Below are 113,981 nucleotides of genomic sequence, written 5' to 3'. Positions count from 1 at the left end.
TTTTAGGAGATGCAGAAGAATGGTGCAAGGATATGGCCACTGCTTGCACAACTATTCTGTGCATAAATATAATAACAGAGAAACGTTTCCCTGCAGTATGCCTTGTCATTAAGAAAGTGAATGTTTCCCAACTGTCGTCACTGTTGGGTGCCCATGGACCTGCCTAAGCACATTCAGGTTTCCCCTTCCCAATGGCTGGCGGTTAATCCCTTCATCCCTTTCCACCCCAGGGACAGCCGAGTCTGGGGAGCATGCAGCCATCCCTGGAGTAGCCAGACAGAGCTACGTCCCAGTGTCAAGCCCTGTGACTGGTGTTGATGAGCCTTGCAGCACTCTGGGGAAAGTCAGACCTACCCAGCATGGCCAGGCTGGGTTTCTCTCTGGGTCTCGTAGATGCCTGAGGCAGAAGCAGAAGAGGCAGGTGAGAAGGAGGAGGAAAGTCAGAGGGACCAGCACTCCCACCGCAATGACAATGGCTGATGTCATGCTGCTCTCTGGACCTGTGGGGAAAGCAGTGGGTACTCAGTTTGTGCATTAAGGAAAAAAAAAAACAACCACCCCTAACCCCTTTCATACAGCCCTTGGCCGGTCCTTGGTGTGAGACAGGGCAGACAGGGGCTCTGGGAGCGCACGCCAGCACACACACAAACAACACCTCCAGCAGTTGCGTGCTTGGGGTCTGATGCTGCAGTTGGGTGTGCGACACTCTGCCCTTTCACGCTACCCAAAGCAAACACGTCCTGTTGGTGCATCAGCCTATGGGACAGGGAAACCCTGCAAGTTCTTGGCACAGGCAGAGAGGCTGGGGCAAATCACAGCATGTAGTAAGACATTGTGTGCCATCACCCAGGGTGTTTGGATACTCCTCAGCACCTCCATCCTTCCCCAGCTCAACTCTTCTAGGTCCCTTCCCCACCTGGCCCCTGATGCTCAAAGGAATTTTCTCATCTACCCCAGGAGGCATTTTGTGGTCTCCTCCCAGCTCCAGTAGGTTTGCATACTGACCCTGCTTCAGGCTGTCCATGGGCAGGACCAGGGTCACATTTAGTGATGGGTGTTGAATCACACAGGCAACAGGGTGCTCCTGGAGGATTTTGAAGTGGGTGTAGGTGAAATTGCTGATGACAGTCACTGTCTGGTTGCTGAGCCTGACATGGTACTCCTTTGGTTTCTGCTGCAGTACGATGGGAAGGCGCCAGGTGATTTTTGGAGGTGGCTTCCCTGTTGCTGAGCAGCTCATTCCCATCACTTTCTCAGAATTTTCAGCTTTGTCTGGACTGGGTATAAGCTTGGCCTCCACTTGGGGGTTCGAGATGACTGTAAACACAAAGTAACAAAATCCATTACTTTCTGCTCACATTTGAGCAAAGAGCATCTTATTTACCATTATTGTGGAAGACAATCATCTTGATATCTAATCTTTCCTCCCCCTTCTCAAAGCCCTGGCAGTGACATATAAACAGGGAAGTCATCAGGGAGCAGCTTAGAAATGAAAAGTTTGGCAAAAAGCAGAGGACAATAGGGTAGAAGCATCTGTGTTTCAATTGTTATTAACAGTAGCAGTGCAACATCCCAAATGAGAAGTCATGATTATGGATGAGTGAAAAGTAACAAGTAGAAGTTACATGTCCTCCTCTCTCTGAAAGGGCAGAACTGCAAGGAGCCTTTTTTTTTTTTTTTTTCCCCTTAAATATAGTTGCAGTATTAGCTTTATTACTGTTTGAGATGTGCAAGTTTGTGTACTGATGGGCTAAATACATGTATCTATGCAAGAGAGTAATCGTGAATTTGTATGTGGTTACACCACAGGATTTTGTCTGCGAAGGTTTTGTGCTTATGCAACTTTCTTCACTTTCATGTCAGGTTTTGGGGGCGTTATGGTATCCCTCAAAGCCTTCGTGAAAGAGCATTTGTTCTGAACTCCTTCTCACCTTACAAGATTTGCAGATGCTAGCACATTCAGTCTAGTTCAGCAAGAAGGACGAACTACAGGCATCATTCATGCTTACTTGCTCACAAGAAGCCTGTTTATCCATTCCTATTTATACAAACTGTATTTGCAAGGCATAAAGAAAGGGGAGGACTGCATAAAAATATTTTCAACCTCAGTAGAACTCCAGGAAAGGTCTAAACACAGAAGGGCATGTCTACCCCTTGTAGAAAATCACCTATTTATTTCTCAGCCATAAAATCATACCATAATTAAAGTCAGAAAGCACCTTTGGAGATCACCTAGTCCAAGCCTGCTCAAAGCCAGTCTAATTAGTTCAGTTGGCTCAGGCCAAGATCTACAGAGGCACATAGCTCCATTTGGGAGTGCAATCCACAGGTTTCTGTACGGCAGCTCACCAGCCTGTCTTCTACTCCAGTGCATGTGCTGATGGATTAGGGGTCCAAACCACACTCGACTTCTAGATCTGTTTCTGAGAATATTACTTTTTTAAAAACCATTTAAATGTAGTGGCAATTCTAGTTTCCTTCAAGTCTGAGTTAATATGAATGCCCTCTGATTAAAAAAATTATCTATAACTGGGTTTAGTAGTACTCCATGTCTATGTTACTTTTACATAGAGAAAATAACAATAGCCAGCACAATATTTATGCTGAAATTATTTTTTTTCACAACACTAGTAGACGTATCACTATCACTTATTGATCTTACTTCTAAACAACAACAAAAAAATCTGTTTATTCTTCTTAGGAAAAAATTATCCTTTTTACTTTTTAGAGGTAAACAAAGATTTGCATATGAATGAGGTGTATAAGACATGGAATGATCCTGTGAAAGGGGGAAAAGGCTTGTGTCAGATGTGTAATGGCACCTGGTACAATTCCAGATGCACCTCATGAGGTTGTCTGGATCCTCCAAGCCATAATTGCCAGAGGGATAGAAGCAAGATATTGCATACCATCAGTTATGCCTCTTTTATTTTTATTTTTTTTTTCCCACCAATAGACGTCATTTATTTACTGTGGTTGTGTCTGCTTAAAAAAAAAAGAAGTGGGTATTTCTCATTTTTTTGCATCATCCATAGACAGAAACTCAAACCCCACAGAGCTGATGAAACTCACTATTGTTGCCCTGAAAGCAACAATAAAAGTGTGTCAGGGGATTTCATCTGGAACTTCTCAAAATCTCCCATGTATGAAAAGACAAGTGTCACAAACTGTTTATATTTTGATGAATAAATGATCTCTGAACTTCTTCTTTTGCTCACGGGATGCATAAAAATAACATATCCACCCACAGCATTAACTTCAAATATTAGGTTGCAACATCCAAAAGCAGTAAAGGAAAGCAGTCACAGGTCTTTCCAGAGGGGATGAGAAAAATTGCCTAGTATCTTGGCAAAAACACATGCACTCCACATCTGTTCTCCTTGTGGCTAAGCAGTCCTCTCTCTTCCTACTTTGTATCCCACTGGATGATTATCATGTGAAAAAAAAATAAAATCTGTAGTGTTGAGCTTTCCCTTAGCAAGTGTCTGTAACAGATACACAGTCGAAACCTGAAAGTTCTTGTTTTTGCAGAAAATTCCTGCTACACTGTTTGTTAGTATTTGTCCACCGTTGATGTTTGTAGCATACACTTAAATTAATTACTTCTTTTGCCTTTCATTGAAGTATTTTTTCCAGTGAATAAATACCCTCAAGAGATGTTGTGTGTCAGTACTTGCTTTAGTAGCTCTTGCAGAGCAGTAAAGCAAAATGTTCCCAGATTCAAGCTGTGGCAGTGTTCCCAAGTATCTGAAAAATGGACTTTTTAGTGAGGCACAACAGTTTTGGTTATCATCTGTAATGGCCTTCTGTGATTAAAGGGGAACAGCCAGGTCACGATGGTCTTTTTATGTTCAAAGGCTTTACAGTGGTCTCAGAGAGACTGATACAAATTTTAAGAATTACAGCATGCCTCATGCTGACAGAAAGACTTTTCCAACTATATGGGTGTTCACCAGCAACACCATGCCTCAGTTTCCCTGTCTAAGAAATAATGATGGCATTCCTCCACTGTGCTTGAGACTTCTAGGTGAATGGTGCCATATACAATGAAAGCAGAAGATCTCAAAAGATGTCTCAGCAAATACCTGGGGAATTTTGTGACCCAACAAGTCTTGTCCACTCTTGTGTGGCACATCTCCTCCATACCTGCTCACTCGATCCTTTTCCTGGGTTTCAGTCTCATCCTGTTTGGTGATGAAGGTCAGTAAAACATTTCCAAAGCAAAATGGAGAGGGAAGGGGAGCAGGGTATTCAAGAGACCCATCAAGCACGCTTGAAACTATTCTGTTCCAAAATGGGTTTTCATAGAATCATAGAATGTCCTGGGTTGGAAGGGACCCACATGGATCATTGAGTCCAGCTCCTGTCCCTGCATATGACAACCCCACAGTTCACACCATGTGTCTGAGGGTGTTGTCCAGTCTCTTCTTGAACACGGTCAGGCTTGGGGCCGTGACACCTCCCTGGGGAGCCTGTTCCAGTGCTCCACCACCCTCTGGGGGAAGAACCTTTTCCTAATGTCCAACCTGAACCTCCCCTGGCACATCTTCCTGCCATTTCCTCGGGTTCTGTCATTGGTCACCACAGAGATCAGCACCTGCCCCTCCTCCTCCCTTGTGAGGAAGCTATAGACCACGATGAGGTCTCCCTCCAGTCTCCTTTTGTCCAGGCTGAACGAACCATGTGACTTCAGCTGCTCCTCATACGGTTTCTTCTACAAACCCTTCACCAACTTTGTGGCCCTCCTCTGGACACTATCCAGTAGTTTTATATCCTTTTTATCCTGTGGCACCCAGAACTGCACACAGTGCTCCAGGTGAGGCCACACCAGTGCAGAGCAGAGCAGTACAATTATCTCCCTTGTCCAGCTGGCAATGCTGTGCTTTTGCTACAGGGCAGGAAATTTCTGCGTCTTCTTGCTTTTGCTGTTTTCAGCCAGACTGGTCTGAAATTCCTCCAGTCATACCTGTTTGTTTTTTCACAGTGTTGTACCCAGTTCTTAGGCAGTTTCACTTCCCCTCACCACACAGACATGGTGTCTGTCCTGGAAGAGCCCCTCTTGTGAAGGCTGTTGTAATCGGGCAATTACCAGCTTGTAAACTCCCTGGCAAGTCCCCTCTTGAGGCAGAAGACATGGTAGCATTTCATTTCCATCTGCTGACTACAGCTTGCTCATCTTGCCCTGAATCCCTGAGTCTTGGGAGATTCCTTCACACCCTGTCCTGGGGTGTCCTCTGGGCTTATTAAGACAAGTTGTCCCCCTCATTATGAGTTGGGGAATAAGGGAGTAAGACCATGGCCTTTAAGTAGCATTGTATAAATTAGCTTCAATTAAATATACCATATATGAAACAAAATCTTCAGTGACGGTGCCGAACACTTTGCATGGTGACTCTCCCGGATGTGTTCAATAAAGCACGTTTCATGGAAGTCACCATGACTCCTATGAGCCAGCCCCTGGCAGTGACCCATGAGCCGATGCTGGTGCAACAGGAGCAGCAGGCTCATGCCTGCCGGCAAGAGAAGTAAAACTCTTCTCCGCTGATGTGTTTTCGTCCAAGATTCAAGAAGACATGCTTGCAGGAGTGTGTGTAGCAGCAGAAAAACATTGTGCTTTTTTAAAAGTAGTTCTTTAAAAAACCACAAAGCTGGTTATTTGGGGAAATATTTCCCCCACTTGGATTAAAACAAACAAAGAAACAAACAAAAACACAAACAAACAAAAAAAACCCCCACCAACAAAACAAAATAAATGTAACTCTACGTTTAGATTCACATGATAAACAAGAATGGGATCCCTCTGCAAGTCACTGCCATATTTTCCTGTAACGCATAATCAGTGTTTTCCCTCTGAATAACTCAGGGATGAGTGTCTTTAGGGGCACCTTCATTTTCATATCTGAAATACTGAGTGAATTTATTTCTTTTTTCTACACTAGGAGTTTTCCCACAAGAGAGGAAAGAGAACTTCTGTTCTAGGCTTGGTTTTCCCTCGTATTTCCCCTCTGCCTTTCCCCTGTTGCTTAAGTCATCTTTCCCCTATAAGCCAGGGGCATCTTTTTTTCAAAGCAGAGGACTCATAACACAAGGATGTGTTTGTGAGCATATACATCTGTGTCTTTGTCAGCAGAAGGTACTAGGAGTAAACAAAATACTCTGCAGGGGTCATACCACCAGCAGCAGGTCCCAGACACTGATTTTTTCCACATGGGACATGATCTTTCACCAGCATCCCCACAGCAGAGTGACTGATGAGAAAGTCAGGAGCCAACAGGATGTCCTCAGGGCACGTTTAATGTCTCAGCTTTCTCACTGGCCGAAAATCAAGACCCTCCCTCAAAAGATACTCCTGTTCCTTTTGAGTTCATCTATTTGCTTGTACTTGATAGCTGTTGATTTTGTATGGAGGTCTCGAATGTTGTCATATCCACTCATTATTTGTTTTAACTGTCTTCTTGAAGCTAATTGATGCTGACTTGCACATGCTATTCATGTGGCAAAGCATACGAGCTGCACTGTATTTCAGGCTTTATGTATTTGCAACCCTTTCCTCAGCCCAGACTAACTATTGTTGTTTTTACAATAACGTCAAAATCAGTTTCCAGATATTCTGGTCATGCACATGCCTCTCTGCCCTTTGGATACCTTCAATTTTTTAAAGACCAAAGTTGGAGTATAAAAATAGTGCCCGATTTCCAGGCATAGGAGGCAAGAGTAGCAGTGGAAGGAAGCAGAGGAGCACAGAGTTTGTGGTTGTGGCAGGCCAGCTGTCAGCACAGCACATGGCCCAGGAAACTTGGAGGAAGTCATGGGTTACCCGTCAGCTTTTGGATCTCACTGTTGTTGACTTAAAGGGGAAGAAAATTAAAGAACTGTTGAACCCTGGTTTCCCATCAGAGGTAAAACCAGAGAGGGAGGGAGAGCCAGAGAGGAAGCCAAGCCACTTTTCCCGCAGCATTATAGCAATGACCAGTGGTCGGGGGAGGTTTTTCCCAGGGAAAATGACCTGGTCCTCAGATGACAGCCCGTACACAATTATGATGTCTTACCATAAACCTTGAGACACATCCTGCCGGTGACAGCCCCTGAAGGGAACGTGTTGAAGATGCACTTGTAGCATCCTTCATCTTGGAGGGTGACTCCATGAAGGGAGATGGCTGAAGCTTGTAACTCACTGTGGGCAAAGCTCACATGGCCAACATAGCTTTTTGCTATCTTTTGGCCATTCATTGTACTGTAAGTTGCTATGTTGTCTTCCACCCCGTCTGTCTCCTTCTGCCAGGTCACCTGTAGCACATCTTCTTTTGTGACTGACTGGCATGAAAAAGTAACGTTTTCTCCTGCCTGGACCGACTGGACCTTTCTGTGCATCACCAGCACAGAGCCTGGGAGAGAAGCAGATGCCACACTCAGAATTTCTCACCACCCTTTTGTGATCCACCCCCAGCAGAGCTACCCCCAGCCCCTTGTCCTCAATCTGAGTGGAGCAGGCCTGGAGGGTCTCTCTGTCCTTACATTCAGGGAAAAAATGAAAACACAGCTTGAAAGTACTAGCCCAAGAGTTTCTCTGGACCTGACACCTCTCACACAAAGCATCTCACCAGCCTGATACCAGTTCTGCAGAGAGTACCTCCGAGAAAGGCAGCAGCAAGTGATTTCAGTCTGCCGAGACTGTTATTCCATGGCTACCCATGGAGGGGTTCCCTAAACATTCAACCACGCTAATGACCAAACAGTCGTTACCTCTCTCTGAGCCCTCCTGCAGCACAGAGAGAAGCAAATCAGTAAAGCTGCTGAAAGGTATTATATGTGTCATCATATATCATGCATCCACCCTTGTCAAAGGCTGACAAGAGAACAGAAAAATAGAAAGAAAAGACAAGGTAGAGAGGACCAGAGGCAGACTGCATCCATCCTGCTATTTCGGGCTTGAGGCTGTGCATCTGGGAAGCAGCTGAGACCCTGTTAAAGCCCACGAACAGAAAATTTTCATAGCATTAATGCCATGGTACTAAAGTTCTCCAGGGAAAATTTTTAAAAGATTATCAATCATCTCCTCTTCCAATTCACAGACACGTGGAAAAACTATTAAGAAGACAGGCAAGCAATGGATGTTCCCAGGTTTGACAGCTCACCTCCACAGTTTTTAAAGTTTTTTTTGTTGTACATCAACATGGGAAGGGAGGTATCAGCAGGGACAGTTACAACACTGAAAATATATAATTCAAGTAACAAGAAAGGTAAATATTTTTGCAGTATTTAAAGAGGAGTGAGACTGTCTGCAGTGCTCAGAAGTACACCTGGCTAACCTGCCCAACAAAGCTCTCTCAGGTCCTGCTGCCTCCATGGCTGTGGCCATGGACAGGCAGATCTCCAGTGAAGACCAAGAAGCCAGCTGAGAAACTGTGCCAGTCTGTTTACTTTTCAGAGCTCAGTAGACAGAATACAAACCATGACCATGGAAGCTGGTTTGAAACAAGCTTAGGCGTTTCTACATGATTTTTAATTACAGAAAGAAATGTAATGCACCCGTGCTTTTAGTGGCCTGAGCAGATACCTACAAGCATTATGTCCATCACCATGAATAATTCTGTCCTAACTAAAGCAAATTAGTGCCATACTCTGACCCAAATCCCAGCCACAAAAGCAGACAAAATCAAACTTCAGTCATACAGGTCCTTGGGAGCATTTCAACATTTGCCTGGTTTATGATTTGGAAATTGCAATAAGCTCATACACCTGTCCACAGCTTATAAATGCACTGGTGGTAAATTAAGGAGAGGATGCTGTCAGTGCCACCCGCAGTGCCATGTCTGAAGCTCCACATGAGTGGTGCGGTTGCATGCGGTGCCACAAGTGCCCTGTCACCGCTGGGCTTGCCCCAGGGGAATGAGAGTTAGGGACTACAGCATCCCACAGCACAGCAGCAGGCTGGCAGGGCCACCGACGTCCCTAATGCCATTACAATAACAATACAGACAGACAGACAGGAATTACCTGACACAATGGTCCAGATGCTGGAGAGAAGCAGACAAGCAACTGTCATCTCAGCTGTGTGCTCAACGAGATGAGAGAGTAACTGATCCATTGAGCGTGGCTTCCCCTTTTTTATACACTGCGCTCTTACTCTGGGGACATTCCCCGTCCCAGTAGATACGGTAAGAGGCATCTCGTAAAAACCTTCTGCCCCACTGGCACTCAGCTGAATAACAAAAAATTTCAGATGATATGACAACAAATGTCAGAGCCAGAAACCAAAGATTTCCCAGCTGGGCTGCTAGACAGACAGCAGTAACGAGGGTTACAAGGTTTACAAGGTTGGGTTTTTCACAAGTGCCTTTTACTTGAGGTTAGACTTTTGAAAGTGCCTAAATACAAGGCCAGATTGGACCTGAGCTTACACGCAATATCTGTGGGGGGCAGAAGGAATGGCCACCCTGGTCCTGATCTGAGCTCAGGGAAAGGAACTCAGCTCAATAGTCGTGCTGCAATGAGTAGTACAAATGTCCCCAATATGTAACACAAAGGACCCAGTTAGGGATCTGCACTCCATGTGTAAACCAGCAGAGAGCCAGGAGCTGCTGTAACACAACTAATTTTCCAGGTAAGGAGACCAAAACCAGACAAGTGCCCAACCGAGGGCCTAGTTCACATGTTGCCTTCGGGAAAATGCAGAACCTTGATTTTCCCTCTCCTCCACTGAGGTTGCTTCCGTCTCTGCAGGTCTGTGCTTCTTTCCCAGCCCTGTCCTTCAGAAAGACAGAGCTGCTGTCCCGGAAGCACAACCCTTCCTCTCTGCCCTCACCTGAGATTAAATAAAAACAGCTCATGCAGCGGGTCTGAGTCACTGTTTTTACGCTTTTTTGCTTTGTCATTTTTACGCTTGCTTTTCTCTTTTTCTGCCAGCTGTGATCACATTGCTGAAACCAAGAAAACCCTCAGTCCGCGTGTTGCTCACACACAGACCAGTGGGCCAACCACAGCCAGCAAGACCTGATTTGCGAATCTAACTTGTACTGGTAAACTGGGTTTCATGTTTCTGCTTTCTGATCATGTGGCTTACATTTCTGCAAATTCTCACTACTCCAAATGACTAGGAGTGCATAAAAAAATACTTTTAGTCGAATTGCTTTACAGATTAACTTTGAATCACGCAGATAAGTTGAGGGAAGCCATCAGGCCCAAATCATAATGCAACAAAGCAATTCTCAGACATGCCTACACATACACAGTTCTTTCCTTCCAACTGATAATTAATTATTTGAAAATAGAAACAGCTCAATGATCAGTATTCCTCTAAAGAAACATTTTGGATGTGCTTTTTAGTAGGTTCAATAATTAATTCCTGTCACTGTGCAAACTGTGATTGCTTCATGCTATTGTCTTCTTCCTTTGAGGTGTCACATCTCATTTTCTTTTCCTTGAGTTATTTTCATAGTTTCATTTTACTGCAAGATTTCTGGAAGGGCACTCTTGACTGACTAAAAAGCGAAATCAGTAAAAATGATTGTTGTGGGGTTTGCCAGACTGTCATACAGCTATTAAGTAATGCATGTAGCTCCAACAGGCTGTGGAACAAGGCCTTGGACCAAGTCAGAGGGGAAAACTGCCAGCCTTGGAATGGAGATTCACAAGTAAACATTTGATTTCTGATTGTCAGCTTCTCAGAACTTCCAAAACTGCAAAAGACATTGAAGATTTGCTGGAACTACGTCCTTTTTCACCGAAGCCTCCTAGCAGGGTGCAAGTGACCTATGCAGGGATGCAAAGATTCACTTCAGGCTTTGCTGGTGTCCTCACATTAGTTCTGTTGCGATTTTGAAACAAAACCTTAAATGAAGAACTTTCCATGAGCTAGCAGGCACTTTTACTGAAGTCGTCATAGCTGAACTTCACCACTTAGTGATAACAAGAGGAACTGCACTTGATTTAAAACAGAACTGCAAGCCCCGTTGATGCATTTTTCTATTCATAGGAAATATCCTTGTCAGTTTTAACCATTTTATTTTCTGCCAGAAACATTGCCATGTTCCAAAAGCCTTTTCCAAACAGCCCTGAAAACTGGGTGCTGCTATACCTTTTGATAGAGACCAAACCTTCAGTCTTAGCAACAGCCAGGCAAAGGATAGAGATGGCTACTGAGGTTCAAAATATGTGTTGACTTTAAAATGTTCGCAGTATTCCCTATCTGGTGACAAAGAGCTGCATCTGTTGGCTGCTCCTTCCAGGTTCTGACGTTTCCCTGACAGCTCCTGACACCCCAGGCATGTGGGGACCTCACTCCCAGCCCACATGTTGTGTATCTTCATGTGTGTTTGACTGCTACAGCGTCTTTCTGACCCCATTTCCTTCAGAGCCCAGCCAACATCAGCAGTTGATTCATTACTTTAGACACAAGGCATGCAGGAATGTGAAGTCCATTAATTAATACCACCACTTCTTTCAGTTTTGTAAGTATATCTTTAAGTCTGTTTTTTCAGACATTTCCTGATGCGTTTGCGTAGACTTTTGGGAGATTACAGACCTCCTCCTTTCTTGTCAGTCAGATCTCATACTGTCATGCTTCAGCTGCACAGTAGTTTCATTTCTGAGAACTGCATGTAACACCTGAACTTCAGGCACTTTGCAAAACACAGCAAAAGCTTGTGAGTAAATTAGGCAGAAGATAGTTCTGCAACCACTGCTTGAAAAATAGTGAGTCACATTCTTCCCTTCATTTCTTCTGCACTAGGATGATCACTCCAGTTCCCAGTAAATCAAAAAAAGGACATATGAGAATTAATTGCACACAGTCACTAACTAAATGACAACATTTCCACACAGCTTAAGTGACTAATAATATTGATAAATCACATAGCTAAACTTCTGGAAAATGTTGCCGACTGGAGCTACTCAGGCAGAATCGTAGATTTTTTTCCTGCAATCACATAAATCATTATAAATATGGAAAGGGTGAGTGTCAGGAGGATGGAGCCAGGCTCTTCTTGGTGACAACCAATGATAGGACAAGGGGCAATGGGTACAAACTGGAACACAGGAGGTTCCACTTATATATGAGAAAAAACTTCTTCTCAGTGAGGGTGACAGAACACTGGAACAGGCTGCCCAGGGGGGTTGTGGAGTCTCCTCTGGACACATTCAAAACCCACCTGGACACATTCCTGTGTATCCTCATCTAGGTGTTCCTGCTCCAGTGGGGGGATTGGACTAGATGATCTTTTGAGGTCCCTTCCAATACCTAGCATTCTGTGGTTCTGTGAATCAGTCTAAAAATGCTGGGTTTTTTTCAGTCATCCAAACCCAAGTCAACAAGCCGGTAGCTGCCTACTTTGTCAGCAGGATTCAGTGTCACCTCTCAAGGCATTGCCTGTAAAGAGAGCAAAAGAGATGGAGATTATTTCATTCACTGTTGAATTTTAGTGTCTTTTGGAGATCTGTCCATCAGTACTAGTAGAGGGTACCACTATTGGGAAGCTTCTTGCCAAACACAATTTAACTTACACTTTACAACCTACTCATAAGCAGTGTCTGCATACTGCAAATCCCTTTACATCTCAGCTGGACCTGGAGAGCTGCAATACACTGGGGTAAAGACAATAGATGCACCTACCAAGGCACAATCCAGCCTGTGTCGCTGCATGAGGGTGGCTGTGGCAGGACCCACAGTCAGCAGCCAAAGGATGCCGCAGAGTCAAGTGATGCTTGTTTGGGCACAGTTAATAAATTTCATATTTTTGCACAAGTTTTAGATCAGCTGGCACAAGGGCAGTTGGTATGGAGCCACAGATGTTTAACCTTAGTCATGTTTGACTTGGAGACACTGGATTTGTGATCTCTTCCCAAAATGGGCTCCCTCCCTCCACTACCACACTGCCAAAAGACTGCAAATTACAGCTGTCAGTGCTGAAATCTGATGTGGGACTGCCTAGAAAAGTGAAAAAGAGAAACAAAGGAAGGGAACTGCTGAGCTGAGACCTAGCTCTTGGTGCTGTACATCTGTCTGCAAAACTGCATGTTACTGGGGGACAGTACATGTTGTGAAACTGTCGGGTTAAGCACCCATCACTTCTCACATCTGTGTTTAGATGTAATTGTTGCAGACACTTGAAGTCTTAGAGAGATTTTTTTCTTCTTCTTCTTTTTCAGCAACGTACTGCAGTTACAATTTGGGAATTAAAACACACTCTCTGAACCATCAGTCCTGCAAATTGTATTTCTGGTTCTTCTATTTTTCTTTTTCCTCGTAGCTCAGGAGGAAGAAAAAGGGATAAAAAAAGACAAGAAGCAGAGGAAGAAGCAAAAATAGATTGCATTGGAAAGATTCAGTAGCAAATGCTGTGCTTCGTTGGGGTTTGAACAGTTTGTTTTTTACCATTCAGTTTGTCACACCATTTCTCAGAAAAGCGACATGGCTAAGCATGTGGTTTCCTCTTGCCGAGAGCACCCCAAGTCGCTATTTCAGTCAGGGGATCCTAGAGGGAGTCCATGCTGCAACCCACTAGCATCTTTGTGGAGGTCACCAGCAGCAGCACACCCTTGCAGGCCCCAGTGCCCCAGGAAGCCACGTCACTCTTGCATCCCTCCTCTCCCACTCATCCGTGGTTGTCTGCTGTGGTAGCTATTTTTGTTGGGTTTTTTTTTAGATGCACAGTATCTGGGTGCTGCATGTGCTTACGGTGTGAGAGATAGTAAGCCTGTTTGATCACTGAGTTTTGATCTGTAACATAGCCAGTGCAGAAAACAATTCAGCCAGCGGGGAAGCCACACCAAAATTGGCTACCCAAGGGTGCAGAGATCCAGTGGAAGGATGGGAAACTGCCTACCAAACATAAGGTAGGTTCAATATCATTTTATATTTAATTACTAAACAAGAGGGCTGAGTGATTTGATTAAATATAGGATCAAATTATACCTGCAATGAGTCAACCTTAAGGGACCATGTAAGATATCGTGAGGAGCCTCTTGATTAAACAAAGGTTAGGTAGCAAGCAAATTAAGAAGAACAATGTCATTCTTAGTATGTCAAAGAGTATTGCCTCAAGGTGTTTTTTAGGGAGATGACTTCATCCCTAGGCTCTTAGTACTGAGGGTTTGCTGAAGGGAGCAAGGGTGTTACAGAAGAGGAGCACAAGGAACAGAATACTTGTCATCTGCTCCAGGTTTCCAGGAAAGAAAACTGCACTTAAAGTTTCATCTTGCTGACTTTGTCTGTTGCATTGTGTCTCATAAGGGCAATCTTTTATATACATTGTATGTAAATAGATTAAATTATATTGAAATGGTATACATATAAATACTGTAGTTATGTACAACAGTGGGTCGTAACAGATTGTCTCCTATGGAGCTGTGAAGACAGAGGAGGACACACAACAGGAGTCACCTAGGACAGGCAGGTTGCCTTCTTGCACCATCCGTGCTGGAGATGCTCAGTGCAGGGACCACAAGCACTGTTGGGCACTGACCCATGTGCCACGCTGCTATGGCCAACAAGCTGCCATCGCTGCCCTCCCTGCAGTGAGGGTTTCCAGCAGGATTCAACCACTTTTCAGCACAGCACTCTTTAATATCACCCATGGAAAGGGGGGGAAATTGTACTAAAAATATCCTTTTTACCTGGAAATAGTAAAGCACCTGGATATTTCTGAGTTTATTCGATCCAAACAGGGCATACAGGGAAACTTTGGCTCTTGAAGCAGGACATTACAAAGCAGAGATATAAAGTCACATCAATGGAAATTTTTAAATAACAATGATCACACATACACACAGCAGAACTGGTTGGCTCAAGGAAAGACTTCTTTCACTAAAGTGAACAGAGGGAGGTTTGTTCTGGGAAAGAAGCAGCTCACATCTTATCTTAGAGCAACCTGAGATTTTCAAGGGGAGAGCCTGACTCCATGTGCCTAAGTATGATGAGGTGGGGGAAGATGAGAGGCAGATCCCAGACACAAGCAGGTGAGAACCAGCATCACAGCTAGTGATGCTGCACAGGGTGCCCAGGGCTGGCCCGTCTGGGGCATGCCACCATGGTGCCATAGCTTCATGTGCCTCTCTCACCCTCCAGGCTTGCTGTGTCATGGTATGCAGCTGTGTTTGCCTGGCCTGGCTAACCACAGCCATAGGAAAAGACACCTAGAAAAGGCAACACCACTTCAGAGTAGCAGGTGTTGGATGCTATCCCACCCAGGCATCCAGCCCCTCTGGCCATTGTTTTGCCAGGTGTTTGTGTCACAACCTTATGTCTGCTAAATACTGTCCTAGCTCTCAGTCTGTGCCTTTGTACATCCAAGGGACGGTCATCAGGGCTCTCCTGTAACACCTCTCCTAGTAGAAACATCAAAAAAACCACTGTGTGGACAGATTATTTCCTTGAAGGTGCACAGAGAGGAAAATCCCCTCTCTTTCTCTTTGGTTTTTTTTTTTTTTTTTTTTTTTTTTTTTTTTAGGGTTTGGCAGTTTAGTGTTAGAGGTAGTTGGTTTAAGGAGCCGGGTACGAGCAAAACTATTTCTGGACCAGTAACCTCTTATTGAGGGAGAACAAGTTAGATGGAGATAACAGCTGCAGTAGCTACCCACCGAAGTCCTAGCTCCTGAAGACTGGTGCTGTCATGTCCCGCAGCAGGTCAGAGGAGAATCATATTTCTGAAACAGACAAGGCTGGCATCACTCCTTATGAAGGTGGCTCAGTGGATGTGTGCATGACCATATCAGCAGCATCTCACTACCTCTGCCCAGAAAGTCCCCTCTGGGGACAGAAAGGCCATCCACCACCTTATCTCTTGGCACTTTGGCAAATGAGTTTGAAGTAAAATCAGACTGAAGGTAACTGTAGCTTCAGGTGAGCAAAACAGACCTAACACAAATTCAAGCTCTTAAGAACAGGTGGCTTGATATGGCAGCTGCTGGGAGAAAATGTTGCAACCTGGTGCTGAACGGTTTCAGACCCCATCGTTTGTCCATACACCCTGTTGCCTCCTCTGTATTCACTTTCTTGACCCTCTTTTCTTCTTCCTATATATCCCCAAGCCTACCACTTCATCTCTTCTATCTGGAGAGCTTTTAGCAACACTTTATTTGGCTTGACCACTTCCCAAGCCTCTGTACAACAGCTCATATTGCTGCTCTGCAAACAGAAAAGTGAAACTATGGAAACAAAGAAAGTTAATTCTGTCACTGTTTTTTTATTTGAATAGTTGAGTCACTTTTCTCTTCTTTTGAGACTGTTAGCCAGAACTATTTCCCAGCATTTTCACTGATAAAGCTGTACTTATAATTGCCTCAAAAAAACCACACAAACAACACAATAAGAGGCAACACCCCCAAAACCCCTTCAACAATATGCAAGTCAGGTTTTCCTGCTATAGCTGCTGGGAACCTGCCTCAAAGGAGCCAGCATGTCTGTAGTACAGATGCAGATGCTAAAAAATGCTTTCAATCCTCAGGCCATGCAACATATTTCCCATAGGATTATACATTATTGACTAAATAAGACTTTATCTAAGGATTGTACAGCAGTTTACAGGTCTAACTTGCTACAGAAGTCTATGCTATTTATTTTATGACAGTTCAAGAGAAGAGCTATCCAAGCCCAACAAACTTTCCTCCTAAGTGAGAAAAATCAGAAGCCAACTGAACATAAACAAAAAAAATTTGAATAAATAGATTATCAGAAAGCAACAATACTTATAGCAAAATCATGGCATCTGACAGTTATAATATACTTCTATTGTGAACTATGTGTGTTATAAATATACATAAGATATATTCACATTGGCATCTCCAACTAAGCTAGAAGAGTTTATACTCGGTGTGGGCAAAATGACATATACAATTCAAAGAAAACCAGGTAGGCCAACTGGAATGAGTTAGGATTAGATTTCTCTTTATTCCCAGCTGTAATGAAAGCGATCTAAAATCTTCCGTAAACATGAAATTCGGATGTTCACTAATATTTGCAAATATTCCTGTTACTCTCATAAAACCACCAGGGGCATATGCACAAATAAATTATTTCATGCTAATTGCCAAACTTGGGTAGTATATGAAGTAACTAAGATCTAAGACCACATGTTTAGCAAGCAAAGTATCGACAGCAACAAAGAATAGTGACATTATCTACTTACCTCCAGTACTGGTAAAAAAAAAAACAACATGCAAAGATGTAGTTAGACACTGACTCATAGTGCATCTCCACCAGCAAGTTGGGTGTATTTCTCAATTTCATACAACTTGGCAGCTTTACAGTACATTAGTACATTTTATTATATATGTATATCTAACATATAAATAACAATACCACATTGTACAATGTATATAAATTACTCTACAAGCATTTTACAAGCACAAAATTGTAAGCTATAAGCAACAGTGCACACTTCAGCAAGCCTAGCTCCTATTATCAAAAAGCTTTTTAACAGAGTACTCTGGCCATAATTTAGAGGATCTTAAATTTGCCAAACAATTTCAGTATTTAGACCTGGAAGTATAGCTTTCTGCCTGAAACAGGAAAGTTTATTTTTAGATGTGTCAGGAGCTGGCCTGTCCACTAGCCTTGCACTCACCTTTGGGTTTGCAGTTTGTGTTATATAATCACAGTGTTTACTTTTCTTTTGATTTTCACTGAGACAGACTGGTGCATAGTCTCATTTGAATAATTTGGGGAGGAATGGGGCTGTTTTCTTTCATATCATTTCACAATATTTACTGCTCACTCATCCATTTGGAGGTATTTAATACAGACAAGTCCGGAAAGGTTGATCGCTCCTCAAAACCTCCAATTTTGCTGAGCTACTGCCAGGCTGCCCCAGGGGAAAAAAAAGCTGTACTTCACAGGAATGGCTAAATGCCACAATGCCTGCTGTCAGCTGCCTGCTTGTCCCTGCCATCTCTCGGTCGGGTGGGACCTGTGATTTGTGTCTCTCCTCCCCTGGGGCAGTCCCCTGCTCCTGCTAGGCAGGGCTGGATACCTGCTTGGGGCTGCCTACTGAGTACCGACAGGGGAAAGGCTGAGAAGACAGAGAAGCTGTGTGAAGTAGCTTGCCCAAAAAAATGGTGGGGGGGGCTTCCCTATGTGAACATAGGTGCCCAGGGTTTGGTGGTGGGGAGTGAAGACCAACCAACACCAGACCTAATCTGCCCACCTGTCTCTCCGTACACTAGGTGGAAAGTGCGTGTTCCCATCAGAAGAAAAAGGTACTCCCACAAGGAAAGTAAGTAAAGATGCTTCTTGAGCACTCTGGGGTTGGTGTAGCATGGCATGGGTGGGGGTGTGGGAGAGCCCTTCACCAGCACACAGCATTACTAAGGAGGCAGCTGGTGTCTACAGGCACAGCCATGGGCAGCAGGCATAACAAGGCAGCTTGCATCCCAGCTGGCGGGAACCTCCTTACATCCAGTGGGGGAGATACCTGCCCTCTTGCTGCTCCACTGAACTGGATTATTTGGGGGCTCTTGATTTTTTTGTTTCTGGAATAACACAACACAATGAGGCAGCTATCCCCTCCAGCCTCCTGCACCACACGTGCCTCGGCCACTGCTGTGCAGCTCCCTCCTGTGATGATAAACTCAGCCTTGGTAAATCACAGCTGGACCCACAGACTTGTAAGCTTCCGAACTAGCAGGGGAGCACCCAGTCCATGGAGTGCTTGTACTACAAACAAGCACCTGCATTTTTTTTTTTCTCTCTCAGTTTTCTCTTCAGATGTGGTAGCCTTTAGTGAAGTGAGGAGCCTGGTATCTGCTCCTGCAAAAGACCCAGCACAGTGGTGTGGTAACCGTGACAAAGCTCTATGTTACCTGGCAGAGAGAAGTGATGAAAGGGCAAGAGGGTTCCATTCACCAGGCAGGACTAGCAAGAGCTTGCAAGGAAAACAGGGAGGTCAAAGGAAAGTAACTACTGGATTTGACTCCCAGCTGTGGCTACTTACTGTTTTTATCTGTGGGTGCCACCAGCCCTGCAGAGCACTTTCATGCCTGCATGACCAGCTGGGCAGACTTTTCTGGGGAAACTTCTGCATGAGTCTATTGGTTACAGCACCTGAGCAAATGAGGCTGAGGGTTGTAGGAAGAAGGGACTTATAGCTCAGCATACCCCACATTTAGTCACATGCCAGACTCCGTTCCCCATATACAAGTATAGGTTGGGACTTTTTCTAAACACACGTGAGTATGAGGTATTCTGCTAATAAAATAGTCTCTGCATATTAAACATGCAGATGGGGAAGACTCACGTAGTAGCCAGGATCACATGTGTTCACGTGAATCACAAGGTCTTGGTTTCAATTCAGACTGCTACGTTTTCCATCAGTGAGTAAAGCCATTCATGTAGGGATGGTATATTATGCATTATTACTTTCACTTTTTACACAAAGTGTGGTATTTGCTTAAGCAGAAACAGCTTGTTTTAGTCCTGTATATAGGTGATTTCATGTCAGCGTCAAGGCAGTACAGTCATGTTTTAAAATACTGTAAGTTGTCTAACTTGGCAGCTTTGACATAATATTGAAAGACTGACGTCTTTCCTTCAGTCAGGTTGTGAAACAAGTATGCTTAAAACCCCCGTTATCTTAGGCAAAAGTGAAAGCTCAGCTCTGAAATATTTCAGGAGTGACCACTAGCTCAACCAACCTCGTAACAAGAACCAGCTAGGCAGCTAAAAATAAAGCTGTGAGAAAAGATGATGCAAACAAGCTCCTGCCCTTTAGTTGCTTACAGGGCAGAGAGAGAAATTTCCAGGAAAGCCCAAACCCACCCAATCCAAGTGCACAAACACCCAGCGCACACTGGGCATGTGACACGTCATGCCTCTGCACTCCAATGCCAGCAATCCCAGTCAGAATTAAGGCTGCATTAGCCACAAAGCTGAAATAAAGTCAGAGACCAAGCAAACAAGAACAGCCACTTTTAAGAGACACACATAAAACTGATTTCAGTTAAGTTAAAAAAAAAAAAAAGACAAGACAAAACCCACAAAACAAACAAACAAAAACCCAAAACAAACAAACAAACAAAACAAAACAAGGCTGCACATCTAGATTTTATCAAGGTCGATGAGCAGTGCTTTGTGACATAAGTCTGTGTTAAACTAGAGAAAAGATAAATCTTCAAAAGCCATCAGATTTATTTAGCCCTCAGAGATTCAACCCTTTCCCCGATTAATCTCACACTAGCTCGTGCTTTTGCGCAGCTTGTGCTCATGCTGTAGCTAAGTCTTAGTAAATCCTGTGCTGCAGAAAGTCCTTGTGTCCTATGGCTGCACAAAACAATGACAATCACATGATTTCTTCCTCTTCCTCCAGCACAGACCGACAGCAATCCACCAAGTACCATCAAGGTAATGACTGAAGTGAATGTTTTTGCTGCTCTCCGTGGAAATTGAGTCCAAAACATCCATGTGTCAAAAAGAGAGGTGCCCATCACATTCCCACAGGATAGAGAAAACCTCATAATCAGGTTATTTGATTGGGATGCAGAAAAACATCAGTTTAAGCCCCATGTATCAAATAAATGTGTGTACACAAACTATAACAATGATACACAGCCCCACTCTTGGGCGGCCAGTGGCCAAACAGACTGCAGCACTCACCTGTCATTTCAGAGGCTGAGTGTGACACTGGCCCAAATGAGGCAACTCAGGAGGCTGTATCTCATGATCGTGTCCAAGTTGAGCGCCCCCAGGCACTGGGCAATTTATGGCTCGGGGGGGTCCTTCTCTCTCCTTCTCCCCTCAGCTTTCTGGAAGCCAGCATAACCTCTCTTACCTACAGTTTCATGAAAACTGTCATGTTTCCAGAAAAAGTTTCAGTATCACATCTTTTCATAGAGCCATTTAACTGGACTATTGCCAACAAGCTTTAGTAATAAAAGAAGCCTTAAGCTGAAATACGAAGGGAGATTTAATACTTGGAGTCTTAAAAGGTTTTGGTTAATCTTTCTATTGTAAAAAAACATAACGGGTGTCTCAGAGAAAGACCAAGTGTCTGTTGGAACAGATAAGGTTTCCCGTTCCACTTACTCTAGAAGGAGGAAGAAAAGTCTCAGAATATGCACTGTCAGACTGAACATTTAGTTTCTTATAAACCAGAATGGGTCAAATGGTTGCACTGCAGGAGAGGACACGCAGGAAAGACTAGCGTGGTCAACACAGTGCCCGGTCGATCTTACTTCCCTGCTTTGGGGTTAGATTCAGGAGCTCTGGCAACACACTCCAAGGTAATTTAAGAGGTGACTACATAACTTGGTATGTTCCCTGCTCCTCTACCCACACTCATTGTCCTGAAGGAAAGGGGTGGCAGGGGTGTAGGAGCAGCCACTTCTCAAGAGGTGCACTTCACTGTCTCCTGTACTCATTTGTGTTAGTACACTGGGCTCCAAGAGGCAGCAGATGAGTACCTGTGGTTTGCACCTCTGCTTTGGTCATTTTAGCAGAGGGTGACTGAAGTTGCCTGGAGTCACCAATGGCAAACAATCACCAGAAGCCCTTTGTACCGCAGAACAAAACGTTGCCATTTAGCAGCCCAACCTGTTGGGGTATTTTGTTTGTTTATGTTTTGTTTTAATTTTTATTTGTTTGTTTGTTTGTTTGTTTGTTTTTTCAAGATGACATCAGTAAAACAAAAGTTGGTGCTCGACAGATATGTGGGTGTTTAGCAGAAAATTTTGAAGAAAGTGGGCAAGATGACAGAAAAGGGTGTGATTAAATGAGCTCATCATTTGCACATGTGAGCGTGGGGTGGACTGTGGGGGAAGATAAGGGGGTGGAACTGTAATGGGGAACCTGCCAAGTAGCTGTCTAGTTTTGGGAGTTTTTGGTCACAAGTAAAAGTCCCAGAGTGTGGTTTGAAGACAGGCCTGGAAGGGTTATTAGTGCAACAGGAGAGACGTCCCTTCTGAGTATTCAATGTGGCCTATGAATAATGAAAGAGTCAAATGACATCTCAAGAGTCTTCATGCTTGCTCCTCCTGCATTGTCGTCATGTGGGACAAATCACTCCACCTCTGCACTTCAGTCTCCCCACTGATAAGGGAAGGTCAATGGTAACAGCCTTTCACAACTGGTAGACTGGAAGGATTCTGGAAAATGTGGCTATGAGCAAGTCTTGGGTGATTCTGTATGTTGAAAGCAACAAGAAATGCTCCAGGCTTCACTCAGTGGATTTGGAGACAATCACCCATGAAAATGAAGAGCCTACCTGTTCTCATTTCACAGGCTCATTAGGAGAAATGTTGCTGCCCTCCCAATTCTCTGCAATAGTGACTAGGGGAGGAGAGAGCCACGCCCCTGGAGATAGGTAGGGAATTCCTTTTCTTAAGCAAGTCCACCCTGATTGCTCTGTTCCTTAAATCTCCTGGAATTTCTGAATCTCAAAATTGTATAAAGCCTCAGATCAAAACTCAGGGATTATTTCCAGTAAAGTGTCTTCAAAGTCAGGACAATTTTCCCACCAAGCAGAATCTAAACAGACAAAATTATTTCTATAAACTGTGAAAATCCTAGAACGATTTGGCAGAAATTAGGTTCTAACAACTCTTTCTCACTTTTGGGTTTGAAAAATAAAAGAAAACCCTTTGGGTTTATTAACCCATGGAGCAGAGACCTCTGTTCCACTTACAGAGTATGAAAGGTAGCCACAAATGCCAGCTTGAACTTGGTGGCACCCACTTAAAATACTGCTACTGCTACAGGCAATACAGGATGACACTATAAAACCCATACTTGTTGGATTTATTATCCATTAAGTTCAAATCAAGAGCATCAGGGCAAACAAATTTTTAACTTCTGGCTCTGAGTACTTGAACAGTTGACATCATCGCTTTAGATTTAGTGAGTCATCCTGCCAGCTATTTAGATGCACAATCATCCACAACCCATTAGCAAACACCTTCAAGAGGCAAAAGGAGGGACAAGTCTAAACAGAGTTGGGAAGGCATTTTCCCACACAATCTTACCTCCTCCTTCATTAATGCCTCTTCCTTCTCCTCCCTCTGTATTCAGGGAGAACATTAGACAAGGATGACCAGGGAGGGGGTTAGACATCGCTGCATCTCACGTGAGGCTGGGTGCCTTCCAGGACAGGGTGTCTCCTGCACAGACACACATGCACATTTGGGGTCTGAGTCAACTCCCAGGCCCTACAGTCTCTATGACAGCTGGCCATGACTCCCCTGGAACTCCCTTTATCCCCCTACTTTCTCATGCCTTTTGCTCTTCAGATCATCCCGATCCCTCCCTTTAGTTCCTCCCATAATAATAAGTCTTGTGTAAATACTAAATGTTCTCCCCTCACTTGCATCAATAATATGTCCCATACCTTTAGTAACATCCCCTTACCCCCCATCTTAAGGTGATCTTGAGAGCTGTTCCTGTTTGCTCATTGGGTTGATGTCACCCTGGGACCACCAGGATGATGGATCTCCTGAGACAGCTCTGGGAGGACCCAGGGCAGGGGATGATTTGGGTTCTCCCACCTGCCACTGTGTTCCCTCGTGTGTGTGGTGATGAGCTTTTTATTACCTAACCTACTACTAAGTGCTATCAACCTCAGAACAAGAGTCAGGCCTTCACTCTCCACCCACACTTGTTGTTTGGTGCACCTGGTGTCCATCCACGGCCTGTACAGTAGGAAAATGACTCTGGATTTACAAGCTATTTTCAGTACCTGATGCATTGGTCAACACCACTGCATGAGCACACAGGCTATACCAGATTTCTTCACATTGCAAGTTTCTCTCTCTCTTTCTCTCCCCCACTCAGGAACACATTGCCAAAAGAGATTCTATGAATTCCAGTGAACTGTGGTACTCGACTGTCAGCCATGATGTAAAACATGAAGCCTCTGTGATTAAAACAAATAACCAGACAGAATACGCACTTGTCAATGTGCCCAAGAGGAAGGAAAATATTGCCAGTACTGAAGAGCACAGTGAATATGATTATGTCCTGATAACCTAGACCAGGACACTTTCTGCTCCTAAGGTACTTTTTTGTTTGAATGTTTAAGCCAGCAGTATGTGGCCTTGCTCACCATCCTTCCTCTGCTGTCAGGTCTTCAAACACCTCCCTCATGTTACTGAGCTTACTCATTAGGACACATCTACCTGTCCATGAAAAGATGAACACAGAAAGAGACATGGACAGAGTATAGGACTTGACAGTTAAAGAGGAATCAGTAGCAACTGCCATTGTAAGACTTTCTCTATAGAGCATTAGGTGTTTCATTACCAGAAGCAACTGAGGCTGCACATTTTTCTGGACTTCTATGGTACTTTTTAAAAAAAAGAAGTCTTAAAGAACTACTGATAGAAATCTCAAAAATGCAATAAAAACACCCTTTGTTGTTGGGATTATTGTTCATTTGTTGTGGGGAGTAGTGTTTTGTTTTTTTTCAAATGAAAGCATAAACCCAGTGTTAGGTACACTTAATCTTTTCCAAAATTTTCTGTCTTGCTTGATATATGCCATTATACAATGCACAATTCTGACAAAAAACTTGTTTCTCAAATTGATCCCTGCTTTAATGTAATGCTACTTATCTTAGACTGAATTCTTAAGGAAATTTGAATTAAATAAAAAAGCAACAAACTGCATGCAAAACAAAAATTGCAGACAGTTGGAAGTCTATGAAACCTGACGCTGCACAGGCAATAACTACACACCTCTAGTAGGAAATTCTCAGGTGTTGTCTCCATGACAGAAAACTTCAATCTCAATCCATCTGGAGTCTCAGGTTTGTCTCTCCAATGCCAGAAGATAATTTCCCTGTAGCCCATCACCCCTCTGCAAGCAGCATTCCTGGACATGCGCACAGGACTGAAACCAGTTATTCAACTGTTCAGTGGAGGTCATAAAGTGATTACATGCCTGTGTTCTTTCTTGAGCATATTTTCTTTACTCCCTCCACTTTTGTAATAAAACGATTTGTAAGAAAATACTGAACAGTTTTCCTGATTTAAAATCTTCCTTTGCATGTGATTGCTGGCTGCAGCCCTGGCGTTATAGCATAGAACCTTTGCATTCCCACCTGCAGTTTCAGTGCCGGGTTCAGTCCCATGGGTGAGTGGTTCCACACAGCAGTGGACAGAAACACTGCCAGCACAGTGCAGGCAGCACCCTGCAGGTACTGCTGTGGTGAAGGCATCTGCCAGAAATCTGTAACAGCTGCTGTGGCTACACAGATGACTGTCTGCCATGGGATTTTAAAAGGCTGGTTGTACACTCCACAAGCTGAATTACCAGAACTGTCTTTTCGCTTCCTTTTTAGCAGTGTCGCAGTCGCTTCAGTCATTAAAGTATTGCGCACAGTCCTTCTATAAAAATTAACATTAAGCATTCACACAAAATAGCTAACTTGATGAAATAATGTGTTTTCACACTGCTCTGTTTCTAATGGATGATCATAATTAATTCACTTGGTTATTTTCTTTTGCATGATCAATTTACCTCAAAGATATAAACCCAGAAACCAGGTTTTTTTTTGTTATTTTTTGATATTTCCTTCAATAAGAATTCAAAGCTTGACTGGAGGTAGACTGTAAAGTCGGACATTTTCTGTTGAATATCACATCTTGCTACAACTCCATCTCCTTCTTTCCTGTGAATTGCTGGAGTAAAGGTACTGAGATAGATGAGAATGGCTGGGAAAAAAAAAAAAACCAACAAAAAAACAAGCAGACACAAAAAACCAAACAACCAACCAACCAAACAAAAAACCAGAATGCTGGGATCCTTTTTTTTTCTGTCGGGTCCTTGGGTACATAGGGGTATCACCATAAAGAACCATAATAATTGTATTATTTTTCAGTTTGTAGAAAGGGAATGAAGATAAAGAAGTGTTCAAGGGCTAGGTCATTCATCTTAGTAAGAGCAAAAACATGAAACAGCATCTCAAAGGCAAATTATTTCTTTGCTGCTGGTATCTTCATAATCTGCTGCTTTTGGGACAAACCATACAAACCATTAATTTTGTCCTTTTCCAGGGTAAGAATGAGAAGGAATGTAACTTCTAGTTGTATATTGCACAGAATATTACATCAAAAGAAATTATGGTCCTTACAGTCAATCTTACAAATCAAAAATCACAAATGTGAGAATCATGTGAATGACAAATTTGGTCCGGGCTGTTTCCCAAGCTCAGTTAAAACTCAAGTAACAACAAATAGGGGTTTGAGTGTACAGCTCTGTGAGACAGACACTTCATACACCTCTCAGGATTTAGAATTTTGATGGTTATTTTCCAATTCAAACAGCTGAAAGACTGGAGCTGCTGAAGAATGAAAACAATCACTCCAAGACTAAAAAAAAAATAATTTAATGCATAGTAAAGTTGTCAGATTACACCTTAAATAAACCAGTAATATTAGAAAAAGAGAAACACAGTTTCTAATAAGATATTTTTCACATTACAAAAGGTTTCTAAAAATAAACTTGTCTATCCAACAATATTAACATTTACACTGGATATAAACAAATGAGAAGCTGCTATACTTCACTAACATGCTAGTGAATCTATTCCGTTCCACAGAGTTAATGCTTAGTTTTTAATTTTCATGTTATAGCCAGTTACTAGTTATAACTCATATACTGCGTTGGCCCACTTGGTCTGTTTCAGCACCTTTCTCTTGGCATTGGTCCATCTCATCTGATCTCTTGTCAACAAGAACAACTATTTTCTGCCTTATTAAGGCAAATATCTCGCATCCGTTCATTTTTACTCCCACTGCTTGGACAGGGACTACAATTAAGGTTATAGACTGGCTTCTCTTTGAATTACAAATATCAGTCAAATGGTTGTCTATTCACTAGTAACAGTAGTTAATTATTAAAGCACACAACTAGTCTGACCCTTGAAAAAATCCTGTGGCATTCAGGTGCATTTAGTGAACAAAATATGTTTCTTCCCAACATTTTTTCCTTTGTTTCTCTTTTACATTATCCACCTTATCTCAGAAAACTGCAGGATGAACAACGGAATCATGAGAATTGAAGTTCACTTAAGAAGCTAGTGTAAAGGTCTTACACATAATTCCAGAAAATAGCGAGGATATATAAGTTTTCAGGCTGTTTTATGAGGAAAGGACAATGGGGAATCATGGCATATGAAGTTAGCAGAGAAAGAAGTAACACACATAAGCATGGGTGGAAGCGAGCATTGAGAACAAAGCTGTGCAGATAATTTTGGATAAGATGAGAAAATAAAGGAGCCATGTGCAAGACTGCTTTTAAAGTTCATGCAGGGAGTCCAGATTTAGTCATAAGGCAAGACAAAGCAGAGGTTTCAAAGTCAACAGGGCGTGCATCAGACAAGACACATGATTTTCACAGAAGTGAAATGGGTTATTGAGATATTAGGACAAAAATAAAGAAGGAGGTAGAGGTGTTATAAGAGTATAACACTGTTACAAATATACCATATTTTCCATTTACAATAATGACAGACAATATTTACAGGGCATCTTTAGAACTGTTTCTGCCTAATGAATAGTCCCCTACGCTGGGATTACTAATAGGAGAAACCCATCTCTTCTAGGTGTTGATGAAGATCAGGAGTCTTTTCATCATTTCGCTGGAAGATAAAACAATATATTATTAACATTAAAATTACACTTCAGTTAGATATTTCAGCATATTCTTTCCTGACACTTTTACTCTGCATTTTCTATGAACCCTGTCAATATCTAAGGAAAAAAAATTACACTGAGAATTGGAACTCATGACTTGTTGCTGCCTTGATATGAGTATCAAGAAAAATCAATATGAGTTAATTGCAGACCTTACTGGTTCACCCAGTATGGTGACGTGTTAGCCTAGAATTATTCTGAAAGCACAGAGGTGTGGCTCAGTAAGTTGAGTCGGGGGGAAGCAGCTCCATGTGTTGTTCTCAGTAAAGCTGCAAGGCTCATTGAACTTTTATACTGACAAAGAACTTTTATACAAGACAAATCTAATTGCATTAGAGTCACTACCTTGTCACTGGTAGTCATTGGAACCACTACCTAGAAAACCTGGAAGAATGAATGTTTAGCTCCTTTAAAAGATGTCTCCTATGCATAATAAATCTTAAAAAAAATACTCTGAAGAGACAAAAATCAGGAGGCTTTTTCATTCTTGACTGAAAAAAAAAGAAGTCAGAAATTCACTCTCAAATTACTTATCCTGTTTTACTTGGATTAAAATTTGTTTTATAAGCACTCAAATATGAATATAAAATAAGGAGAAACATTTTTAATTATTTGGTTCCCTATTATGGTACATACATATAAATATATATATATATGAGGAGATCTTCTTTGTAGACATAAAATGCAAGAGGAGATCTGAAAAGATTAGTTGGAATCTGCAGCTAACCAGTCTCCTTACTATTCACTTTTCTCATCAGAGGACTAGTGAATCCCAGGTTATAAGTTAAACATAGCAAGACTTTCCTGAAAAACAAATATTTTACAATTTTCTTGATACTGTTGTGCAAAATATATTTACTAACAAATCTCAACATCTTTCCAGAAAGATTTCACTCCTTCAAGCACATTCTTTTGCTCTTTGTAAAGAAACAGTCCTTCTAATGTACAGCACTTACATGTTAATGTGAGAGAAGTCAGGTCAATCTTTAATCTGTTACATTCAGATGTCCCAGGATTAAAAGTATCATCTTCATCATAAATACTTTGAAGTAAAACATTCTTTATAAAATCTGGGTTCATTGTGTTTTCCATAAACCCTTCCGTGGATGGTGGTACAGAAAACTCTAGCTGATAAAATACAGTAGAGCTTTCATTACTGAAAAACAAAGTCAAGTATGAATGCCTTCAAGTCCCCACTGGACCTTTTCTTTTTTGACTGACTTTTCATTTCAATGTTGACATAGATTTTTTAAAAAACTTGTTCTAAAGCAAAGCATTATAAAAGAAAACTGCCAAAGATTCCAGTTTCCTCCTCCCCCTCCCTTCTCAGAGCAGCTCTTGACATTAACAGGAACTGGGTGCATACCTGAAGCCAACCTGAGATGTGTTTACAAATGCAAAAATGGTAATGGGACACGTATCCTAATGAGGTAAGCTTTTCAGCATTCATGCTTCACAAGTACATAATAAGAGGTGTTGCAATACCTCGTGCACAGGTAAGCTGAGAACATGCAGAAATATTTTCTCCTGCTAGCAGTACCTGGGGCCACCCAGCTGTGCTCCTAGCTCCTCAGCTCTGGAGTGAATTAGGCAAACCACCAAGGTAGAGTCCGTTTTTGGAGATTTCATTGCTTGTGGTCTACCAAATCCACTGACTACAATTCAACAGTTACATTTTATACTCACAAAATTTAAAAGGAAGTAGTTGGATGAGAGAAAAGAAGAGGACACAGAGAGAGACAAAGAGGCAGAGAGGGAGACACACACACAAAGAGGCAGAGAGAGAGATCAGCTAGTCAATATGTATGCAGAATTATAGCTTTGTATTTGATGGTCTAAATCATAATTTCTGTCTGTAAGGCTAAGGAGCTGCAGGTCCCTCATTGAAAAGAGCCAGCACGCCAAAGGCTGGCAGCGTAGGGGAGCATGTTCCCCAGAGTACCCTCAGGACTGCCCCTTGCCACAGCCCAAGGGGGCTCTTCCTCTGTCCTTGCTCTCTCGAGGGCCTTGGGACTTTGCAAAACTATTTCCCTTGATTTTCTCCCATCTTTCCAATCCCATTTGTAAGAGTACTTTTCCAGAAGTCCTTGGGGAAGCTCTCTGATCACCTTCCCTTGTGCCTCTGCTATCTCTCCATGGCACAACCATGCTGCAGCTGATTTTTCTAGCCCCACTTTTCCCTCTACTTCTCAGCCTCCCTCCTGTTGTAAATCTGTGGTACCTCCATAGATTGAAACTTTATAGTCTCAAACACAGCCTCACCTCCATCCCTAGGAAAGTGATGGAACAACATATCCTTGATGCCATCTCAAGGCATATCAAGGATAAGAGTGTCATTACAGGCAGTCAATATGGCTTCACTAAAGGGAAGTCGTGCTTAACCAACCTCATAGCCTTCTATGAAGACATAACAAGGTGGATAGATGATGGCAGAACAGTGGATGTGGTCTACCTTGACTTCAGTAAAGCATTTGACACAGTCTCCCACAGCATCCTCACAGCTAAACTGAGGGAGTGCGATCTGGATGATGGGGTAGTGAGGTGGACTGCGAAATGGCTGAAGGAAAGAAGCCAGAGAGCTGTGGTCAGTGGGGTGAAGTCCAGCTGGAGGCCTGTATCTAGTGGTGTGCCTCAAGGGTCAGTACTGGGGCCAGTATTTTTCAATATATTCATCAACTACTTGGATGAGGGAACAGAGTGCACTGTTAGCAAGTTTGCTGATGACACCAAGCTGGGAGGAGTGGCTGACACACCAGAAGGCTGTGCTGCCATCCGGCAAGACCTGGACAGGCTGGAGAGTTGGGCAGGGAAAAATTTAATGAAATATAACAAGGGAAAATTGTAGAGTCTTGCATTTGGGTAGGAACAACCCCAGGTTCCAGTATAAGTTGGGGAATGAGCTGTTAGTGACCAGTATAGGAGAAATGGACCTGGGCGCTCCTGGTGGACAGTAGAATGACCATGAGCCAGCACTGTGCCCTTGTAGCTAGGAAGGCCAATGGCATCCTAGGGTGTATAAGAAAGGGGGTGGTTAGTAGGTTGAGAGAGGTTCTCCTCCCCCTCTACTCTGCCCTGATGAGACCACATCTGGAATATTGTGTCCAGTTCTGGGCCCCTCAGTTCAAGCAGCACAGGGAACTGCTGGAGAGAGTCCAGTGCAGGGCAACTAAGATGATTAAGGGAGTGGAGCATCTCTCGTATGAGGAAAGGCTGAGGGAGCCGGTTCTCTTTAGCTTGGAGGAGACTGAGGGGTGACCTCATTAATGTTTAAAAATATATAAAGGGTGAGTACCACAAGGATGGAGCCAGGGTCTTCTCAGTGACAGCCAATGGTAAGACATGGGGTAATGGGTTCAAGCTGGAACACAAGAAGTTCCAATTAAATTTGAGAAGAAACTTCTTCTCAGTGAGGGTAACAGAACACTGACACAGGCTGCACAGGGGGGTTGTGGAGTCTCCTTCCCTGGAGACATTCAAAACCTGCCTGGACACATTCCTGTGTAGCCTCATCTAGGTGTTCCTGCTCCAACAGGGGGATTGGACTAGATGATCTTTTGAGGTCTCTTCCAATCCCTGACATTCTGTGATTCTGTGAAACACAGCAAACTCCTTAGCCTTTCTCCAGTGCCAGTTTCTGCTGGGACTAAGATCCTCCCTCTATTCCAGCTTGAAGGTTTCCATTGTCTCTGCAAGGCAGGCCTGAGTACTTTTCATCTTCTTCCTACCACTGCTACTCCTCTGGTTCCACCTGCCTTTGGTGGCTGAACTTCTCCTTCATGTGTAAGCATCTCCTACCCAGGCTAGAGTGGCCTCTGCTCTGCCTCTCACTCCTGTTCCACCAGTCTCTCCAATATGCTGTTGCTTTGAGATTTGCTCTCTTTGTTCAAAATAAAGTGAGGGGAAAATTGGTCCAAACAAACCAGTGATGCAATATTGCTGTTTTGGCTCTTGCAGCTTGTAAGTCCCAATCACCTTTAGCTCTTTTGGTAAGAAAACAGTTCTCTCCTCCCCATGAACCCTGTTTTATTTATTTAAGGCTATTTAAGCCGTGCCAATCTCAAGTGGTTCCAGTAGCTCATTTTCCTTTTAATAAATATCCTTAAATGTGTTTGTTAAGGGCTGCACTTCTAATCAAAGACAGAGGTGATACTTCACAGCAACAAAATGTTACTGTCATATTATTAGCAGCACTTTCCATTTACACTAGAGGAGGCTTTAACTGGTCTTCACTCCATATGTCACTTTCCCCTAAACAACCTTTTTCTTGCAGATTTAAATGTTGCGCATATTTACATGGGCATGTGTATGTCTCATCAAAAGCCTGGAATTTTCAGACAATTTTGGTGAGAGAAATTACTTACCTGAAATAAACTACCGGAGGTGACCTAAAGTAGCGTCCTAGAGCTGGAGATGAACTGTAGACATCTATTAACTTGGAGAGAAAGAAGAAAAGAAAATAAATATTTCTTCCATTCATTCTCTCTTTTCCCCATATGAATGTACAGCGAATCATTCTTACAAGGTATTTTAAGGGGCATAAACACAGGTGCTGAATGTCAAATATCAGCAAATATCTGTCCTGGAAAAGGTACACAATCCTTTTAATCTTGACAGACAAGTTAATCTGTGCATTTGAGTGACTACTATATTACCTTAATACAATGGAGGCATTCAGGGTGAACTAAAAGTATGTGCTCATGTTGCCATGGGCAATTTATATTGTTTGGCTTGGGTTTTTACTAGTACCAAAGCGTCCTACTTGGTAGAGGAAAGAGTCTCTGTCCTGAGACCTGCTTTCCACAAGAAGTCTAAATCAGCTCTGCTGTGCCTGCTCAGCTTATTTCAGCCAGAACTCACAGCTGTGATGGCTCAGTGGAAACAGCAGCTATAAACCCAAGCTGTCATTATGCACTTACAGAAGAATGCCATACACAGGATTTTTAAGCCACATTTGGTTAAGGTGATTTTCACAAGTCCCTCCTAACCTAAATTATTCTATTAAAATGGTGAATACTATCTCCAAACCATTACTCAAATTTAGGAAAAAAAAATCAAGTGATTATTTTTTTTTTAACAATGTAAACTGCAGACATTTTTTTTTTAATTCTTTTTTCTAGATCTGGATTTAAAATTATACTAGTAAAAGTACAACTTAATATTTTTTGCAGACTTGCAAATGATGAAGTTGCTACAAAGAGAAACACACACTTCTTAAAAGAGAAAACACTGAATCTATGTTGCAAGCAGAGTCAGCTTTGCCAAGAACCACATCAACACATACCCTCTTAGTAATGTTTTCAGAGAAATGATGTGGGAGACCACACATTAACTCAAAAGTTCCCGAAAAATTGCGATAATTTCCACTATTTAGTAGTGCATCAGGATCCCAGTAGTCATCCTCATCTGTGTAAACATCTAATATTCAAAAGGAGATAGAAAAAAGTAAGAAAAAGTTCCAGTTAGCAGAAATATTGGAAAAAAATCCTCTCTGCTTTCTCCAGGGTGGTTTTCTCACACATTTCCTAGGTAAGGGCTGACTGGGAGTAACAGAAAGACAGTGCAAGTCACCTGAAGAAAAGTCACAGCACAGGGAGGTCAATCACCTGCCCCCATTAGCAAAGGTCAGCTGCTTTGAGAGCCTGACAGGCACTGACATCACACCAGGGGACGAAAGTGACCCCCTGTACTTGTTGCAATATTCCAGGCATAACTTCCGTCCTCATCCCTGACTGTTCCTGTCATGTTTTCTCACTTAGCTACAAACTGGAATTGCCATCTGATCAGGACACAAGTTGCTGCCTGCTAAAACAGAAGCATTCACATCCACTACTCAACACTCCTACCTCTGTAGATGGCATCGCAGTCCCTTCAGAAGTTTGCAGGAATTCAAAGGATACTACTTTTCAGTTTCTGTTGTTAGATTGTACACATTGTACATTTTTAGAGGACAAACTGAGAGTGAGATACTTACTAGAATAAAGAATTAGGCTGATGAGAATGACCAGGAAGAATACTAGAAAAATTGTAGTTATAACCATCCATAGCTTACACTTCCAGAAAACTATATTACCGCATGATTTCCAGTGATCTGTCTCCTAGTTACAAAAGGAAAGGACGTGTTGATTAATGAAATAAGGTGGGAAATAACATTTAAGCATATCTCTACTATTACATTTAGAAACAAAAAACCCTACATAGGTAGTAGAGCCTCATTGGTAAGCAGTGCCTTATATGTGGGGTTCCTGCCTTTAAGTATTGGTGCAGGTGGGAACAGGGACCTGCAGAAGGCAAAGGACATTCACAGTCAGGTTATTACATGAAAGACAGATGTATCATTCCCCATTTATGCAGAATTTCTAACTCCTGAATTGCCCATAAAGCTAAGGTGCTAGAAAGGTGCTCTCATGTTCTTTCAAAGTTTTTTCAACTACATACTTTGATTAACTTGTTCCACAAGCTGTTTGTTTAATGTTTGCCATCTCTCCCAACCAAAAAAGTTGTCTGTGGAGGAATTTTCAGAAAGATTCACCTCTGTGATATTGATCATAGCAGTCTGCATAGCTTTTGGATGACAGCACACAAAACAAGTGGACTGCTATTCACCAGATACTATAGAACATTATAAAATCATTGAGACTTTTATAGCTGACTCCCTTTTCCTCCAAAAGATTGGAAACTTAAAGGCTATTGAGTACATTTCAAATAAAGTTTATTAGAAATCTCACCTGTTCTAGGACATCACAAGGAAATTCTCTTCAAAGAAATCGTGCATGTGCACATACATATAAGAGAGAAAGGACAATATCTGGCTTTCACTTAATTTTAATAAGATTTAAGACCATGGCAGAAGTCTGATTTATTAGTTAAAGTACCGATATTTAAAAAAAAAAAAAAAGCTTAGGTGACATAGCAAAACAAATAAAAAACCTCCAGCTCTTTTGTTCCACGGCCAGAAGACTGAAGGAAGGGCATGAATTCGTAAGAAAGTAGACCAGGCTGTCATTTTAATTCCTCCTCACCCACTGTAAACTCCATGCCCTTTTTGACATCAGTACCAGAAGAGGAAAAGCACAAGTTGCAGGTTGTCTGTGCCACACACGTGCAGGTTGGCAGGAAGCAGCTGCCAGCTGGAGGCACTGACCCAGGTTACCTTCCTTTACTTTTTGAACTTTCTAACAACACAGCATGATAGAAACCTTTCACTGACTTTAACTGACATCCACCAGCTGACTTAAAGCTTCCTTGGGAGTGGCAGATGAACAGGGGGAGAACACAGACACCCACCGAGAGATCTAGCAAGAGTCATTTCTCCAGGAGTGGGGGCAGAGAAAGTAGTCTCTGCAGACACCCCTGCATGCAGAACTTTGCTTTGGTGGAGAATGAAGGGTAAAGGCTGAATACAGTTTTGCTTACAACATGCTTTCAGGTGTCATCATGTTTACATACATATGTATTTATTTGATTTTTAAAACGTATCAGAAGAATGAAGCTTCAGTTTAATACTTGACACTAGAATATTGGTTTGTATCTGAAAAGAAGAAGAAGAAAAAAATGTGACAGTGACTACCGCCTAGAGTACAACTATGAAATCAGGCCTAATAATGTCAGTTGAGACTGGCAGTTATCAAGCCCAAGTTTCAGTTGAGCCACATATTTAGACCATCACAAAAGCATAATTCATAATCACACACAGCAAACTGTTGTGATCTCAAGCAAACATGCAGCTCTCCTGAGATCCTCTACCAGCTGGGCCAACACCCTCTGAACATTGCCCACATACATCGCAACACTGCTGGAAGGAAGCAGTGGTAGAGAAAAACTTTCCCCGGTGGGCAGGGCATTTCTGGTTAACCTGACACCTGAGCAGGATGCAGGGCATGAGAATTTTACAGCATTCCCTATAGGATAGGAAGCCAGTTGCCAGAATCAGCAGAAACAGAGCCCAGATGAAAATCCAGTTCTAGGAAGAGGAAGGCTACACAGAAAATTAAGGGTAAAGTTTCCCAAGACAGCTGAGAGGCTTGAACTCACCCCTGCCTCTCCTCTACCCTCCTCCTGTTCCTCTTTGAACCTTGCTAAAATTTGTCTGACCCTGCAGCAAGCTGACTCAGTTTACCAGACCAGAGGTAGTATAGCAGAGAAAATGCTTTTTCTGCCCAGCCAGTGGTATGAATCAGCCTGGAGAGATGATCAGTGGTGCTGGTACAAGGAAGCCGCTGCTGTCGCTCAGCCGGGAGCAGGAAGGGAGGGGTGACATGACTAATGCAGTCCCACACTCAGGAGGGCTCAGCCATCCCTACCGAAAAGCGGGAAACTTCTTAGCTCTGTCACAGATATTCCCTCTGCTCTTGTGTAAGTAATGAAAATCACTGTACAAGTCACCTGTGAGTACATATTAATCCTCTGCCAGTGTTAGTCTGTTCCATGGCTTTAAGCTAAACACTGGGAGCTACAAACCTCAGGACTCACATGCTGTTCTTAACGGAGGCTTTGGGGCACTCTGTTCATACAAATTTATAATTGTTAGCAGCTGCAAATTGCTCAAGGATAAAAAGAAAGAGAATCCAGCATGGTCTGTTGCAGGACATTCTATTCTTGTTTTGGTAGTGCTGTTTTCTGATTAATTTGTTTTGAAAGAAAGCCCATTTTTAATATGGGTTTCAACTTTTCTCCTTTCTGGTTTTGAGCCCAGTCCCAATGACAGTACATGAAAAGATAAAGCAAAACTCAGACTACCAATTACAACTTCATTTCCTAGGTTAAAGTTCACAAACAGCAAAGCACAAAAAATAAAAAAGCCTAAAATCCCACTCCAATATTAGAACACTTCATTGTGAAGAAGAAAATAAATATGTTTTAAAGTTTTTCAGCCTTTACTTTCACATGAATAACCTTTCCCTCTCCCTCAAACAACAAATTAAACCACCCCTACAAGAAGTTCCTGCAAAGTGTCATTTCCCTTGTTGTGTGGTATTTTCTCCAACAGCAAGCATGAAATGAGCAAGTGAAATTCCTACCTTTCTTATTTGAGCATTTAGAGGCTTGCCATGATCTGCCTCACTTTCCTCCACGTTATCTTCTTGTAATTCAATAGTTTCATGCTCCTGACCAGAGTTTTGCATTTTCATAGCTTCTGTCTCTGCGTGAGGACCTCTGTCTCTGAAGCAAGCACGGAGGCAACTCATTTCCTTCTGGTTTCAGCTGCAGTTATGGTCAGTAGCAGTTCTGGTGTGAGGCTGGAGGCAGTAACAGAGGGAGTCAGGATAGTTTTCACAGCAGTGATCTCAAAACGCTGACAAACAAGGGGAATTCCTTGGAAGGACAAATAGAGTTCTCTGCCCTAAATACAGAGAAACAGGAGGTGGAGGAAATATCGATTTGCCTTGTCACCAGAACTACAGCCTTCAGCTGTGCAACACTAGGTTTTCCAGTTTGTCTGCCTTCCCGTACCTGCCCTTGACAAGCAGGTGACTAAACCTTGAACAATGTTGTCACTAGCTGAGGTGATTTTGAAAGGAACCAGATTGCTTTCCCTGCTGCTGCCAGCCAAAACAGTAAAATACTATTGCAGGTATTTATGCTGCTCAGCAAACAGATGTGGTTTTGAACATCACAGACTGAGTAAAGAGCTTGTAGTTCAGTTACGCTGTGAAGGGAACTTATAGCATCTATCAGCTCTTCTATTTTTAGTCTCACTGTATAGTCAATAAAGAAACGAGCACTACTGACCTTTGGAGTGTGAATTTTCCTCTCTCTAGCTGTTATACAGCCTAAAATCACATGTGATGCTAAGGAACCATTTATGTCCATTCATCTACTATCCAACCTAAACCTGAGAAGCTGCTTCCATGTAAAAAAAAAAAAAAAAAAGAAAAAAAAAAAATTGAAGAGACGAGGAAGATGGTCTTTAATTTCAGCCTTTGTTTTACAGCGTGTGCTTTTATGAAGCAAATCGTGGTGTGAGTTGAGTCTGATCTGCACCAGCTTTCCACAGGAACTCTCCCATGCTGTTTAGAGTCACTCATAACAAATTACTACAGCCAGTGGCTGATTCCTCCCACTACCTCTCCAGTATCCTTCATCCTACCTTCTCTCATTTCTCCTGTTTTGACTCCATCCTCCCCACAGAACACCTCTCTCCCATCTGGATCAAAAGGGCTGGGCAAGCGGCTGGTCTCTGCACTCTTGCTCACTCTCTTGTCCCAACACAGAGAGGATCATGCATTAAGAGAGAAACAAAGCCTCTTTCTCCAGCTCCCTCCCCTGCTGGCTGGGTATCCACTCACAGCAATGTTCCTTCTTTTTCTTGCCAAATGCTGAGGATGCTTTCCCATCCCAGATTTTCTCCTTGTGCAACTCATCTGGCTGGCTCATCCTGGGGGTTCAGATTCATGATGTCATGTCACAGTCATCCAGGCAAAGGCACTGCATAAAGCTGAGCACACAGCTTGGTTTCATTCAACAAATAAAAAGAAGTACAAACTGCATACCTGATGTTTTGGTTCTGGAGAATCCTTAAAACTCCAAAGGACTGAGAACGAAGCTGAGGAGTCACCAAGATCAAAACTTGTGTCTGGATCCACAAGATTTCACCTGGGACATGTTTACTAGAAAAGCCTTTACCTGATGGGTCTCAGTACTCCTGGTGGAGATGAACTTCATTTGTTTTATTTCCATTCACAGTAAAAGACCTTACCTTCTACTGAATTATCTGAAACCAAACAGTTTTTCTAAGTCAAATGAGTTAATGATTATGGATCTCACCCTACAAAAGCCAAAGTCCTTTTATTTGCATCTGTGACGGAGCTCCTTACAAGGACTTGAGTTTCTGTCATGTGGGTGATCTAACTTCCACACTTGGTGCTTTTCAGGCATGTGAGGTAACTGACACTTCTGACGTATGGAGCTGAGAAACTCTTGAAAAAAATGGGAAGGTGAGAACTGATCTGCACTTTCTGGCTTAGGCTCTTATCTAAAACAGAACATCAGGAAAACTGTTTTCTTCCATAGTGAAGACATCTCTAGTTTCAATATACAGGAAAAAACCAAAACAAAACAAAAACAGAAACAAAAACACAACAACAACAAAAAACACCCAACAACAAACAAATAAACAAGCAAACAAAAGAAAAAACACAACAAAACAAGAAAACTTGTGACCTTAAAAGTGTGCTTATTAAAACAGGCAAATCAGGCTCAGCTTTATAAAAAAAGGAAACTCCAAGGTAAAAATGTAGTTCTGATTGCACCTGAGGATTAGAGTTTCAGGGGCGCAATCAAATGAATAAAACATAGGCACTTGCATTTTTTGCATGTGTTTATTAAAAAGGAAGATGTGAACGACTGACTAGTCATTAAAGATATTCAACTCTCTAAAACATGGGTTTTGACTATAGCTTATATAGTAAGTTTGACACAAGCATCAGGGAGAGTGGGATGGGGGAGAGTGGGATGGGGGAGGGTGGGCAGGGATTACCCAACACTAATGCAAGAAAAGAAGGAAAAAACATGAAAGAGAAGCCGTATAAGTGTTAGATGCAGGAAATCTCACTGTAGGCAGATTACAGTACTAACTCATTCCAGTGTTTTCCCTACACGCTGCCAAGGTGAGTCTAAAACACCATCAAGGATCACATATTTACTTACTGTAGAATAAAAGTGCGCTGTGTAGACAGCAATGACTGGTATTCAAATTTTTTTTACTACTTTAAAGTAATAAAAAATGGTCTTAAAACCATCGAGACAAATCTTTTATTAAACTGAATACCAACATTCCTAAGTCCCATAAACAGTGTTAGAAACCTCAAATCAGGTAGATTTGCTCTGTTGGCTCATCAGGAAATTATAATTATCAAAGTTACATTTACTGCTAAAATTAAGAAAATGTGGTCGTCATTTTCTTTCCTACTTTCTTTGGGCCCAAAGATGGATCCAACCGCATAAATCCCTCTTCCATTTATGTCCTTTTCAGTGTAGCCGTGTGGGCACAACCCAGGAGAAGATACAAAATGAAAATCCTGACCCCGAAACTCTGTTTGCTGCAGACCAAGGACATCAGGAAAAGCAATGCAATCCCACAAGGACCATGCTAAAATTCACAAAGCTTGCCAGAACCAGAGCCTGGAAAATACCCTTGAAACATATTGCAAACATCAGACACTACAGCTATGTTCAAATTATAAAGAGAATTTAAGAAAGCACAAACATTTCCTTTTGTTTAATTAATTATATTTCTTTCCTCCTAGTTAACATCATCCCAAAGAACCTAAATGATGCTCTTTCAGTTCTTTGATAAAAATGTATTGCATCCTAGCATTTTTGAGCTATGTCTCTGATGTTTTTAGGAAAATACAAGAGACAGCCCAATAGTTACAGCCCAGAAACGAACAGTTGTGCAGTGGCAGCATAAATAGAGAATGAATAAATCTCAACTTTGTACACTATACTGGTTATAGTATTTGTATTTTTAAGAAACATTAAATAATTATTTATATTTAGAATCCTGTAACATCACTAAGGTAATACATATGAGTTGAGTATTTATGGGACGTGGCCATGAATATCCAGATACGTGTGTGTGGAAAAATGTATGGATAGCAAGGGAGATGGAAAGAGGGAAGAAGATTTGCAAAAGAGAGATTTGGCTGGAATTTTATTACAGGTTCTAATCCATTTTATTTTGCTTTTAAAGCAGTGCTGGTTTTGCTGCTGAGGATAAGGGAGGTGAATCCATAAGGCATCTGAAGTTGCTCTGAATCTGGGCAGTCTCTGCTAGGTGAACAACAAATGAGAGTTTCTTCATTAAGAAATTTCATGCTTTCATGAGGAAACAGTCCACGGCATTTTCATGTTAAATCATCAGAGACAGGCATGATAGACTACTGTAGAATCTGCATTTCCTCCTTGGCACCTCAGTTTGTCTTCTGACGAATCCAGTCATAAAGTGGCGTCACCTTAGTATATACACCAGGACGATTGTGCCGAGCACATCCTTCACCCCAGCTCACAATGCCAGCAAGGTACCATCTATTTCCCTTTCCTGTGCAGGCCAAGGGACCTCCAGAATCTCCCTAAAATGATGGGAGTTCAACCATTAGTTCACATGCATACACACACACAGAGCTGAAACAGAAGTTAGTTTACCTAAGGACAGTAAATACCTGTCCCTTTCTTTCTTAAATTACCATTTAACATTAGAATCTCATTTCTGGATAGAATCTACCCAGCTAGATGTCAAATTTATTCAATTTATTTTAACTTCTGAAAGTAACACACTAATATAAAGCAATGGTAAGAAGAATTTTAAAAAAACTATTCATGGCTAATGACCAATTACAGGATTCATAAAACAAATGATCACAGGCTGAATGGGGAGATGAGAAGACAGGATGGAAAGTGAGAATTCTGCTACCATTTGATTATAAATTGTTCACAGGTTGAAGACAGAACTCTTAGACTGTGTATTAAATAGGAACAGAAAAATATCACACATCCCTAAACAAACCCCCCCAAACAACCCAAACCCAATGAACAAACCAGGCATAACTAAGTATTATCAAGTTTCATAATCAAGACTGTGTCTACATTCATAGAGGGAGAGGAATGAACAAAGACTAGGGAACATGCATATAAGAGCATGGTTCTCAAAGGGAACATGCAGGTCTGTACAGCAACTTAGAAAAGTAAAAATTCCCATGTAGTTCAGTTCACTGGATCAAAAAGTATTTGGCCTCACAAACGCTTTGTGTCCTTCGTTGTGTTAACCCTGCACGCCTTCTGTGAACAGAACAGAACCGCCCAGTTCACAGAACTCCAAGCAGTTACGGATGCAGCTCAGCTCTGGGGCCATTCCTGATGCACACAAGGCATTCAGCAGCCTCCAAGCTGACCCTGGGCTTGGTTTGCTGCACCCAGTTGGAGCTAAAACATGGAAGAGGTCAGAAGATAGACACATACCAAGATAAGAGTAACAACAGAAAACCTTCATCATCCAAACAAACAAAATTATCTAGTGATAAGAAGCCAGAACAGTCCTTCCTCTCTCTCTCAGACTGCTGTCATACTGACAATATTGATAATCCAAGAGGCTGATCTCAAAGAGACTCGAGAAAGGAGGCTGCACAGTCTGGCCAACTACACAGCCAGTTCTGAAAGACCAAAGGGGCTGTATGCCAGTGGAGAGAGGAAGGATCTTGAAAAGAGGAACCGAAGCTAAAAAACATCCTCAAGTGATAAGAAAAACAGAATGTGAAAGAGGTTTTATTTCTCTCTCCAAGTCTCACATCCTCTAAAGATGAAGGGTGTTTGGAAGTTTCACGTAACCTGTGCAGTACACACACCGCTTATGTGTCCATGAAGGAATGAAACAAATCAGGATGCCCACAAGTCTGCAACACTATTAAAGGGGTTTCAGGTGCTGTGGGGATTCCCTGAGCTGCTGACATCATTCCTCTCTAGCAATAATACACTAGTGACAGAAAAGAAATAGCAGAGATGCTACCCAGACTAAAAATGTAAAGGCCCAGAAGGCCAGCACATTGAACCAAACACACACAGTATCACACACAGTATGTTTGGGGTTGGAAGGGACCTCAGAAGATCACCTAGATGAGGTCACACAGAAACATGTCCAGGTGGGTTTTGAATGTCTCCAGGGAAGGAGACTCCACAACCCGCCTAGGCAGCCTGTTCCAGTGCTCTGTCACCCTCACTGAGAAGAAGTTTCTTCTCAAATTTAATTGGAACCTCTTGTGTTCCAGCTTGATCCCATTACCCCTTGTCCTATCATTGTTTGCCACTGAGAAGAGCCTGACTCCATCCTCATGGCACTCACCTTTTTATATACTTATAGACATTAATAAGATTCCCCCCTTAGTCTCCTCTTCTCCAAACCAAAGAGACCCAGCTCCCTCAGCCTTTCTTCATAAGGGAGATGCTCCACTCCCTTAATCATCTTTGTTGCCCTGCGCTGGACTCTCTCCAGCAGTTCTCTGTCCTTTTTGAACTGAGGGGCCCAGAACTGGACACAGTACTCCAGATGGGGTCTCACCAGGGAGGAGTAGAGGGGAAGGAGAACCTCTCTCGATCTACTAACCACCCCCCTTCTAATACACCCCAGGATACCATTGGTCTTCCTGGCCACAAGGGCACAGTGCTGACTCGCAACATATTACATTGGAAAACAGATTGTCCAGTATGGTACCTAACTAAATCAGTTAAAATGTCCATCTAAAAATTCAAGGGCGTTTTTTAAGCAATGGTTTTTTTTGGAGGAACATCAAGCCTCTAAAACAACATGTTTTCCAAAACAGATCCAAGGTCTAAGATTATACACAAACTGCACAGAAAGTTAACAAAAATAGTGATTCAATGAGTTAGAACTTAGATACTGCAGGAAGATCCTGAAAATAGTCTGTTGCGTGTAAAGAAATCTGACCCATTAAGAGCAATAATCTTCCAAAAATTGTCCTACTACATTAAAATAGTAAACTGTTTATATTACACAAAAATTCTATCAGATTACACAGTCTAAAAATCAGTAACACATTTCTCTGCCTTTATACAATAACTGGTATAATGACCATGTTTGTAATTTTGAAAGTGAATATTCATCATAATAATTTTAAAGTACACAACTAGTCTAACAACTGGCAAGAATAAAGGAAGAGTCAAGACAGTTGAAGTAGATCCAAAGAGCAGTTTCTGATTGCGTGTATAAATGAACTAGGTCATATAATTTATGATACCACAATGTAATCAAAACTTGTAATTATACACATGAATGAACATGGGAAACTAAAGGGCAGCATCACAACTGCATCTACCAGACTTAGCTTACCTTTGTCTTTTTATTTATTTATATCTGTAACAATACATTACTCATCATACTATTAGAGTATTTTATTAATCCCACATTGAGACACCAGAAAAAGAAAAAAAGTCAGTATTAATAGAAAAATCTTAGATGGCTCTGACTTTGCTCCCTTTATCTTTACATCTGTGTTCTTTTCTAGGAAATGTAACTGTTGAAGAGGAAAAATAATTCTTTACTACACATTTTACCCCTTGTCTCTGTAAAGCAACATTTCTCAAGAGACTCAGAGATTATCTATGCCAATTTTTTTTCCCTATTTTGGAGAGTCTGTAATTGTGATGTTAAATTAACCACACATCCAAGATATCTCACTCTATTACTAAGGGAAAAAAAAAAAAAAAAAAAAGACCACAAACAACCCACAACTCTGAACGGTTTTCCGAAGAAAGCAAACATTCCTTTGAAGTTTTTCTACAAGTTCCAGATTACCTGGCATGCATCAACGCCACCATTAAGATTCCCAGCACACAGCATACGTGCAGTGATAAGATCATCATACAGTTTGTTGCAGACACTTCGGTTAATTATTCTCACTCGAGCTTCCTGCAGTGTTTTGGCAAGATGACCTAGGAGAAAAAAAGAGTATTGGAGAGGTTATGTCAGTAGAGTTTTCTAACAGAGATAACACTTGTCAAAGCAAAAGAGAATTGCTGCAAATCAACCCAGCTGATGACAGGTGTCCTCAAGCTGTCTGTCCTAAGCTTTTGAAAGCGGTTGTCCATACTACCCTCCAGACTTAGAAGTCCCTGTGCACCATCTTTCCGTTTCCTTAGCCTTTACTCTTATGAGCTTATTCTGCCATGAAGTAGTAAAAAAGCCACGCAAATTATTAACTAATTTTGAATGCCATTTCAAATTATACCCAAAGCTTTTTGTTGTTATTTACACTGTGCTTGTGCTCCAAACATTGCCCAAGTCCTACTAAATGAAATTTCTACATTCTTTTCCATCCTCTCACTTTCATAAGGCATACTAAAAGCTTAATTCTCTACTATAGTATTGGCACCAGATGTCCAGTATCTGGCCTAACAGTGAATACAATCTTTTCAACACCTGGACAATCAGAGGAAGTACTAGGTTTTGGGTTGGTTGTTCATTTGACTCTGAGAGTGGGTTGGGAATGAAACAGGCAAGATAGAAAAATAAGCTTTTTCTTCATGTGCCATTATATTGACTTTTAAATATTACCTACCTTATTTTGTTAAAAAAGCAAGACATTGTAAGAAGTCATCAATTGTAAAGCCATTTGAACTTCATTAGGCTATTATGTTATTATGTAGATTTAAATCTTTCTTAGAAAAGGCATATTAAGAAAGTCAGAATTACCATAGCATATGGATTCTGATCAAGCATTAGGAACCATGTATCTGCAGTTGTAGTGACCACTGCAATGCTGAGGAGCTGTCTAAGCCCAGGTTTCAAAGCTGGATCCTGTTTAACACTAAGATGGGGCCAAGATCCCATCGGTTTCCCCACTGCCCATTTCCAACTCTTTGTTGTTTTTCCTGCCTCCCTACTGCACCATGTTCCCCTCAGGATGTGCCAGAGGAGGCTTAGGTTGGATATTAGGAAAAAATTCTTCAGAGAAATGGTTGTCAGGCATTGGAACAGGCTGCCCAGGGAAGTGGTGGAGTCACCATCCCTGGAGGTGTTTAAAAGATATAGATGAGATTCTCAAGGACATGGTTTAGTGCTGGACTTGATGATCTTGAGGGTCTCTTCCAATCAAAATTATTCTGTAATTCTATGATTCTAACCTGCACAGGTAGAACTCTTCGTGAGGCATACATTACATGGTTTTTGGTCAAGACAGACAAAACAAAAAAACCTCCACAATATTTTTGCAATTATTGCTGTTCATGGCCTCATATTGTCAAACACAGTCTTAGAGACAAATTCTTTCTCTACAATGGTTGCAAGTTGTCATTTTCTTTACTTGTAAGATTATTTATGTCCTATGCACCAGAGAAAATGAGCCATGAACATGAAAAGCAGCAGATTTTTGTAAATCTATGATAATTTGCTTTTCAATGGTCTGTGACACCCAAGTATGCGCACTGGCACTTATCACCTGCCATCCAATCAAATATTCAGAATTCACAGATTGTAGCTAAGGTGATATTTTCTAGCTTTTTATAGAACTACTAAGTAAACCACAGGTATTTTCTCTTATGACTACAGATACTTTATTGTTAGAGTTTAAAATTAAGCCAAACTTGCAATAAGTATATCCAGGAAATGAACATACTATTTTCTTTCATGGCTCCCCAGCCAGTTATATAGCAGATAGTTCCATAAACAAATACTCTAGAGGTGCTGGGTAAACAAATGGGCTGTACCAGCTCACTGAAGAATACAGGTGTCTCCATTTCCAACAGGGCAATATCATAGTCTGAGATAGATTGGTCATACATTGGGTGAACAATAATCCTTTTGATTGATCTCACAACTACACGGTTGCTCTTTTCATTAATAGTATGTAAGCCCATATATGCTCTCCATCCTGAAGGAACCGAGTATCTGTAAAGAGAATGTTTTCAGAATATCCCATTGGAAAGTAATAGAGTGTCTGTTCACTTCATTTTATCTACTTTTCTGGTTTTTATGAGGTTCAACAAAAAACAAAGTGAATGGAGTAGAATATCACTTAGGAAGATAGATGCGCTATAGTCTCTGTCTTCTAAAGCATTAAGTAATGGTTTTACTTACAATTTTGAAAATAATAATTTCCCAGAGATCTAAGACCAACTCCTTGACATGCACCATGCTTCACAAGACAGAAAAGTGTATTCTTAAACTCTTTTTCCTTTTTGTCACATGTAGGAGGTATACTTTTCCAATTTCCAGTACCTAAACTGAACATTGCTGAGTTTTACACTCCACTTATCAATAAATAGCCATTTTATTGGGAGGAAAGGCCATAGCTTCACTTAGAAAATCCCTGCCTTCTTAAAAAATGGTGTCTACTTACATCTAACAAAAGAGTGTGTTTTATCATGCAGAATTCACTGGTGATGGAGGCAAAATAATTACTCCGGATACTTAGCACTTTTGAAGCCAGCAGAATACAATATTGAGGGTTCATGTACTGCTATCATGTATGTCACAGAGTTATACCCTGAACCAACTCATCTAGACAAGGAATAGTTGCTCCAGACTTTTGAAAGCAACACTATAAGGTTATTAAACTGTGAATAACCTGTAACAGGATAAATTCTTCATACCTCACAGAATCAGAATCCAGGAAGCAGTGGGCAGCAGATATGAGCCACCTATTGGAAATAACAGATGCGCCACATACATGGCCACGTGCTCCCATCTGTAAACTTGCTTGCCAAGGCCACTTTCCAGATCTTGCATCCTCACCTCCAACAATTCTGTTTTTCTTAAGCTGGTGTCTTCCACAAGCTAACAGAAGTATTTGGATAAAATAGTAACAAAAAACACAAGGTCATTTCACTTCGGTATGCTTAACACATAAACTTTTTTCCCTAGACCTCAAAGCTGTCAGAAAAAAAAAAAAATAAAAAGTTTTTAAAAAAGTAAAAAGAAAAAAAAAAAAGGTATTTTCTTACTGTGTGGTTGGTAAAGGGTACTTGCCTATTTTCATTTAATGGCCAGGTCAAGAATAAACCAATCATTGCCTATCCTTCCTTATGTCTTTCTAGAGGTTAGTAACTCAAAAAGACATTTAAGAACAATTCTAAGCTGGGTTGTTTACAAAAGTTCACTTGAGTAAAATCTGGTATCTTTTCCCTCCTAACATACACAGCTCCTTGGCTGCATTTCATTCAGCTCAAATAAGAACAAAGATCTACCAGCTTATCCTGGAAGCGTGCATTGCTTGAAATAAGTCAGTATAGACAGAATGAATCAGTAGATTTAAAATGAGACAGTGTAAAATTCAAGATAGATATTTTCATACAGATGTTACCAGGAGATTTTTTTTTTCAGTTCACATCTGATTTAATGAGTTCTTAATCTAATAGTGCTTGAACATAGCACAAATTCCTGACTCAGTTTCCTAAATCATTAGCTATGTTTTAAATAAATGTTACCACACCACAGTTCATTTCATCAGATCCATCTGCACAGTCTCTTTTCCCATCACACTCAGGATTTGGCTTCAGCAAGCATTTTCCATTGAGGCATTTGTATGTATAAGGGGAGCAACTTTTGTAGGCTGAAATAGGAGAGAGAAGATAGTGTCACATGTTTGGTGAAAGTTGTTCAAAGCTACGCATTTCAGTCTGCTTGAAGTCATAGTCTGTACTGGTGTAAACTGGTCCCTCTGCAGAGAGGTGACAGGGCGTATGGCCGACTCCGATTAATGACCACACCAATTTCAGTCTTCAATGAGGAAAAAGACAGAAAAGCCTCCAATTGTCCTCACTCCTATTTTTCTGAACTCCAAAATGAGCAAGCGGGTCTTGTCAGATCCGTTGTTGTACCTTCACCAGCACTACTGGTACTACACACTATAAATCTTCACAGTAGGTATCACCTGGAAGTCAACCTGTTTGTTCTTAAGCGAACATTAAGAAAATTGTAGAAGAACTTTATACCTCCCCTCCAACAAATTTTTGGCTAAGCACTATCACAGTTTACTATGTGGGAATCCTGACGTATCTCAGCAACAGGTTTCTATTACTATCATTTTTATTATCAGCTGTTTATAGTGACGCCTAAACAGTGCGAGGGATTTTTTTTTTCCAACAAATGAAGACATACTCCTGGCTACCTCAAGGACCTAAGATTCACAGCAAGGCAGAAATTATAAAGGTAAACCACAGCAAGTCACTAGGGAGACATTAGTAGTACAAGCAATGCCCATAGCAATAATAGATCTACAGTAAAGAGACCATGTACGTGGCAAAGGGCAAAAGTCTCAAAGCTGTTATGTCTCTCTACCTTACATTGATTGGTACTGATCTGGCAGCAGTTGGGGAAAAAGTGCTCTTCTAATGGGATCACCAGCAAGCTGTGGCTAGGTCATTTACATAAAATCACTGTTACCTTGGATTTTGCTTCATTAAATTCTTGTCTAAACTCTCCCAAGAATTAGTCATACTCTGTGTGTTTTGTTTTCACTGTTACAAAACTTGTACTTTGTGGTATGAAAAAATACATTGAAATATTATATTTATCCACTAAAATAAGTATATTCCTGCTTCTGCCTTCCATCATCTTTTGGAAAACAGCTAAAAATATACATACTTACCACAGTTGTTTTCATCACTGTCCTCCTCACAGCTGTCATCATCTTTACAAGTCTTATACTGATGCTTACACTTCCCATCACCACAGTTCAACTGTTCTGGATTACAACCTAAAGAAGATGAAAGGTCTGTAAATGCTTTATGATCCAAATAGCTGGCTAGCAGCCATGTGCTACTGTCCCTACCAGAGGGCATCTTGATGTTACTGTGCCATCTCTGCCAGACATTAGTTTCCCTTGGTTTTGATAACCTCTAGTGACAGAGAGACTTGTCACATTACTTCACTTGTGTTGTGGTCTCTGACCTTGGATTACTTACTGTCACTCTTTCTGGCATCTCTTTATTATTCCCTGTCTTCTTTGATGTGCAGTGCCCATTTTGGATACAGTACTCTAGCTGAAGCCTTCCCACTGGTGACTGGGAAGATCTTTTCAAAACACTGCCTTACACTAAAAAAAACCAACCAACTAACCAAACAAACAAACAAACAAAAAAAAACCAACAAAAAAATCAAACAAACACAAAACACAAACAGAAAATTGTATAATTTTGTGATTCTCAAGCCAGCTTTTGAGCCATCTTTCAGCAGAAAATCCACATGTGGATTTGATTACCAAAGTTCAGGTCTTGTCTCTGTTGAACGGAATATCATTTTCTTCATATACATTCTCCAGCTTGTCAGGATAATTTATAAATCTGTCCCTCTTTCTATTGTGTGGCACTTCTCCTATTTCATAAGCATCTTCTCTAATCCATCATTTAGATCACTAATAAAAATTATGAGATGTCCCATAACAGATACTGGCAGAATGACAATAAATATATCCTTCCATTTGGCAATGGGTCATTTGCAATCATTCTCTGGAAACAGTTTCCTTTTTTTTTTTTCCCTCACTGTGTTTCCTTTACTTGCTGATAAGTTTATCACACAAGACAGTGTCAAAGTACAACTTCTCTATTTATCCTCTCACAGAAGACAACTAAAACAAAATAAAAAACTTCATGTTGGTTTTTAATACTTTTTTAACTGTTTATAAACAGTTCAGTTTGACCACTTGTTGCCTAATATTTTTATGGAAGATTAACTTGTAAAGATCACTGTAAAATTTCCTTCTCATTTTTTCTCTTCTCTCACTCTTTAAAGAGATGCATTACACAACCTCTTCTCTAGACTTTCAAATCTTCACCCACATCCTTCATGTGATGTTAAAGATAGCCACCAATATTTTAGAGAGAATGTCATCCAGTCTCCAAACTTCTTAGAACAAGCTCTTTACAGGAGAACACAAACAAGAGATAACTGCCCTACTCCAATCTAATTCGTCACTACCACCTGAACAGCCTTTTCAGCCTTCAGACTGATTACTTGAAGGAATGCATGTTCTATCTGTACATCTAAGGACAAGCAAGAAAAATAAGAAATTGTTGGCACCAGAAAGGCTTTCACAGTCTAAATGCATTAATGTGGGACTGTATCATGAAGAAACATTTAAATGGCTGTTAAAAACTAAGGCTAGTATAATTTATAAGCTAGATCAAATGTTTAAAAAGGAAATGTTATCTTACTTGGTGTGATCAGTCAAAGACTTTAATCAAGTAGTCTGAGTTAAATTAATTAATATCTACCTAAATAGACTTAGAAAACTAAATTAACATTCACTGCCTCTCTCTAAGCATTTCAAGTGAATCAGCACTGATACATAATTACTACTGATAGTGAACACCTCTTCAATTTGGCAAGGTAATATGTTTTACACAGGAACATCTAAGCAGGGAGAGAGGGAAAAATAAAAAAAGTCAGAACTAGGCATTTTCCTTAGTATTATAAATACAAATTTCCTGACATTAAGATGTTGTAGAAATTCAGCTCTGTGCTTCTACACTTCATTTCTGATGTGAATAAGTGCTTTATCAAACACTTTTCAAATCTAGAAAATTAATTATGAAACAGCCTTTCATCAATAATTTCTTTCACTTCACTTAAACTAGCAATTAATATTGATGCTAAGGTGCTTCTTTGCAGTAAATCAAAAATGTTTGTTCTCTTTCGCTTTTTCAGATGTGCCAGAAAAAAATCAAATCCTACACACAGATGATCTGTGGAAGAAATTAAATGTTTTCCCCTGTAGCACCATAGACAAATTAACAGTTTAATGAGATTAAAGGACCAAACACGTATGTCCCATGTTTGTTTAATCAAGCCCAATCTGGATCCATTTAGTCCTCTTTACTGCCTTGCATGTAATGCTGGTGGAAGAAAAGTACACATTAGTCAGTCATCACTGGCTCAAAGCAAGAGTCTATCTGTGTTCACTTCTGTGTTCCCTGAAGTTACTCTGCCAATGGCTGGCATTTGCTTTCCAGATCAACTTTGAGAGCAGAGCCTGTGATTTTAATAATCATGCTTTGGCAGGCTCCAAACAATAGCAAGAAGCTAATCTGATGTAGGTGGCTGTAGACACTAAAGATGTCGGAGAAAATGAATCTTTTTTTTTCCTCCATCTTACTGTTGCTGCAAGCAAGGATGTCATAGAAAACCAGTTCTCTCAATACGTTCTGCTCTCCGAGATATCCCTCCACAAATGCCCTCACTGTACTGACTTGATATTGACACATCACAGCTAATCTACCCCTCCTGGTGAGCCTCAATACAGATACTTAAGACTGTGACTAAGAATTGATTATACAACTTTGAGCTTGCTGGTTCAGCACTAGAAACAGAGGACACACAAAGTAGAAACCTGTACCCACAATAAACACTGGGGACTTCCTCTGTAGAAAAAGGTATTTGTAGGCTTTGACTTGTCTCCAAACCATTTCTGAGACAGTAACTGGAGTAACCACAGGACACAGCACAGTTTGTAACTTTTTCCAGCAGAAAGAGACATATACTGGTAGAAAAAGAAATCCCTAAAAATATCTGAATCCTATAGAGTGACTGGACAAAACGTCTGCCACTTATTTATACTGAAAGGCACGGAGCACAAATTTCTAGTATAAATTTTAATCCATAAATACTACTAAGTGAGTGACAAACAGAACTGTACTCAGTCAAGGAAGTCGAGGATCTGAAGAGTTTTCACAAAATGAACTGATCTTGAAATCATGGAGAACTTCAGCTACCTAGATCTCAATTGGGAAAAAAGAAGTTGGTTGGCTTAGGAAAAAAAAAAAAAAAAAAAAAAAGAGAGGCTGTTTATGGAAACTAAGAAGGTATTTACAAAGAACATACTGCAGATGTATCTTTCCTAAGAAATATCACAAGTAAATATATATATTTTCTGAAAATCCTTGTTCTATGCTCCCCCAAAATAAAATATTGCTCCAGAAGTACAGAGACTGGGGAGTCAGAAAATGTCTATAGAAAACCAGTCGTATTTCTATAACGCTTGCTAGCAAGGGGTCCTCATTTGCCCTCAGTGAAAATTTAAATACTTTGTCTAAACGGCTAACCCAATTCAGAGCACACCAAGTTGCGATTTTAAAGAAAAGACCAACTATTCATGGTTAATTTGTATTGGCAGAAGAGTCATGCTTAGAGTCTCTCTACCACACTATTTTCATGTTGCAGCTTGGCTATTTTAAGAGGCAAGAAAAATGCAAAATTATTAGACTGACAGAAATTGGGAAATTTTACTTTTACTTCCCATTTTATAGAAATGTTGTTAGAAGTTAGAAAACAAGTATTAGCTAGTAAAAGCATCTTTTATCTAATCTTGTACATCTATTTGTTCAATTAAATACATAATAACATTCTAAACATTTCTTGCAATTAGGTTAAAAAGGCAGGTTGATCTGTATGTGGTTGTTCTGTCAAGTACGGTTACTGGAAGTTTTCTCATTAAAACTTAAAGTGCGTGCTTATTCACTTACGATCGGTGTGACTGAAGGCTTTGTATTCAATATAAAACCCTCTGTGGGTGACCAGTTCATCGGAATGGAAGTTGATTGTGACAGAATAGCCATATTCTTTGTGTCTGTTGTTTTCTGAAAGAGCTTTACAGTATCTAGCAAGGTAAAAGTGAGAATAATTAACTTCTAACCAAACTGACCATTACTATCCAGCTGCCTGTCCTTTTCCTGAAGGGTACCAATGCCAAAAATCTTTAAAACAATACAATAAAGATCAGCTGGCTTATTAGCATTAAAACAACCCAACAGAGGTGTTAGAAAGCTTATTTACAAATGTCTTCCACTCCACAATTCTTCTGGGACTAGCAGACTTTGAAACAAAATACAGCAAGATGATCAATATCAGAATCTGCCTTATAAATCCAAACCACTTCTATACACACATGGTTTCACGCTTTGGGTTTGCAGATCCCAAAATCTACAAATCCAGTAATGGAGACATACAGCCGAATCCAACAGCTGTTTCTGTTTTCAACACGCCCCTTGCAAGAGGCAAATCACTCCAAGTACTCTCTTGTCAGGTTTGGGGTTTTTGTTTGTTTGGGGGTTTGTTTGCATTTTTTTTTTTAAACAATACACATCACAATTTGTCTTATTTACAGAAAACCATTGCATTCACTAAAGAGTAAGTAGTATAGAAAATGAAACTTCAGATTATGCAAGCTCTTCACCGATGTCAAGACCATTGCCAGGAATTTACAGTTCAACTGCAACTGCTTAAAATCCTTCATTTTTCCATTGCTCTTGAGGAGAAAAAACACAATAGGTAAACACTTAACACTGTAGAAAAAGCAGGATGTGTAAATTAACATGGTGACAAATGTTCAGTACTGGGACAGGATTAAGAATATTATTTTGCCAAAATTCAGTGGAAGCATGCCAATTCTTGTTGAACTGTGTCTTTGTGCACTGGAAGTGTTGAGGTGTTTTTTCTTAAGTACAGGATGTTGTACAAAACACCAAAGTGCAAATTAACATATCAGAAAATAGTGTATTTACTCACCTAACCCCATCAATTTCTAACCAGTCTTTATCACATTTACTGGATCCTGGAGACTTCTCTTGAATTTGCATTATCATAATTTTTAATGAGAGTTTGTAGCCAGGTGATGGTGCCTAAAAAAAAAAAAAATCAAAGGATAAATATCCTGACACACACATCCACACAATGAAAAGGCCCAGGCTTCTAAGGTGGTAAATCTAGTCTTGTTTTACTTATTATCATATTGAATATACTGTATTTTTGATGATGCGAATAAGCACCTTTGAAGAAACAAAAATACTTTGCTATTTTAAATGTGCTTAGAAGCCTTAGCCAGACTGTGCCAGATAAAGAGGTGCAAACCTTCCTGCTGCCAGTAAAAGCACTACATCTGAGGTTCATGCTATGTTTTTACTGCCACATGTTCCTGTAGGTCAGCAAGAGATTAAAGATATCTATTGTAGCTGGTCACTCAGCTGCATTAGCTATGACCTCTCTGTTGCTGAAAGACTTTTTCTGCCATTTCCTGCATACAAATGAGAGTTTTGTGCTACAGTCTGCTAAAAATTTTCATTGAGCAGGTGAAAGGTAGAGATTGTTACCAACTTGTAGACATGAGGAGTATTCCCTTACAGGAAAAGTCAAACCAGTAGTGAAACACTTAATGTAGCAACAGGTAAACACACCAGGAATTTGGTGACAATCATAGGCAGATTCTAAGTCTTTCGAAAGACCTTGCTGGAAATGCAGAGCTGAATTTCTGAGTGAGAGAAGGTCCTGTTTCTGCAGAGCTCAGGGACATACAGTGTGGTCTCCATCATACGTGGCTTGGTTTACATGACCATTTTTTCTTTCTGACATAGAAGCAAAGCTCTGATTATTAGCAGTTTTTGCTGGCTGCTAGGAGTTGTCATCTTACCCATCACAGTCTTTCTGCCATTAATAATACTCAACCTTTTGGAAGCTGGCAATGTTTCTCTCCCATAGCTGGCACTTGTATGTAGGACAGAAAAGAAATGGGTGCCTGAGAAGAAGTCAGGTGCAGTGGTCTTAGTAAGTTTTACCTTCATTTCACCGACATCAAAAACCATTTCTCCCAATTTATGTCTGTATCACATAAAGCAAGGTGCATCACCACTTAGGAGAGTTCCAGGTACTTACTCTGATGATCCAGCTGCAGTCAATGTTTGGCGGGTAGTAGCTTGGGTAATAAGGGGAACTCAGTGTTCCATTCCAGGAAATATAATGACCACCACACACTGGGAGAGAAATATATCAGCAAGGAACAGTTATCTCAGCTGGGCTAAAGTGCAGAGCCCACTTCGCTTAATAGAACCCTCCTCTATATGCTGAGCTAGAAGATGGGTTATGATAGTATTAAACTCAGGTTTTGCCGGTACTAACAGAAAATCATGTAATTTCCACTTACCAATCACTCTGCATTTCTCTTACTTTTGGATCAAATTACAGTTAAGTATAAGCACAAAAAATCCCTTACTATAGTGATTTTTAGAAATGTTCTTTTGTGGTAAGTGGAAGCAATTAAATTCAGACACAACAGACCTCCTCCTTCCAATTTGCTTCTGATCTTTCTGTAAACAGTTTCAAAAATTAAAAACCAATTAGCCCCGTCTAGTGAAAACTCTGATTAATTTCATAAAAACTAGAATGTTTGTGTGTCATTTCTCAATCTGAAAATCTAAACCCTATTTGAACAGCATCTTTGAGATTTTATCTTATGCCAAGAACTCTCCTAGAAATCCAGTCCCTAGTGCTTTTTTCCCCTTCAGATAACATAGTAAATGCAAATATAAATATAACAGAATTTAGGACTATCTTGAAAATAACAAAATTTTGTGGCAAAACCTGGGCTATACGCCTTTTGTAGTGCCCATCTTCAGGAGAATGAAGCAATTCTAATTTGTAATGTGTGCAGGATGAGTACTTCCCTAAACAGCATCCACAGAGACATAAGCTGTTAGCTATGTTAGCTTTGGAGAAGTTTATCCACATGCTATCCTCTATGATTTGTTCCACAAGTTAAAAAATGATCACTTGTTCAATTGTCAAAATTCTTCCACTTGGACCTTACCAAACAACTGTGGCTAAATTTTCATTTGTGAAGCTCTTATATCTCCTGTAAAATACTACAGTTTGTTGTTCAAAATAATATTTCATTAATCACCCAGAACTCCTGCAAAATTCATAGTATTCCATAGGTTTAGAATATATTCCTTTGATCTTGAATACACTTCTCATTTGCAGTAAACTAGGCTGAACAGTGCTTTCAAAAAAGGATCAAAGATATATCAGAAGTGTTTGCTCTTGTTTTCCATTTTCTTTATACACGCATTCCCTGAGCTGGGGATAGATTGCCAAATCTGATACAACTGCTGCTGCTGTTCTGCCACCGGAGCTATCTAGCATTGGTTAGATATATAGTGCCTGCACCACTACCTGGCTGGCTGCTCTGTTACCATTGCTCAGTGTTACCAGTGTAGTAAGAGTGGTGTCTGGGAAAGATGGCTTGAGCAGTAATCAGGAAGGCAAGAAATGTCCCAGACCTAAGTATATTCTCTATTCTTTATTAATTTCTCAGACATATTTTTTAAGTTGACCAGAATGCCAATTCCCTGACTTAAATGTGAACATTCCCTCCGCCCAGATATGTTAAGGCAATATCAGTGTTTTCAGAGGCAATAAGAGGAATAAGTGTGCATGCAACAGATGGTTGTTTCTATTAATTACTTACTGATTTTAGGAACAGCTTGAAAGTGAGCTTTTAATAGGTTGCTTTCTTCTCTTCGGTCTAGTGAGAAGGTAAGCAACATTACATTACTTGACGAAGTTAAACGTACAACAGGAGTAGTCCAGGCCCCAGGTCCACACCATCTGAAATATTACAAAAATTGTATTAAAAAAATTCCCACATTCCAGTTATCTTTGCTGAGAAACTGGGCAGAAGTAACACTGATCTGGTAATTTGTGTTTCAGAAGTATTCCCCTAGCTACCACTTCCCTTTTGTTGTTCTACTCAATTGGTATTACACAAGATGCTAGAGTTTCCCAGCATTGAGGCTGGGTCACTCGGGGTGAACATTACAGGTATTCTTGCCTAACAGGTGCCCTGGAGTTTTCAGACCTGTAGAAACATCAAAAAGGCAGTGCCAGATGATTACATTAGTTCAATAGTGATAGTGGTACTGAGTACTAGTAGCACTGGAAAGGCAACAAGTGCCAGTGCAGCAAGATTGTGCAGCATTTCCAATCTATGAACATTCATGTTAATAGTTTGATGTTACAAAAGCTGTCACACAAGATGTGGAGCCCCATGCATGGCAACTGTTTCTTCTCATTGTTCTTTTGTTTAAATAATGATGAGTTAGTCTATATCCTCAAGCTTGAATACTTACTATCACTTGTAATTTGAGATGCTATTTCTTGCATCTGTAGATTCACTCTTATATTTCTTCCATTTTGAAATCCATAGTATATTTTGGATTTCTTTTCATTAATTTTACAAATCCACTTGTGAAAATTTTCTAACATATTTTTCTTTGTCTATGCACAACAAATTAAAACAATTAAGATCAGATCTCACAGTAAAAGAGTATTTCCGTCACACCCCCACATCAAGTTCTTTGACTTGTCACTGAGATCCAGAGTGGCAGCATCAAAATATTTTTTTTTAATCTTAAACTGAAAGTAGTACTCTTCTGCTTTTAGCAAGCTATTCTCTGCTCCCATTTAATGTGAGATACTAGACAACAGATCTCTGGTTTGCTTCTCTTTTGCAGACATTATCAAATCCTTTTTATCGTAATACCTGTCAAATCCTTTATAAAAATCAACAGTTTGAGCACCCTCCACACTGCTACATGGAAATCTTCCAGCATCTTGATCTTCTACTCATTTGACAGCCTGGCTTATCTTCTAGCTGTACCATTTGTCACAGTATCATCAGAAAGGCAAGGCAAGCACATATGAGAAGAGCTGTCCACATATGATGTCTGCTTTTATATTATATGCCACAATCTCTGCTCACTCACTCCTTAGTATTTGTCACTGAATAGCTGTATTACTGCAGTTTACAGAAACTAATGAGAATCTTTTTAGTCATAGTGTGTAATCCTAGAACTGGATATCAAGGAATAATGGCTATAGTACAGTATTTCCTGGCTCTCATGGCTATTGGATATACTGTAATTAGTTCTACTGCATCTGTCTTAAGTATGTGACTAGCTGCTTGAACTTAAATAGAAAACTATTAGGCATATGCAAAACCACACATTTTCTAGTCTAGCAATGAAAGTAACCAAAAAAGTTGACTTTTTTGGAGGTACCAGAGGGCTTTTAAAAACATTTCAACCAGCAATGTTCTAATGCTTTGACAGACAGATGTCAATGCACGTTCTTGAACTTTCTGTTTTACAGCTTACTGCATCGATGTTCCCTGAACACGTTACATCATACACCTGTATTGGTTTTGCTAGCTTCCACATGCTTTCATGCACATGCCCAACTACACTTTTGGTTCCTAAAAAGCTGAGGCATTGTTAATTATGCACAATGGAGTAACAGTTCCAGCAATAACCAACCCATAGCAGAGCAGACGCAGCCCAGCATCAGGAATGGATTTCTTCATGCTGTGCTACAATCTGAGACTAGCTCCTCACAAACAGTCTGTCTTCTCTCCATGCCTGCCTTTCTGACAGTCTGCCAACAACAGCAAACTCTTGTACCTTGTTGCATAAAAAGAGAGACAGAAGTCTGTTAATAAGGCTGAACAGGACTGCCTACTCAATGTAAAGTTGAAGCACTATCAGGCAAGTGCATTTCAGACACTGCTAACAGAATCTGCCTGCTCATCTAGCCCTTACTTAAAAGTTCTTAAAAAAAAAATATCCCCCCTTGAAAGTATCCATCCTCATATTCTAAAACTTATTTATTTTGTTAAAAAGACTCTGAAAATTGGAAGCAGTGTGGTCACTGAAGGTTGCAAGATCATCTGATCTTGCTAATGCAAATGGACTTCACAGTGACTCTGGGGATGGAGCCTTCTGTAGGCACAACACTCCTGTTACAAACAGGGATTTTTCCGGACTGCTGTAAAGCATCTGTTTTCTAGAAGTAACAGAATACAATATTAAAAAAAAAAAAAAAAATCAAGTCTGTAACTGTTTGAGTTGTGACAGTAACTGCATGAAATCAAAACCAGTAAAAATTAGTCATAATGTGGAATAAAACCCACAGGAATTTGTAATTCATTGCAGGGGGAGAGGGATGGACACAGAAATAACATGGAAGATCTTTTTATAGTCTTATACAAGATTTTTAATTAAGTTGTATCCAGACTCTTACATTTTGGAAGCCTGTTTGATATAGTTTTGATATCATCACAGTTTCAGAGAGTTTCTGTACAGCTCAGTGAAACATCTTTGCTCTGTACTATCATACCTTGTAATGATCTTGTTCTGCAGAGGAAGAAGGAAATCATATGCTGATAAGTGGTGTGATGCACAGCTCTCTGGAGTGACACCATGGAACGTGATAACTACCAGTCTCACCACATAGTTGGAAGGAACTCGCAGCCTCCACTGATAAAAAGACTTTTTGGGATTCATCAGAGTTAGAGTCCTGTTGTTACCTGGCTTGGCATACAGGTCAAAGGATACTGTTGTACAAAAGAAGCTAGATCAGTGGCTAAAAAAAACCTTGTATATCTGAAATACAGTAAAAGTTATGGGTAAAATTTCAGAAGAGCTGGCAACAATTGCCTACCTGCACTTCTTGACTCCTCTGATCTCCTCTTCCCATACTTTTACAATTCTATTCCCTTTTCCCTAGCAGTTGCATCACCTTCTCCCCCTGCTCTGGCTAAGAAAGCACATCACCATCGGCTCATCATACGCTCAGCAAGCAGAAGGGGACTTGGCTGAGGCTGCTACCACCTCTGCTTGAAACCTCCTCTATCATTTTCTCTTCACCCCTGTCTATGCAATGAGAACACTAAGAAGATGAAGTCAACCTTGCGGTGTGCTTGATATGGAGGAAAGAGCCAAAGGGAATTAGAGCTCACAGTATTTGACTGAGCACTATGAATAACCAAAATTATCTAGTCACAAGGCAAAAAAAATACGTATGATTTTATATACTAACTTTCTAAAAGATGCCCAGAAAAGGAGCCACAGCTCATTGCAATTCAGTGAGAACTGTTAAATTTCAACCACTCTAATAAGAACATCAGAATAAAATCTGTAAGGTATTTCAATCTCAGCCTTTATGTGAAGCAAGGCCAGGAAGGTTATAGAATCATAGAATCATTTTGGTTGTAAGAATTGTATCCAACCATAACCTAACACCATCACTAAACCACTAAGAAGATCATCTACACGTCTTTTAAACACCTCCAGGGATGGTGACTTTACCACTTCCCTGGGCAGCCTGTTCCAGAGCTTCACAACCCATTACATGAATAAATTTTTCCCAATATCCAAACTAAACCTCCCCTGACGCAACCAGAGGCAATTTCATCTTGCTACTTGGGAGACGAGACCAACCCCCTCCATGCTACAACCTCCTTTCAGGTAGTTGTAGAAAGCGATAAGGTCTCCCCTCAGCCTCCTTTTCTCCAGGCTGAACAGCCCCAGTTCCCTCAGCTGCTCCTCATAAGACTTGTGCTCCAGACACCTCACCAGCTTTGTCGCCCTTCTCTGAACTCTCTCTAGTACCTCAATGTCTTTCTTGTAGTGAGGGGTCCAAAACTAAACACAATATTTGAGGTGCAGGCTCACGAGTACTGAGTACCCTAGTCTGGTTTTGGTCTTGGGCCCTTCAGATATAAGAATAACAGTGAAACTGCCATTTTATTATTACAGGATTTTTTCCCCAAAGTGACATTAGTTGGGATTGAGGAATAATTACCTGATTTTAGCATCACATCATATTCTGTGGAATCTGAAACTGAAATTTAATAACTATCAGCTACACAAGCCAAAAACATAAACTGGAGAAAGAAAAATAATCCAAGTAAGTATTAAATGACAGGTACATTGTTACCAAAAATCTCCATTGCAATGAGATCAGAATCTTCCTCCCCAGAAGAACTGAACATATGAGCTGCTTGTTTAATACTGATTTCTTTTTGTATCACTGGCGTTAATTTTTTAAGAGAAGCAACCATATCTTGTGGTGCCCAGAACATATTCCAGTAGTAAGCTCTAAGTCCGGACTCTGCTTCACTGTGGAAGAAAAAAAATGCATCATAAATACATTCTAATTAGTGTTTTGGACACACTTTCCACTGATCTACATTTTTGGTTGCATCTGAGCACACTGGCAGAAAGCTCTCTTGTTTAACAACTGCATTTTATGTAGAGTAGAAATACTTCAAAAATATGTTGCTTAAAGAGCAACACACTGAGGTTGAAATCTATACCTCATAGAAAATCCTTTCAACAATTTTTACAGAACCTGCTACCAAATTATTACATACACTTCTAAGACCATATTACAGTTCTAGATAGATTTCCCTTAATATTTTTAGTTGAGTCTCACACCATAAGACAATATAATTTTATGCCCATACATTGATAAAACATTTCATACAATTCTTGTTAAAATAAATAACATTTATGTGTGCATATACAAAGTGTTACTTAACTGATTCAATAAGACAGTCAATCACACTGTTTCTTTCAAAATTGCCTATGGACTGACCTCTCGGAAGTTTTCAAAGTCTGTCAGGATAGTAATCACCATCAGCTCAGTGTACTTACATTTCTCACCAGGAGCTTAAGTGAAATGCTCTGCCCAAAATTATACTGTTAGGTTTTGTTTCGAGAAGTTAAAATGCAACTTCATTTAAATAGACGAAACCAAAACAAGATTCTGCGAGTCGCAGAGAAAAAACCCTGCTGAACTGTGATTTCAAAAATCTAAAGTAGATTAATAGACTACAAAGTAATCCACAAACCAAGACAGGATTATTCAGGTCTCATTTCTCTCACCGATTCTACAAGGTAAGACAGAAATCACAATATCAGTTTAGCTCTTAGCTCATATACTTAGGTACATTTCTGTATTTTTCATTCCCTGTTATAGAGATCTGCATATTCTTCCAGATGACTGATTTAAAATGCACAAAAAAAAGACAAACACAATTTAATATCTCAAATTGATACCACATGCTGCAACAGAACATACCTGAAAGCAGCCACTACAGACTTCAAGTAGTACCTTCCCAAGAAGGAAGATTCATATGATTCTGCAAGCTGACAATCAGACAATGGGAAAACATTTGTAAAAATTGTTACATTTTAGTGTCAATATCATCCCTTATGCTAGAAAGTATGTGTCTTACTTCTTCTTTTCCCCTTTCTCACCTGCTCCCATAATACATGCACTATCCATCATTAAATAAGGATCAAAAATTTGCATTCATTTCCACTAAAAAAAATTACTTTTAAGTCATACCACATTTCAAGACCATTGAGATAACTCTTGATAATTAGCCATGGAAAATAAATTTTTGCGAATACATTTGTATTTTTGGTTTGGTATTAAAATTTCTGGTATGTAATCTGGACATAAACAACTCGTATTGACTGTGTACAAAGCAGCTTTGAAACACTAGATTAGCTCTTTCGGGAAATGCAGTCTAACAGAGAACTGCTTTGTATTTAAAACTGCTGTTCACATGTACCCAGGAAACTATTGATCTCACAAACAGGAACTCAGAGAAGAAGTGCAAGAAAGCAAGCATTGTTGTTGGGGATAAGGGAAAACAAAACAGAAAGTTAAGCATTGAATTTGAGCTATAGTTCAAAAAAAAAAAATCAAAGAGAAAAATGTAGCAAGGAAGAGTGCTTGAGTAAAGTAAAACAAAATAAAAAATAAACTCCTCATTCCTTTAAGAAGAATAATCTGTCCATAACCTTGAAATCCCCAGGTTTTATTACCTAGGAAATGTTGGCCTTACCCTGAGACACACAGCCCCAATCGTTTAACTACATTACTAAAGGTGTACAACACTTGCTAACTTTAAACTTACTACTTTGAAGAAAAAAAGACACTGACTAACTGAGCTCTTGTCCCTATTCTCAATCTGATTCTGTAATAAATATTTTTAAATTACTGCTAAACTTATCTTGGAACTTACATAATTTTGGATTGCTTCTGCTTGTAGAAGGAATTTCTGTGACTTTGGATCATGGAGATCATTTGTATAAGTCAAATTAGGAATTTCTACACTTCCACCAATATAAACAAAGGAGAAAGCTGGAGCTGAGGGAAAAAAAAAAAAAAGAAAAGGATAAAAAATTTAGCAGACCTAATAACATTATGGAAAAGATTCTAGAACAAGAGGTTTGCAGAAATGTGTATTTGTCCTTGGCATTAGTTCTTAAGAGAAACGCACAATAATAGCCACAGCGCTGAGTCAGTCCCATTGATGAAGTAAAGCCTAGAAGGAGAGGGACGAAGTACAAATTCAGATAGATATTAGTACTAGAAAGCTTTAATTGTTAAAATTCCAATTTTTGCAGTGCTATCATTCTGGAGAGACTATTTTAAAGACAAAAAATTAAGATCTAGGAAGGAGTGTTTTCTGTTTTGAAAAAGTGAATAGAAGATGTACAGTTAATCCCTATAAGTTCTTGGGAAAGATGACAGTTGTCATAATGACGATATCCACAAGTAGAGACAAAAAAAATATTAGAGATAAAATATATACCTTCTTTATTCTTGCGCAACTATCAACTGCTATTTGTTATTCATTTTGTTGCCTTAGCAAAGACATTAGGGAGGAAGGAAAATCTCCTTTATACCTGCAATATGCACTCAGCTGCTTAGTGCAGAGCCTTTCCTACTAATCTTTTACAAAGTGGGAAATACACACCCCATCCAGACAACACCCGGGAGTAACACTTACAGAATGAAGAGTGCAGGACTAGCACAATTACTGTAACTATTAAAGAAAATATAGGCAATATTCCTAGAAGACACCTTCTCCAGAAACACAACCTCATCCACTTGAAGAAATGGTACTTCTGACACAAGTCTTCTCGGTAGGACAGGCAGTAGTGAATGTGCGGGCTTTCCTAGAGAAAGACATAAGAAGGCATCAATTAGTAAGAAAACAAAACAAGAGCTATTGTGCCATATTTTATTATATTTGTCCCTTTAGTTTTTAGAGAGGTTTAAACTGAGACAGCATCTTTCATGTTATCAGATATGTCACACACGAAATCCACGTATTTCTCATCTGCTTGTTTGCAGCATGCATTTCAAGCTATGCAAGTCCAGGCAAAAATTGTTATCACTTTGATTAGGATCCATTTGCATATGAAAAACAGAGGTCACTGCACACCAGAATGGGCAGAAAGATCATTTGCTGTGCTCTTGCTGTAAAGCTGAGCTGGTGCCTCTTACCTGCCCTGCAGTCTGCTCAGGGTCGTGTGGAGCTGGTATGCTGTACACAGAAACCTGGCTGGAGGGGAGAACCTGTATCATGATGACTTGACAAACACCTTCTCACAAACCTAATAACAGAGTCCTAAATCAATCTTATTTCTTAAACCTAACCCAGAATAGCGTAACTGCTCTCCCTGCCATGCATACCAGGCTTCTCTCATTTCACCTTTGCCATGCTGCTCGAAGCTGGAGCCAGCCCATCTGCAGTCAAAGGAGGTGGAGAGGAAAAGCTGACATCGCTGTAACTCTTTGTTTCCCTGATGGCTAAGGAGGTTGTGGAGCCCATCATCTGAGAACAGATCAGCTACCCACTTCTTTCAGAAATACAAGAACAAAAATAATTTATCACACAAAGCTAAGGACATGCAAGCAATCTACAGGTTAAAAAGTCCCACAGCAAGCTAGGTGAGGCAACTTCTAATGAACACCTGCTGGAATCTACAGAAATATTTCTGAGAGGAAATGCACAATTCCACAGAAATTCCACTGAATTTTCCAGCGCCTTGAGCCAATACCACAGAACAAACATTAATTACAAAGCAATTAATGTTCACATTTCTTGTTTGGAATTAAAATCAGTTTTAAGTCAGCAAGCCAACAAATGTGCGCATTCTGCATGTGAAATAAGGAAATCAAGGATGTGTGTGCAGAAACGAGAGAGATGGAGCGCAACTGAACAAGGAACAAAATCTGGAAAAACAAGACACCTCAGCTCCAGAAAGAAAAGGGAACAAACCAACCCCAACACAACTCACACAGAGACTATAAAGCGATTAACTGGAAGGCAATCCTCACAGCTCAGGAATGCAAACTACAACTGCAGACAGGCTGCTTTGTTCAAGTCCTCTTTTTTTCAACAGCCTGTCTCCAGAGACACACACAACCTGCTGATTGACTGATACTTTGCCCCCTCCTGGATGGAGATGAAAGCCTCAGAAAAAGCCTAGAGAAAATAAAACCTCTTTTGCATCATCTCTAAAAATTGTATCAGGATTTCTTTTAAACTGTATACAGTCAGAGAATCTAATTCCCCAGCAGTTTAAAATACCTCTTAGAGGGTAAAAGCATCAGTTTTATTTTGGCAAGGACAAGGTCATTGCGATAACACACATTACCATATTTAATTATATGGTTAAGGTTGCCTGCAGATAAAGAGTACAAATTCTCAAGTGGATGCACTGTGACTAATCTTGAATATGGGTAAATTATGGCAGGAAATAAAGAGTTAGTAGCTGCAAACCATGCAATTAACTAAAATGGAAGTTGGAGAAGGAATAAAACTAATGTTTTCTTTCAAGCTTAACTGCAGAACTTCTGATCTCCAAAAATGAGGACTCTAAGGATTTGACATGATTGAGTTCACTTTCTGCAGTCCCCCTCCTCTCCTTCCCTCCCTCTCTCTCTCTCTCAGATGTTGTAGCTGGAGGAGGTAGGGAAAGTAGTATGTGCAATAGTAGTAACAGTTGATTGCTACTTCACAGTCACTACTGTATTGGGCCATGCAACACATCTCAGAGAAAATGACCAAGTATGACCTAAGCTCTGTCTCTAGCTGGCCAATTGTTTCTTCAGCTTCCCGATCGATTATTGCATATGCACTTAGCTGTTGCCTGGAAAATGAACACAGGGTGCCAGATGTCTCCAGGCATCTGCATAGAACAACCACTGCAAAAACAGTCCCTTGCTCTTTCACCAAGGTTTGATGAAAGGGTATTTGTCACTTCCATATGTGTTCTCCAGAGTCAAATATTGAGTCAGCAGGGAGACATGCAAAGAAATTCCACCACTGAACAGTTTTACCCAATACAATTTTTAATGAAGATGTGCAGGACATGTTTTATTCCATCAACACAGTTTTCAAGTTACAAGACTGAAGGCACAAATTTGTGGATCCATGGTGCAAAATTTGACACTTTTGTGTAGACACCGGGGAAATTTGGTCTTCCGCATCCATAGCCCCAGCTAACAATGCCAGTCAAAAACCATTTCCCATCTCCATTGCTTTGACATGACAATGGTCCACCGGAATCACCCTAAAAAGAATACATTGAGTTGTTTGTGTTTACATTACAGATTACTAAAGCTGGGACAAAATTCCACATAATATATTTTGCCTGAGTAATTCCAACAGTGACTGTATCTTCCCATTCACACAGTTCAAACCATCAGATAGTCAACAGCTGCTGTTTTCTTGAAGAAGATGGGATTGCATAGTTCTACCAAAATTTGTTCTTTCACAAGAGAGAGGGCTACCTCTCACTCTTTAGAGGCAATACTAATGATATTACAATTCATGGACTTGGTTAAAAATTGTCAATTAACTGCCTGGCCTCAAACTTACAGCTAACTCCCAAATCTGCTACTTAATATGCATTTTCATTTATATGCTACAGTCCAAAAAACTAGTAAGCTTTTTTAAAAAAATTTAACACTAAAATATAATTACAGTGTTTAATAATGATAACTTTCAAATTAAAACTAAGTCTTCTCCTCTAGTAGATATAAGCTAGTATTTAATTTTTAGGGACACATAACGTCTTTTTAATTAGGGCAGTTAAAATTAAGTGTGTTATAGACTTCAAAGCTTTATAAGGCATGGCATAATGCCATAATACAGGACAATGTAATTAGTACTCTTGCTTTACATGGTATTCTTGTAGAAACATATTGGCAGACATCCAGATCAAAAAAAAAAGAAAAAAGTGCCACCATTTCAGGAAAAACCCTTGGGCCAAGCTTATACTTTCTTGTAAGACTGCTGTAGATCTGTAGATACAACCTCTCAGACAGCTAGTGGCAAATTAAACTTTAACAAAGCATTGGATACAATACAATAAAGGATTTCAAAACGCAAAAGGTGAATTGGTCAAATGTAAATGTTTGCAAAAGAAGTGCCTTCCTTCTAGACATGTATTTTGTTAGAGCTAGCAAACTATTTGCTTTAACTATACAGGACCTTAGAATATTCAGGTTGACAGGGACATCAGGAGATGATCCAAATGAAATGACCTGCTGTTCAAAGTAGGATTATCTTGAATTGCCTCACAAAATTGTTAAAGATCTAACATAGAAGATATTTTTTTCAATCCTTGACAATTAGCATTTCACACTTAGAGAATCAAATTTTCAACACTTTTCTTTGATTTCTGGGACAAAGGTGGAACACCAGCATTTTCCACAAAACAGAAATCCCTCATTTCAATCAAGTCTAACAACTGCTAGACACAGTCATATGTCATTTGCCCTTACAGAAATGCAGCCAAAAGATCTGTAAATTATGCTTTTCCTTGGCTATATCTGAGTGGCCAGATATATAACTGGAGAAAAAGAATCTCCAGTTAGTGAAAATTGAGCTTAATGTAACTGGTCTCACTAATCTCTAAAAGGCAGCTGGTGCATTATACTCCTCAGAAAGCCCTCAGACATTGCTTGCCTTGAGAGTCATTGTGGTTTCTCTCATTTTTATGTAGACCAGTAAAAGCCAGAATGTCTTGAGGATGAGCAATGAAAGACAAGATAAACTCTATTCAAAGTGTTTTAAGAGACGTACTTTGCACCCATCTCTTTTCCCAGACATTAGCCCAGCACAAAACATCCTAGCTGTGATGATTCCATATGTGGAATGACACAACGTTTGGTCAACAATTTCTACTTCTGCTTTCTGAAGAATTGCTGAGCCTTCATCATCTGGAAAACAAATTGAAAGAAGGATGATTCAACAGAGCACAGCATTTTACTCATCTATTAAAAGGCAAACGAAGAAATCTTCAGAAAGCAACCACACTTACTTTTGACCTCCAAGTTATCCCAGATTCCAAACTAACTGCAACAGTACAGAAAACCTCTTAAATATCAGGAATTTATGTAATGTGAACTTGGTCCTTTGGTAGCACCAGATACAATGATATAATCACTAGGGTGGGTTCTAACGCCTTTTGCAAAAGATGTCAAGATTTCTTATTTTGTTCTCTTTTTATTTTTAAAAGGAAACATTATTTTATACAGGTATTTGGATCATCACAAGATATATTTGCAATTAGAGTGGTGTTTCTGAAGGGGGTGGATCCAAAATTTAAGGTATGAGTCAGAGTTACAGAATGCAAAATGCTCTTCTGGAAGCATAAAGAATTTGGAAATATTTCAGATCTGTCCCTCCCTGTCTAAAAATGTTCCTAAAATACCTCTTATCTGTAAAATACATACTTCTGAAAAATCAGAATTAAACTGAATTTCCCCCTTCTTTCAATAAAACCAATCTAATAATATCAGCAGGTGATCCTCTTAAAATCTGAATATAGCCAAGAAAACTTCAACAACATATTCATATATGCAAGTGCTGGTTTAAATCATGAAAGTCTGCTTCAGAATTTCATTAAGCTTATATGAAATAAATTATACTTTAAAAATACTGAAAAGGCTGATTTGACAATCAAATTATATAAACCAATGAAGGGAGAAGAACGGACAAGGGAAAAGAAATCCTTCCTTTCTTTTGAGGCATCACATTTATCTTTCAAAAAATCAACTTTTAAATTGCATGAGTGACTAACCAATAGGCCAAAGAGAGACACTGCACCACACCACACGTCTGTACCACTATCCTTTTCTGGTAAGGAAAGGCCATGAAAGGGACCAAAGGTACCAGCATTTGTACAACAGAATGAGGACAAGATGGTGGAAGGGCCAGGCCAACCCCTGCCATGAAGCAGCCTGCCATTGCAGGGGCAACCATTTTGTCAGTGGGGTGGCCATTTTGTCAATGGGGTGGTCATTTTGTTAAGCCACACTCTGAGGACTGACCCGGCACCTCACATCTGTGGTCACTGCCACAGGGCTGTTCAGCCTACAGAGGCTGAAGGCAAGAGGCGGGAGTTGCCACAGTTTCATCCTCCTGCAGCAAGGAGCAAAGGGTCCATTTAGTCATGCTAACACAACTCCAAGAGTCACAAAGCGGAAGAATATTACCATGTTATTGCAGAGTAAGTGTAGCTCCCTGCAAGTCTTAGCTAACAACACATGGGACTTCCACGCCCACAAGACCAGCAGCCAGTTTTCCTGAGCATGTGACAGTGTGTGCATGCAGGAACTTATTTCTGTAGGACAGTAAACTCAAAACATTATGATTTTCTGCAAAACTCAACCATGCAACAATAGCAGGTGTTCTGCACACACACCCAGAGCTGTGAAGACTGCTGTTTACCTGGGAACAAAATTAGCTCGACTGAAGCTATGAAACTCACCCATTTCTTGCTTTTGGCCCCAACCTGTTATCCAGCACTTGTCACCGCTGCGGACTTTATGTGAAAAGGGAGGAATGCAGATCGGCTGGATGACATGGCTCATGGTGTCCGGCCACGGCTTGCTCAGCTGCAGCAGTGCAATGTCGTAGTCATAGTTTCTGCTGTTGTAGTATTCGTGGACAATGATCCGTCTCACCGCAGATACAAACTTTGCACGGCCTTGCGTTTGCATCCCCAGGTGAGCACGCCATGATCTGGGATCAGCCAGCCTGGTTGGAAGCAAACAAACAAGCTATCTCCATAAAAAGTGCTCCAAAACACCCCCCAGTTGCAGGGCAGGTGAAATATGAAAGCACATACCACCTCAGTGTGGTTCAAACTCTGGAAGCTAAGGGTGTATGGGGATGCTAGTGATGTCTTGGACAAAGTTAGGAGGAAGACTGCTTACTTGCTCCCTTGAAAGCAGTGAGCTGCAGACACAAGCCATTCTTTTGATATCACTGATGCCCCACAGTAAGCAGCTCCCACAAAATGGAGGCTGACCTGCCAGGGCCATTCACCTTCCTCAGTGTTCGTGCCACCCACAATACGAGAGACGGGGTTGCTGTTCTTGGTGCTGCCACAACCTGCAAAGGATATTTCAGGTTATAAGCTCCATCCTCAGTGCTTTCCCTTAATGAGAGTGTTTCCCACATAGGACATGAAAGAATCTTGCACTTCGAAATGTTTTAATCTATGTCCTTGCCCTACTCCAATCAGAAACTTTCTCTGTTTGCCTACTCTATTCTTGAAACAGGAGGTGACTCCATAAAAAAAAGGTACTGGCCTAAGAAATTCAGTAAGTTTTCATTTTGGTTCTGCTGCAGAAATTGGCCTCTAAATATTTATTGTGTCAGAAATGTCAAAGGATCTCTTTTTAATCATAGAATCATTTTAGTTGGAAGAAACCTTCAGGATCATTGAGTCCAAACATAACCTAACTTAGCTCTAGAGTCAGCCCTGAATGAAAGGAGTCCATCAGAAAGGAAAGAAGGAAGTTCAGTGTCATCAAGACACTTATTTGTTGCCAAAACAGTGGGAACAAAACCAAAAAAAGGTTTATAGTATCAGCCATATATGCGGAGTTTGGTAATATAATACTTCAGAAACCAGATGGTCCAATCATTAATTTGCATGGAAACAATTGAAAGTCTGAAAATGTGATCTAGTCCTAACTCACAGCTGAAAGAAGTCATGTCTCAGCACAAAAAACTGCATACTGTAATTTGAAGAGCAATGGAAAAAGACCCCTTTGCAGGGTCTCATGCCCATCCCTAGCGCATGAGCACAAAGCCTCTGCACAGGAATTGCAGTCCCACACTCCCATACACAGGTGTTAATACTTCTGGGCACTTTCTAGCACTCAAAAGCATTATTGCTGTCTACAAACAGAGCAAGGTATATAACTAGTATTTTAAGATATTTGACTGTATCCAAGGCAGGTGCTGGCAGATTTGACATACAGATAGCATGTCAGAAACTGCTGAGGGCCAGACAAGATATCCAAGAATATTCAGTTTGAGCAAGCACTCTAACCCCACTTTTATTGCTACTGCAGTAACAATCACCTGCTCACCTTACAGCAAATCAAACTCAAAACCTTGTACAGAGATTACTTCAGGAAGATTTGAGACTGGAATCTAGCTTGATACCATGCAATATTGGGGTTTTCACCATCCAGAAGAGACAGCGAAGTGGAAGTTTTGTGGTTTTTTTCTTAGCAGCCATGTCACTCCTGAGGTCCAAATACAGTCTGTCTCCAATAGAAGCAGCTGACACTGCTGTGAGCAACAAAAATGCTGCCTTGTCAGCTAGCCAAGTTCACTCTGCAATTAACCCTGCTCCTTAACATAGTCACAATAATCATCACAGCGAAGACTCCCCATAACAGTAAGCTCGCCCTCCTGCGAGAACTAAAGAAATTCTGCAACCAGACCTGAAGTAAACTAATAGCTGTTCATTACCTCACTATCACTATCACAAAATAAAAACTCAATACCCGCTACATGAGTTGTACCCACTCCAAAACAGGAAGAAATAAAGGGCTTTATTGTGTAAAAAGTTCAAAAAGATGAACATTTGAGAGGGACTTACTGCAGCTGCTTTCATCGCTTCCATCAGTACAGTCCACAGTCCCATCACACTTTGCGTTTTGTTTCCTAATGCAGATGTTATTCCTACACTTGAATGTGTGGTTGGTGCAAGGAATACCTGAAATGGTCGTGAGGAAAAAAAAAGTCTATTGGCTCAGCTTAACACCTGAACACGTGTCTGCACAGATAAAAGATTCATACCTATACTAATAGATAGGAGGGAACATAGCAAAGAGCTCTTTGTCTGGGATGCCTTAAACCAATCTCTAAGCAGAATAAAATATCCAAGTAGAACTGCATATATACTAAGGCTTTCATCAAGTTGATGAAGTCTGAATAAAGATTTCCTCCCATCCTTTCCCATAGCCCTAATGAACACAGATATAGTAGCGAAAATCTAGTGAAAACTTAGCAAGTGTTAGGCTAGAAAGAGAAAACATCCAGTATTCTGTAAAGAAGACTTCCTTTATATTTCAGTATTAAACATTAATTGAAAGATAGCAGTGAAAGCAATCTTGCTCATTGCATTCATCTAAACTGCAGCCCCGACCTTGGCATTTCCCTGTTTCCCTGTGGCTCTCAATAAATGAGGCCACTGAAACCCAATGTGTCTTGTCAACACACAGAAGTAACTTGTAACCATTTACACAGACTTTCTAGTCAAGCAGGTGAAAAAATATTACTTATCTTTAAAAAAGTTCTTGCATCACTTCCCAGTTGTGCTCCCTTTCATATGTCATGGTGTCTATTTATTCTAAAAAGTTATGGCTGACTCAAAACTTTTATGTGCCTAATGCTAAATTTATAGTTTCCATAGCATTTTAAACAACTTAACCTTACAACCCTGAAAACTGCGCCAGAGTAACTATCATTTTAATCGTTATTTACAGATGGTAAAACAGATCCAGGAAATAATTTGCACAGATTATGCTTTAAAGAGATAAAATCTAGGAGTCAGGCTTTAAATCCCTAGATCCCCATCCTCCACCCAGAGTGCTTAATTCTTCTGCCAGGATTTTGCCAAAACAGATGTTCACGAGCTCATTAAAAAGAAACAGTTTAAATTAATAGTGGCTTCTTTCCAAGCTTATGAGAAAACTGAACAGAATTATAAAGCCTGAGTTAGATTTGGTAGTGCCTCTTAACTCTTTGAAGATGACATCCAGTATCCAAGTCAGGATTGGATAGATGACAGAAGAGAGAAAAAAAAAAATCAAGAGAGTAGCCTTACTGTGGGTGCAGTTCTGCTCATCTTTTCCATTCTCACAATCGCTTACTCCATCACAGGCAAGCAGGTTATCCTGTATTGCGAAGCTGGAGTTACAGTTCCACTCAGGGACAACTTTAAAAACATAAACCAAATCAGTTACAGAAGCATGGTTGTAATGCCAACACTACCCTTCTGACTATGCCCCTGTACCACTTTTATAGTTTTACTGCACAGTACAGGGATACGTGTGAGTGTCACATTATGCATGGAGAAAATAAAGCACAGAGGAGTTAAGTGGCCCACTTCGCACACTGCCCCATGTGGAGTGGCCCAAGTTCTAACCCTCTTTTACCATGGGCATATATTATCACTCTCATCTAATCTATGCACAATTGTCATTCCCCCATGAAAATAAAATGAAATAAATAATCTCAAAATAGAACAGAATTTTATAATTACTAGCATTTCTCACATGAGGAAAAACTAAAATATAGCCTATTACAGCTATTTTTGCACATCTAACTTTATTGCTTGTGCTTTCCAGTGCTAAGCCGTGTTAATTCTTAGTTTCATGGCTTGCTCATTAACTATTAATTAAGCACTCAGAAGACTGACTGATAGTCTGTACCTGGGGATACAAAGGAAGCTCGAAACTTTTTTTTTCCCCCCTAAAAAAAATTCACTTTGTTTCAGCTGCCTTCTAAAACTAGAGAGTACATTCATTGGGTTTTCCAGTCAAGATCTCTAGTGAGTGAATACAAACCACAAAAGAGCTCATCGCTTCCATCGAAGCAGTGGTTTATCCCATCACAGCGCTGCATCTGCTGGATACATAAGCCAGTAGAACACTTGAAATGTTCAGGTGGACATGCTGGAGGTAAAAAAAAAAAACACAAAAACTTAAAACAAAAATCCTTAAATATTGCCAGCTCATTTCAATTTACAGTCACTTATCTGTTACAAGAAATTATAAAGTTGACCTGAATTTAATAGTCCGTATGCATTGCCAGCACTCATTGAGTTCAGATGCTGAAAACCATGATTTAAAAAAGAAGGAAAAACATCTCTAAATTTCAGCAGTTACTGCGCTATGTACTGCAGGGTCTACACTCCACTGGACAAAATCAGCCAATGTTTGTGGTGCAACATAGAATGGCTTAGAATGCCATCTCTTTTAAAGGATGGTCTCACTTTCAATAACCAATATCTGCAGCACTCTGCAACTTCAGTTAGCAACTTGTATTGAGGTGACTTGTGAATTACATAAATATTTCTCTTTTAAAATAAAATAATGAGGTTGCCATATTTTCACATACTTATATACATTACATACACATATATGCAATGCACAAAATTTCTCTGATGTGATAACTCGCTCTGACTATAATCCATCGCTTCTCTACTATTTTAACAGCATGAGTATGTAAGATTAACACAGGGGAAAAAGTTATCTGGAAACAGTTGTCTGTTTCAGGACTGGAAAAAAAATTTCACAGTCCATAGACAGTTTTATCAACATTTTCAGATGATTTTTCGGCTCTGGTTTCTACATCCACACAAATTATTTAAACTCGTGAAAACAGTGGAATAAGGACTTGGTTATTTGGTAGTGTCTGTTCATTATCTGGAAGTCTCTGCAGTAACAGAAACACTGCAAACAAAACCTTGGGAGTGAAAACAAGCAGGAACAGCAGGCTTAAAGTGACTGCACTCTGGCCATAGCCATGCAGGAAGCTTTAAGGACAGTGCGGAAGAGAGCAGACTGTGAGTGTACAGGAAACCAGAGCACGCTGTGCATATCTACATACCTTAGCTGCACAGCCTTGAGCAGCTAGAAAAGGCTCTTTGTTTGCTAGTCACCTGGACTTAGTAAGATTAGAAAAAGACATGAACAAAAACCCAACAAGTAATTTCCTGTGTAAACCTAATTAAGTCTGCTGGACCCGAAAAATGCTGTTTTGCAGTTCTGAAATGCAAAGACAGGTTGGAAAAAAAAAAAATCTTTCTTACGCTGGCTGATGTTATAGCTGCCGTACTCCACCAGAAGTGGCTTCTCCGAGACCTTCGAACTGCACTGAAGCTCGATGTTGGCAGCAGAACTTGCAATGTGGAAGACTGTTTGGTGATCAACATAGTAACCGCAGTACCTAAAAGGGTTCAATAGAGTTCTAGAGCAGCCTTCACATCAAAATTGTCTTACATACAATTTAAATGTCAACATTACTGAAAATCGACAATATAGTTATCTGCCATACTTTAATTAAGAACTAAAATATGAAACAGTACCCAAATTACTCAAAACGGTGGTCATAATCTTTCATCACCACACACATCCAAGCAGAATGTTTTGCCAGAAGGTCTAGAGGAGCAGAGATGTAATGAAGAAATTTGTCAAGAGGAACTTTTGTCACCACTTCCGATATCTGTTCTCAAAAGATTTGGATTTTTGGGAACCCTAAAGTAAATTTGGTTGGACGTGAAATGTCAGCACAGTGAAGAGTAAGTTTAGCGGCTCTGATTTTGAGAATTGCCCCTAAAGAGTGCACAAAGGCACTGGGATAAAATTGGTCCAACATCTTTGGAGACAGAGTGGAATAGATTTAGGGAAAATGAAATTATTTCTAAGTAGTCACACAGCTTTCATCCACCATTAGAATTCTGTAACTTTACCTTTGGAGGTCATGCCTTCAAATAACTACTCTAGATGAAAAAAAAAAAATCCCTTCTTTGTGCATCGACTTTAAGCTGCCATTTTGGCAAAGAACTTCCTTGGACTTCTGCCCAGGTGCCACTTAACTCAGAGAAACCTAAATACTCCCTGATGCCAACAAACATTTAATCCATTTTTGGTAATGGATTTCTATTGCCCCTCTCATCAAAGATGCCAAATATGTTGCAACTGGCATTTATATGCTACTCTAGCTGGGGAAGAAAAAAAAAATTCACCAACCAAAACCCAACTCTTTAACCGGGAAAGTTTGTTGAATTAAGTTTTAAAAATATGAGACAGTTTTAAATGTAGTAAACCAGTGAAGACTGACAGTACAGGTTATTCTGGAAGTAGAAATAAGGACCTTCTCTTATGTTCCACTAAAACTCCCTAAAAATGCAGCTTTTATGTGAAAAACACCTGGCTTTAAGACTCCTGTCAAGAAAAGTACTTATCAGTCTAAACAGATTGAAGAGCAGAAGGAGCTGTATTGATTTTTAGCACACTTGGCACACACACTTGCTTGACAGTGGTTTCATAGGTATAGGTGTTGCCTGGTGTCCTGTGCACCTCACTGAAGCATGCCATAGGAATGGCCATGCTCATTCATACGTTTCCATATGTGCTTTATTTCACCCTATGAAATTGAAACATCCTTTTAAGACATCTAGGAGAATCTGTTCCAGCAATGTGGGAAAAAAATATAAGAAAACAATTTTTAAAAGTAGATTTTTACGTATCCTGAAAACAGATTAAAAAAAATAAATTAATTTTACAGCTTTCTATTATAGTAAAGTTCACTGTTAAAAAGAAAAAAAAAATCTATTAGGGCTGAAAATGAAAACTTCCTGTTACAGGAAGTCATCTTCTCACTCATTTTAGTCTCTCAGTCATCAATGCTCCCAACATAAAACAGCCTGACAAAGTGCATAGCAAAATGCCATCTAACCATCTGATTCCCGTCAATTAGCCCACAGACATTTTCTACATTTCACCTTCTGTCAATGACACAGACAACTTCCCTCCAACAAGACTTAGAACCATTAAAAAAAAAAAAAAAAAAGCAGTCTGCACTGACCATTTCTCAGCCACATAAAAAGAAAAAAACTCATCTTGACAGAAGTAGAGGAAGCTCCTGCCGATCTGTGGAAGAGCTGAGACAGCTACATCAAGGAAGCTGTCTCCTGTACACATGAGAAATGCCATATGTTTGTGAGATTTGTGAGACAGCTACAGATCCTTCTAGAGGTGTTTTACTAGGTATTTCCCCAGGTTCAGTACAAATGGAGGTTGCAAGGCACCATCTGTAACTCTCTGCCATTGCACAGAGAGAAACTAATTAAGGGGATCCTGTCCAATCTGTTCAAACAGGGAGCAGTATGTGTTTTCAGGGGATGAGCAGATACACGCATCCTGTAGCAGAGATGATGGGATGTTGCACCACCACCTTTAGTAAAAATAAAACACTAGCAACCTCTTTGTTCACGTAAACCTCTAATGGTCTCCCCACAGGGACTCGCTGTTATATCTGGCTATGAGAATTTCAGCAAAAGCAGTTCAGCAGCTGTAGCTCCTCTGACTAGGCAGTGGAACATTCCCGTGCCCACTGGAAGAAAGACGAGGAAGACCTACATGGTTGCATTCAGTGTCTCTGGTTAGAAAATGTTGTTCCTAGAAGTCTGAAGGAACCTTAACTGCACCACCTTTAAGGCAGCAATCTATTTACCAAAGTCACCCTCCTGAAGCTTCTTAACCCTTTTTACCTAAGATAGCAGAATATGCATGCTACAAGGTGCAATTGCAGGAAGCTGAAAGGGTGGAGTTCTGCCCATTTCATTAACCATTAAAATTTAGGGAAAAGAAAGAAATCAAATATCATTTTTTGTGTGTGTTTAAATATTTTTTTTCCAGCAGAAAGTAGACATAGAACAGGAAAACACAGAGGTTCAAAAGCTTTATTTTCAGTGAAAAACACACTTTCAAAGAAAGACTGGTCTTAGTCTATTGATATCATCAGCAATCTGCAACAGAAATCAAGAGCATGTGTTCTTGTGTGGTACTTAAAAAGTAACCCAAAGTGCATTTCTAAGGGTCATACTCTGACATTTGATTCTGTGGAATGTATAACTGTTAGGCTTATTTAAAGGTTGCTCTTTCACATAGAGAATCCTTATGATATGTTACAATATGACCACATCATTTTTTTTCTTCAGATTTTGCTTTTATTTGATTAATAACCTAGCCATCCCTAATATCTTATATCATTCCAATTGTGTCATAAAAAGATCATCAAAAAAACCCATAAACACACCAAATGTTGTCTGTTTTGACAGATAATTTTTGTTCAGCAACCAGTTTCCATCAAGCCACAATTTTAGGAGTTTCAGACAAACTGAATTTTCCCTGTAGAAGTACAACATGGTATTAAAGAATAAAGCTTTTTTCTCCCCTCTGTAATTCTTTCAGTTACACTTCTAAAGTCCTGAGTGACTTCATTTAGTTTCAGTAGTGAGTTCCAAAATTCAGTTTCGAGTCTAATCTTACTAAGGTTTCCATTTGAACAACTTTTTAAAAAAACTTTTTAAAAATTCCAATATCCTAAATCTAACCTTGCCTCATCATCCAGTAGTTGAAAGATGACTTAAAAAACTGAAGAAAAATGGGGGGACAATGTAGATGGGAAAGTAGCAGTATTTCAATTAAAAAATAGCAGCAATATTTTAATAAGAAACATTTAAGAAATACAGTGGTACCTTGGCAGCCAGTCTGTGAGGTTTCTCTTTCAAGAGTCAGTGACTGGAATGCGGAAGCAGTTACTCTTCTATTTGCAATAATCTCATTGTAGTAGCTTTCACTGAGAAGTTAATTAGGTTCTGTGTCCTCATGAGCAATCATAGCATTAAGTTACACTTAAAAGGCTTTTAACAGACCTTGTTCAACGATCCCAGAAAACCCCAAATTATTTTAGGGTTCACAGGACATCTGCCTTCACACAACTCTTTCCATTCTTTTTTCTCAAAAAAAGTACCAAAGGTTCTTGTTTTTATCTTTCTGGTACTTTTCAAAAGAGAAAAAAAAAATAAATTAAAAAAAAAAAATATATATAGGTATATTTTACAAAGATTCAGTTACATCATCAGCCAAAGTGAAAGAATGGTAAGAGACACCAGTGAAGTACCTCCGCCTTTGTCGAAATTTTCTGAGTAAACTGCAGTACTGATGGGAAGATTTATTTTGGTAATGTTACTTTAAAAACCCATGCAAAAATACTTACATGTGTTCATTAATTTTCCACCATCCTCGCTCACAGCCTTTAATATTCTTCTCACTGATGATATAGTTATGAAACTTCAGAGCTATACCGAGGCCCTTCTGTGGAGTCTGTGCAAGAAAGACAGTGCAAGAAGTCTTCTTTTTCCTTTTGTGGACATTCTTTAGGATTTTACAAAAGATATTTAAGCATGACAGTATCATGGGGGTTTATAGTTAGTTAGAATTTCCTTATTAAAAGGAACAGAAACTTTTTGCACGACAAGAGAGTGTTCCTTTAAAAACAAAGGCTAGTTTGCAACAAGAAACCAGAAATTGTGATTTTTCTCCTTCTTTAAAAGAGAACAATTTGGGAAATGAGGGAAGTTTCAGCACTGAACTACTGGGAAATTAAACTGTCTTGAGAAATAAGTCTTAGGGGTTGCCCGTGTGAAGTGTACAGAAACCTTTTCCTCAGTAGTCCAGGGTGAATCGGAGGCTTGAAGTTAGCAAAAAAGTAATCTCCTTGACTTTCTAGAAGAGGAAGAGATCATGGCTAGCTGGTCTCCATACAGGCTGGTGTGATTCAATGTGGGCAACCACTAGCTTAACCACACATACGTAACACCAGCAGCAAGATGGGTAAACAGTGGACTGCATCGTATCCATTGCCATATTCTTTAGAGAGGAAAACACTGAAGGGCAAACCATAAATCAAATATAATATTTTAGGAGCATCAACAAGGAAACATTAATGTCATCAGATGAGGCATGACAAAACTCTTATAAACTGATGTAAACTTTCAGTCATTTGCTTTTAGGAAAGTAGCTGAAAAGATGCAGAAAAAGGCTATCAAGGAAAAAAGAGTCTGTGGGATTGTGCTGATTGTACAGACCATCTTAGAAGACAAAAAAGTCAATCTATTAAGCATAACGAAATTGACCGAAAAGAAATATCAGAGAAGCAGCAGTAATAATTATGTTGGAGGAGTCTTTTGTACATACTTTTTTCCCAAATTTTTGGGAGTGGGAAGAGGGGAATTAAGTAAAGTCTTACATCCTCTGCTGTGAAATAATTCTGCAGGATAAACATCAAAACTTAGCTCTTCACCTTTGTAACAGGACCACTTAGGAACAATGTTCTCTTTGTTAAAAGTAAGTGCACAGAGGAAAACAAAACAAAACAATACACCTGAGCACATTCAGCTATTCAGCCATGTCATTTCTATGAAGTGACACATCCATAAGGATGCAGGTTACTCCCTACACAATTGTTTCTGCTCTGCTCACAGACTTTGTGTGCCCAAAACATGCAACAGTGCCTAAGAGAGAAAGACATTTATGTTACCTGGAAGTTCCATGCACAAAGACATTTTGGAGGATAATAGCTTGGGTAATAGGGACTTGTAATTCTCCCTTCATAGCCAATTTTCCCTTTTGTCACTATGGCTTTTCCACACCCTAAAAAAAAAAAAAAAAAAAAAAAGGTAAAAATTGGTAAATTCTAATATATTTCCACCAAAGCTGTTCAGTGGGCTAAGCATCCAAATTTATCAGAAGTCTTCCACTGCAAAACAGGGCATCTTAGGAATTATATTTATCTGGGTTTAAGTTGTAGAAAGATATCCTTCCCAATGATGCAGACAGATAAGGGATGTAAAAGCCTAGGAATGCTTGCTGGGCTCTGCAGGACCAGGAGAAACCATTGTGAAGTTTATACCGGTTATTTCACTCGATGCAGTGCTGCAAACAAGTCTCAGAGAAGTGCTGCACATGAATACACCTGCGCTGCAGTAGCACATGAGGATCTATAGTCATAAAATACAGCCAGATAGAAGAGAAATGGACAATGTGCTCATCTAATCAAGCTCCTTGAAGCAAAAACTTTCTTTTATGACTACTGAATGGATTTAGAGAAGTCCTTAAAAAGAAAACACATACGAAAACCAAAGAAAACACAGACCTGAATTTAAACCAACAAAGCAAACAAAAATAACAGCCTTGAATTTAAAATTACTTATGATGGAGAATTCATCACATGCTTTTATGATGGTATTTTTGTGCTTAATTACACTAAACACAGAAAGTATGCAGCATCTTTCTGAGCAGCTTGAATTTCCTTTCATGGGATTATGTTAGGATTGATGTTCCTTGTACTATTTGTGATTACGATGTAACCACTTCTTGAAGCTTAAAGCACTTTAAAAAGCAGATTATGGACTTGATGCACAAACGTAACTGACTCCGTGTTAATGAGGAGGCAGATACCAATAGAAAATTGTGTGCAGACAGCGCTACTGAAGTTTTATTTCCTGGAAGTAGTTTTCAGTGCTGAACTCCTTCCACCTTTGCTGTCATCACTGTATCCCAAACCAGGAAAGAGACCAGAGCAGTGCTACACCTGGAATAACAACTCCATCTACTGGTACATTGCAGTCCTGACCGATTGGATTCAGTCAGTGCTGGTTTCAGCCTTCTACTTTCTCGTTTCACTTAAAAACTGCTAATCTATACAGATTAAATTGCCCAGGTGGAAGACAGACACTCAGTAAGATGCAGAGCAGATGAAGGAGAGAGACAGCCATGTAGAAAAAAAGAAACTGGGATACAGGAGTCATTTATCCACAGGCAGGAACATGACAGCTGCTTCAGGATCTTAGACAGAAAATAAAAAACACATTTCCAAACACAGAAGAAACTTACTTTCTTGTGTAATGACCTCAAAATAGCCACGAAATTCCTTCTGTTCTTTTATTTGTGCTGCCTTAAACATTACCAGCATGAGATTATTTGTGGACACAAGTGACACCAATGAATCAGCTGGTTCACAAGCTCTGTGGGGGTAGAAAGGAGAATATATACATAAGCCATTGGTTAAAATAACTTAAAAAAAAAAAAATAAAAAAAACCCCACACCAAACACATTGCTTTCAATTTGTGCATGAATTTTCCACTGGTGCAGAGCTTACCCACTTCAAAGCCTTCTAAAAACTCCATGCTCTTAAACACGTAACTACCTGTTACAAGGTCAGTTAGAAACCCCATGTCAGAAAATTGCTTCTTACAAAGGAAAAAAAAAAAAGGAAGAAATTGCAGACATGAAAACAAAGATGGAATGGTTAGCTCTATGAGATAATACTGACTTTCAGCCTTCACTCCAAGCAAAAAGGAATGAAGCCAATAGTAAAGAAAGGCTTGTAGAAACAGAAAATTAATTTTCTTAGACCAACAGATTTAGCTTGTAGTTGAGGAGTGGAAAAAACAAGCAAGTTATTCTTCAGATCAGAAATGAAGACTTTGAACCAATCAACATCTCTTTAAAAAAAAAAAAAGTTAAAATGTTATTTTCCATATGCATTACCTAGCAGGCATCCTCTACAGATACTAAGAAATAAGCGAACACCACCTGCTGTTTTATAAACAAGTCAGTTAGTGATTCAGATTAGTAGAGGACAGCTCTCAAAGAGGACTGAAAAGCCAATGTTCTTTCCAGTGCTCTTTTTTGAGACTTATACACAAACTGACAGGTCAGAGAAAAGGATTTCAGAGGTCAAAACACTGAGCTCTTCACCTACTTGATGGAGGTGCTGTCTTCAGCTTTTGGTCTGACAGAGCCCTGGGGAATTAGTTACCAGGAATTTAAAAAAAAAAAAAAAATCCCCAAACAAGCATACTAGATCATTAAAGAGAGGTTAATAATTTAAAAAAAAAAAAAAAAAAAGGCTACATCCTCAACTATCACAGCTTCAACTCTAGATTTTTGGAACTCTCTAAACTACTCAAAAAGAGCAGCCAAAAAAAAACAAACACCGAACTGGTGAGCAGCAGTAATTATACAAAAGAGATTTTATTTTAGAACTTTAGTCTTCATATGAAGAGCACCAGCCTTCTTATGGAAGAAGAGCTTGTTTAGGGGAGGAAATTTTGAAGTCTTTTTTTTTAGTTAGTGTCTGTTTCTGGATAAGAAACAGAAAATTCTGCCCAGTAATGTGTGAACTTCTCGTAGTTCTGTAGCTAGGTGAAGATGCACTCCAGTTGAAGAATAAAGAAGAATTTTAAGGATAATTTACTGTTTCTTTTATTACTAACATCAGCTTTTCCGCTTTTGTAAGAAAAAAAAATTGCCAGGTGTTATGTGTGTAATGCATGAAGATCAGAGTATTTTTAACAAACGAAAACCAGCAAGTGCAGATGACAAGTCTTCAGAAAAGAAAAAAAAAAGTCAATGAATTCTCAATGAAAATTTATACTCACCGGTACAGTATCTTATGTTTGATTGGCATCAGAGAGTCATAAATGGTTAGCGAGTCAGTGATGCAGTTATCTGCTTCAATCTGGAGGGATACTATTGAAAGACGAATAAGATGGCCCACAGATGCAATCAGCTTAAAATAGCAGATCATTCCCCCTGAGGTAGTGTGGATATCCAGAGGAAAGTGCTCATGTAGGCGATCGGCATATAGATCATACATACAATTTGTTCCTGTGAAAATGCCACATTTTCAGCACTGGACACTGACTTCAAAACTGTTAAATCCACATGGCATTAAAAAAAAAATCCTTAAAATTATTCTAAATGAAAGCAACACATGAAAGCATATCTAAATCTAAAAACAAAGTTATCTGTGCCAGTTACTATTTTAATATTAGTTACAAGTCTGTGGTCAAAGGAAAAGTCTATTCATAAAACTACAGAGCATGACAAACAGTGCTGTAAATAAGTCTTTGCAGTGTATATTCATTAAATCACCACCATTTTGTACAACAGGTATTTGCAGTTAACAACGCTCTGTGTAGCCCCCGACAGATTACTTAAGTCAAATAATAGTTTGCTGGGAAACGTAAATCTATTTTCAAGGCATAAATCAACTGCTTGCCCCTAAAAATAGTAATATATTTATAATAAAATAAAAACAAAATAAAAATCCACCAACATGTCTATATTACTCTGAGATTTTTAGATTGTTGTTCAAATATCAGGGGTCTTGATATTTTACTGTGAAATGAGCTCTAAGTGTTACCACTAAATTCAGGTTCATCAATTCCTTCATTTTGGAAGGGATGCTAGGATTTTCTCATTCAATGTCCTGCTCAAAGCAGGGTCAAAATTAATTCAGACTAGGACTTTGTCCTGTCAAGTCTTGAAAACTTTGGAACATCAGAAGTCACTATTAGATATTGAAGTACTGTAAAATAGAAACAACACAGCCTACACAACACTAATAAAAAAAAAAAGGAAGCAAAAAAAAAAAAAAGTTTGTGTCACAATTTAGATAAGAATAATAAGAAAATTACCCTACTTGCATTCAATTTTCCAATCAAACTGAAACAATTGTGACTTTCCAGTCAAATATATTGAGGTCTTTATTTCAATTCAATATTGCAGCTCACAGTCAGCAAAAAGCTTTGGGAGTTTTTTGTTTGGTCATAGCTAAAACTCTTAACATAGCTCTTTGAGGGGTGAGAAGGAGGAAAAATGCAAACTAGGGAGAATAAGATCCACAGTATTTGCATTAATTGCTGCCTATTAACAGGACACGTCTCTGAGATAGTTACCATCATGGAACACCAGTTAGAGCACTGTGAAAGTTCACTATCAATTGTTGACTCAAATTAAATGTTGGTCTTTTAACCACCAGTTATTCAAGACAGGAAGTGGCAGACTTTGTCCGACTTCCACTTCTAATTTACAATCTTGAAACTATTGCTATGAATGTTTGTGAGCAATGTGTAAGGGTCACATACCATTCAACTGAATTACAGTTATAACTATTTAAAGCTTTGGTTGAGCCATTGTTCTTGCTTCTTCCTTCTTGTTCTTTTCTCTTCCCAATAACATTCTTTTTATAATAGTTATTTGTGCTTATTAACTCACCCTTAACAAAGTCAGCTTTGATCATAATCTTTAGAATTATGTGACTATCATTTCTACTACGTAGTTAATAATGTGACATGCTGGTATGGAGCACAGTGCAGAAAATTCAGAGATAGAACTAGAAGTAGCGCAAGCATACCAGCTTGAAACCACAGCTGGATATAGTCTTTACCCAAACAAGCCTTGCATAGCCAGATACCATGGCAAGGCAAGTCACCTACATTGGTTGAATCTTTACAAGTCTTTCCTCCAACACATTCTTCAATAAGTTTGCACTTCAGTGCTGTTCCTGAAGGAATAACTACATGAATCTTTATGCCAAAGTGATTCAATTGCTCTCAAAATACAAGCAAGTGATGCACTTTCCTTGTATGCTGCTGCATTAATATTTTCATATCTGCACCGTGTTCTGTATTCCTAAGCAGACACACACAACGGACCCCAAAAAACGAAACTGCACCAGTATAAGACTTTCTAAAGTCCTGTGGTAATCCATGTTGTTGTTCTCCTGAAACTTCGTTGTATATCACCACTATACTTCTCATAGATATGACTTGCCACCTGTGGTTGACTACACTGTAGTGTAGTCTAGACATCTACAAAACAGCAGGTCATTCCTCTCTCCTTGTGTGAAAGATACCATATAAGTCCTAACAAAGCCTTAGTATCAATATTTGTGATACAATGCACTCCTGATTTTATTCTCTTTTAGGGACTGCACTCTGGAATAAATTAGAACACAAAATCTGGCTTTACTAGTTCCTCTCCCCTGGAACACTTAACTGGGAGATTAAATTGCTATGCAAGTAAGCACAAATATACAAAATTATTTTATATAATAAAAATGCATGTAAGGAGATGTGACAAAGGCCAATATTGCTATGCTTTGCAGTTTAAACCAGGAAAGGTTTTGAGCAAAGGAATGCTGTGGCAAACTTGTCTTGAATTTTGAGAAATTATGGGCTGATATCAGTCTAAGCATTGCAAACGATGGCCCAGGGTCTGTGACCCAAAGTCTGCCTGTGGACCACAGAACTAGGAGATCTTGACTTCGCTGCACTGACAAATGTAGTTGTTTAATTCTAAGAAAGTATGCAAGCTAAAACCTTGTAAGTTAACAAGTGGAAATCACAGATAGAAGTATAACAACTTAAGGTCTCAAAAAAAGAAAAATATAGACATGGAAAGGTATAAATCCCTCAAAAAAACTGAAACAGTGCAATTTTATGAGATGAATAGTAAGCCTATGTCAAGGAGCAAGGGTGGCCAACATATCTCTCGCTGATTGACAACTGCTGGCCTAACAGAGACTTATCAGGTGTCTGCAAAGGTGATTAGTATACTGTTGCTTAACCTAGCAGCACATTTTTTCTAGGTACCTGCTCCACATACTCATGTATGTAGATGTGATGTACTTTAAACTGCTTGTAAAATTTCTGCACACAGCCAAAGAACCCTACTGGGAGGTTTACAACATGAAACCAAGCAGGTATATAAGTAATATCTCACATAATCCCAGCAAAACTGAACTGCTTAAACTAATTTTTGTCAGGGAATTCATTCAAAAGAAGAACTCATCATTAACCTTGGAGAAAAGGGAGGGAACAAGCCAAAAGGATGGACAAAAGCATTGCTATCATTCAGCATAAAAGCCAATAGACTTAAATTCAGTACTTTGCAGTTTCGAAAAGTTTCATCTTCTCTTCAACACAGTGAACAGCAAACAACTGACTGAGTTTACTTCCTAGCATGCCACCAGGTACATCTTAAAAAATGTAGCAGTCAGATTAAAGGCAGATAGTTTCTGTATTTGTTGCATGCAAGACGCTCGGTCACTCTTATAGGAAGTCAGGACATAAATACCAAGGCTGAATTCAACTGTCTTAAATTAACACTGGAAAGTGTCTTTGAGTCTAAGACGTGAACTCAAAGTTCTGTTCTCCATCTTTCCTCTGCCAGGAAGCTGCCAAAATGGTGAATTACCTGTTCCCGTTGTTGACCAATAATCTGACCGAAGACCTGCTGCATAGAAAAAGAGTTGTATGAGTATTCTCATTTGCCTGAAATCCAAAATACGGGGTTTAAATCAATCATACTTTAATCCTAACACTAAACACACAGGATAAAACAGTTCTCTCCATAAGGAAGGCTGCCCAAGCCCCCTTCATTTCTGCAAATCCCACAAACAGCTTCAGAGGTACCATGTCCCCAGATATCTCAGCGACTTAGGCAAGAAGAGACTGCATGTCAATTAAGCAGTCAAATTCAGCTGAAGGACTGAGACAGAAGTACCCAGGAGGTCATTTTCTCGCCCTTGGCCACAAAGTCTTTCTCAGATTTCAACTGAAGTTTGTTCTGTTCTTTATTCATAGAGCTGAAAATCATACAACATTTTGTACCTAATTACATTAAACAGATACTTGAATTCCACATCGCCAACTTCTTCCTCAAGCAGGAATGGCAGAGGAGTTGTTTAATGAATGAGCAGCTTTATAATCCATTTTTTAATCTTTAATAAAGGGATGACAAGAATCTCATTTTCAATGGAAGTTTGATCAATGCGAAAGCCATAACCCTTCATCTTTTTTATACTTTTGAAGTCACAGACTAACCCAAATCTGAGCTGCCTACAAGGTCTGAGGCTTAGCTCCTGAATATGAAGGTAAGCACTCTGGATACAGGAAGTTTTGTAATGGCTGTTCACAAGGACACTTTGTAACTTGATTTCACCTCAAATCTGGTTTTCCTTTCCCCCCCTTTTTTTCCAATAATAATTTTAGCATTAGAAACCAGAGATTTTGATTTATAGAATTTGCTACTCCAAGATAAAAATGTTTGCTTAGCAAAGTGTTACCTCAAGGATATGGGTATATGCTAATACTAACCACTTAGTACAATGGAGTCCATGTCAACCGCGAGACCCTGGAGACTTCCCACAGAGGTCCGGTTGATGATACTTGTCTGAATGGAATCCTTTAAAATGGCAGCCACACAATCTTCACACAGAGCTTGACCTTTTGCCTGTGGTACCACAAATATGATCCAGAAATGAATAAGAAGGCCTCCATTGTTGTTGTTGCTGGAATAAAAAGGTCCTACGGATTATCATCATGTTGAAAGTTTTCTGAAGACTGCACTTTTAACACAAGCTTACGAAGTATAAATTTAGAAGTGTATGGCTCATTTCCATCTTGCCTTGTTACTTTTACACAATGAAAGTGTTTTTTTCCTCTTGAAAAAAAATAAAATAAAATAAAATAAATTCCCAAAACACACCCATTTGGCGATATCCACTAGGCTAATTTCCTGAGGTCTTCTGACTTTTGAGATCTATGGGAATCATAATCCAGATCTAATACAAGCAGATATTATCTCCTAAAGATCAAAACAGAAGTACTAAAATTATTATTTCCAGAAATGTAGAACTCTGCATCATTCTACATCTTACCATGTACTGTGCACTGCAGTATGTAAGAAACAATTCCTAGAGTATTTAGGCAACACATTAAAGTCTGTATATAGTCACCTCAATCTTTACCTCCTTGTGCGGAAAAAGACCTTTAAATCAAATGTACACCAGAAACTCCTGTTCCTGAACTGATATTATATTTGGTTTATGAGGACTGAAATAACTGATCTTCTAGCGTTAATTGCACACATAATATTAGAGAAAGTGTGCTTTATTGCAGTATATTTTCCCCTTTGTTCTATCAGTAGAGAATAGTTTTATGCCAACAACAGTACTTATAAAATACATGCAGCTTAGTTAATAATGCAGAGTTTTTCTCTAGCAGCATGTTTAAGTGGTTAAACTTCTGTGTGACCTATCAGCCAACCTCTTTAAGGACATTATTTCTGTTGACCTTAGATTATACTCCTGGCAGACAAGTAGATGCTTATATTACTTTAGTTTGCTCCTGCTTTTGTGACATGAATTGATATAGCTAGTAAGTGTATTTTGCTTTCAGTACAAGCACAAAACAAAGAGATTAAATTGTAACCACCAAAAATAGGCTTCTTTTGTGGGCTCATTACATTGTAAACTACACAACAGAAATGCATTTACATTAACCACAGTTTTACCTGACTTCTGAAACAGTGGACTGCTTATAGAATTTGGAGAAAGAGGAGGTTGTGTAGACCAAGTTCATCTGAAAGAAAGAGTATTAAGATTTAGCATTTCTGAAAATCAACCATACCTAGAGATGTTATGTGCCTAAGGTTTTCCTAGGAACATCCTCTTTATTACCAATAATATGCACACATTCCCAGACATACACCAGGCAAGCTAGGCAGAGCAGCAGACATGAACAGACCCGCTCTTCAGTGCACTCGTAGCAAGTCAAATACTCCCAGGAAATATCAAATCTTCTGCCCGCGGCTGGCTGACATATACAACAATGCTTTTCCCGAATAAATGAGTTTTGAAAGGGGTGTGCATTCTTTACCCAGCAAATCCCAAACACAGAGGGCTTCCCTATCCTGATGCTGAAACTTAAGCCAATCTTCAGGAAATAAGTACATGCTCATAACATTTTGTGTGTTGCTCCTAAGATGCAGTTAATAGCATACATCTCAGCCTTTTCCACAGAATCACAGAAAGACTGACACTGGAAGAGATGTCTGGAGAGCATCTAATCCAACCCCTCTGCTTAAAGCAGGGTCAAATATACCAGGCTGCTCAGGGCTGTGTCCAGTTGAATATCTCCAACAATGGAGACTCCACAGCCTCTCTGGACAACTGCTCCAGTGGTTGAACACCTTCACACTTAAACAGGTTTTTTCCAATGTTTATGTGGACTTTCTTGCGTTTTGATTCAGTTTGGACCTTTTTTCTTCAATAACAGCTTAGTATTAATGTGTTTGTTTCCAAAATACACACAGTGTAGAATATATGGAGAAGGAAAAACTCTGCACATTTCATGCTGTAGGACTGTCTTTGGGAAAAGCAAGCTCTTGATTCCACCATTTCTTTGAATCTGTGATAATACCAGAGTGCCAATAACCTTCCTTCATCTTGTTCAAGGAGGCACACTCCTAAAGCCACAAGGTGGCATGTACCTCAAGCTGTTCAGACCTCATCCTGCTGCTTTACAGTTAAAATTAATGCCCAATGGACTATAACACAGATTATTTCGAAGCAGAGGCTGTAAAATACATATTAATATTAGTACCTAAATTTCAGTGTTTGACATAGGAAGTTTGAACAATTATTTTAAAGGCCTAAATAAAATGGATGGGGCTCAATCTCCAGGTTAGGCTACAACGGATTTTATATATTAATGTTAGTATTCAAGGCAAAAGGAGCCGACTTGGAGGTTCTTCCACTAACACTCTGGTGGTTTCTGGGCCAACAGCCATGAACAAATAGGTTTCAAGGAGGAAAAACAAGCAAACCCCCAAATCCCCACATCCCTACTAGCAATTTTAGTCAATAGTCATGTCACCAACAAGCACAGTTTCAGCAATGCAAAATTCATTTTAAACAAAGAATAACTTCAAGTAGGAGATGGTGTCACTTGCAGTTCACACCTGCTGTCTATCACCTCTCTCCACTGTGTCTGACAGTGTCAGGATGCTCTGGGACAAGAGCAAGATACTGGGCTCACAGCAGGTTAGAGCTGCTCCATGGAGAGCAGGGGAAGGACATGTCCTGCATGAGTTGTCTGTTATCCTGTCTCAAAGCACTTCGGTTGTTAACAGGCAGGACTAGGAAAATCAGACTGTCTGCTTTCAAGTATTTTGTGATCCAGATTTTAGAGCAGCGGGAGGAAAGTCAGAGCTGGAAAACAGGAACATGGGTTCATATTATACGAAGATAAAAGAAATTAATTATTCAAAAATCTCCTTGTTGCATCTGACATTATCTTTGTTTATTTGTTTTGCAGTTTTCATACTATTGCTTGAATCCTTATGTGGATAGTACTTCATTAGCTGGCATTAATGCCTTTTTCCTCCTTGCACCAAAGATGTTTAAAGTCAAATTCCCTTTTAACCAAGATTCCCACTCCTCTCTTCCCACTATAGAGCAGCCTTAACTGCCTACAACAGAGTGCTATTTCTGCTTTGACTGATGCAAGGTGTTTAAGAATAATGGTCTTTAGAGTACCTAGAAGCAGAAGGAAATGTAAATATGTTTGAGAGCTCTAGGGTAATTATAGATGCTCTAAGGCAGAAGACTGGCAGGAGACACCAATTTAAATGCAAAAGACTTTGTCGGTTTAATGTCACAAATGTGGCAATTAAGTTTTGAAGGGGTTTTGTAGAGTTCTATTCATAGACCTCGATTTGTGGGGGGAAATATGTAAATTTTTTAGTAAATCTGAAAGTCAAACAGACCTTTTCAAAACTCAGTTTGTGATTAACAAACTGAAAGTAGTCAGTTCCTTCCTACCTCCAGATAACAATCCTTTGTACATAGTCTTCCAGAGGGAGCGGGGAGGGGGGGAAATGTAGAACATCACAGCAGACTTAACGGCACCTGGAAGTTGCACCTCTTGTTCACGGTTCTGATTTTTTTGCTAGCCAAGCAGTCCACTCATCTTACCACATGCTGCACATTCTGTGCTACGGAGAGGAATTCTTTCGATTCCTTTTGCCTGTATTCTGGGAGAAACTCTATATTGGCCACACGAAATAGTCCAACAAAATACAATGCATCTTTGTTTTCTGCTTGAACTGCAAGAAACAAAGACAACAGTTAGCTTCCATTTTATTTTTACTTTTTTTTTTTTATAACAATGAGATTCTTTTCTGATTAAATTCTAAAGCAAATTAATCTTTTTAGCCTTACAGTAGAAATCACTACCAAAAGAACACTACGTGTTCATAGACAAACCATTCTATAATAGACGAGTCCCACAATATGGTTAATTGAGCATCTGTTCCCTAAACACGAGACAGGATACCACCATACAAATGAATCAGCATAATGAAGGCCATATCAGCATCCAGATTCTGGGGCATTCCTGGTGAATCTTAGGCAGTATTAACATCAGGGTTCTAAAGATGAGAACATAGGTTTACTGTCCTATTAGACACAGTAACTTCTTTATTCTGCATGAGAGACAAAAGACTTATTCAACCTTCAGCAGGCCAAGAAACAAAGTAGAAGTCATAATATTTGAAGAATCAAGTTCATAGGAACTGTCAAGTGTATGCAATTAGCTATCACATAAAAAAGTTTTGCATAACACTTAAAAAAAAAAAAATCACACTTCCTAAAGCCAGCAGCTATGTCTGCTCTTATAAGTTATTTACTTGTTAAGACTTAACAAAGACAACCCAAAGTCTTTCAGGACTCATTTAAATAAGTCTATGTTTATTTTAGAAATAGCCTTCAGGACAAGATCTTAAACCCAACTGAAAGTGCTATTTATTGGGGACGGTAATTTGTGAAATTGGCATGAGCTTTTAGCAACTCACCAATGAAGAGCCATAGTAATGTCCAGGTTACAACTCCTAAAATGAACAGAATGAGGGTAAAGAGAATTATTTTGTTTTGAAAATTCCACAGCAACTTATCTTTTTTCTTCAATTTCAGTTTGCCATGTTTTTTCCTTGCCAGAATCCTCTTTGCCAATTTGTCTTCTGCAGCTACCATTTGGACTGAGATGCTGGCTACCTAAACCAAGGTGAAAGACAGCAAAAAGTGTGAAACATTTCTAAAAGCAATTAGTTGACCAACAACTAGAAGAGATTCATGCATATATTTGTCTGTTATGGCATACCCACAGCTATAATTAACTTAGTAGTAGTTTAAGGCTCCAATCAAAAATTAAGGTTCTTTTCTTCCAGACACTTGCAGCTATAACCATACGATAACAGCTCAACATGCAACAGCTACCCAGCATTAACTATATGAATGAACGCTAATATCCTTGTGCATACCCCATTAGTGTAAACTAGCCCTCTGTAGACCAGAGGGTATACAACACTGGATTACCTTGCACTGTCTGCAGCTGAGATGTATGCCCAGACAAGTGCTGCCGAACAACAACTTTTCAACAGCATCTTGGTAACATAACCCAACAAGATGTCTCATGACCCAAATCTTTGCTATGCTTCTCCATGTTTGGTGCACAAGCAGCCACGCATTCAGCCATTCATTCCTCCCTTTGTGTGAAGTCAGAGAGAGGGGTTCTCACAATGGTAAAGTAGTCAACTCTCATTCCAGTACAATGGCTTGTCATTTCCCTGCTAAGGAACCAGTAGACAGATGTATGGACATCTCCCGGCTCATGGTCAAAACGACACTGCTATTCCCAAAACAAATAAATTATTCTCAAACCATAACTATCCCAATACAAGTGGGCTCAACCCATTCATTCCTCAGAAAAAAAGTCCCCTCTTCCTTTCAGAATGAGGAACAATGGGTATGGATAGCCTTTTCCTGCATGCCCAGCCCCCTCTGAGAAGTTCCCTCCTGTGAACAGGAGAACACAGTACAGGTCTTGCTGTGATGGGACCTGGGAAAGGTCAACACTTGGACATACAGCACCTTGACAGTTTATTTTGAACTACAGTCCAAATTTTTTAAAGCTAGATTCAAAATAACTCCCAAACATCTTATCTAGGTCCAGAAGACTTCTATGTGACACTTACTACATTTGCAGGAGCAATTTCTACTTTCTAGAAGTATCTTATCTTTCTACAGTTTGGTCTGTTCTGGAAAGTCTGTTTGAACCAGGCACTTCTCCAGGTATTTTCCTCTGCAGAAGATAATCAACCCATTTAAACATACAAATAATGTCTACCAGATGCTGCAGGCACAGCAATAGCTGCCTGGGGAAATAGCTGGAACTTCATAAAATTTCCTTTTGGAGATCTCTTGTGACAGTCAAATACTTCATTGCGAGATCAGCTAGAAGTTCAACCACCTTTTCTCAAGTTAATTCATTGTCTCATCTCTGCAGTGGTTAGCTGGCAGATTCCTGGACCGCTCAGGGCATTAATAACTATGTGCACTGAGTATGAACACAGGTGTAGCTGTGATACCCTGCTGTACCAGAATTAGAAATATATATATATATATATATATGTATGTATGTTAAAAAAAAGGCACCAACTTGAATTTCCTCCTTATATCACAACTATAGCATAAGTTCCCTAATATTGCTACATTAATAAGTAACACTCAGGAAAATTATTCCAAAATATGTTGATGCTAGTGAGAGGGAAGATCTCAAGAGGCTGCCATAGGAAGTTGTGGGTTCTCCATGACTGAAGGTGTTGACAAACACCAGTCAGCAATAAGCAGCAAATGTTTTAGTGAGAAGACTTCTATGAAGCACAAACCAGACTTTGTATATATGAGGTCCTGAGTCAGGACTTTTTATCTCAAAGATAAAACAAAACTTCACCATCTTAAACTGAAGAAAAAGGCTCTTTTTTATTTGTTCGTTAGTTGTTTTGGTCTTCATCTTCAGAATAGTTTAATTCATTGTCCAAGTGAGTCTCCCCTACCTCATAGTTGATTTTATGACACTTGTGGGCTAGGACCTACTCAGAGGTACATAATCTCTCAGCAATGCAAGTCAGGAATCTCTGACAAAGACCAATAACTGGTGAGTGATTTGTTCATGGTGCAGGTGGTCTCACTCTGCTGAGGGACACACGCGTGTCCCATCACCTGTCCCTTCCAGTGCCCACGCAGAAATACACCAAAGAGTTCACAGCCACACCAGAACAGATGCACAAGCAACAGTGCAAACCTTGGCTTGGGTAGATCTGGCTGTTCTCTATGCTCAATAGACCTTCCTTAGCCTCTGCATGGCTACAAGGAGTAGGCACTAGGTGAAGGGCTGTAACAAGCTGTCAGGCTCTTTACCAGCATTTCATTCTTTGAAGCCTCTCAGAAGGTACACTGCAAGAGTGTATGGCCTGTTGTAGACCAAAAGGTGTGGACACAAGACCGATTTTCCGCAGCAAAGAGACAGCCACAATAGTCACACATGGTAGCAGGGGAAATTCCAGCTGGGGTGGGAGGACGTGGAGGTGGAGAAAAGAAAAAGAAAATATTTTAACCACGAGGGCCATGCACCTGAGCCATGCCCAGAGGTCAGGAAACCTTAATCCCTGGAGATATTCAAAACTCTGTGGGACAATGCCTTCAATAAGAGAGCTCTGTGTATCCTCACAGACAGAGCGTAAACAATATCACAAATATCCTGCCAGTCGCATAGTCAAATACAATGGCTGGTGACCTCTTACTTTAGAGCTGAGGATGTTCAAGGATGAGAAGAAAAATGAGTAATAAGTAACAATGAGCAGAGTAATAAGACCTGGTAGTACACTTAACTCTTTCCTCAAACAAAACGTGAAAACACTGAACTGGAAGATTTCAGACCCCCATATTCTATCTAAGTAATTAACTGCACTTGTTTTGCATGTTCTCAAGAAAGACTCCATTTGCCAGTCTTCTGTATTTTTAAAAAAACTGAATGAGTACAATTCTGTATAAGGACGAAAGCCAAATTCCCTTTTTGTATAAAGCTCTGTTCTGTCACGTAAAGTTCCTTATTCACTCAGGTGTTCAGTAGGACAGCTTGAGACAGCCCAATGAATGCTCAGTTCTGACATTTGAAATTTTGACCATTATGAATCAATGGGGACAGTTGCTGTTTTCATCAGTCTTTCCCAATAACATTCTATATTTAATTTTTTCCTTTTGTTAGTTGTATATCTAAGCAGATTTATTCTTCAAAATTAGATACACAGTTCCTTTCAAGGATCGTTAAATACTGTTCAAGATCGACATCACTGGACTGTAAGCATTCATTTGAAACAGCTAATGTCTTCATTGCATCTACCGCAATTCTAAACTTATTTTAAAAAATGCACTTCATTAATCAAGGCTTGCATGGCAAAGTTCTCTGTTACAGAGGATTCATGGGAATATTGAATGCTATGATCTACGTTTTAAATATTTCTCCAGGTTACATCGGTTTACCATAAAAACTTCATAGTACAAAAAACAAAGTTAAGCTGTTCCTTCCCTCAAGAAGTATCAACAGCTCTTATAGTCAGTTTCTGTTTCTACAGCAATTTAGTTCTTGTATTCTAGAACTGGTTTCCAGCTAAAATTGCAATTTGACTATCACCATACACTAAATTATTTAATTACTACTTTGTCATGAGTTAATGCTCACACAATAGTCCTCTTCAATATCTTCTCAGGGAAAAGCAAAACATTTTACCTACTTTAACGTTGCCTTTCTCGCCTAGAAATCGATTTCTTTTTGGAAAAATGTGCTGCTGTGACACCAATATATGCTTTTCGTATTATCACACTGATATTACCATTATTTCAGTTGCCTGAAAATACTTGTTACTAACAATCCTGGAGATATGCAAAGAAATGTTGACGTTAACAGAAAGGTATAACAAATCAACTGGGATGTTAAGTCTAATACTTGAGAATTAGATCATAAGAGATCTAATAGTGTCAAGAAGTGTATGAAATCAAGAATACTTAAGTCACCTACTCACACTTAGTTCGTCTTCAGATTTAGCTGCTGGAGGATCATTTTTTTTATCCATGCTGGCAGAATTAATTTTATTGTTTGACTCGGCTGAAAAAGAGTCTTCCATCTTCTCCCAGGCACTACTCCTACTTCTGAAGCTGAAGACAGCTAACAGCAATGTCCAGGTCCAAGAGAGGCATCAATTTACCTTGATGAGTTTCCAATTGTAATCTCATCTGCCCTGTTGCTCTTTTGTGAACATTAGAAGGATGCTATCAAGTAACTTTAGACATAAAAGTCAGACTAAATAAATAGACTTTTCATAGTCTTTTTAAGCTGGAATAGATCCCGAATTGTTAGAAAAAAATCACAGTGCTAAAACCTACATACCATTAAAACTTCACAAAATAAGTTGCCGTAAACAAGAAAAATAGCAAGTAAAATGTAAATATAAGAGCAAACTGAAAGAAGGAAAATAAATCTTAGTACCTTGAATAAGAGTGCTGCAAATAGCAGATAACCATAGCAAACCAAGAAGAGCATTTTGACTCACTTCTAGAACTTTGTAACATACATTTTGAACACTCAAATTTGGGGGTTTTTTATTGTAACCAAGAAATAAGCTCCTCCAGGCAACATATTTCCTATTGTTAAAACAGATCAGACTTCAAACTGAGAATCCTTTTTGTAATCAGGTGCAGGAAGTCACTGGTACCATAACAGTTCCATCCTATTTTCTTTGGTAATTAAATATTTATAGAGGATGTAAAACAGCACTTTCCTCAATGGATGCTAACTATAGAGCTGTCTTTACTTTTAAGTGATTAACAATCTCAATGCCTTCCTGGGGTCAGCTTCAGAAATGGCACTGGAAAGAAAAAGAAAAAGACAAAACCACATTCTGTCAATTTATCTTTGAAGATATGAAACCAAGCTAACAATCATAAAACTTCAGCAACACAGTAGTGTAGAGGTATAGAATAGATGCAGTCAGACCTCATGACAGGTGAGTTCCAGGCACAATCTATGCTTCATGGGTGTAACTAGCAACAGATGACTTCAACTACAAGGCAAAAAATGTTACAGTTAGACAATGCACTTATAAATGAAAATATTTACTGTCTGTGTGTTAGTCTTTGGCTGTGGCCTGAAGCACAATATTTATGTCCTCAGTCATTGTTTGTTATTTATTCTAGAACTCCAAGGTATTCACACCATATGAAGTGATACTTTAAGCTCTGGGCCTTATTAATGCTTTAGTAGCACAGAAAAAATCTATTCATTTATTCCATATCACTATATATAATTGCTTACAACTCCAAATTTATCTATTTATTTTTAATTACATCTAATTTTTTGGGGACTATCATGGTGTCTTAAAGTATTCATGTAATCCTGAAGAGCCTTCCACTGTCCTGCATACAGGGAGTTACTATGATACAAAAGGTATTCAAGAAGCTGGTCCATAGATTAAAAGAGCATTGTACATTAAAAACACTTTCCCTTTGTCAGTACTCAAAATCTTTTGCCTGTTTATTGAATAAATCCTCTATAATCTGAGGAAGAACAGTTATCTCCAGATTTCACTTTTCTTCAGCTATTTAACTTCACGTATTTTCTCCAAAGAAGATAAAAATAACTATGGCTTTTGTTATTGAAATAGTAACAAGAGTCAATCAAAAGGTATAGTTTTAAATGTGTGCTTCAAACTTAGTATGAAAATTATATGCCCTTTTCTCTAGATCACACGGAAAGGTTGAGATGGTAGTTATTTACATTCCTTCAATGAGATAAATAACACTATTACACACCTTTCATGTACATAGGGTGTATAGGGGTTGCTTGTATTAAATAAATAAATGAAGAAAAAAAATATGGAGACGGAGGAGGAAGTCCTCCAGGTGTCAGAGGAGAGATCATTGCTGTAGCCCATGGAGCAGAGCATGTTGGAGCAGATGGATGTTCCTGAAGGACTGAGGCCAATGGAAAAGTGAGAGAAAGGAAGAGCAGCAGAGAGAAACCACTGACCACAGCCCCCCTTTCCTACTGCGCTACTCATGGTTTGAGGAGTGGTGTTGGAGCAGGCAAGTAGAGGATTTGTGAGCGAAGAAACAAAACTGACCCAGAGAAAGGAGGGAGGAACAGTGTTGTTTCAATGTTGGTCTTTTCGTTTCATACCACCCAAATTGGTAGTCACATTTTTTTAAATGGACAACAAATTAAGTCAGTTTTACCCAAGCTGAGTCTGTTTTGCCTACAACAGTGATTGGCAAGTAATCTCCCTGTCTTCATCTCAAACCATTATTTTTCTCTCCTTCCTGTTCTCCCATTTATTTCCCGCATCCTACTGAGGAGGGCAGAGAGGGACTGAGTAGCTGGATGGGAGTCTGGCTGATTACCACCACTAACCCACAACAATGTCACAGTACCTGGTACTTACTTCTCCCTCGTTTCCTCTTAAAAAATGAAGTTGGTGTTTGGGGTTTTTTTCAAGACAAGTGCATTCTGTTTCCATGTAGAGCTAAGAATAAAGATGTTGGCAAACTGAAATAAAACAAGAAACACATTAGAAATATATTAATTTTATGAAACTGAGCATTGTTCTTTCCTTCTGTTTCATTAATTGAATGTTCCCTATATAAAAAAAAAAAAAGGTCTGGAGATTAAAAAAATCGGAAACCAATGCAAACCACAGGCTGTTTCGCTGACAGATACCAGCAACTCCAGGTCAGCTCGTAAAGTTAATATGAGCCATTATTCCATTTCTGAGATTTATGGAGAAATACACTTTCACATAGGTCCACCTGCAAGAGCCACGGGCTTTAAGCCATTACTTGGTATGCGTGAATTGGTATTAGGCAGCTTGATTTTATCTCCCGCAAGTAATGCATATCAAAGCATGCCTCTTATCTCTTTCTGACACAAATCAACATAGCACATATATTGATCAGTTTCAGAAGCGTCCTATTTACTTGCCTTTGTCATGGCTTCCAGACCAATTCCACCTCTTCATGCTTTCCTACTACTACAAAACCCACTGATACAAATCACATACTTCTTGGTTTAGTCACACAATGGCAGTGATGGCTTGGTTTTACTTGCATCATTTGCTCTCAAGGCTCTGGTATCCTCATGCGCACCTGTTTGGCAGCCTGATTTTTCTGCTCCCTCTCTCTCTCTCTCTCCAAAACCCACAAATAACTAGGGACAGCCTGGCATATAGAACAGAATTGTTTCAGTTGGAAAAGACCCTCAGGATCAAGTCCAACCATAACCTAACCTAACTCTAGTACTAAACCATGTCCATAAGAACCTCATCTGAACACCTTTTAAACACCTCCAGGGATGGTGACTCTACCACTTCCCTGGGCAGCCTGTTCCAACAGCTGACAACCCTTTCTATGAAGAATTTTTTCCTAATATCCAGTCTAAACCTCCCCTGGAGCAACTTGAGGTAATTTCCTCTTGTACCAGTTTGTTTTCCAGACTCAGTCTATACTCGATGGTAAGAGAGAAGCATTCAAGACAGAGAAGATACATCACACTTTCACCATTGAGCACAGATTCAAAAGAGGTAATTATCTTAGACTTGAACAAACCTAACATCTACAAAATCCTCTCTGTATAACAGAATTCCTTCCCTTCTGACCAAAGTTTCATGTATCACCATTCAGAGGCAGTCTTTCTTGCTGCTTAATCTGACAGGAGCCTTAAACCAGCTTGCCAGCATGAGCCAAATAACATCGCGGGACAGTCTAGAGAGCTACTTAACCTCAGCATGTCATTTTCTCCTAAACTTAACATCAAAAGTAACAGTTTGTTTCTACTTCAGGATCTCCCTTTGTGAAGCAGCAATGTCTAACAAGCTACACAAAAATCTGGGAGGAAGAAGTGTACATATACAATGCAATGTTAATTCTGCCAAAACCTGATTTTAGTACCTATAAAAATTCTCTCACATATTGCTTGTTTCAGTTTTTCTTTAATCAAAACTCAGACAAAGCACAGGTCTTATCAGATATGTGAAAACTAGTCAATGGTGATTTATGATAACACTTGAGAAGACATTCATAAATCTTTTTAAATCAATTAATTTTCACCAGAGCTGACACTAACACTATACAATTGCACATTTTATTCCTTTAATAATTTCTTCAAATTACAGACAAGATTACTCCCAACAGAATAACAAAAGGTGTTGACTGTGCTTCTTAATAACACAGCTGAATTTGTAATTCAGCTTCAGTTTGAACCCAGAAAAGGTCAAATACCTATACCTTCAAAAAACAGGTACTAATAATAACTGGTATGCTATCAATAGTCTGCAGAGATCTGCACTGACACAGGTAAATCATTAACATTTTGGATACATCTCTTCCATCACAGGAGACAGAACCAGCACGGATGAAACTGTAAGTTGAAATGAGGCTTTTACCAAAGTATGTAAGTGGGTGGCAATTGATTACTAAATTATTAATAATTGACTACTAACTTATGTTTCAGTATCAACTTTGCAACTCTTTCTCCTCCCTCACTAAATGAATACCATGCTGCTTGCCTTCAAGATCTTTGTTGTCTGGAGATGTAGCTTCAAATCGCAGTACTCATATTTAATTTTTCTTCCGAAAAAATAAACTGAAAGAGGGCAGATTTACATCAGATAGAAGGAAGAAATTCTTCACCAAGAGGGTGCTGAGTCAGTGGAACAGGCTGCCCAGAGAAGCTGTGAATGCCCCATCCCTGGAAGTGTTCAAGGACAGCCTGGACGGGGCTTTGAGTAACCTGGTCCAGTGGAAGGTGTGACTGCCCATGGCAGGAGGGTTGGAACCAGGTGATCTTTCAGGTCCCTTCCAACCCAAACGATTCTGTGATTCTATGATTCTCCTTGAGCTCTCAATTTCTGATTCCTGTCAATCCTTGACCATGTGCTAGAAGCCTCCAATATAACAAAATAGTTTCCAACAGACAAAATAATCTTGGAAATTATAGGCAATTGAGCTGTCTTCGAAGATCCGGACACGACAAATAACTGCCACTGACAGAGCATTTCATCTGAAGTGAAGCCACTGATGGCCTTGCACAGCAGCACTAACAGAGCTATTTTACCTCGCCTATACAGATGGAGAACAGCTTAATTATTTGTATCCACATCAATTTAAATTAAAACAAAAAGGCTAAGTGAACACATCTTTTGGCCAAAGCATCTATTTATCAGTCTGTGACATTTTAAGGACAGACAAGCCCTGCTATTTCATCGGTTAATGGTCTTGCTCCACTTGCCTCTTATTGGGGGCACTAGCTAATTTTACTCTCCATTTCTTTCCTGCTTATATGAAACTGGACAGTTCTGTATGGTAGGGAACAAGGCAAGTAATATTGACCCAGTGCACATGAATCATGCTGCTAGATTAAATATAACTTGTTAGGAAAAATCACAGTGCTAGGAAATATGCTGTATCTCAAATAAAACAAACAATATACTAAAAAAATAGAGTTGCCATGATAATGAGGTTGACTCAGTTGAGCAAGCACTAGAGCAAATGATAGCACCCTCTACAGAAGTCAAGTCATGGCAGCACTTCAGCCAAGCAAAAGCAATGTTTGTAGCTTTCAGGTGATTGGATGTGCTGATGTGCAAACTCCCATCTATCAGAGTGCTCAGTCATGTGTGCTTACATAGGTCAGGCCTGAGCAGAGTTTGACAAGCCAAGTTGAAGCACTTACTCTTACTGATGAATGTGTCTTGTGCTTTTCCCTGCAAAACATACTTCAGTTGGTGACCTGGTGCTTAACTGATGCCCTGTTGAAAGTGAACAAAGATTACATTCATAAGTTCCTTAGGGCTTCAGCTTATGAGCAGTGCTGTCCAAAAGAATTGGTCCACAAGGCTAAGACCCTGAGAGGCTGCTATGATTAATGGATACCCCATTACACAGAATCACAGAATGGTTGGGGTTGGAAGGCACCTCTGGATATCATCTAGTCCAACCCATCTGCTAAAGCAGGTTCACCCAGAGCCAATGGCATAAGAATGTATCCAGGCGGATTTTGAATGCCTCCAGAGCAGGAGACTCCACAAGCTCTCTGGGCCGCCTGTTCCAGTGCTCTGTCACCCTCAGATAAATTTTTCCTCGTATTCAGATGGAACCTCATGTGTTTCAGTCTGTACCCATTGCCCCTTATCCTATCGCTGAGTGCCACTGAAGAGAGTCTGGCTGCATCCTCTTGGCACTCACCCTTGAGATATTTGTAAGCGTTGATAAGATCATCCTCTATAATCAAACCTTATGTACCACATGACAGGCAAACAGGAAACATCTCTCTTCTCACACTTTCATAGCAGTCACTTGCCATAATGGATGCCCAGCTGAGATGAGGTTACTGTTTAGTGCACGTGAACCAAATATATCTCAGTCATGTAGGCAGGATTGCAGTGTCTTCCCCAGGAAGCACTGCTCACTGCTCAAGGCTTCTGCAAACCTCATGCCAACCTAGCCCCAGTGTTTGCCACAGATTAAGTTCCCTATAGAATGCTAATGCAATATACTTGTCCTGCCTTTCCACAGTTGCATTTTCCTTGCAATTAAGCAGAAAATATCTTTGGTAGCCTGGAAGAAAACCAGCACTGAAAGTTTAACTCCTTGTCTTCCCACCTCCATCTCTTAAAAACCTACCTATGCCCCTTCTTTTCCATCTTTAGCTTTCACCTGATTTCTGTTTCACTGATCATCCTCTAAGTAGGAGGACGAGGGAAAACAAAACAAAAAACAAACAACACAAACAAACAAAATACCACAAACAAACAAAACCACAAACTAACAAAAACACAAACAAAACAAAACAAACAAAAACCACCACCACAATGGAGCTTTTTCTGACTTCATTACTTCCACCTAAAAAACTTCAGTAGGGCGATCAGTCTACCTGTGCCACTTTTATCCATACTTTACCAGATCTCAAAGTCCTATGGTGTTATCATCCAGGCAGTGACAGACTACAGCAAGAACATGCAACTTTAAACTGTCAAGGAGCAGAACAAGTTTTTTAAACTTTTGTGTTTAAAGGAAGTAACTTGAATTAACCTCCTTTTAAAAAGTTGGATTATTTGCACTTCCAAGTGTTAAACAAGCAGTTTCACTCAGCCTGGCAAATTTGCAGTTTCAGTTTCCTCATTCAGGAGTTATGGGGCAGCTTGACATTCCACCCTCTAGAAGTGACTGACACTGCTGTTTCAATCCCTCACCCACCAAAAATTTTGATAAGTAATCAAAAGACCTACAGAGGTTAATTCAAGAACTGAAAAAAACATACTTGACAGGGAGGGACACAGTCCAGTTAATTTGACAAGGAAAAGTTTAAACAAATGGATTTGAATTACATAGCTCTGTTATTGGCAGGGTCCTCGCTGAGACAAAGAAAATTTTAAGTGCCGGCAGAGAAATGCAACCAGATAACTTAAAAAGAAAATCTGGTGCTCGGAATAAAAACCATGCTCAAGCACAGACAAACCAGTACAATTGACCAAGAATTGCACTGAGTCCTGCTCACCAAATTGCACAGACCCATGTTCAAGCTTTTTTTCAGAGGTGTTCCTGTTGCACCTGCTAGGTCATTGCAGTCCCGTCTGACCTCGACATCTTTGGGTACTTGCAGGCAACTGCTCTATCTCATCTGCAGGGACACTAATCTTCATTAGGGCCTGATCACCAGTTTGAATACCTGCTTGTGCCCTTGGGCAGAAAGCAGTGAAATAACAGGCAGAAGTTAAGAGGATCTGGAATGATGGAAAAGAAAAAGAAAGCCTAAATATAAAACTTGTTACCATGATCCACATGGGCCACATTTGTTTCTCCTGCCGGCTTCTAGGTTCTGCATTACGGAGATTCCTGTTTGTATGTTGGTTAGAGTAGCAGGACGTCAAAGGGTTGGGTATGGTCATAATCTGCATATGGCAGCAGCATTCGCTGCTACATGATGAAATGGCAAGAACCAAAGAGCCATAGGTTGAACTACAGCTAAGTGGCTTTTGTTTTGTTTTTACCTCAGCAGAGAGAGGTAACCCCTCCAGCCCTCCGGTCTCCATACAGCCTCAGTGAAAGAGCTTGTGAACCTTCCTCCCAGCACCATCATGTTACACAGCTCCATCAGTCGACATCTCACAGCAACATCACTTGAGCCAACTCTGTGAACAAAAGTTTTATCTGGCATTTAAATACTGGATTTTCCCACCCAGCAGGCCATACTCCATACTCTTTCAAGCAGGTTCAACTCTCCCAATGTTAGTGCAAATCACCTCACAAAAGAGCAAATGAAGCTAATCAAGATCATTGGGGAAAAGAATCTGATCAGCAGTTTGCCAAACTGGGAAAGCGACCTGAGATTTGTTTAAAGATTGGTACTTGAGGATCAGGAGGACATCACAGCAAACAGAAGCTGATTACACGTGTACAAGTACTGTTCCTAGTGAAGATAACTGGTCACATGAGCTGCACTTGCTTACTGCAGCGAAATTTCAGTATCCTTTGTTGTCTGGAAACCATGGGATAAAATCCTCACACTAAATCCTTTGTGTACAGTAATGTCAGAACCTGCCAAGACTCTGCGCTTTCTCCGTGTAGCAGAGCAAAGCTGAATGTCTGTGTGCCTTGACCTTCAGACACAGGGAGCTCCTTTTATCCACTTCCACATTGGCTGGTCATCTTCCTGTCTTCTGCCTGTCTGGACTTGTAAGGGATTTATTTTAACAGGCAAGATGGATTCCTCATAGTGTTTTGCTAAGTCAAAAGGAGGGGAAAGCTAACTTAGGATCATCTGAGATGTTGGCAGAGCCACCTTCCTAAGAGTTTTTACTGCCATGGCCACACCACAATACAAAGAAGACAAAAAATGCTTACACTTTTACACAGACAGCCTGGACCCCTCCTCACATAGCTTAGGATCTTGTACAGCCTCATGATGTCTTGGCTCTTAATCTTGCAAGTGACATGCAGAGCTGTCAATATTTTTCCTCCAGAACCATTAAAGGGAGGCAGCTGTAAGGGCCCTGATACCTTTAAACACTTACACTGAACCCAATCCATCATTGGGATCCTGTTCAAGAGACAAAATTTCCAAATTTGTCTCGACCTGATCACTTCTCAAACTTCTCTCTAGTAACATTTTTAAGAATAGATTTAGACTCCAATTGCCCTATTTCTCGGGAAAAGCGGTGGGAGGGGGGAGAGGGGTGAACTGTATGTACAACATGGTTCCTACGGTTTAAATTGATTACAGAAATTGTAGTTTTCAAGGACCTGCGTTTTCAGTGCACCTCTCCTCCTGAGGATTTTAAAGGACTTTCAGACACCACAATAAGTCTCAGAAGTGCTTTGCATTTGTAATGAAACCCAAGGGTGGAAACATGATTCATTCTGCAAAACACCAAGAAAATGGCAATAGCCACAGCCTTTATCTGAAAGGACAAAGTGTAGTTACAGGCACCCAGCTCATAAGTAATGTTCTATAATGAGCTATTTTTGGAGTTAATTTTCTTCACTCCAAGGAGCAAAAGAGTTTTAAAATAAATGTTGTTCTTTTGGCAGTCCTGGTTTCCTTTTGAGGGACAGACACGCATCCATCTCAGAATAAAAAGACTTCAGCAGAAACGCTGTCTTTTGTTTCTTCAGATCAGTAGCTCCTGCCAGACAAGGTAACAGCAGCAGCTTTGCCTGTGCAAGGTGAGATTTTGAAGAGAGCACGTGTGTTTTGCTGTGCAGTCTTATTTTTAGACAGCCTAGTAAACAAGCAAATGCCAGTTCTCTTTAAGCAACGTACATTACCGGTTTCCGCTATGAACAGCTTCCCACTAATGCACATAAAGATCTGTCTTTGCTTGTTCTCCGCCAAGATGACAAGTTTCACCATCACTTGCTATACGCAGGTTTTAAATTAGCAATATTAGCTGAGAATATACAAACTTTGACCAAAGGGACAACCAAAATTTGAGACCCTTGGTGACCTGTGGTGACAGGAGGAGTGATATTGATGACATCAAATCTGACTGGTTTATATTTCCATTTGTACAGGTCATTCATCTACTCCTCCTCCCAAATGAGGAGGATCCTCCTTTTCCTAACAGAGCAGCTGGTTCCTCCTCCTAGGGATCCCCACCACCCTAATATATTTTTTTCTGATAACATCTTTAGTTCTGTTCGTCTTTCCCTGTATTTCATGGGTTATTTCAAGCTTGCTCACTAGAAAGCCAACTTTAAATCCATCTGTCCTTCTAATTCATTTACTTTCTGATTAGCACTTTTTTTCCTAAATACGCACCACATTTATAAAACAACAAGTCGGTAGCAGGTAGAAAATACTTGCTTTTAGATTTTCTTTTCTATTGGATTGTAGTTCCCTGCCCCCTCCACTTTTTCAGATTTAACCAAGGAGTCCAGGAATCAAAAAAACACCTTTGTTTTCTCTGCCAGTTATGGAGTGTTGCCTGCATCACCCCCCACTCACGTCAGTCATGACCACTGCAGTCCATTTCTTCACAGACCTTGCTGGCCACACAAAGCTCTGCTTGGGGCTCACATCTCACCGCCATGACATTGCAAGCAAGCAAAGAAATCCAGCTGTTTCCATCCTCCATTTTCCAGTTCTGATACTCTAAAAATATCACTTCAAGGGAAGGTTTTGATGTTCAAAGAACTCTGTTATCAGCTGGCCCCAGTCATGTATGTTATACCTACAGTACAGATTGAACTAACAATATCATTAAGAAGATTGTCCTAAACACAAAGCTAAATCGCTCCTTTTGTTTCAAAATTATTATGAAGAAGGTAACAGTTTGTGAAATTCAATGTTTTCAAAACTGAAGATTCGTTCTAGATGAATGCTAAGGTGTATGATTCATCCCATGACAACTAGTATATAGACTCTTGAAGAAAGCAGACAATGTTCAGAACTGAAACCTCCATATATCCTGCTTTTGTAGGAGACAGCATTTATACTTAGTTGAAGGGCAAGAGCATCATCACTCCTTCAATTAAGTGCTCCCTGGCCCATTTATCTCCAGCTAATAATCCAATTTGCCTGGATGTACTTGACTCCAGTGGGAGTGCAATTCACAGCACAACTGCAGAAGGTAGCTCTTAAGGGACTCATCATATTACATGGCAACAGACATTTTAAATACAGAACACATTCTGCCAAAATGAGGTTCACTTATGCAGCCTGCTTCAGTGACATGGCAGTACTATGGCCTGCTTTTATTCCACAACTCCCACTTCAGAAGCAAACAGTAGGAAAACTGTTTAATCATTCATGGATTCGTTTTCCAGAATGCAGACACTACTGAAACTGTCTGTAAACAATAATTTTGCTTTTGATCCTCATCCTACATTAAGCATATAAAAAGAGAGGGGAAAAGAGAACTAATAGGGAAAAAAAAAATAGCCAATTACTACAAATACACTATTTTTTTTTTTTTCCCCTACTTAGTTTGACTTCACAGGTAATGAGCGCTTCACATCTGGAACACAGAGAAGCCTACCACAGAAATCACCTTCACATAATACTTCTCTTTGTATTCTCTCTTGAAAGGTTATGCCAATAGCTTGACTTACTAACACAGAAAAAAAATAAAATCATACCTGTTCTAGCCATTGTATTTGACCCTTCATAAAAAAGCTCAGATTATGGTAATACTTCTCGGGGAAAGATTCATATAATCAAACATTTCACAGTAGGAAAAGAAAACAACTTTTGTTTTTAGGCAAGACCTCCAGGGCTAAGAAAATCACTTACAAAATACACATTACTGTTTCAGTGGGTCTCTGCTGAAACTTGAGTAGAAATGCTTTTTAATGACACTAAGAAATCCTAAAAGAGTAAATCTCGTTGATGCAAATGGTGGAGAACTAAACTGAATTCACAGGAATCTGAAAAACTATTCCCAGCATTTAGGAAATGCAGGTCCATCCATGCCTTAAAACTCACTACATTGACCTTCACAGTGGCAGCCAGCACATCTCAGCTGTGAGCCTGTCCCAAGTGAACCAGCTGTCCTCTGGGCCCAGCAGATCCTGCAAGGGCCATGTGTGTTCAGGAGACAGACGCCTTCACACAGCCACACTCCTACATGGTTCACTTTCAGCTGTGGCCGCACTGCCCCTGGTTAATAACAGCTCCATCAACAAAATGCACTTACTAACAAACAGCCAAGAAATATTAATAGCTGCTTTGCTACATTCCCAGTAGCTCCTGCCAATGCTGAGCCACTTTAGGGACACTGCTTCAGTGAAAAGTCCCACAACAGGAAAGTGAAGCACAATTCAGCTTACACATAAGCCTGAGCTTTTTTTACCCCACCTTATCTTTCTTCAGGCAAGGCCTAAGCCTTCCACTGCAGTTCTTTCACGCAATCTAGAAATCAAATTCACCTGGCTGTAGCTCAAACTCTTGCTTTTCAGCAGCTAAACCTTCTCTGGCTGCTATTTGTGTGGAGACCCAGCTGCAGCCCATCTTCCCAAGTATCTTTCTGAGGTAGGGGGAATCCAAGAAACGCTGCTTGGATTTAACACCACAACCACTAGAACTGTGGCACAATGTTTAATTCATCTGAACTGTCACAGCAGATGAGAGAAAATGATCTCTCCAGAGGATGGCAGGAGATGATGTTCACTCCTGGCACATACACATGTTCCCTCAATATCCCACTTGCACCTTCCAAACTGCTACCCCAAAGTATTGATTTTTCCTCCTTGCATCAAAAGCTTTTCCTTTCACTTGGAAAACTAATGTTGCCATGACATCTGAGCATTTTAAAGCCAGACCTGCATTTAAGTGACTGTTTTCCTGTGGGGGAAAGGGAAGTGGTTTTGTCCCACTTTCACCAAGGGCCAAACTCACAAAGACCAAGTCTGGTGCTCAGTAGCTCTGGTAGTGTTAAGGTGCATCTGTAGGTGGAAGTGCTCCAGCATCTTCAGGGGCCTGGTCAAAACAATATGTCTTGGGTTGTGTGTTTTAAGGAGTTGGAAGCAGCAGAGCTACCATTTCATCTACATTATGTGTGGGAGCTAATACAGAGAAACTTAATATGAAATGTTGACTCATAATGATGCTAATGCAAAACCTGCACCTAAAAAGAATCCCTGCTCATTTCTGTCCTTCTCTTTTTCTATGCCTTGACAAGAAATGAGAGAAACAGAGCATTTAGCTGATTTTTGTGCAAACGCAAAAGCTTTCATCCACCTCACATCTTTATTGACAAGATGACAACGCGTACCCTGTCTTAAAATCCGGTTTGGAAAGACCCTGCAGTCATCGGTCTGTCTCAGACATGTGCTGCTTCAAGCTCCCACAACCATGTGCCTGGGGGTGCCTGTTCCTTCCCGCTACTGCTGCCTCTCCCCTTGCCAGGCAAGGCTGGTCCTGCAGATCCTCAGACGAGAGAAGAGACTGTTCCTGCATTTCTGGACATCACTACTTTTGAAGCTAGACACAGGCATTAACCCTGCCATGAGGTCTGCAGAGCACTGACTCACCAGAGCATGGGATTTACTCCTGCCCAATAATGGAGTAACATTTATACCAAAGTGAGCCATTTAACAGAAATTTTATTAGGCAGAAAGGTCACCCCTCTAATTTCCTCTATAAATCCAATAGGACTACAGACAAATGTGTTTCTGCATCTGAGAAATGGCATTATAACTTGAATGTCACAGCATCTTGCACTGTGCTGCCAGTTGAACACTGAAAGATGAGAGAAGAAGAATCTCCTTTTGTCCAAGACTGTGATTTTCCCCCTATAGTAATAGTTGATATATTTTTTTTTATCCACCTCCTCCCATTTTACCTCATGGCTGAGCTTAGTCACAGAACTGTGGCATTTTTATTTTGGAGATTCAGGTGGGAAGAACAACCTCAGCGGTAAATCTGTTTGTTAGAGTGGGGACAGCTGGCTGCTTGTGCATGCTTTCCTAGCACTCACTTGTGCTGTCTTTGTGCCCATGCCACTCACCTTTTCAGCAGGACACCAAGCCCCACACAGAGGGAAAATATTTCCAGTCAAGAGCATACTGTGCACAAAACGTACTGACAAAATTGTGTGTTCCTCTCCCTGTTTATTTGGGGATAGCCTTAAATTTAGGGTGTCACAGCTTGTTTGCCTTAGTAGCTTATGTGTGCATTACAAAATCAGCTTTTATGATCTTTTTTAAGCTTATAGAAGACAAAATACCTAGATGGAGGGTTTGTGTCCACACACCTGCAGCCTTGATGCCTCTTCACTCCTTGGCTCAGGAACTAGCATGGCAGTCACAGAACAGGCTTAGAGTAAATGTCTGAATTTCTTTCCTCTAAAGGTTTTCACTTCCCTTCTCAAGATATTTAAAGCTTATTTCCAGTTGGGAGACATTACCATATCGCTGATCCTATTAAGGCGTGAGCTGTCCAAACCATCACTATTAAGTATTAGCAAAAACAATGCCGCCAGAGTCAAATGTAACTGATTAGAGACATAGAAATGAACCACTGACATCCTGAGTCCTCACCCTTCCTCCCTGGTGGCTCTGTTCGGGCCTAAGCAGTTAGCAGGACAAGCCAGCTTGATCTGAATGCTCTGAGGCTCACGTGCGAACATGAGGGCAGCTCGCAGGCAGAAGGGAAGGGCTGGCTGGTGCCCGTTACTGCCAGGAGCACCTACTCCTCACACCCCTGCTGAGAGCAGGGGATGCTGCCAGAAGAAGCACATCGCAAAGTGATGCTACAGAAAAAATTACCGCAGAGCGAAGCCTCTTCATGCCGTTCACCCTCATTAGCTTTTATTTAAAACATGTCACGTTATGCTAGCCTAATAGTCCTTCAGCTCCAGCTTAATTGAACTGGCTGAAGTTGATATTGACTTTCTGTTCAATGCGTTTTCTTTCTGCTTTTCATATAAATGGGCATAAGCTCGGATTCCACACTCATGTATGTAGTTCTTCCTCACTCACACAGCTATTGAGCATCCTTTCAGAAAGGCATTAGATGCCACCTTAATGTTAAAAAGAAATTACTAAGCAATTGTCCATCATGAGATCATGGTCTCAAAACCTTCATGAAGGTGAATAAATGTCATTTACATGTCCACAGCAAACTGAAGTAATGTTTAAGCTGTTTCTGGTTCAGCCTGCTAAGATGTGGCTTTCTCTGGTACAGCTGTTGAGGGGGAGGATGTTTAAAGCACTTTCTCACAAAAAATATTTTATTATATTTTTAAGGTGGGATAGCTGACCAAGTTACAGACAGGCTTCAAAAAGGATTATAGGCAGGGTCTTATCTTAGTTCATGCTTGCTGTCAAACTGAGTCCACAGCCTGTTGTTCATCATCCACAGAGGGAACTCTCCCCTAAGCCTTAGAGAGCTTGATAGCTAGGAGAGGAAATACATGCACACCTCCCCGCATCCTTAATACCAAGTTTAGAAACATCTTAAGCTAAGAAGCAGCTTAATATAGTACCAGGCTAGTTTAGCAACCAAGTTAGCATGAAACATTACTGCTTTTCTTATATTAACAATAAACCATTTTAAGGCGGGTTCTACTGCATAGAAAACACTTATGCAGGTCTCCCAGAAGCCAAATTAATTTCTATTGCAATCTTCTGCATTGATGCTACTAAAAGGCTTGATATACATTAGAACTTAGTTACTAAACTAGACTGGTACTATATTAAGTTACTTCTTAGCTTAAGATGTTTCTAAACTTGGTAATAAGGATGTTTTAAGAGGAGGACATTAGTAGGCCAGAGTGTGTTAATATGTAATGAATAACATTAATATTTCTATAGCCATCATATGGGAATACAGAAGGCTAAGGTTAACCCCCAGAATAAAGTACACATCGCAGCATCTTCTGCCAGATATTAACAGCTAGATTAATTTGATGGTTTAAGGTAATGAAAGAACATGTTGTAAGTTTGAGGAGGGGTTACCAAAGATAAGTTCCTAGGGCTTAGCCTTTTCTGTTGTTGTTGTTCCCACACTAACCAGGTCAGGTAGCCACAGAGTATAGATTTTCTTTCCTGGAGCACTTAGCTATTGTTGCTAATACAGTTTGTTAAAGTTATCACCATTTTTTTTTTTCTTTTTTTTTTCTGTGCAAGAACACAACATTTTTTATAACTTCAATGAGGCTGTTAGAATGCCAAATCAAATGAAAGCTCATTTAATTAGGGAATAAAGTTTTGATGAAAAAAAAAAGAAAAACAAAGCAAAAACATTTAACTGACCTATGGTCTTTCTTCTGCTAGAACGTGCCTTATCGCAACAATCACAATGCTGATGGAGAAGGAAGGATGGGAACCACAGAAAGTGAATGGGCTCAAGAGCTCTTCCTAATTAGCCTGTTCTCTTGCTGCTGCCAGAAGCAGAGCACCAGACTAGGTGGACTGCTGCTCTGACCCAATGCTCTGTCTGCTCTTCTGAGTCAAGCCACACTAATGACTAGAACCTGAATTTGCCCAGGTCCCCCCTCCTGGCTGCAAAGTCAGGAGAAAATTTAGCACAGAAGAGGGGGCAGGTGGAATTAGGAGTAACATGCCCTAGGAACACAGTTGGCACATGACATTTTAAACTGGTGTTTCCTGAGAGAAGAACATGCAGAACGCCAACTCTGCAATCAAATGGAATGGGGAGACCAAAGTCGCCGAGTTCAGACCCAGCTCCTGCCGGCTGTGTGGGTGGCTTGGGGCAGAAGGTTTACGCCCTGACCTCTCAGACCTCTTACCTGCAAGGCAGTTCTTCCAGCTCCCCTCATCCAGCTGTGTTGTCTGCCGTGGCTGTGACTTTGTAGTTTCTGTTAGGGGAAGATAGCTGCTGTTCACATTGACAAAGGTGAAATTTCTGGTGGTAGTCATTTGTCATTCTGCCAGGCCAGAGAAGCTCAAGGATTTTACTTTTTTATCTTAATCAGCTTATTTATTTTTAGTAAGAAAAACTGATATTGTCTTCACATTCCACCTAATATAGTATCTAGGGAGAAGTTACGTGTTATACTTTGCACTGAGCTAACATCCCAGCACAGCTGAAAGGTGAGTTCCTGCCCCAGATGCACCATCTGAGGTGCTCATTTCAATCTGTATTAAGTTAATTCATCTAAGTAACAGAAAAATAGTCCTAAACATGTAGTAAACACACCAAAAAAGAGCTTGACAAGAGCGCAGTGGAAGAGCTATGATGCCCTGTCAGGTGTGAGAGGAGGTACAAATGGGGGCAGGACCTTTTCAGCAGCAGCTGCTATAGATTCCCTCAGCCTCAACTATGTAATGAAGCTTAGGAGTGCTGTAATTATGAAATGTGACCTTTACGTCATTTCTCACTTGCTGCGCTTCAGCAAAACTTGACTGAAGTGGGTAGGTGTTACTCCCATCTTCCTGACAGCAAAGATAAAGCTTCATCAGAGCTGGGGGAATCGTCCCTTCAGTTTCCACAGCAGTAGAAACTTTTGAAGCCACATCAATCTGTGTGTCACTGCTCCAGTGTTATTTAGTGGAAAACTAGCTGCCACCATGTGTCACTAGGTTCAGACCCAGGGCAGTGTGAGATGGACAGAAGTCATCCATACCTCTGTATCTAGGCACTGAGACAGCTGTCAGAACAGATTACCTTTCATTTTGTTACCTGCCCAGATATTATGTTTTCAGGTCTTCTTGGAAGTCCGTCGTGAATTTAAAAGCCCACAAAATTTGATTATCATATTTCCCTTCCTACTTGCCTGCAGAGAGGAAGCAACTGGGTTTTGCAAGTGAAGCTGGCAGAGATGCTCAACAACAGGAAGAAAACCCTGCTGAGAAGACAGGGTATATCCCTTGACTCTCTGTGCTGCACAGCTGTGAGGTGACCTGCGCTCACCAGCAGGTGAACCTGCTCTGGTGAGCTTCTGCAATCAGGTGACTATGTCAGCAAGCAGTTCTGCTATTGACTCTCCAGCAAACTGTCCAAAAATGAACCACCAGACACTTTCACAGCCCATCACAGGCAAGCATAACAGATTATTTGAATTTGAACT

The 113,981-nt window shown here is 40.0% G+C and overlaps 4 protein-coding genes across 8 annotated transcripts; all 4 read right to left on the bottom strand.

The window, feature by feature from the left end:
- Positions 1-281: 281 nt before the first annotated feature.
- LOC136104512 (OX-2 membrane glycoprotein-like) lies at positions 282-9,875 on the bottom strand. The gene is made up of 5 exons (XM_065843571.2): positions 9,806-9,875; positions 9,128-9,202; positions 7,050-7,385; positions 1,006-1,317; positions 282-500 (listed from the first exon to the last, which is right to left on the bottom strand). The coding sequence occupies exons 1-5, from the start codon at positions 9,873-9,875 to the stop codon at positions 283-285; spliced, it is 1,011 nt and encodes a 336-aa protein (XP_065699643.2). The 3' UTR covers position 282.
- Positions 9,876-26,290: 16,415 nt separating this feature from the next.
- On the bottom strand, positions 26,291-38,322 carry C1H3orf52 (chromosome 1 C3orf52 homolog). Of its 5 annotated transcripts, none has more exons than XM_071813760.1 (8): positions 38,106-38,322; positions 37,902-37,990; positions 36,633-36,851; positions 33,587-33,710; positions 32,897-33,030; positions 31,977-32,047; positions 28,572-28,771; positions 26,291-27,560 (listed from the first exon to the last, which is right to left on the bottom strand). In XM_071813760.1, exons 3-8 carry the CDS (start codon positions 36,798-36,800, stop codon positions 27,553-27,555), a joined length of 705 nt encoding a protein of 234 aa, XP_071669861.1. In that variant the 5' UTR covers positions 36,801-36,851; positions 37,902-37,990; positions 38,106-38,322; the 3' UTR covers positions 26,291-27,552. The 5 variants fall into 5 exon arrangements, with proteins under 5 accessions (XP_071669861.1, XP_071669869.1, XP_065703114.1 ...); XM_071813768.1 differs by having other exon boundaries at positions 37,902-38,050; positions 38,239-38,306; XM_071813776.1 differs by lacking the exon at positions 26,291-27,560 and adding an exon at positions 30,908-30,973 and having other exon boundaries at positions 28,680-30,172.
- A 1,877-nt stretch (positions 38,323-40,199) lies between these two features.
- LOC136107563 (suppressor of tumorigenicity 14 protein-like) lies at positions 40,200-64,114 on the bottom strand. The gene is made up of 17 exons (XM_065848689.2): positions 64,034-64,114; positions 63,534-63,702; positions 62,763-62,887; positions 61,808-61,875; positions 60,662-60,843; positions 60,527-60,565; positions 59,060-59,276; positions 56,355-56,494; positions 54,764-54,861; positions 53,624-53,736; positions 52,582-52,715; positions 48,711-48,818; positions 47,553-47,672; positions 46,714-46,897; positions 45,738-46,009; positions 43,919-44,055; positions 40,200-40,685 (listed from the first exon to the last, which is right to left on the bottom strand). Exons 1-17 carry the CDS (start codon positions 64,112-64,114, stop codon positions 40,527-40,529), a joined length of 2,346 nt encoding a protein of 781 aa, XP_065704761.2. The 3' UTR covers positions 40,200-40,526.
- A 1,767-nt stretch (positions 64,115-65,881) lies between these two features.
- On the bottom strand, positions 65,882-96,172 carry TMPRSS7 (transmembrane serine protease 7). Its single transcript, XM_065848674.2, has 18 exons — positions 95,982-96,172; positions 91,917-92,115; positions 91,039-91,169; positions 88,575-88,642; positions 87,377-87,570; positions 86,475-86,513; positions 82,871-83,099; positions 81,320-81,450; positions 79,965-80,077; positions 78,642-78,748; positions 74,668-74,804; positions 73,421-73,528; positions 72,679-72,789; positions 71,449-71,565; positions 69,764-69,941; positions 69,316-69,584; positions 67,626-67,762; positions 65,882-66,108 (listed from the first exon to the last, which is right to left on the bottom strand). The coding sequence occupies exons 1-18, from the start codon at positions 96,081-96,083 to the stop codon at positions 65,938-65,940; spliced, it is 2,541 nt and encodes an 846-aa protein (XP_065704746.1). The 5' UTR covers positions 96,084-96,172; the 3' UTR covers positions 65,882-65,937.
- Between the last annotated feature and the right edge of the window lie 17,809 nt (positions 96,173-113,981).

The sequence above is a fragment of the Patagioenas fasciata genome, chromosome 1, assembly GCF_037038585.1.
Source record: "Patagioenas fasciata isolate bPatFas1 chromosome 1, bPatFas1.hap1, whole genome shotgun sequence".
Lineage (NCBI taxonomy): Eukaryota > Metazoa > Chordata > Aves > Columbiformes > Columbidae > Patagioenas > Patagioenas fasciata.
The sequence above is the reverse complement of the archived record's forward strand: the minus strand, read 5'-3'. Positions and strand labels throughout refer to the sequence as shown.

What these genes read in the sequence shown, in the direction of transcription:
- LOC136104512 (XM_065843571.2), bottom strand. Translation starts at nt 9,875, where the DNA reads ATGACAAAGCAAAAAAGCGTAAAAACAGTGACTCAGACCCGCTGCATG. An exon ending in CTGTTTTTATTTAATCTCAG is followed by an intron (nt 9,203 to 9,805) that starts GTGAGGGCAGAG and finishes TTTGTTATTCAG; the next exon opens with CTGAGTGCCAGTGGGGCAGA. An exon ending in CATGGACAGCCTGAAGCAGG is followed by an intron (nt 501 to 1,005) that starts GTCAGTATGCAA and finishes CTTTCCCCACAG; the next exon opens with GTCCAGAGAGCAGCATGACA.
- C1H3orf52 (XM_071813760.1), bottom strand. Translation starts at nt 36,800, where the DNA reads ATGAGTTGCCTCCGTGCTTGCTTCAGAGACAGAGGTCCTCACGCAGAG. An exon ending in TAAATGCTCAAATAAGAAAG is followed by an intron (nt 33,711 to 36,632) that starts GTAGGAATTTCA and finishes TTTTGTAACTAG; the next exon opens with GAGACAGATCACTGGAAATC. An exon ending in CTGAAAACATTACTAAGAGG is followed by an intron (nt 32,048 to 32,896) that starts GTATGTGTTGAT and finishes TTTCTCTCCAAG; the next exon opens with TTAATAGATGTCTACAGTTC.
- LOC136107563 (XM_065848689.2), bottom strand. Translation starts at nt 64,114, where the DNA reads ATGATACAGGTTCTCCCCTCCAGCCAGGTTTCTGTGTACAGCATACCA. An exon ending in CAGAACAAGATCATTACAAG is followed by an intron (nt 56,495 to 59,059) that starts GTATGATAGTAC and finishes GTAATATTTCAG; the next exon opens with ATGGTGTGGACCTGGGGCCT. An exon ending in TCAAGCTGTTCCTAAAATCA is followed by an intron (nt 54,862 to 56,354) that starts GTAAGTAATTAA and finishes TTTCTCTCCCAG; the next exon opens with TGTGTGGTGGTCATTATATT.
- TMPRSS7 (XM_065848674.2), bottom strand. Translation starts at nt 96,083, where the DNA reads ATGGAAGACTCTTTTTCAGCCGAGTCAAACAATAAAATTAATTCTGCC. An exon ending in GGACTCCATTGTACTAAGTG is followed by an intron (nt 86,514 to 87,376) that starts GTTAGTATTAGC and finishes TTTTCTATGCAG; the next exon opens with CAGGTCTTCGGTCAGATTAT. An exon ending in AAGCGATGAAAGCAGCTGCA is followed by an intron (nt 69,942 to 71,448) that starts GTAAGTCCCTCT and finishes TATCCTTTGCAG; the next exon opens with GTTGTGGCAGCACCAAGAAC.